General features: G+C 36.6%; 4 protein-coding genes across 5 annotated transcripts; all 4 read right to left on the minus strand.

Annotated features, from left to right (window-relative positions):
* Positions 1–4,716: 4,716 nt before the first annotated feature.
* Positions 4,717–9,264, minus strand: LOC128206067 (major royal jelly protein 1-like). The gene has a single exon (XM_052908244.1). It carries the CDS (start codon positions 8,806–8,808, stop codon positions 7,417–7,419), a length of 1,392 nt encoding a protein of 463 aa, XP_052764204.1. The 5' UTR covers positions 8,809–9,264; the 3' UTR covers positions 4,717–7,416.
* Positions 9,265–33,544: 24,280 nt separating this feature from the next.
* LOC128228495 (kinesin heavy chain-like) lies at positions 33,545–90,291 on the minus strand. Of its 2 annotated transcripts, XM_052939838.1 has the most exons (25): positions 89,876–90,291; positions 88,798–88,824; positions 83,831–83,918; positions 82,889–83,067; positions 80,064–80,112; positions 79,585–79,640; positions 78,552–78,639; positions 77,918–78,042; positions 76,072–76,176; positions 75,322–75,470; positions 74,520–74,668; positions 73,700–73,881; positions 72,829–73,002; positions 71,935–72,036; positions 70,333–70,482; positions 68,885–69,076; positions 68,178–68,295; positions 67,505–67,667; positions 66,671–66,833; positions 65,484–65,555; positions 61,232–61,348; positions 58,278–58,414; positions 55,681–55,760; positions 50,378–50,475; positions 33,545–45,985 (listed from the first exon to the last, which is right to left on the minus strand). In XM_052939838.1, the coding sequence occupies exons 1-24, from the start codon at positions 90,008–90,010 to the stop codon at positions 50,381–50,383; spliced, it is 2,895 nt and encodes a 964-aa protein (XP_052795798.1). In that variant the 5' UTR covers positions 90,011–90,291; the 3' UTR covers positions 33,545–45,985; positions 50,378–50,380. The 2 variants fall into 2 exon arrangements, with proteins under 2 accessions (XP_052795798.1, XP_052795807.1); XM_052939847.1 differs by lacking the exon at positions 88,798–88,824.
* Positions 90,292–96,407: 6,116 nt separating this feature from the next.
* Positions 96,408–100,804, minus strand: LOC128238041 (A disintegrin and metalloproteinase with thrombospondin motifs 18-like). Its single transcript, XM_052953611.1, has one exon. It carries the CDS (start codon positions 100,789–100,791, stop codon positions 97,579–97,581), a length of 3,213 nt encoding a protein of 1,070 aa, XP_052809571.1. The 5' UTR covers positions 100,792–100,804; the 3' UTR covers positions 96,408–97,578.
* Positions 100,805–116,191: 15,387 nt separating this feature from the next.
* On the minus strand, positions 116,192–121,311 carry LOC128226711 (beta-1,3-galactosyl-O-glycosyl-glycoprotein beta-1,6-N-acetylglucosaminyltransferase-like). Its single transcript, XM_052936703.1, is given in 6 exon segments — positions 116,192–116,268; positions 116,271–116,384; positions 117,595–117,723; positions 119,057–119,271; positions 120,479–120,983; positions 121,242–121,311. Coding segments are annotated over 6 exon segments (1,110 nt in total).
* Between the last annotated feature and the right edge of the window lie 14,139 nt (positions 121,312–135,450).

Genomic DNA, 135,450 nt, shown 5'->3' on the forward strand with positions numbered 1-135,450 from the left:
ATCTCCTTTACTGTGTCCCTAGACATGCGTCTATCTCAAATTCGAGTCACACAAATCCTTTTGTGCAAATGAAACTTAAAAAAAAACACATCAGGGGTGGTATACAATATGGAGCTGAAGAAATCGTATGGCCATATACCATTCTGTCTACATCCACTGTATAAGTCCGTTAATTATATCGAGTAATCCGATTAGCTACATCGTTCTTAGATTGAATTAAGACCCGTATCGAATATCACCCATGTACATGTTAAAGAACTATTGATCCTCAGAATAACTATGAGTAAAGGACTCGGGATACGTAGGAAAATGAGTCACTAGTCATGCCACCTAAAGAATAGCCACAAATCCTGTTGCTGAACTTTATATTCGTTGTCGGCCGGACCAATCATCTATATCCATTTAAAGGCAACAATATCAAATGAATCGCAGTAATTTTAAAGGTCAAATAACCATTTATAACATTTAAAGCATTGGTTGATATTTACTGTGACTGAATGATTAATGTTACATCGTGGTGACATAAATAAACCAGTCTTTAAATAGTTTGACGGATGAATTATCAAGAGTAAAAAACAAACAATCCAAAGACATTAAACAGCATTGCCCTTCAACTAACAAAAAACCCTGATCTACGCTTTTGAAAAAAATACAGAAACTTAAGACAAGTAACATGCCTTCTGACATACAAAACTTTAATTGATTATTACAGTTACAAATCAACGGGTCCTGACTTGACATAAATGGGCTGCAAATAGACACTTACAGCATTTCTAGACATGATATTTCAAGGATACGCCCAAATAAAGATGTCACAAAATAAGCACTGAGCATTACAAGCACGTTCGGTTTTAAATCAAACCCTTTTTTTCTTTCACACTGTAAGTTGTTAGACGTTGACAAGCTTGTATGCTCAAGTAATTATTACGATATTCTGATGGAAGTATTTATGGCGTTTCAAGGGCAGTTGCGTTTGTTTTTCAGTACCTCCAGCAACGGCTTCGAAATGTTTTGAAAATAATTTAAGCAAATGCTTTGTATAAGTTTTATGCTAAAAGACAACGAACTTCGCTTAAGAAACTATCAAAACAGAACACGACACTGTAAGAAAAAATAGTCAAATCTGCTAACTTCCATCATCAAGTTAAGAAATGGAGGTATTCAATTTCTTCTTAAGATTTAAATTATCTATTTTTAGATATATTTTGGTACTAATGCATACAGCTTTGGTAAGTATTTCCATTCTAATAGCATGACTGACAACTGCTCAAAACTATCTATGCTGATAAGCCACGCGATAGTTAATGACGGCATTAAATTATCCTTAATATAACTTTTAGCCAATAGAATATTACAACGTTTATGCACGTTAAGTTCATTTCTGTGCTTCCAAATAATCACTCGTCTTAAAATCTGTGTTTTATTTTGTGTCTAGTAACTTTGTATATATTTTGGGCATGTTCTGTTATGGGGGGCGCATCCGGCGAGCGCCTCCCCCTCCTCTTAAATTGTCCAAGGGAACTTTTCAATTTCATTCGATTGCACCATTTTGAGACAAAAATCAACCATATGACCCTGGCGTGCATTTCAAACCTTCTTTTGAGTCTTCTCATCATATGAGTCTGTCACGAGAAACCAGGAAGACACGACTTTCCTATTCGATCAAGACGGGCCTCTGGACTCTGAACGACCTTCAACCCCTCCCGGAAGTTGTGGCAGATGTGCCCTCACTACCAGCTCTCACTAACTGTGCGTTGTCACGAACTGTGTGCTAAGCACAGAAAGAAGGACGAAAACACAACAGTGACATTACATAACATAACATAACATAACTTAACATAACTTAACTTATTTTAACTTATTTTAACATAACATAACATAACATAACTTAACATAACATAACATGACATAACATGACATAACATAACATAGGTTAATTGTAGTGAAAGGCCACATCTTACCAAAAATATACGATGTATGTATTGAACATGCGTTATCTTTTGTTGGCACTACAACTAAACATATTTTAATATGAGATTGCAATAACCATCTATCAAATGGCACATGTCGAACATGTAAATAACCATCTATCAAATGGCACATGTCGAACATGTTAATGGGATACGTTTCTACCAAGATAGAATGCTAAATAGTTGGGTTTTGTTTTTTGCCATTAAATTATACGTTTATATCATGAACGTGGTGCATTATTTAAATTACTAACGACAAATGCATATAAATGTATGTTTAAAATGAGGCGGCTGTTTTAAACCGTTTTTCCTCTTCTTCCCTTCAAATAAAAAAGCATTGTTAAGACGAGTTTCTTGTTTTTATTCATTACAATTCATACAAAAAAGGCGTTGAAATTATACACCTATGTTCTCATAAGGTGTAATTCAAATGTGTATTTAACTTGCTGTGTCACATTCGGAGCTCCTCTGCCATTTTTATCGAAAACAACCTCGGATGTATTTGGACGGTTTACATACTCAAAAAGAAGTACGTTTAAGTCCACTGCAAGTAGATCGCGTAGTAATTTTATTTAGCAGTTGAACTTTATGACTTTACTCTCGGAAATCTTAATTATATTTGCAATTACATACTTCACTGACAATCAATTTAAACTTAGATCAATAAATACAATTATAAAACAGTGCATGTCATAAATGATATAATTCAAAAATTTACGAACTACTTCAACTGATGTACCGGCATACATCCGAGGTTGTTTTCAAAAAAAAATGGCCGAGGAGTTCCGATTGGCTGTGTCATAGGCGTATTAAGATCGCTATCCCGTAGAGCTCTCTCAGCCAAAGCAACAGTCCCCTTTTGAAAACAAAAATTAATAGAAAATGGTTGAGACTGTTAATGTCCACGTCGTTGTGAAGATACATCTCTATGCAAACACAAGTTACTGAAAAGAGCTCTTGGCGAGGAAGGATAATTATTGCCAAGGGGGAATACATGGAATATGAAGGGTTAACTTGTAACGTACCGTTGCATATGCGACGACTGTAGAGCGTGCTAGAGCTAACCGCGCAACCCCCAGATGAACGACAGAACACCATACATGTGCTAAGTTTTGGAAAGTTTATTTCAATGCTATTTAAATGATACGAGTAACACTGTCTAGATATCTAGCACTAGCGTACATTGTTTACTACGGATGGTCTCTCAAATGATCATAAACTACCATTATTAAACTGTTCGATGGATTAGTATTAATGTACATTTATTTGACGATTCCACTGGCCTATTCATTGACGTCTGCCTCAGCGATACTATCAGTATTGCTAAGTTGTGTTGCAAAGAACAAAGATATGATTTAACCCTGCTTGTATTAAATATATATCTCACAGCTCGATTTTGATATGTACCTCTTTTTTTTTTCTTTTTATGGTACCTTCGGGTATGTTCTTTTATCGAATTCACTTTTACTTTTCTTTGTATTTAGGCCATGCGTCGTTGTGACCATATTGAATGTTTATATGTGTGGTTATATTTATTATATTTTGTCAAGAAAATGCTATATAACATGATAGGACAATAATTATGTTTGTCTGTCTGTAAAGTATGTCTGTCTTTGTCTGTCTCTCTGTCTGTCTCTCTGTCCGTCCGTCCGTCCGTCCGTCTGTCTGTCTTTTAATAGCGTGTATCAGTGTGAAGCTTAACGTCGCCATCTTGTGGTCAGGCGTGGGATCGAACCTGCGACCAATTGGTTGAAATGCGAGTTGCTTAACACTACCAGGTAGGGCACGGATCCGCAGCGTATAATGAATGCAAATACGAAGCTTTTAATAGTCACGAAAATAAATATTTTAATTACTTTGTTTAATAATTGAGGCACAGCTGCAACCAAGAATTATTCATGGTTGTTATTCACAGTGACATAGCAATGTTCTCGCTAATGAGCAACAATGAAACAATTGTCTTAAGCCTCGGCAATACACGTTGACCTTTAAATGGGAAACGGATACTTCATTATGTTAATGAATCAAACGAGGATCTGCTGTCTTTTAAAGATTGTTTTAAGGTAATCAGTCCACCATGAGATCGTGAATTTTCTGGCTATTTGCGTAGCTTACTTAAAGAATTAGTACATGTATTTTCCATACGCATAAATAAAATACATTTGAAACAGTATAACATAATTTCGTATGAGGTCGGTAGCGTTCCGATAAAAGTCGCCTAACCCCGACGCTACTGGTTGACGGTACATTTCCGAACAGGGCACAAATCCCGAACACCGGCTAAAACACGCGTTTGTTTATCGTGGTCGATTATTCGATGATCTAGATCAATACAGAGTCTTGCCTTGGTCACACTTGCGAAGTTTCATCTTGTTTTGTTAAGTATTTTTCTAAAAAATGCCATTTAATGTTTATACGCTTAAAAATCAAAATGTAGCACATACTGATGGTATGCCCGAAAGGTCCATATAAAACGTAGCCTGTTACGAAACATAGCGTATACAAGAACTTCTAAGTTCTTGCAAACTTTCTATTCAACTGCCATGCCAACAGCTCCTGCAGAAAAAAAAGATTTGAATTCATTCATTGACATATGGGCAAAGCAAGATATACATTATAAACCTGAAGAAACGAAAAAACTGTGCCATAACATAACATATATTTATTGAACTGAAAGGCATCCAGTCCATATTGCAATTTTTAATGCAATTTTACTAGGGATGTGGTACATAAAACAAACTAACACTATTGTTGAAATGTCTATTTATTTATTTATTCACTTATTTCATAGCACATGGTTTTTCTATCATCGAAATGTATATTTACATCATTTGAAAAAAAAAATCACTAAACAACACAGCGATAATACCTTAAACACTAAAAACATGAGGAAAATATTAAACAAATAACATAATAATTGCATTAGAAAGTGCAAACATTTGTATGCTGTCATGTCAACATTCTATGTCTCCCGCTACGGGGAAGATTTCAACTACCACTTTAATGTGTCCAATCAATTATCATCCCACAACAAATGTTTCTTGAAGATGCGCATTCATCAACACCTTCCAAAAAATATGTACAGTTGTCTAAATTAGTTTTAGGAGGGTTGTCAATGTGACAGAAAGATTTCTGCCCCTTTTAATAAACTTGTCCTGGAGAAACTCCCACCACAGGTATTTGCGGAAAAAATAAATAATGTTAGGTTTATGTTTCGTGGTTAGAGAAATATTTCTATCCAAAAATGTACCTTTTACCATACCGTTTTGGTGGCTATGTATTATTATGACTAATTATGATTCTAATAAACGGAAATTGGTACTAACAGTTGAAGAATGTCGCAAAATTGTCTTAATAAGTTTTCACAGTACGTTTTAGTAAATGACAATTCGTCGGCTTATTTCAACACGGCCATAACTAATTACGATACTAATAAACGGAAAAGGGTACTAACAGTTTAAGAATGTCGCAAAATTGTCTTAATAAGTTTTCACAGTACATTTTAATAAATGACAAATCATCGGCTTATTTCAACAAGGCCATAAGTTGACATTTTATTTCTGTTTTGAGATAAAGGGCTTCAAAGGTGTTAAATCTAGGGCTTTTTTGACTTTGATTTACCCTTTATACAACCTCAACATATATAGTATATACGCCATTGAATAGACTTTTGCAAGCCGATTCTATCGGTTCCAGTATCTCAATATTTTCGATAACGTGAAATATGGCCATGTGCAATTAAGCCGACAAATTATATAACTTATAACTAATCATTAAAAGTCTTACTTTATCCTTATGAGCATTGGTAATGAATATATAAACACTTCTTGTAATAACATAAACAGATCATCACGCAAGACTATATTCAAAACAAACAAAACATATAACAGCTTTCAGTTCAGTATGGACCTGCCATTTTCTTCGTGGTTCGTGTTTTTTACTCCAGTCGATGCATGTAATTCATTTATCTAGAACTGCATACATTTAATACGAATTAAATATCAACAACATTGTATTTCCTCTCAAGGCATTTCATACTTTGATAGAATCCAAATTTCTCAACCATAAGTGTTGAAAATTTCGAATAAACAATATTGTCAAATACCATTTTATAACATCTTATTAAAAGAAATTATAAATGAGCATTGCGAAAAATTACAAAATACGATGCAATTACTGTAATAGACGTGTGCATATGGGTGTGTGTGCAAAGTTAGTCATTCCATAAATACGCATATAATTAAATAACAAAATAATTACTAACAAGTATCACATTTGTTCCTACAAAGGGAATAATTCATTACATTTAACAGACGAAAGTAACTTTTTTTTAAATTAAACTAATGGACATATCATCTTCAACCAACATGCGTTGCATTGTCTGTTTTATCATGGCTCAGAACGTCACGTTTAAACATTTTCTTTTGCCAACCAACAATAGCCTGTACGCATTATATTGATGTTCACGTCAAAAAAGCGCTAATTGGTCGTTACTTGACGTGCTCAGCGGCGGCATCTGGCTCGGTTTAACTGGAGTTTTATTACAGATGGTCACTGCATTTGGACAGGCACGCAAGGAAAACAGTTGCCAACTGTGGTCTACGAACATGCATCGAGATAAACGCTTGAAGCTGTCGTGCTCTAAGTGGAACGTTCGGTATGTCAATTAAATGTTAGCCAATGACCTTCGTGTGCTCTCTTCTTTAAAACCGCTAGATATATTTATATTGTGATATGCATTTAAATTCAGAACTTGAATATAACACTAAATATTCAATTCAGAACTTGAATATAAAACTAAACATTGCATCATGCTTACAGGTATGCAAGTATGGTGATTTTTTTAATAAAAAACAAAAAAGTTAGCCGAAAACTATGCATGTCGTGACCCCTTCTCCTGTCTAAATATCACATTGCAAATTCAATAAGAAAACCGCAATTTGTAAAATTAATGTAACCATTTTTTGTAAAAAAGCCGAAGAAAATATGATGAAAATTTAAACAAGAAAGTTTGTGACAGGACAGACGTTATTCCATGAGATATAGAGGCCCATTGTAAAGCGCTACTTATACGATCAACAATGACATTCATGAAAAAAGCAAAGGTGGGCGTATAAGTCTTGCCGCGGTCTGATTGTAATTGTCAAAAATAATGACAGTCAATTTCATCATTAAACAATATCTTCATGAGGATCTTGGTAGGTTTTTTTTATTTACATTAAACTGATTTATGGTAATAGTAATATGAATACACAACTATTCTAGATAGCGTTTTTTTTTTCAATGCCAATGGATTGTAGTGACATCGTCTTCAGCAATTTGGTAGTTTACTGTTATGTCCAACGTACCAACAGTCTTTTGGCGAATCTCAATACGCTTAATTTCAGTAAGCAAACATAGCACTTAACATGGAACAATATCACCAGTACGATTTTGAGTATATCTTTCAGACATATTTGCACATATAAGAGTTTAACAACAAAGTCGATAACAACAAAATGGATGAAATGTAAGTAGAAGCAGCACCGCCGGGGTAGCTGTAGTGATCGTGTCCATGGTGATCATGGTGGTCATGGTCAGTGTCATGATTATGATGATGATGATTATGCATTGACCCTGAAGTTCCATTTATATCAAAATAGGCGTAGCTGGGCTCATGGACGAAAGCCCGCCAGATTCTGAAGTTTATTGTGTCATTTGAAAGTTTGTTGTTGAAGTAAAGTTGAAGTCTGCTGGTTGTAAACCATAGATACCCCGACTGATCTAATGCTAAACTGTCGACCCATTCCATTGATGGGTCGTTAGCTTCATAGGTTAGAGTATCCATCATTACTGCACCCTCTGAGCCGTATTTCTGAACGTCCTTATGTATCTCCCACATTGCCACAGCGTTCTTAGAGAGAACGGAGAAATACAGACTGTTTTTGGTGCTCATAATCATACCGTCTCCTTGTGACGGTTTGTCACCCACTTTACGAACGTGCGCTGCAAAGTCTGAACTAGAGTTGCGCAGCACTTGTGTAGGGATTTGATACAGTCCTGTGCCAGCAATGGGACTGTAATAAACGTATTCAAAGTTTGAAGATATGGCAATGCCATTTACACCGTTGTTCACTTGAATAATGTTGTTTAATACCTTGACGTCTGTTTTACCGGGCTCTGGGTTCATGGAAGGATGGCTAAATGAGTAGGAGTTGTCATTAAGGACATCGTACACGACAATGGTATAATCACGAGTATTTGTGATGTACAGATACCCGACTTGTCCATCAACGTAATCCATTACAAGATCGTTCAGGTAGTTTGTGCCTCTGGACACAACATCATCTGGGAACATATGTCTGTGAATTTCCACATCTTTGTTAACGTCATATATCACAAGTTTTGCGGGGCAACCATATCGCTTTCCACCGGTGTCAATCACAAACATTATTCCACGTTTTGGGTCAATCTCAATATTTTGCACTTTTTGAAATGCTGAGCAGTTTCCTTCTTGCTGCATTTCCCAACTCGGGTACGGTTTCAGAACAGTACTACTGGAGAGAAACCGTCGTCTGGCGTTCACTAATGTATTAAGTGTTGACGGAATGCCGTCGCCGAATCGCGGAACAGTCACAAATATTTTATTATCATAGACACGTATGCCGTTGATGGCGTTTTGTAGAGGGATATACCTTCCCTTTGCTATTGCCTGCTCGCGCTCAGCCTTTGTTTTCCAGTTGTAGTCGATGGTTGTCCACTGGAACAGTGGCTCAGCGTCGCCATGGTCTCCATGGCACCAAACTTGGCGTAATGCTAGAGACAACAGAATAATCGGTGCAAGAATGCATTGCTTCATGACGATGACGTTTTTCTATCTAACAAAACAGCAAAACGCTTCGAACTGTTGTTTTTTACGTTATTTTAAAACTATGATAGAATATCAACGTCCTATTTCTGAGTCTCTTTGATGTAACTTTTTTTCAATACAAATCATAGTGTAACACTGCCAAAAACCTATATGGCTTCAATCCCTCGACGGCTAGGCACAGCCTTTATTTATAATGTTAAATCCACGTCAAAATTCTGCGTCATATGTAACGCTCTTTTCTGTATGAAGTCCACCGTCGCTTATTTTATCTTACACTGGTACTGTAATAATATACTGAAATACTAGAGTTCTTGTTTAAACTATCCAGCTAAATTATCCTCTCTGATTGTATGAATATAGACATCTACTAGCAAGCCTAACGTAGCGCGTAACGTCTCCTTACAAACTGTTCTCGCCGTTACGTTGACGTACTGTTTTCATGCATCTAAACGTTTGTTGCCACGCATCACTGAACACCTGTCACATGTCAACGTAATAATCCATCGTGACTCAACGTTTCAATAAGCGTAAACGTTTCTCTACGGTGTCCTTAAATGTCAGTTTGGTAGAATGGTAGAAGTAAACACGTAGATAGCATGCCCAGCTACGAAGCAAATCTGCGGACTCATCTGAATTTTAAATTAGGTCATGTATCATACATTATTCGATTTTTTATTTCAAAGACGGTCATTATAAATTGCAACGAGACTTCGTCAAATAAATGCATTTGTAATGATTATTATACTCATAATATTTTTGATTTATATATATGGTTAAAGAAAATATGTTAATTGGTGTAATATTTTCTGTTCAATCATAATTAAAATACCATATACTTTGTTTTATAAATACTGATGAAGTATTTGATCGTGTCTTCTCTAATTTGATTTGTTTAATATGTTGGTACTTGAACATATTTAATAAATAAAAGAAATAAAACATGTGAATATCGTGCACTGAAAAATCGAAAAACCACATTCGAGGCTATATATAAAAAAGGTTGCTTTTGGGGTTTTGTGAGATATACATGTACACTATTTGTACATATCCCTTGTATAATTCTAAGGTACAACCTGTCATACTTATAAAGCATAAATTAATGCACCAGTCAATTATAACCACGCCCCCTCCCCAGATCCGGGGAAACGGGGACTCTGACTTTGGGTATAGCCAATCACAGGTAAAATCCCCAAAACTGCCGGTAAAATCCCCACCAAATGCCCCCGCATGAAAGGCCCATTCCCCGCAATTTTCGGCGCGTAAACAATACCACCGCATTCACTCGGCACTGCGGGGCTACCTGGAAGGTAAAAACACGTCCCATTACCCCCAGGGGGCGCAGTTACAATTGACTGGTGCATAATCAACATCATAAATCAATGAATAAATAAACACGCATATAATGTTGTAACATGAACATGTATGTGTGTAGTTTCCTTCGTGTTTCTTCATAATAAAATCGTGCTATATCATGCAACACGTACACTCCTATGTACAACTAGATCTGTCAGAGTTATCATGATTTACTAAATACTGTCACTTACAGGAGACAGGTGCATTAGCGAATTCGCAAATGCATGTAATATATTCATCATATTTTATGTTGCCCAGTAGCGAGCCGATGTATGTACGGATGTAGTTTTGTATCGCAATGCTTTGGCTTATCTGACATATATACCACTCAAACGTGACTTATGATAACATGTAGATATATATATATATATATTATGTGCAGTCAATTGTTTAAAACTTGGATAAGTTGTCCACAGGTTATCTTAAGACAAGTTGACACATTTAGATGATTTGATTGGTGAATAGCAGTTTTTGGATAATTTTGACCAACCAATAAAAGGCTTTGGCCTACTTTTACCAAACCAAAGACTTAACCATTTAAGTTAAACACAGAGACTTGAAAGTATGATGCAGATCCAAACAGCTGCCCCCGGCTTACTTTAAATTGTTGCCTGTGGCCTCAGTTGGGTAAAATCAGTCTCAACCCTGAAAATAAAAATTGACAAGAGAAGAAACTCTCCAAAACACAATCGTAAGCATATTACTGCGTTCTGCGCAAAGAATAATCATTTTTACATCGAAATGACACAACAATCTCTACCGGTTATTCCAAATTGTAGCAGGAATCCGATTAAAAATATACACACTAAAAATAATTATTCTTTGCGCAGAAAGCGGTGATATGCTAAGGATTGGTATATTAGCTATAAAATTCATGTCTGAACTGGACGTTTATCTTTTTCATGACGAATTGTGTTTTGGAGAGTTTCTTCTCTTGTCAAATTATATAACCCCAGTGGATTTTTAGCTTTTATAATATGTCGAAATATCAGGATTTATAGTTGTATTGCGTCCTATGACGTGCTAAGCAGCCAATAAATTGTTGTTTTTCTTTTCCAGGTTCAAGCCTTATTTCACCCAACTGAGGCCACAGGCAACTATTTGAAGTAAGCCAGGGGCAGCTGTCGGGCTGTTCAACATACATTCAAGTCTCTGTGACTTCACTTGGCTGCTGTTATCGAAAATTTATTCAGCTGTTTTATACTTTACTAAACTGGATGAGAAATGTTCGCTTGACAAAATGCATTAATAGCAGTTGAAGTAACGTCCGAAAACGTCAAGATAAATATCTTAAAGTTTAAGGATAAATAAAAAATACCTAAACTAAAGGTTCAACTGTAAACCTCATAGTTATATGTAAATCTTCAATAAGGTAATGTTGCATTTCTGGACAAAAATTGAAACTGTGTTTAAACTCGGATAAGAACGCAAACATAACATAAACTATACCAAAACAATAATAGTGAGCTTAGCCTCTTAGTAATTCTTAGATGACATGAAGTAAATTCTTAATGATTAAGAATGGGCGGGTGAGCGCAGCTAACAAGCCCTTCTTAATCATTACGATATTACTTCAGGTAATCGAACTGACTTCGAAGAAAACCTCATTGGCTTATATAGTTACATATTGGAGTAAATACATGTAATAAATTGCGAGATTGATGTCATTATTGGGGATATGAACGCAGTTGGGCTGGTTAAAGTTCGGACTCCATACGCTTTAATTTGCTCAACTGCGTTCATACCCGGATAACGACTTTAATCACGTAATTTATTCCTTAAGTAATGACGTGGTTTCTCAATCTGTGCTATTTCGCTTATCTCTCGGACTTCGAAGAAAACTACATTTTAACTTAATAATTGTGTTAATGTAAATTGCATCACAGCCGGAACTTTAAGACATCCAGGTGTTAAGACTAAGGTTTGTAATCGTGAATCGCTGTAAAAGTACAAACTGAATAAAATAGGGACGACATAATTGTTATAAAAGCGGTGTCATTAATATTGTGTGATTAATTCGAATATGTAAAGCACCAGGATCTTTTACCAATGTGTTTTTGTTTTCTGACACAAAATGTAAATCTACGATGTTTTTTTGTAAATAAAGTATGGATAAAATAGGTGTCATAATAAACACTGAAAAATGGTGTGACTTGGGAGAGGAAATATTGCTGTATTTTTTTATGTTAAACAAGATCATCTTTTTTCTGGTATTATATATTAGTTGTCATATGCGTGGTAGCACGTACCTGAAGCCATGTGCGGAGGCTTACTGACCTAATAACCTCGATGTTTCAACCAGAAAAAACCAACATCTGAAGTGTGAATAAGTTCATTGTTGTTCAGAAGTCATGTTAGCCATTGACGTTATGAGGATAAACTGAAACGTTTAAAGCTTCCAATTAAAGCGTGAGGTCCGTATATGTTGTTCAACGTTTCTAAGAAACTGTCCTCATTAACATAGGTAACACATATATCGTGACACAAATTACTCGGTGTATTAAAACCGAACTTAAGATTCTGCAAATAAATGAACATGTGCAATGGTTGCTTTCAAAATAAATACAAAAATGAGAAGATTTTTTTTCACTAAAATGTGCAATTTGGATGCTTTGTAATTCAACATTGTTCTTTGACAATGTGTATTTGTAATCTTGTCATATATTGATAAAAAGTATGAAAAAAGTAAAGCATACAATGATTATCATATTATTTGGAAAGGCTGGCTTGCGAATGCTGTATTTAAGAATTTGACCGTCCTATATAAGTAATATCTAAGTTATTGGGGCAAGTGATTATAATTTCGCTAGAAAATCTTTCAACAGATCATTATTTAGGGAGTTTGCCTAGTACTGCCTACTTAACGGATGAAAAATAAAGGGCACTTTAATCTGTTCTGGTTTGCTCTGATAGTGAATCGGTAATTCCAATAGTTTCAGAGTTAAGAAATATTGCTCAATGGTTCTTTCAAACTAAGCCGCTATTCAAATTTATGCGTTTCCGTGTTGGTTTCAATGGTTTTGGGTGTTTGGAAACCTGTTTTGAAAGTTTTACTTGAAGTAACAAACTCATGGTTTTGTGTACAGCTTGTAAAACACATGGTGGGGCCTGTGCATGGGACCATTATTTCTGGGGGGGGGGGGGGGGGGGGGGTGTTCAAAACAATGATACCACAGATGGTCGTTTGCCTGTTTTATCTAAATGGATTTTAAAGCACGTGTTACATCATTGTATCTGCCATATTATTTGATCGTAGTGAACTAGTTTTCGGATGATACGATCCGACGAAACCGCCCCCGGAGGGGGTTTCAATAGTTTCAAAAACCAGTTCCGGTATACTTAAAACAATCGATAAAACTAGTTTTCTTTTTTTTTGAAACAGAAACAACACAAACACAGTTCATGAAACCGATGTTAAACCAAAACTAGTTTATTACCAACAAAAACGCCCTATGTAAAAGTGACAATACGGGCTACCAAGAAGAGACATGTGTAGCCAACTCGACAGCTTCAAGCGGAAGTAACAGCTTAGCAAGAAGCAAGGACCTTCACTATCCACATTAACAACATATTTAAACATGTTTATGACTCTAACAGTTCAAGTGAGATATGTGTTGTTCAAACCATTGAGCGGTAGATCACGTCCCATGCAGGACGTGCAAGTGGACCAAAGGCGGGTTGTAAATCGTAAAATTGACAATGCGAATACGTTAAAATAATAGTTTAACACCGGCGGTGAAATATTCCGTAAAACGTGTTTCATTCATGGCCGCTATTAACATGATTTTTCAATTTAAGGAAAGTTAGATTTTTTCTTTAATACAGCTATTGTTTTCCGCCAATTTAATTATGCCTAGTCTGAGTGTTTTTATTAGCCATAAGATCATATAGTCCCATCAAAGCAGTCAGCCTTCGCTTTTGCATTCAAGTTAAAAATAAGATGTTTATTGAGTATTAAATAATGCATATGGCACTAATAAATCCCTGTCCTCTTTGTCGAGGCATTCCCAAAGGCGTATAGGAAGATCGCCAGTGGTGGAGAAGGCTCATGCCACAAAAAATAGATGTGTGTTTCATGCTTACACTTCTCTTTATATTAACGTTTTAACTACATAATGAACGTTAAATCGACGTTATAATGGCGCATAGGAAAGAATGAAACTGTTATAACTTGTAGCCAAAAACATTCATCCTGTGTGATGTGATTGTAAGTGTAATTTGCACGTTGATGTTCACAAAAAAGAAAGAAGAATACGATATGATGAAACTACTAACATAATTATATCATGATCGTAAGTGATGATAAAACCAACTATTTAAAGCATAGAATAAAACAAATAGTGGAGGACATAGGAGCCGTCTTATCAACGAGTGTTCGTCAAAACCAAAAAAAATGAGTAGTATATTAAAAAAGCATCACAAATCAATCTGAAAGGTTTACCTGAAGACATAAATGTACTTTGCGAAACGGCCAGTACAGCTCTTAGTTTGAGGAGTCTAATAATTATTAAGAGAGGGAACTCTTTCTCATTGCCGTAAGTTCATTTGTCCGCCCTCCTTCATTTGGCGCCCTTTTCACTTGTTCTTTAGTTTTAATCCGGTTCGGGCGTTTTTTGTTTTTAAATAACATAGTATAAGTGATCACATGATTCGTGCGTTGATAATAGTGGTCTCATTGTCATAGTCCGTGGGCTTAATATCAGAAAGTACCAAAACCTTATATACTGTAGTGTTGCTTGATGCCTTCTACATTTTAAATAGTGTTGCTTGATGCCTTCTATAGTTCAGTGTTGCTTGATGCCTTCTAGAGTTTGGTGTTGCTTGGTGCCTTCTATAGTTTAATGCTGCTTGGTGCCTTCTATAGTTCAGTGTTGCTTGATGCCTTCTATAGTCCAGTGTTGCTTGATGCCTTCTATAGTTCAGTATCACTTGATGCCTTCTGTAGTTCAGTGATGCTTGATGCCTTCTATAATTCAGTTTTGCTTGATGCCTTCTATGTTTCAGTGTTGCTTGATGCCTTCTATAGTTCAGTTTTGCCTGATGTCTTCTATAAATCAGGGATGCTTGATGCCTTCTTTAGTCTAGTTTTGCCTGATGCCTTCTATAGTTCAGTATCACCTGATTCCTTCTATAGTTTAGCGTTGCTTGATGCCTTCTATAGTTCAGTGTTGCTTGATGCCTTCTGTAGTTCAGTGTTGCTTGATGCCTTCTATAGTTCAGTGTTGTTTGATGGCTTCTGTTGTTCATTGTTAATTGATGCCTTCTATAGTTCAATATTGTTTGATGCCTTCTATAGTTCAGGGTTGCTTGATGCCCTTTATAGTTCAGCGTTTTTTGATGCCATATATAATTCAGTGTTGCTTGATGCCTTCTTTAGTTCAGTGTTACCTAATACCTTCTTTAGTTTAGTGTTGCGTGATGCCTTCTACAGTTTAGTGTTGCTTGAAGCCTTCCATAATTCAGTGTTGCTTGATGCCTTCTATAATTCAGTGTTGCTTGATGCCTTCTATAAATCAGTGTTGCTTGATGCCTTATATTGTTCAGTGATGTTTGATGCCTTCTATAGGTTAGTGCTGCTTGATGCCTTCTACAGTTCAGCGTTGTTTGATGCCTTCTATAGTTCGGTGTTGCTTGGTGCCTTCTATAGTGTAATGCTGCTTGGTGCCTTCAATAGTTCAGTGTTGCTTGATGCCTTCTATTGTTCAGTGTTGCTTGATGTCTTCTATAGTTCAGTGTTGCTTTGTGCCTTCTATAGATTAGTGTTGATTGATGCCTTCTGTAGTTCAGGGTTGCTTGATGCCTTCTTTAGTTCAGTGTTGCCTGATGCCTTCTATAGTTCAGTGTTGCTTGATGCCTTCTGTAGTTCAGTGATGCTTGATGCCTTCTATAATTCAGTTTTGCTTGATGCCTTCTATAGTTCAGTTTTGCCTGATGCCTTCTATAGTTCAGTATCACCTGATTCCTTCTATTGTTTAGCGTTGCTTGATGCCTTCTATTGTTCAGTTTTGCTTAAGCCTTCTGTAGTTCAGTGTTGCTTGATGCCTTCTATGGTTCAGTGTTGCTTGATGGCTTCTGTTGTTCAGTGTTAATTGATGCCTTCTATAGTTCAATGTTGCTTGATGCTTCCTATATTTCAGGGTTGATTGATGCCTTTTATAGTTCAGCGTTGTTTGATGCCATATATAGTTCAGTGTTGCTTGATGCTTTCTATAGTTCAGTGTTGTCTAATACCTTCTTTAGTTTAGTGTTGCGTGATGCCTTCTACAGTTTAGTGTTGCTTGAAGCCTTCCATAATTCAGTGTTGCTTGATGCCTTCTATAAATCAGTGTTGCTTGATGCCTTCTATAGTTCAGTGTTGCTTGATGCCTTCTATAGTTCAGTGTTGCTTGATGCCTTCTATAGATTGATGCTTCTTGATGCCTTCTATAGTTCAGTGTTGTTTGGTGCCTTCTATAGTTCGGTGTTGCTTGGTGCCTTCTATAGTTTAATGCTGCATGGTGCCTTCAATAGGTCAGTGTTGCTAGCTGCCTTCTATAGTTCAGTGTTGCTTGATGTCTTCTATAGTTCAGTGTTGTTTGATGCCTTCTATAGTTCAGTGTTGCTTGGTGCCTTCTATGGTTTAATGCTGCTTGGTGCCTTCAATAGGTCAGTGTTGGTAGATGCCTTCTATAGTTCAGTGTTGCTTGATGTCTTCTATAGTTCAGTGTTGTTTGATGCCTTCTGAAGTTCACTGTTGCCTAATACCTTCTTTAGTTTAGTGTTGCGTGATGCCTTCTACAGTTCAGTGTTGCTTGAAGCCTTCCATAATTCAGTGTTGCTTGATGCCTTCTATAAATCAGTGTTGCTTGATGCCTTCTATAGTTCAGTGTTGCTTGATGCCTTCTATAGTTCAGTGTTGTTTGATGCCTTCTATAGTTCAGTGTTGTTTGATGCCTTCTATAGTTCGGTGTTGCTTGGTGCCTTCTATAGTTAAATGCTGCTACGTGCCTTCTACAGTTCAGTGTTGATTGATGCCTTCTATAGATCACTGTTGCGTGGTGTCTTCTATATTTCAGTGTTGCTTAATGCCTTCTATAGTTCAGTGTTGCTTATGCCTTCTATATTTCAGTGTTGCTTAATGCCTTCTATATTTCAGTGTTGCTTAATGGCATCTATAGTTCAGTTTTGCTTAATGTCTTCTTCATTTCAGTGTTGCTTGATATCTTCTATATTTTAGTGTAGCTTAATGCCTTCTATATTTCAATGTTGCTTGATGCCTTCTATAGTTTAGTGTTGCTTAATGCCTTCTATAGTTCAGTGTTGCTTGATGCCTTCTATAGTTCAGTGTTGCTTGATGCCATATATAGTTCAGTGTTGCTTAGTGGCATCTATAGTTTAGTGTTGCTTGATGCCTTCTATGTTTCAGTGTTGCTTGATGCCTTATATAGTTCAGTGTTGCTTGATGGCATCTATAGTTCAGTGTTGCTTGATGGCATCTATAGTTCAGTGTTGCTTGATGTCTTATATAGTTCAGTGTTGCTTAATGGCATCTATAGTTCAGTGTTGCTTAATGACATCTATAGTTCAGTGTTACTTAATGGCATCAATAGTTCAGTGTTGCTTGATGGCATCTATAGTTCTGTGTTGCTTGATGGCATCTATAGTTCAGTGTTGCTTAATGGCATCTATAGTTCAGTGTTGCTTAATGGTATCTATAGTTCTGTGTTGCTTAATGGCATCTATTGTTCAGTGTTGCTTAATGGCATCTATAGTTCAGTGTTGCTTAATGGTATCTATAGTTCTGTATTGCTTAATGGCATCTATAGTTCAGTGTTGCTTAATGGCATCTAGAGTTCAGTGTTGCTTAATGGCATCTAGAGTTCAGTGTTGCTTAATGGCATCTATAGTTCAGTGTTGCTTAATGACATCTAGAGTTCAGTGTTGCTTAATGGCATCTATAGTTCAGTGTTGCTTAATGGCATCTAGAATTCTGTGTTGCTTGATGGCATCTATAGTTCAGTGTTGCTTAATGGCATCTAGAGTTCAGTGTTGCTTAATGGCATCTAGAGTTCAGTGTTGCTTAATGGCATCTATAGTTCAGTGTTGCTTAATGGCATCTATAGTTCAGTGTTGCTTAATGGCATCTATAGTTCAGTGTTGCTTAATGGCATCTAGAGTTCAGTGTTGCTTAATGGCATCTATAGTTAAATATTGCTAAATGGCATCTATAGTTCAATATTGCTTGATGTCTTATATTGTTCAGTGATGCTTAATGGCATCTATAGTTTAATATTGCTAAATGGCATCTATAGTTCAATATTGCTTGATGTCTTATATAGTTCAGTGATGCTTGATGGCATCTATAGCTCAGTGTTGCTTGATGTCTTATATAGTTCAGTGTTGCTTAATTGCATCTATAGTTCAGTGTTGCTTGATGGCATCTATATTTCAGTGTTGCTTGATGCCTTATATAGTTCTGTGTTGCTTAATGGAATATATATTGTTCAGTGTTGCTTAATGGCATCTATATTTCTGTGTTGTTTAATGCATTCAATAGTCTAATTTTCTTGATGCCTTCTATTTTTCAGTGTTGCTTGATGCCTCCTTTCCTTACATCGTCGATGCGTTCTGGATGCATTCAAGGGTGGTATGTGTATGAGTGGGTTGTTTTCTCAGTCTAAATTTAATGGGTAGCCTTTTGTGTTTGGGTCAATGAAAATGTTAATCAGATAACTCAACTCGTTTTGGCTGTTTTGAAACTAGCATAACTTCATAGGGAATGGTCCATTTAATTTTAAAGACAACGTATAAAAATAAAAAGTAATACACTTGAACCATATCAAAAGTTAGAGTATAATCAAAAACGAATAGTACATCGTTTTACCACTTATCAGAATACAACCTACATTTGCGGCCAATGAAATTGCAGATAGGCAACCATTAAGTTCTAGGCTTAATCATTAAAAATTCATGTTTAAAGGTCCTTGCATCAGAGTTTGCATGTACAATGTGTCAGCCAATAAGGTTGTATTCTAAGTCAGTTAGGTACGTTCAATCCCCCCGTTCTTAATAAGTAATATTTTACTTCATGTCATCTAACTCTAACTCAGATGCTTACTTTGTAGTATTTTTATAACTTACATTAGATAAAAAATACACAAAACAAGCTATTAGTACAAAAACCTTTGTCCTATTAATTCTAATTTCAGTCATGAGGTAATGAAAGTTACACCAATTAACGAAAGAGTCATTAAAAGTCATCGCGAAATAAAAACTTCCCGGTAATAAACAGTACTTTTCAGTCAATCGTAACACCTCGGCCATTGTTTGTTATAGTTTCCTTAACGTACTTCCGGGCGCGTAGCTGCCTATATACGCGAGTATGCGGGTGAAACCACATGATTCTGACAAAAAAACAACAACATAAAAAACAATCAGCCGAAGTTGTAGTATGTGTACTTGACTACTTGATCCTAAAACTGCCCATTTCCAATACAATATAACGGACTTCAGAACGCCCAAAAGGATTAGATTGCACCATTGTCCCTGACTTCCGAGCTGCTATGGTATTCTAGGAATAAGAGTGACTCCGCCCCCCTCCCTTCCCCCATTAATTAGTTGTTTTTACATGCTCTATTATAGATAAAAAAAACAATTACGTGGGAGATTTTCACACAGTGATATTCAAAAATAGTTGTAACAGAAGGATATAGGTGTGTATGTGGGTGGGGTGCCTAATTGGCGATAACTCTGTCGTCTACATGTACTTCCGAACACGATCACACTGTACAAGCCACCACATGCCAAACTCATTGATTGTTAATTGGTCCTGCTAATTATGTATGTTGACACCTTACACCACGTATTGGGCCGTGGGGCAGTGTATTTACATTCGTCATTTACTTGTTTAATTTATTGGTAGAACCTGGAAGGAAATAGAGTTGTAAATATATTAAGTGTGTTTATCACTTGTCAATAATAGGACATGATCAGCATTAGCATCTGTTTACATGTTTACGTGTCTAGACCCGAACGTTTATGTTAGTTTGATTCATTTTTTTCAGTTTCAGTGACGACCGTTCTAATTCACTGTGTTAAGTGGCTACTCAAATTTTCCTTCTACCATTTCCTTTACCACGACAACATAAATTACAGAAAAAATGTGTGTTTTTACCACATAACTAAATTGACCACCTTTAGATATCTATTTACTTATTTGTTTAATGGCATCTAGAGTTCAGTGTTGCTTAATGGCATCTATAGTTAAATATTGCTAAATGGCATCTATAGTTCAATATTGCTTGATGTCTTATATTGTTCAGTGATGCTTAATGGCATCTATAGTTTAATATTGCTAAATGGCATCTATAGTTCAATATTGCTTGATGTCTTATATAGTTCAGTGATGCTTGATGGCATCTATAGCTCAGTGTTGCTTGATGTCTTATATAGTTCAGTGTTGCTTAATTGCATCTATAGTTCAGTGTTGCTTGATGGCATCTATATTTCAGTGTTGCTTGATGCCTTATATAGTTCTGTGTTGCTTAATGGAATATATATTGTTCAGTGTTGCTTAATGGCATCTATATTTCTGTGTTGTTTAATGCATTCAATAGTCTAATTTTCTTGATGCCTTCTATTTTTCAGTGTTGCTTGATGCCTCCTTTCCTTACATCGTCGATGCGTTCTGGATGCATTCAAGGGTGGTATGTGTATGAGTGGGTTGTTTTCTCAGTCTAAATTTAATGGGTAGCCTTTTGTGTTTGGGTCAATGAAAATGTTAATCAGATAACTCAACTCGTTTTGGCTGTTTTGAAACTAGCATAACTTCATAGGGAATGGTCCATTTAATTTTAAAGACAACGTATAAAAATAAAAAGTAATACACTTGAACCATATCAAAAGTTAGAGTATAATCAAAAACGAATAGTACATCGTTTTACCACTTATCAGAATACAACCTACATTTGCGGCCAATGAAATTGCAGATAGGCAACCATTAAGTTCTAGGCTTAATCATTAAAAATTCATGTTTAAAGGTCCTTGCATCAGAGTTTGCATGTACAATGTGTCAGCCAATAAGGTTGTATTCTAAGTCAGTTAGGTACGTTCAATCCCCCCGTTCTTAATAAGTAATATTTTACTTCATGTCATCTAACTCTAACTCAGATGCTTACTTTGTAGTATTTTTATAACTTACATTAGATAAAAAATACACAAAACAAGCTATTAGTACAAAAACCTTTGTCCTATTAATTCTAATTTCAGTCATGAGGTAATGAAAGTTACACCAATTAACGAAAGAGTCATTAAAAGTCATCGCGAAATAAAAACTTCCCGGTAATAAACAGTACTTTTCAGTCAATCGTAACACCTCGGCCATTGTTTGTTATAGTTTCCTTAACGTACTTCCGGGCGCGTAGCTGCCTATATACGCGAGTATGCGGGTGAAACCACATGATTCTGACAAAAAAACAACAACATAAAAAACAATCAGCCGAAGTTGTAGTATGTGTACTTGACTACTTGATCCTAAAACTGCCCATTTCCAATACAATATAACGGACTTCAGAACGCCCAAAAGGATTAGATTGCACCATTGTCCCTGACTTCCGAGCTGCTATGGTATTCTAGGAATAAGAGTGACTCCGCCCCCCTCCCTTCCCCCATTAATTAGTTGTTTTTACATGCTCTATTATAGATAAAAAAAACAATTACGTGGGAGATTTTCACACAGTGATATTCAAAAATAGTTGTAACAGAAGGATATAGGTGTGTATGTGGGTGGGGTGCCTAATTGGCGATAACTCTGTCGTCTACATGTACTTCCGAACACGATCACACTGTACAAGCCACCACATGCCAAACTCATTGATTGTTAATTGGTCCTGCTAATTATGTATGTTGACACCTTACACCACGTATTGGGCCGTGGGGCAGTGTATTTACATTCGTCATTTACTTGTTTAATTTATTGGTAGAACCTGGAAGGAAATAGAGTTGTAAATATATTAAGTGTGTTTATCACTTGTCAATAATAGGACATGATCAGCATTAGCATCTGTTTACATGTTTACGTGTCTAGACCCGAACGTTTATGTTAGTTTGATTCATTTTTTTCAGTTTCAGTGACGACCGTTCTAATTCACTGTGTTAAGTGGCTACTCAAATTTTCCTTCTACCATTTCCTTTACCACGACAACATAAATTACAGAAAAAATGTGTGTTTTTACCACATAACTAAATTGACCACCTTTAGATATCTATTTACTTATTTGTTTAATGGCATCTAGAGTTCAGTGTTGCTTAATGGCATCTATAGTTAAATATTGCTAAATGGCATCTATAGTTCAATATTGCTTGATGTCTTATATTGTTCAGTGATGCTTAATGGCATCTATAGTTTAATATTGCTAAATGGCATCTATAGTTCAATATTGCTTGATGTCTTATATAGTTCAGTGATGCTTGATGGCATCTATAGCTCAGTGTTGCTTGATGTCTTATATAGTTCAGTGTTGCTTAATTGCATCTATAGTTCAGTGTTGCTTGATGGCATCTATATTTCAGTGTTGCTTGATGCCTTATATAGTTCTGTGTTGCTTAATGGAATATATATTGTTCAGTGTTGCTTAATGGCATCTATATTTCTGTGTTGTTTAATGCATTCAATAGTCTAATTTTCTTGATGCCTTCTATTTTTCAGTGTTGCTTGATGCCTCCTTTCCTTACATCGTCGATGCGTTCTGGATGCATTCAAGGGTGGTATGTGTATGAGTGGGTTGTTTTCTCAGTCTAAATTTAATGGGTAGCCTTTTGTGTTTGGGTCAATGAAAATGTTAATCAGATAACTCAACTCGTTTTGGCTGTTTTGAAACTAGCATAACTTCATAGGGAATGGTCCATTTAATTTTAAAGACAACGTATAAAAATAAAAAGTAATACACTTGAACCATATCAAAAGTTAGAGTATAATCAAAAACGAATAGTACATCGTTTTACCACTTATCAGAATACAACCTACATTTGCGGCCAATGAAATTGCAGATAGGCAACCATTAAGTTCTAGGCTTAATCATTAAAAATTCATGTTTAAAGGTCCTTGCATCAGAGTTTGCATGTACAATGTGTCAGCCAATAAGGTTGTATTCTAAGTCAGTTAGGTACGTTCAATCCCCCCGTTCTTAATAAGTAATATTTTACTTCATGTCATCTAACTCTAACTCAGATGCTTACTTTGTAGTATTTTTATAACTTACATTAGATAAAAAATACACAAAACAAGCTATTAGTACAAAAACCTTTGTCCTATTAATTCTAATTTCAGTCATGAGGTAATGAAAGTTACACCAATTAACGAAAGAGTCATTAAAAGTCATCGCGAAATAAAAACTTCCCGGTAATAAACAGTACTTTTCAGTCAATCGTAACACCTCGGCCATTGTTTGTTATAGTTTCCTTAACGTACTTCCGGGCGCGTAGCTGCCTATATACGCGAGTATGCGGGTGAAACCACATGATTCTGACAAAAAAACAACAACATAAAAAACAATCAGCCGAAGTTGTAGTATGTGTACTTGACTACTTGATCCTAAAACTGCCCATTTCCAATACAATATAACGGACTTCAGAACGCCCAAAAGGATTAGATTGCACCATTGTCCCTGACTTCCGAGCTGCTATGGTATTCTAGGAATAAGAGTGACTCCGCCCCCCTCCCTTCCCCCATTAATTAGTTGTTTTTACATGCTCTATTATAGATAAAAAAAACAATTACGTGGGAGATTTTCACACAGTGATATTCAAAAATAGTTGTAACAGAAGGATATAGGTGTGTATGTGGGTGGGGTGCCTAATTGGCGATAACTCTGTCGTCTACATGTACTTCCGAACACGATCACACTGTACAAGCCACCACATGCCAAACTCATTGATTGTTAATTGGTCCTGCTAATTATGTATGTTGACACCTTACACCACGTATTGGGCCGTGGGGCAGTGTATTTACATTCGTCATTTACTTGTTTAATTTATTGGTAGAACCTGGAAGGAAATAGAGTTGTAAATATATTAAGTGTGTTTATCACTTGTCAATAATAGGACATGATCAGCATTAGCATCTGTTTACATGTTTACGTGTCTAGACCCGAACGTTTATGTTAGTTTGATTCATTTTTTTCAGTTTCAGTGACGACCGTTCTAATTCACTGTGTTAAGTGGCTACTCAAATTTTCCTTCTACCATTTCCTTTACCACGACAACATAAATTACAGAAAAAATGTGTGTTTTTACCACATAACTAAATTGACCACCTTTAGATATCTATTTACTTATTTGTTTAATCAACACCTCTCATTCAATGACTAACAGTCTTATTTGGAATGGAATGTACTCGTACTTGAACCTTTCATTATTTAATTCATTTCTACGAAATGTTCAAGTATATATGTGTATGGCTCATAGTTTAAGATTTGACCAAAATGTTTCAATGGACATTTTGAGCGAAATTGCAAATTCCAATACTTTATATAATTTTACTATATCTTTTTTTTATAGTACCCTCGTATATGAACACTGGCATTTTCAAAGACATTGCTAGTGATGAGAAGTAAATTTTATTATCAATCATATGATACTTTAATATATCATAAACTTTTATATTTTACATATGAACTCTGTTAAAAAACCGAAATATTATAAACAATATTTTATATCACTTAATACACACCCTTTCAATTAATTGATGAAATGGCGCAGAAGAGTTGCGCCCCTTTCCCCTAAATGACGTAAGTAGGGGATAAAATGGTGCTTGGGCGATATATTGCAACTATGAGGCTATTCCGGATACAAGATTTCTACCCCACCTGGCGGTCGGTTTTAACGCGATAATTTTGAATATTTTTGAAGCTTTCATGCCATTATGAACTATTCGCTATTGATAAATCATTAACGAAATTCTTACAGTTAAAAGAAAAAAACAACAAAGCATTAAGTTTTATTGGTCAGTTTAAGCAACAGTATTTGATTTTTAAAGCTAACCTTTTAGTTATTGACACTCGCTTCACATTTTACGGAAAATCTTTTACTTCAATAAAACCCACTTTAAATTAACAATTTACTTACTTGTTAAGTCTTGTTTGATTTCTTGATTTCAAATAATACAAATAAAAGCCAAAATGTTTTCAGTCGTTTTGAAAGGAAGAAATATTTTGTATAAATCAAGTCATACGGACCAACTGGTACATATATTAAATGGAATCTTATTTGATTAATTTTGCACATTAATTAAGGCAAAGAGCCTCAGTATCTTCATATGATAATAAGTAAAACGCATGCAAATGTTTCGACGTTTATGACCTCGGCGACTGGCTCCTGGCACTACTCATAAAAAAATCACCGTCTCGTTTTGTTTAATTCTACTGACATAACCGATCGAGATAATGATGATTCAAATCATGCCCAAAAAATAACGTTAACTTTTTTAATACAGCTTGTCAAATTTGAGATTTTAATTAGCATCATCAGCATTCCCCAGCGAGAAAAAGACTATAAAAAGTCAAAGGGCAGCCCACTCAATGTCAAGTTAATTGTAATTTCGTATAAAAACAAACTGTTGTTCGGCTTTTTGCACTAAATGGCTGTTCGGTTCATTGATTGTCGTGAAATGACAGAAAACACAGTTCGTTTGCCCTAGTGAGGACAACCACCTAGTATACCAGTAATGGAACGAGTAGCGAAGGTATACGACACTTAAAGGGATTCGCTAATGTTTTGGGATCAAATTTTTGTTTCACGGTGATGCATCTGAAAACACTAATTTTATCATGTGTTACTCTTTGATACTGAACTTTCATAAATAATACATTTAAAGTATAAAATAATTGGTTTAGTGGGGAGCAAACGCACGCCGATAGAGTCAAGATCTTTTATTAGAAAAATGACATCAAAACCGCTCGCCCACAAGGACACTTACATTGGCTATGGGATAATTTAGCCTTTATGCCTTTTATTGAAAAGCGTTACTAAAGCTATTCAAAATCGTTGGCTTCAAATGCAATGTTTTAGCATATATCAATCACAGGGGCAGGTTGCGTTGTTTTGACACACCACGCCCCCGTCCGGTTTTTTTTTGTTTTGTTTTTTATCATTTTTTTTTATCAATTTTTTTTTATCAAATTGTAGTAAGAATATGATGTGGTAACTGTAACTTGTGAAAATTGGCAATTTTTTTTTTTTTTTTTAATTTTTTATTTTATTATCTTTGTAAAGGGTGACGACTTGACCCTGAATTTCCATGTATTTGCCGACATGACCCTGTTTAAGAGGCCATAACTTTATCAAATCTTAACCAAACTCTACATATTTGGACTTTCCTTGTAGAGTTAGTGTCAATCTTTAAGAAAATGTACAGTTTTAACAAAAACAAATGCAATTTCAAACCCGAATTTCCTAAAACATGTTACTCGACGAACCAACTACCCGCAAATTTCACCGAAATTTTCCAGACTAAAATGCATTATCCCGGTATTGCATCATAAATTCAACACGTGTGCTTAAGAGAAACAATATATATATCACGATACAGGTGAAATGGAAGTCAAAAAAATTAAACATGGGATAAAGTGCCTTAAATAACGATATATAAACAGGTTCAGCTGAAACAGTTGGCCCAATAAATGTTAGAAATACTACAGAACACCCATGTGTCCATCATACTCCATGAGCAGTAAAGATTTGAAAATTGACAACGACGTCGTTATTAACGCTGTTTACTTTAACAAAGACCAGACCAATCGTCAAATAACTATGAAACTTTTATTTTGACATGGTGGCTAGCTCAAGGTATTCACACTACACCAATGGACATTGACAATAGGTCATATTGAGACAGTGAGGCAATTACAAGGAGGCGTTCACCCCTTTTGTCAGTGATAAGACTGTGAAAAATATTTTGCAAAGATGTCATAATCCGATTATAGGAAAAGGCATATAATGAGCGAGTTTGAGAATTGTCTTAGGCAATTTTTCGGCCGTTAGGCCGTCTGAAAACAACCTGACTTTCTGTGAAATTCACAGAAATGAACTAAATAAGATGAAGAATTTCATTGGTCATTATAAACTGAAACTAGAAAGCCCATTGGTCATTGTAAATTTAGTAAAATAAGAAAAAAAGAATATCGGATTGCTAAAAAGTTAAAGAAATTTTATTTCCCCCGAACGAGTCTTCCCGTAGGTATAACAGACCATCTTTTAAAGCTGCACTCTCACAGATTGAACGTTTTGACATTTTTTTTGTCGTGGAAAGAGCCAATTTTGCGAAAATCCATGGAAATCGGTTATATAAGACTGCTGACAAAGAACAGATCGCAGATTTTTTCTCAGCAATCTTTTATCATTGGTTTGCAGAGATTTACGTAAAAATTAGCTCTTTCAAAGGTAAAAAATAAAAAAGCTGTAAAAAAATGGTATATCTGTGAGAGTGCAGCTTTAACACAAGGAGTAAAGCGGTAACAATAGTATATACATTGATGTGACTTGACTGTTTTGGGTGTAATGCGATCCTGCTGTGTTTTCCCTCCTAGCGATATCCAGTGTGGATATACCACGTGGTTTGTGACGTCATATTTGGTTATTGCAGGAAGCAAAAGACATCTCGCTTCAGTTTTTTTATGTCAGTTTTACTAAATATAGCCAAAAACCAAAAACAATCTCTATTACATGTTGAACACTCAAACTATTCGGACACCATCATCCCGCTGGTTAACCACGGCCGAGTATCTTTTTGAATGATATTTCTTGTTTTAGTTGTACAAGATAAGTAAAAGGTTTCCTATAAGACTGGGACAAGTGTTTTCTTAATTTCAGGCAGTTTATACAAAATTTTAGATACTCTGCATGTGTCCTTTCAGTTCATGTACATTTTTGTATGACAAAATGATTCTATTCTATCAGACCCGGCACGTGCCCCCTAAAATTGTCCATGTGTACTTTGTATCTCAAAAATGGAATAAAAAAGAAATACAGTTCGCCCAAAATGCACCATTTCGGACTATAAATTGTAAAACTTTTCAAGGGGGAGTAGTCGGAGTACCCCCAACCCCCCTGTCAACACTTTAAACCAAATAAATTTCGGTTCCGAGGGAGGGGCGTAGTTCAAAAGGTTACGCCCTTAAGTTACGCCCCCTCCAACGTGGAATCCTGAACTAGCCCCTGGATTTGTGATAATGGCTAAAGAAACGGTACCTTTATATCAACCGCGAGAGTCCAAACTTTGATGATTTCTAGCAGTTAGGACTTATACAATAACTCATGTATAGAGTTTAATCGTAAACTGACGTTAAACACCGATTTGACTTTTTTACAAGTATACGGCATAGGAAAAGCATAAATCCATGAATGACCGAAAGTATACTTAAAGTGACCAAAATCAATAATCAGTCCTATTGCATGGTACCTTCTAAATTCTAACAAGAGAAAAGAGTAATCAAAGACACTGTCTTTCCATCTCTTTGAGAGAAGCATACTAATACAACAATAAAAATATACGTAAACATAAATTGTCAAGTATCTTAACAACATGACCATCGGCCTGTACAATAAAACATAACTAATGACCTTGAACCATCACCCCCAGTACGGCATATGCTGACAGCTTACGAGCGAGATAATTGCCTGGATATGGGAGAGGTAACGTCATAGATAATATTTCAGGTTGTCCACAAACTGGGACAATCAGGCTCACACTCTCCGTCAGTGAATTAGTTTACAAAACTGGCGGTTTATTTAACACGAATGTGAAGACATGCAGCTGTAAGTTCACATATGAATCACGCCCGAGTATGTTTCCTCCTTGTAATAAACAAATATTAGTGCGATTTGTTGGGGTTCGAATGACCCTGATAATACACAAGAAGGGGATGGGTCCCTACTGAAAACATTTTGGGTGGTCTTTTGATATGTTTGTAGTTTAAGAGGAGGGACACCATATGTTTGAATTTTGAAACTATTGCTTATCTTTTACCAAGTCTTAATTTACACTGAATGCCAGTATAAACAACTTCATTTTTATAGTTTTCAGTCATTTATCATTAATTAAATGTAGTGTTTAAGAGTTGTATTTATTGCTCTCAGTTTAAATTGATTGCCAGTGAAGTGTATTATTGCAAACATAATTACGATTCCCAAGAGTTAAGTCATAATTTTTTTTCCTATGGTTGCCGGAGATCGCCGAGTAGATACGATCCTTTGTATCAGTATTATAGAAAATTAAAAGTGCGCAAGAAATTGTTTAGTTTTCAATTGATAGCATTTTGGCGGACTCATACGTATACTACAAGATACAACAAAAACGCTGAAAGGCTATAGGCGCGATATGCCTGATTTTACTTCTTTACAATTCGGTTCACAGGCAATACAAAAAATATACTCTTAGTGACTCGAAACTATAACCGATAAGTGCCTGTCTTTAGCTAAGAGTAGATTTTTTAATATGAATTCCCAATACATTAAGCTAGTTCCATAGCAGTAATGCACCAGTCAATTGTAACCACGCCCCCCCCCCCCCCCGGTCCGGGATATACCGGGGATAGCCGGGGAAATGGACCGTGTTTTTACCTTTTAGGTGGCCCCGCAGTGCCGGGTGAATGCGGTGGTTTTGTCTTCGCTTTAGATATAGCGGGGATTGGGCCTTACCCAGGGTCCCTGGGGTACGGGGGCATTTGGCAGGGATTTAAACATTTGTTCGTCCCCGCAGGACGGGGATTTTAGCCGGGGTTGGCTGGACCGAAAGTCAAAGTCCCCGCTATTCCCCGGACCTGGGGGGGGGGGAGGGGGCTTGGTTACAATTGACTGGTGCATTACTTATACACCTATATGTACTAGCATATATGAATATTGCTTTCATCTCGCAAGTGTATTACTAGTGTGCAGTTAATTAATTGAACCCCGATATTTTGGCTGAGTACGTTTAGACTATTTCAAGTAGGTAATGTAAGGCAGAGTATTTTAGTCAACAATCAATAACCATCTATTCCCCTCAGTTCCTCGCCAATATTTGGTTAAGATTCTTCGGCTTGCTTTCAAATTCACATTAACGTTGTAACGTGTGTGGACATTATTTAAATCAAACATTTTGAGATATGAGTACGAATTGTATGCGCAACACACTTCTTCAAAGTGCTCTAAATGTGTTAAGTTTGATTAAATTCCCATTCACAGTTAACCTATTAATTATGGCTGAGTCAGGAAGTGATGCTATGAAATCCATATTGTATATCATTTACCGCTAAGTGTTATATTGACAGCAAACGTAATCGCTGAGTAAAATGGTACATACGGCTTGTTTTTCTAGCAACCACTTCCAGCATCCAACCGTTTCCAACACCCTTGGTATTTGATAGTGGTCAATGAAGACCATGCAGTGGTCATTACCAGCTTCTTATTTGTGGTCGGTATAGTAGCAACGTTATATGATTTGAATATGTATTTTTGAATACATTTATGATTCTATTTCATAGAATGTATAACCTATGTCATACCATGTGTTTGTTTATTTATTATTCATATGTGGTTAAGAAATGATGTACTTTGTACAAGTCTTAATAAAATATGTTCTGTTCTGTTCTGTTCTGTTCTGTTCTGTTCTGTTATATGCATTGACCTCCACAATAGCAAGATGACCCAGCTGCTTTGTGAGGAGATTCATTGGCCACGCAGTGCCTGCTTTCTGTAGTATCAGAACAAGCTGTATGTTACCTGCCACCGTTTTGGCATTTGTATTACAGTAATTTACTTGAAATTGTTTAGTTGTACTGAAGTAAATTGTGAAACCACTGGGATGAGAGACGTGTTGTTATTACAGAAACAACAAGTTAACACATGTGTTCTACTATAAGGGAAGTGGTTTTACAAGAAACAGGTTTATACATGACAAGGGGAATTCCAACTGATTCTGGATGTGAACACGGCCACGGTTCTATTTCCGGGCGGCATTCCTGCATTCTCTTACACCAGAGTGATTATGCTATGCGTAGCACATAGATTTATCATTGGCAAAACCTCTGATGAATAAGAATGCATTCCTGTTGAAACCAGGAAAAGCCAGGAATAATCCACTTCCTAGGTGAAGCCATGTTAGGTGCCCACTGGCTTCTAGGAAGTGAAAAGCTGTTTTACGCGCCGCTTGCTCAACTTTCCTAAACAATGTTTCGATGGCACCATTTAAAAATGCCGTACTTACATTTTTGTACTTTTTCAGGAGATACAAAAAAGCAATATAAAATGTCATATATACAATGACACGTAGGTTCTGGTCACTTCTGTTGTGATTGGTTATGAAATCCTTTCTACGACCATTCGCACTGTACCACTGCCCCTGGCATGTACAGAAGTTGTCAGTTGCGCTCACGCCGGGACCCGTAGTATAAACTACTAACACCACCATGTAGGTTCGGGTTTTTCTTCTGACCAGTAAACGCAATTTCTATTGGCTGATAAGTCCGGTGTTTTCAGAAAAGGCGGCAAACTAAAATATGTTAATAAAACGATGAAAACCCCGAAATAGCAAAAAATGTAGGTTCGGCTTTTTTAAATGGTGCCATCGGTTTGTAGGGTTAAAGAGGAGTTTACCCTTTGTAATTCTACCATTAGCTATTGTAGTATAAAGCATCGATACACGTGATGCAACTTTCCTGGGTTGAACTGGTTACACCATTTTCCCAGTACTACCATTTAAATGCCGAGCGCTATGCACCATATTTTAACGTGTTTCGGTTTGACTCGGCATGGATTAGAACCCCTGACCTCCGGCACCCGAAGCGAACGCTCTTCCTACTGGGGTATCGGGGCGGTCAAATCGGATCGGATTGGCAAACTTTTCATCTGAACATATATTCTGGCTTCCAATGGTTGACCTTTTACATTCTATTCAGCTGTCAGATCCATACCATCTCATTCCATTTGTGGGTCAGTAATGTAACAATATACATTGAATATGCCTGTAGCATGGTAAACTGATGGTCAGTAGGTCTCTGGTCCAGCAGCAAAACAGACATATCCTAGTTAGTTTAACAACCCATACGGACGTATTAATGATGGCTAATTCTATTAGCATACGAATTTTGATAGCGACCCACATGTCATGAAGGACATGTTTATTTCGTATATATGATAAAAGCCGTCACATTCTTTGAAAGGCGTTCGGATGAATCGGGATATATCTGTTGAAAGTGACCACAAATCACTAGTTACTTTTGAAAGATGATAGCAAAAACCTTTTAAGAAAAACCCCCACATAAAATAGTATAGCTTTCACCTCTTGTTACGCGTATTATATATAATGATTTACTGGACCAAAGTTGAGACACTGGTTTGGTCCAGTTTCTTAAACGATTCTACAGTGATTGAATTGGAAACATAGCTGTTGACCAAGGTCGATATATGTGTCCTTATCCTCTGAACGATTTTCCATACGCCCGTTCATAGAACGGGACGTACACCCGTTCATAGAACGGGACTTACATGTATGGCCGTTTATAGAACGGGAAGTTGTATAGTTTCAACTGCGGCGTTAGCGTCAGAAGCGTTAGCCCAATCATAACCAAATTCGGTCAGGCTGTGAATGGGCACATTACCCCGGTCAAGCACGATAACCAGCCATAACGCTATAGTGACTCGAGAGTTATCGCCCTTTAATTATAGAAAAATACCTAAAACTTGTCTTGTCCTATCAATTACTTTCCAAACTTTTATCCAATCATCACCAAATTGGGCAAGAATGTGTGTGGGCATATTATCTCGGACAAGTTCGATAAATAAATTTGAAGCCTTTGTCAAATGAACACCAAATTTGATCAGAATGTATATGGGCATTATAGTTTGGACAGATTCGATTACCGTCCATATCGCTTGAGTAACGTGAGAGTTATAACCCTTTAATTATAGAAGATCGGTATTGTCCCATCAATAACTCGTTGCCCAATTATCACCATATAGCGTACGAATGTATATGGGCAAAATATCTTTCAGGTTTGATCACCAACTATGTTGCCTCAGTTACTCCAGAGTTATGCCCCTTGTTAATAAATAGTTCACTTTCTTGAAATGTCAACGATTTGTTCATTAGAATTCTTTAATAGAAGCAGTGACAGGGCTGTTGGAAGTTGGCGGCACAAGAGCGTCTTGGACTGAACGCCAACAGCTTTCTGTTTGTCATGGTCGACCAAAGTGCATAACTAAGAGTTTTGGGCTTTGCTAGCCATGTGTGCACTGAATCTCCAACATTTGTTCCAAGTTTGATAAGGATATTTTGAACGGTGTTGCTTGTTGCCAACACAAAGGCTAGGACAATACATTCATTGACAATATGTTTTCGCACAACAGATGAGATGAAAAATAAACAGACATGAGTAGCAGTTTATTTCCAGTGTCGAAAAAAAAAATCTTCACAAAGCTGAGGCAAATTCGCAACTGAAATTCTAAGCATAGAATCACACATCAGTATTAGAAGTATGTACAATTTACAAAATTACAGACCACAACAATCATGTACACATTTTATTAGTAGAAGTAACTAGAACTGTAAGCCATAGGCTAACGAATACCCCCCACCCCTCCATGTCTAGGTTGTTTGCCCTGGAGTTAGGCCGGACAAAGCTAATTTTGCCTACAAGGGGAGATAACTCCAGTCAGGGTCATGTGACCTGTACCAAATTCACAGAGGCGAAAGTTTACAAAACATGGCCATTAATTTCTGAAAGTTTGATAAAGATTTGTTGAATAATAACAAAGATGAATCCCGGACAGGGCTTATTTTGCCTACTTTAACACATCAAGGGGAGATAACTCCAGTCAGGGTCATGTGACCTGTACCAAATTCACAGAGGCGAAAGTTTACAACATGGCCATTAATTTCTGAAAGTTTGATAAAGATTTGTTGAATAATAACAAAGATGAATCCCGGACAGGGCTTATTTTGCCTACTTTAACACATCAAGGGGAGATAACTCTGGTCAGGGTCATGTGACCCGTACCAATTTCACAGAGGCGCAAGTTTACATCATGGCCATTAATATCTGAAAGTTTGAAAAAGATTTGTTCAATAACGACAAAGATGAATCCCGGACAAAAAAAAAACGGACGGACAGACAGACAGACGGACAACCCGATTCCAGTATACCCCCCCCCCCAAACTTTGTTTTGGGGGGTATAACTAATAAATTATTGATACACATATACCAGTTTGTCATATACATTAGTATCATTAAAATATTCAAACACAGTATGTAACAGGGCTTAAATACGAAATGTTGAAGAACATGCAAAGTATATGAATTATGATACATGGTAATTCATTACAGTTACTGTATGCCAAAGACTTATTTTCTAATCAGGTAAAAACAGCACTTTCTTTAAATAAGCACACAAGTTCAGAACAGGCACCATCAATGCTGGCACCTAAAAAGCTAGCATAATCAAGTTCTATTTCTAGTTGCTTTAGAACTGCTTGATTTTAAACATAAACAACTTGGACACTTTACATTTGTGTATAGTATGAGGTATTATAAACACATGGCAAGTAATAAATGCCCAAAACATGACTATTTATTTCTTGTATAAACTTTACTATGTCACATAATAAATTTAAGCACTATTTTACAGCAACAGTATTTCATAAAGTATGAGGCTGTCAGAAGGGCACCTGTAACTACACCAAAATAATTAAGATCAGTTTTAATTAAATGACGGAAAGAACACACAAATGTTTGCTTTTTGAGACATTTAATTTCTGATTTGTTTGTCATCTTAGCCAATAAAACCTTGAAACCTTTTCTCGTAAAGCTAGGCTTAGCATGATGTGCTGACATACTTTATTCTGATGCATCAATGTTTACGCCTAACACATTTACTAACCTGTAATGCTTACCGTGAAGGAGTGACCCGAGTCCCAAAAACATATCCATATAAGTCACATAGCGTTGAAGAATTTCAAATGACAAAATAATTGATCAATTTCCATTTTTTAACAGTTAATTAGGTTAAGTAAGCTCATTAATGCAAAGTATATTTCAAATGGCTTATGCATAATTAAGTACTAAAGCAGTCGTATGAAGGTCTATGCAACAATCAATCATAAAATCATCCAACATATCAATAGTCTTAGAAAACCCTATTTCACCCTGTTTATCCCAACATGACCATATCAATTAATAAGGGAAAAATAGTTCAGAAGAACTCTACAAAGGTAAACTGTGACCAAGCTGCAGTACCAAGACCCAGAATTTACAGCTGTAAGAGGGATATTAAAAAAAGTGTGCTCCATGGTAGCTTTAAATTGTTAAATCATTCTTAGAAATACCAAAAAGTCAATTAAAATAAAATATTTTTCTTGCAGTTTCTTTGAAAGTCTTTGTCAATTTGTATTTTCACCATACATCATGAGGACTTCAAAACGAATTAAGATATTAAGAAAGTCTACATATTTTTCATTACCCCTCATACATTCCCTTCAGTCATTTGAGGCAATACTTTTGCTGGAAATACCATACCCAAGGTGTTAATATATTATAAAAAATGAAAGAAAAAACCCACTTGATAAGCTATTTAGAAGGTCAAGGTATTTTAATGGCCTGACATACAAACCCTTCAGCCATATGACCCAATACTTTGGCTGGAAATACCCCACCCAAAGTGTTAATATAATATCAAAGCATTTGAATATTGAGTCCAACCTTTGAATAATTATGTCATTTTCATTATTTCTTCCTCATAAAATTTATATTTGAAGAAATGAGAACCCATGTCATTATTGATGACGTATGGTGAATCAATTTATCTTCATACACGATGTATTTATAATATTCAGCTTTTATCTGTGACTGATGTTATGGTATATATGTTTATGTAAAAAAAAAGAGTAACAATTCTGTTTCATTGTTATAACCAAGCACAAATGAAGACAGTGATTTTCAATATCCGTGTTTGTCGTTACAAGGCCTGTTTCAAGGTTTCTGTTGCGTTAGTGTTCGACATGTATGTGTTGTGGTTGATTGGTAAATTGGTGCTTGATGTTAGTATATCTTGTTATGTATTGGTCTCCCTGAATACAAACAAAATCATGACCTTGGTTTGGTTTTTCATTTGCTTCTAGAATTGAATTTCAGTTTTTCATTACATCTAAATATCTAAATCATATACAAGGTTCTTAAGATTTTCAGACAGTCATAAAAACTTGAATCACAAAGCATCACTGCACAGGCAGAACTAGCTCGATACATATATACTAAGAACATTATATATCTTTTTTTATCTAAATATGCAAAAATTCTTCAATTCTTCTCCTTTCTTGAAGGTCATTTCTGAACATTCAAGGGCCAATAAGATCAATAAATTTGTACTTGGCACAATCATCCTTTTCATCTGAATATAGATGCAAAAATGCGAATCAATGCTTTGATAAACATATAAGGCATAAATATTCAGTGAATGGAATATGTGCCTGCTACGAGCATCTACATTTGGAAGGTGATTTTGGTGGGGTTTTTTTCAATTCAAGGGTTAATAGTTTGATCTTGATGTTGATTGAAACTCTGTCTAAAAATATTGTAAATAAGTTTGGTAAAGATTAGCTAACAAACCAGATCAATAATTCCAGTGTGACCCGGAAATCGATGCCACTGTACATAATGATCCCTTATTTGTTCTCATTCTCAATGCAAAAGCCCTCGCATGCCTTATATCTCCATCATTTCATTATTTTACATTCTTGAATGCAAATCCATGAAAAACATACAGCTATTTTAATTATAAGGAAAAATTATTTGCAGAATGCAGACAAATAAGTTGGTAAACAAAGGAAACGATGGACATCATGGGCAATTAAAAGTATTCTTGTTGCTGTAAGTGTCTGTCAAGAAGGGAATAAAAGTCAAAGAGCAGCATCGTTGTTTTTTTAGAGTGGTTCACAAGGCGACCATTTATAAGTTGTAAACAAAACTGAAATAACTACATGAATGTATTGAAGGAGTTATCACTGCATTGCAAGCAATCTTTATAACTGTCAAATCTCTGGCATCATTCTTTCTCAAAGGAAGCATTACATGTCGTTTGCAGGTGATATATAGAAACATAACCTTTGCCAATTAAGACTTCTAATGGCCACCATAATAATTATGTCATATTAGGTGTCATGGTATTTCTTTGCTTAATGTCAAGCGGACAAAACAATTGGTTAATATCCGGTCTAAGTTGAAGGCTAGGTAAATACATAGAAGTAACAATATTCTGATAATAAAGGACTCAAAAACATTGCCTTGGTTACAAAAACTTTTAACATATTCAAGTATATTGGTGAAATAATAAATGCACGAGATAAATACATACGCCACTACCAATGTGTTATATACGTCACTACGTTCACAAAAGTACTTCAGGCAAATTCAACAATGACTTTATCACTAAGTATCATAATAACAAGAACATAAAACATCATCAATTTTGCAACTAATAGTTCGTATGTTTTGATCATCAGAGTGACCACAACTATTGACTGATGTAATAAAAACATCCCACAATTCAAAAGGTCAAAGAAATAACATTAACATATTAAGTGTAATATCAAAGTTCAAAGCGGCTAACAAGTTGTACAGCGGTTTCCAATTAGTATTTTTAATTTCTATTGACGTAAACAAAGCATTTGCTAAGAGAAAGGTTTTCATCACTTTGTAGTTTATGAATTGATAATTTGTCAGTTCTTAGCAGAGATTATGCCTTGTAAAGATTAATATGATATATGGCCGTCCCAAAATCATCAGACAATACTAGTAGAAGTTTGCCTTTACATGTATACTATAAATAATGTATCCAACAAGCTTCAGTATGACCTTGAAAAATTACAAACACCAGTAGTTCATTACACATCTGATTTCAGTTGAAATAGATAAAAAAAAAAACTACACGGTACAAGAACTTACTTACAAACAATGTAGTTTTGGTCCTATATCAGATTTATTAGTTATCAGCGAGTAATATCCTTTCAAATGATATCAAAATTATTTGTGGTCACCCGCAGACATGAAAATTTAACATCATGGTTTATGGAGTTATCACAGAATTAGCTTATTTTTGGGTTGGATTCCTGAAGTTACACATTTCCAGTGCAAAATATAAAACAAAAACTCGATTGCTAGACTGTTGTATAACTATCCTTGGCCTGGAGATTTCCATAAAACTTCAAAAACAAAACTGACTACTGTACAACTGTATTCAAGCTACTAAATTCTTGTTTGAATTCAATTCTTGTTATTTTATGAGACAATTATGTAGATATGTCCTGTCAAACTTGGTTTTCATTAATTAATATTCTCTAATTACCCTAGCATAAGCTGGCTTAAAACAATGCCTTTATTCAATACATTGTGTCAAGACAAGTCTTTAACAACTTGTTTCAACAGTAATTTATGCATTAAGCGACTTCTCTGTCCTCAAAGCAGACAGTCGAAGAATATTGAAGCATATAAATATGGTAGAGAGAAAACTTCCTTAAACTTTCAAGTAAACATACTTCATCACCTGTCCTCACGATAAACCATCATTCTAGCTTATCCCTGAGAGAATCCCCTTTCTATTTCTTCTTTTAATAAAACATTCAAAACATGAAAACAAAACAATCCAGTTGCTTTGCATCACCATTTCACAAATATATTTTTTTAACATATTTCTTTTTTTGCATAACATATTTCTTTTTTTGCAATGTTTAAATATTCGCTGTTATTTTTTCAAAATAGTTCTGTTTGTTTTTAAACTTACATTTCAAGCAGAAAGGGCATTCAAAAGATAGCTTCAAACTTGATTTTTATGGAAGAAGACCGCATTCTGCAATCCTTCCATGTTCTTCCCCCGAAAATGTACATACCATCATTGCGTCCTCATTTAAATCAACTGCAACACTTTTAAGGAAAGATTTCTCATGTGATGGAATTTCTAAATTTTGTTACAAGTTTGCTCCAACCCATGATAAGAATTAATAGTTTGTGGTTTCCTATTTCGATAATTTCTTACTAAGGCTATAAAAAGATTTAAATTAAGAACAGACTCGTTGCTATTCAAACTTTAACTTAAGTAAAAGACTCCGTGTAAACATCTGTTTAACTCCTTTGGTTTAGAGAGAAAAAAATTCTTGGAAGATTTTATTTACAAAATACATGACAAATGGCTATTAAATAGAGACTAATAACCATTTTCACATATTTAGTTAATTCATCCTAATACATCTTTCTAAAAAAAAGGCCTAGTCACTTATGCTTCACACCAACACAAATTCCTTTTTTCGCGACCCATTAATTAACAATTTTGTTTCCAAAAATATCAAATTCTCCGGAAAAATCAATCAAATAAATGGGAAATGTCAATAAACAAGAATGTAGCAAGGTGGAACAGAAATCAAAACATCACGATTGTGTTGTAATTCTAGGCAAAAAATATATGGTAATCAATTCACATTATTCATACACACACTGAAATTCAGTTCATACGACCTCTGACATTTAGATCACAGTTTGGACATACTGTAGGGTGTTTAAATTTCGCGAGCGGGAATAACTTGAACTTGAATAGAGAGGATCGAGAATTTATAACCAAGCAAAATATCTATTAACCGATATCATGAAAAAAAGACCATGCAAAATTTAAACACTCTACAATTCCATGAACATTTGATTGATTTCATTCTTGACAAATTATATGTAACAAAGAGAATAAACATTAACTTTGAAATCGTTGGTATTTTTAAGACTCAGACATTTAAAAATTAACTTGGCTGGGATGAAAATGGTGATTATCTAAATCACTGATTAAACGGGCCCTTATACAAATTTGGAATGAAAATTGAGTCTCATTGTACATTCTGTTTAAGAATCGAAAATCTGCACTTAGGTTTGTAGATCTTAGCAAGCATTTTATATTAATCACTGGTAAAGAAATTTCGTGTCAGGTTATGCGAAAATTTTAAAATTTCAACCAAATAATAAATTTAAAACAATTAATCACTAACCTTTACCTAGACAGATCTAGCACATTGATATTTAAAGAAATGACCATGAAAGAAAACAAATCGCCGCATAGAATACCATGACACCTTTGCACCAAGAAGACTCAAAGTCTCGAGTTGATGACGGAATAAAGGCATTTAATCAACTTTATTCCTTTTTAATGCCCCTTAATTCAGACTTTTGTACCAGGTACAACTCACTGAGCAAAGATAAATTTGATATAATATTATGTTTCATTTTAGCATTTTACGATGTTATTCCTTCAGTAAATTGTCAACTTTTTAACATCATTTAAAATCTATGAATTTTTCTATTGAAGTTTTAGTATTTCTTCACTTCGTCATAAAATAATTAACTGCATTAAGTTGTACTAATTACAATCCTTCCTTATTCTTAAAGTATCGGGCCGTTACAAAAAGACAAAAGTATAAGCCAACCTTTCATGTCAAAATTAACTGTTGAGGACCCAAAAGGCCATATCTTTTTTTTTAAATGATCTTGTTTACTAGTGGGCAGCAATGTTAAAAAGACATACACCCATATTTTTTTGCCAGTAATGAAACAAAGAGTACCATGCTTGTGAGTTTCAGTCTATATCTTCCCTTTTCAAGCTACGCAGCAAAATCATAACCCTAATTTTCTTATAATTCACTTAAACAAAACCCATATGTTTTGCATCGAAGGACACTGTCAGCTTTACAACTTGAATTGTCAATTATGACAACAAATTATTTTCTCAGAATTAATTGACAATAAAAGTCAATCAGTGACATTGTTCTATAATCATCATAAATTTCCTACAGTCGTTCATTCACATTATCATAGACAGACATTGCTATTTTAAAAACCATAAATCAATCTCCCTCATTATTCTAATTCCAGCAAAAATACCGACAAACTTTGTAGTTTTCTTAGCATAAATTAATACATGTACACTCTAAAAAGCATACATTTTTCAACATCAAATAGAATTAATCTGTTGGAAGATTTTTACAGACTTAGGTTCACTACATATCAATGGACACTTCTGTAACAAAAATTTAGGCATTTTCTAGTTTTTGACTCTCGGATAATTTCATTGGACCGATCAATGTCATTCCTCACAATTATATGATTTCCTTAATTTCCATTTGAAAAAACAATAATACATCACCATGAAGTATACACAGTTTAGACTGATGATGATAATAATACACAGATAATAAATACATAATAACATATATTGCACAGATATTGTGGAAGTATACATCTACACAAAACTCTTTCCATAAAATGCAGCGTCAATGTACATGTAGATCAGAACATATGTTTTTGATGCAGAGACCAGAAATTGACAGTGGCCAATATTTAAAGCCCGCCCTGTAACAATTATTGAGGAATTACTTGCTTTTCAGAGGTTGGTCTAAGCTTACCATGTTTTTATAGGTAATTTAAAAGTTCACAAACTTTTCATAGGGAGGTCAAATACACAACAATGTAGTATAGCTTATATGCTACTGATTTTGAACATGTTTCTGGCCATTTTATTTAAATTATAAATTTTCATTTTTTATGAAAATCCCATTTCATATACATTGACACTTCACAGTGACATACTCTGATGCTTAGAATTTTAGAACTATGCCTTTACAAAACAAACATATAAAAAAAAAAGATTTTATTTCATTTCACAATAACTAAGTTTGGGTGATAAAATCTCATATAAATAACACCTACAGCTTGAGGGTTATTGTAAGAAAATGTTTTTATTTCTTACACATAATATGAAAAAACAAAATTCTATTCAGATAATTCTCCATATCTGAAATAATTGTAATTCCTCTTAAAGCTGCACTCTCACAGATTGAACGTTTTGACAACTTTGTTTTTATTATCATTGAACGAGACAATTTTTGCGTAAATCCATGGAAACCAGCTATATAAGACTGCTGACAAAAAATTAGATCGCAGATGCTCATTTTTAAGTTCAAATTGATGTTTAATGCATTTTTCTTAATCTGTGAGTAAGGATTTAAGCCATAAAACATTAATTTTCCAATGAAAATATGAAATTCTATGATCTGTTTTGTTTTGTCAGCAATCTTATACCATTCGTTTGCAGATATTTACGCAAAAAATTACTCTTTCCAGGACAAAAAATTAAAAAAAAATTGTTAAAATGCTCAATCTGTGAGAGGGCAGCTTTAACCCTTTACTTCATGTAAACCTAAGCCATTTCAGGCTGCCAGTTCATGGCTTATCAGTTCATATCAGTACCCCTACTTCATAGGAGATTATTGATATTATTGGAATTTTAACCCTAATGTATTACAAACCTATTTTCTTAGTATTTCTTTTGGTTTAATCAATAAGTCATCAATGTAAAGTTTATAGAGAATTAAATTTCCAATCCAGTCATATAAATTTTATTTTGTTATCTAAATTATTTCCGCATGATATTCATAAACAAACAGAAAAATATGTCAAATTTGATGAAAATTAATTTTTATTACACTTTTATTTATCAAACACAACACGAAATATTATATAAACAACATATTTTTATAATTCATTTAATGCAACCTGAATTGAAACAAAGATGGACAGAATTAAAAAATAGTTCACAACAAAGAAGCACGGTATATTTATATATATGATACAGAAGAAAAAAAAAGTTGATCAACAGTCACAGTACGTATAACTTTCGGTTATTTAACACTACAATGAACAAATAAAGTTATTATTCAACTACTAAATGAGGCCTGCATGTTATTGTTTACTAAATTTATATCGTTTATTGCATGTCCATGTATTGTCATTTGGGTTTGATTTTAAAAATCCTCATTTCTCGTATCCTTGTGTGCGTGACGCCGAGGTCTGAATTCTCGACGTCGTACTCAATGTCTCAAACTCATTTTAATTGAAGCCAGACTGTTCCGATTCGTCAGACAAACACTGAAATATAAATGACATTATTCAGGAATGTTGTTTAAAACTGAAGTTAACAAGGGCAGAAATTAGCTCTACATTGCATTCTTGTGTATTCGAAAACACGTGTTTCAACAGCTGATCGATGTTAAATTGGGTCATGTCAAAGTTTAACAATAGGGATAGTCATTATTTTATAACACATTTGTACTTACTTTCAATTTGTAGAAGCAGATGCGCATTTTTATGACCGGATTAGCGAAACAGAAGTGACACATATGTCCCATATAATGATTTATGGCCTTTGTTTATACAAGCCAGATGATTTTTTGTTTATCCAACATGGCCGACATTTTGACACGTTTTCGAACCATGACCTGTGACGTCAGGCGCGTGATCAATAAAATATAGTTGTATTATTGGTAGTTAATTATAACTTGCAGTATTGTGTAAATTTCCACGAGGAAAACGAGACAGAAATGCCCACAAACCTGCGCAGTCAACGTTTTACGCATCTTTGATACCAGTGACCTTATTTCGCGATTTTCCGAAATTCTTTAAATAGTAACATAGTGTTTTTTTTAGTGCATTGTATTTATCGATGTTTATACTTCATGAATATGAATTTATAGCGCATAAACAAGCATCAGGTATGAAAATAAATGCCCCTACATTACGAATACGTAGGATTACGTATCTATGAAGCTATGGATAAAACGTTAAGATCCGTATCTATGAAGCTATGGATAGATAAGTAAAATTGCGTATCTATGAAGTAAAGGGTTAACATAGAAAGTCAAAATGGAAAAAAAACAGGTGGTTAACTAATTGATACAATTACATATATGACATCGTATATGAACTGTAATTGGATAACTGAAGTATCCATATTTTAAACACGTAATTTAAAAACATAATGAGACCAACACAAATGAGAATACACTATACAAATAAATCAAATCAAACCAAAGTAAACTACATCACATAATGTGATATTTCATTATCTACATAAATAGTGTTTTCCAAACTTGATCACATCACAATTTGTTATTCTATCGAGCAAGATTTTTATGCTAGGCACCAAATAGCTTTAACGACTATAAAAGTAACGTTTTTGCAATAAATGTCTGAAAGATCATCTAACAAAGTGAACTTCACCATAATTCAACATTAACATCCACAATTTATGACTGTCATTCAGTCTCCATTATACTATGATTAATGATGTAAAACACAACTCAACTATTTAGGTATACAGCCTGGGTTCACTCAAGTCCTGGGTCTGAGTTAAGACCAGCGCCATATTCACTAGCGTGCAAATTTCTACTACTAAACAAATTGTGGTAAAAATTGCAGAACATTTCCATATAACATGTTTTACCAAGATTTACATATCTTTCTGCTTCTCCAAAAAATTTCATTACATTTCGAAATTGTTATTGCGTTTCTGAGACTAGTACTGAGTCTTAAACGAAGTCTGAAGATGCGAGTGAATATGGCCACAGGTCTCACAAGTTTTCTATTTTATTTTATTGTAAAAGTACTATCTCTGCACCATTAATGTTTTCAATTGCCATTCATACAACAAATAAAAAAATTAATAATTATTAACACACCTTCAACTCATTACAATGATATAAATTGATATTATATAAGGTCTAAATTAGATCCAAGAAATGAGTAAACATGGGCTGAGGGCACAAGGACATACAGTCGAAACTCGCTATATCGAACTCTGTTATCTCAATGTTCTGGTTATGTCGATTTTTTTTCAATATTTTTTGGTTTAGTTATGCACTTCTTTATTTCTGTTCTATTGAATGCACTTTATCATAAAGTATTTCCCAGGGTCCCACCAACTTCGACATAGCGAGATTCAACTGTATTTCGATCAAACATTGCATATACACTCACTATTTCTAATTCAAACAGAGACTCGTTTAAAGATTCCATACATTTGTTCTAACCCAACCCATCCCTACACCTTTGTACACATCATTTCCTGCCCTTGACACATACAAAAGTACCGGTATGTGCATATTGCTTTTGTAAATTCCTCTTTTTATTTATACTGATTTCTTTTAGCTTGATTGTGACGAAAGCTGAGAGCTTATAGGATCACTCTCAAGTCTGTTTCCTGGGTAGAAACCAGTACTGGCCATTTTGAGAGGCCGTGATATAGTGCCCCTGATGTGGATTGAGCCCACAACCTCGTGGGTGAGGGACGGACACCTATACCACTAGACCACCCTATATAACATTGACAAATTCTTCACTGACATGTTACCACTCTTAAGAATATACAAATTTACTATTGGAATTACATACATGATTGCATAATAAATTCAAATTTCCTACCAGTATAACATCTCTGGACAATTTCTTTGAAAAATCAAATGTTGCAACATTCAAAATTGAAATGTTACAGTCTTCATAATGTATTTCTTGATTGTTTAACAGTTTACAACATTGACAATAGCTATTATAAGCGAAAGCTAAACACTGAATGGAATGCAAAAATCACAACAGTAATCTGATATGAAAAAACCCAGCTATTTGATGAAAGTCTCTTAAATGGCCGTGTGTGCCCGCCGCTATTTCTGAGCTAATTTTAAACTAGGCTCAAATTTCAATAACTGTAAGAATTCAAAAGCTTTATATAGAATAAACCTATAATCCTAGGATTTGATCAGCTGCACACACGGCCAAAAGAAAAAATGAATTTTCAAAACTTTTGGAAATTACATTTATGCAGGCTGGGTTTTTTCAGTAATTTTTGATAATAACGACTAAATAAATAAGAAAGTCTATTTTTCCACAGTTTTGCTCTGAACACAAATTCTGGATAGTCAGTTCTTGATGTTGGAAACATGATTTTATCCCTGAAAAATAGAAACAAGAATTGAACGCCATTCTGTAAAATCAGTATAAATTGTAAACATTCATGAATACATGGCTCTTAACAAACTTTAGTATTAAAAAAGACATTAGCAAACATGTATAAGAAATATTTTACCTAACTAGCAAGGTCAGGGGTCGTATTCATAAAACATCTTAAGTCATTTCCTAACTTGAGTCATTTTCTTCAGTTTTCTATCACTCAAATCATATGAGATAATGCAGGGTTCTCAATAAGTTTCGGTTGAACCGTCTCAAACCAGCTTCTACCTTTTCTACTGAAAATTCATTTAGTTTTCCAAATTTGAACCGGCCCTATTGCCATTTGAACCGTCCGTTTTGGCCGGCAGCCGGTTCTTATTGAGAACACTGTAATGGCTTTATAATTTCTGCATTCCCTTAGTATCATTGCCATTGTTAAAAATACATGCTTTTATGTTAGGTCAATTTTCTTACTTAAGTCGATTTTCTTAATTCTTAATTCAATTATCTCACTGGTCTTATGCTTAGATGTCTTCATAATGTGAAAACTACTATATGATGAATGACTAGTAAATATTCATACATGTATGTAAAAAAAACACCCTTACATTTTAGGACATCAACATTAGTTGACTTGAGAAGTTTAATAAATACTGGCTAAGCATCTTATTGTTTTGTCTTCATTTTCTCAAGGTGACTAAATTTCATAAGCCAACCATTAACAATAACCCTCATTACTTCTAAGCACATTCTTGGTGATATACAACACTGGTGATGTGAGAGGGTGGACAGTAATAGATGACTTTGTTATTGCCCATCAACACCTACCACAGCTTAAGGTTAAAATATTGGTAGACATTAAAGAAGACCGAGATGGAAACATTCACATTATGTGTGGGTCATTTCGACATAAAAATTTAAGTGGATATTAAAGGAGACCAAAACATTCACAGTACACGTTGGCCATCTTGACCTAAAAAATAGCTGCAAACTGAATGTAGATGGACAACATCGGTCCACAAGACATTAGCCAGTGTCTTTTTTTATCAATTTTGATTGCAGCTAAGAAAAATAATAGTGACAAAATGGGACCCAACCAAGCAGAAATAAGTATTGAAGTACATATGACATCAGTAAGAAATATGATGTCATTTTTTGGTCACTTAATCTGGTTAAATGTTCACAATGGTAGCTAGCATAATCTGGATTCAATTACATGACCATGTATGTAGCATGTCCATAAAACAGACCAGCGAACTTCATATGCCCACTTGGTCAACTGTTCAAAGTATAATCAATTTTATTTAATAAATGAGTTCAGTTGTTAATGAGGAGATTAATCTCAATTGTTTATCATGTGAATTCATGCTTGTTTTATACCATTTTGTGTCTTTGTGGATAATGAATAGATGGTTTCAGCTAAAAACTTAGGTCACTAGGTTACACCTGTTAATCATTATAAACACTTGGCAGAAAACTCCTTCGTCATGAAATGATATATATTCTATGTCTTACTTATAAACCAGTTATCATGTATCAAATTCTTGTGTTTGTTATATTTGAAAAGAGTTTTTAGAAGAATATTAATTTGGTACTAAATTTCTGACAGCATGAGAATGATAAAATTGTTTTTACTTTTATATAATTTATCAATGTATGCCCCCCCCCCCTCTCCCCAAAACATAATGGGTACAAGCCCCATCGATTTGACAAGAGGAACATTCTTATGGCCTCTGAAAAATGTATACTTTTTAAGGACTGTCACAGTGGTCAAAATTAGCACGTGCCCTGCACTGGATAATTGCTCAAATTCTGGAGCAGGGCTTGTTCAACAAGAGCACCGCGAAACGGAGCATTATACGCCCGAAGAAGATTTGGCTTGAGGTCTTTAATAAACATTTAGGTTATGCTAGTATACTGCTTACTAGGTGTGAAGTGTTTACAACGAAGGCTTAAACTTTCAATATTGAAACTTTAATGATACTTAAGTTAGCAGTGCTAATAAAAACCTTTGTTCAACAGTATTTTTTTACAACATAGAATAATTGTAAAACAACATACATACTGGTAAGTAGTGCAATGAAGGATGTACTAATATGGAATCAGATTTTATGAAATGAAATATTTTTATAAAAAAAATAGAATATCTGAAACTTCCTTAGAAAATCTGAGAATACAAGTTTAAAAGTAGCAGGACTTGGAAAGTGCTCACAACACGTCCTTTTAATGTAGCAATAATTTGTATAAAGTTATCTAAAAATTGCTTTATTGGTTACAAAGTTGTGGCTAGGACACGTTTTCTAAAAATTCCTTTATTAGTAGTAACACAAAGTTGTGGCCTGGACACGGAATTGCTAACGCCCCCCAGTGAAATTAGCCTTTGAGGTACAGACCTGGAAAGCATGCTTGACAAATCCTTTTAATGAAGATGATTTGTATAAAGTTATTTGAAAATTGCTTTAGTAGTAACCCAGTTATGGCCTGGACATGGAATTGTTAACGACCCCCCCCCCCCATGGTGATTCTAGTGTTTGAGGTATGGACCTGGAAATTGCGCGCGACACATCCTTTTAATGTAATGATGCTTTGTATGAAGTTATTTGAAAATGACTTTATTAGTGACCAAGTTGTGGCCCGGACACCGATTTGCTAACGCACCCCCATGGTGATTCTAGTGTTTGAGGTATGGACCTGGAAATTGCGCGCGACACATCCTTTTAATGTAGTGATGATTTATATAAAGTTATTTGAAAATCGCTTTATTAGTTACTAAGTTATGGCCCGGACACGGAATTGCTAGCGCCCCCTAGTGAAATAAGCCTTTGAGGTACGGACCTGGAAAGCATGCTTGACAAATCCTTTTAATGTAGAGATGATTTATATAAAGTTATTTGAAAATTGCTTTAGTAGTAACCCAGTTATGGCCTGGACATGGAAGTGCTAACGCCCCCCCCCCCCCCCATGGTGATTCTAGTGTTTGAGGTATGGACCTGGAAATTGCGCGCGACACATCCTTTTAATGTAATGATGCTTTGTATAAAGTTATTTGAAAATGACTTTATTAGTGACCAAGTTGTGGCCCGGACACTGATTTGCTAATGCACCCCCTTGATGATTCTAGTGTTTGAGGTATGGACCTGGAAATTGCGCACGACACATCCTTTTAATGTAGTTATGATTTGTATAAAATTATTTGAAAATCACTTTATTAGTTACCAAGTTATGGCCCGGACACGGAATTGCTAACGGACGGACAGACAGACGGACAGACGATGGAGGCCATAACATAATACGACCCTTCGGGCGTATAAAAATGTAATGCTAAGCATTAGTATAAAGATCTGTGCTTGTTCATCCAAAAGACTAATTTCGATGACTGCTGCCAAACAGTAATAAGAGTAATTCATATATCAGTTTACATCTGTTTATACATCTCTTGGCAAGAGTGCTTATCAGCATTGAGTTTGTCGAGACATGTAATTGTTTTAGACCATACTTTGGCTACAAGTTTTTATAGTCTGTTGTCTTCCGCAGGTGAGTGGTCTAAGTGATTTAAGATTTGTAATTCATGATGACGAGATTTTCCTTGCCAAATCCACAAAGGAACACACAGAAGCATAGGGCAGAAGTGTATTAGTGGAGGGGTTCTGACTATGAGGGATATGGAACGTTACAACATTAGCAATTGAAACATATTAAGCTATTTTCCAAAGATAATAGTGGAGGATTTGCCGATTAAAATGGTGTAACATTATGCATCAGTTTGCCTTAAGGAACTAGCTACTGGTGTCCATTTAAGGATTGAATGTTTTGGTATTATGGTTCATTGGTGTATGAAAACATTTGATGAGTGCATTATTTGTGATGTCCCTAAGGTCTCCATGATTATCTATGCAATGACCAATGTTTTCATATACAGATGAAACACAATTCTTAAATATCTAATGAATATATTTATTCTGAACATATGAAAAAGTCCTGTAGGGTATTCCGAAACAATAAAGCTTCGATGGCATTTAAACGTCAGATGTAATTAGCTATTTGAACAGGGTCAAGATCAATGATCTCATTTGTGTCACGGACGTAATATTCATTTTACCGCAATAAAAAGTCATTTAAACAAATAGTTGTTCGTTTTGTATTGTAAGAGGTTTGTTTTGTAATGTTTAGTTTATCGGAATATGAATGCAATTGATAGGATATGGTTAATTATCGCAAGGGGAGTGTCAATAATATATCAAGTCATTGGAGAGGTGCCTATGAGGGGTTCGATCACACAATATGTTGAGAGGCCCACACTTATATAGCTAGACACTTGTTGACCTAGTTTGTTGAATTCTAACCTCTACATCCTACAGCAGTTACTAGGTAATTGATTGACTTTAAATACTTACACTTCATGCCCTGGCGGCAACGACAACGCCACCACCACGGATCCCCTGGGGGGTGTTTCCAGATGGCTGGGGGTGCTGACCAGGTCGGATTGGCTTTGCTGTAAGAGAAATAAGAATGTATTTTGTAATGCATGCTTAAAGATAATTTTGTTTTATTTCTCTAAACTGCTGTGGGTGCAGACCAGGTAGAATCAGCTTGACTAGAAGGAAAGCAGGACCCTGATGATGAGTCTTGACCAGGTTGGGTTATCAGGGCAATAAAATTCTCTAGAAAAATAGTAAATAGTTTTTTTTTTCTTTCTTTTAACATCAACAGGTATTGCAATTGGAATTAGGATCAACAAGCCTGAAATCTTATAAGGCTTTGACAGTGACACCCTTACCAACATCACTGTCTGTGTATTACTCAGCAGTCTCAAGTAAAAAAGCTGCTATCTCAATTTAATTGTCTCTACCTAACCGATACTTGATGTCTCAATTAAACTGTGACTTCTGTTGTCTTAATTAAACTGAGACTATAACGTTGTCTGAAACTAACTGAGACTGCAGTTATCTCAATTAAACTGAGACTGTTTTCATACTTTGGCCGAGTTCTTAGCTTCGGAAAGATTCATTTTCAATATATCCAGGCTGTCCAGCAGAAGCCCATAAAAAAGTAGGAATAAAATATAGCTTTAACAACAAAATATAAGAAAGTAGGTGCGTTTGCCGACAAATAGAAGAAAAATAAGGAATTTAGTACACCAGATTAAGATCATTTTACAACAATGTTCTATCTTAGCAAACATTATTAAAATGTCTTATACCTATTTTAAAAAACCTTTGATGAAACTTATCCACAAACAACAGATTTAAGTTACTAAAATGTTAATAGCCATCAGGCTATCACAGGTGGCAATATTCCATTTGACTTATATGGGCCACTTTACACTCACAAAGTAATATGTAAACAAAATTAATGAGCATAGGAAAAATTTATAAATCAGCAATAAAAATACCAAATTGTAGAAATAAAAGGAGATTTAAACACGAAAGTGAAAAAAATGGAGTCCTTTTCAAAAAGTAGGAAAATACAGGAACGCCAGACAGCCTTCGAATATATAATTTGAAAATTGTAACAAACCAAGCAAGCTATGTAAGATTTATATTTTAAACAAATCCAGCAACAGTTTTTTCTAGTGCTAAAATCTCGAAATAACCTTTTCAATATAATAAGGTTTTCATTAAATTATTGTTTATTTTGGCATGTTTACGTTTTATGTTAAGTTATATTCGGAATTTAGTAGGCTCCAGTCATCTTTCACAGAAATGACAAGGTGTTCACAATGAATATGTTAATTGAATCACATAAACCTTGACACCTGTTGTGAAAAAAAACCTGAAAACCTGAGAATAATTTTACGAATGCATCACAGTTCACACGTGCATATCACCATTGGTCTACCCAATAGGATACTACAGGCCCTAATATCACGAAAAAACTTAAGTCCAATCTCTGTCTCAACTCATTTTACCACATAGCATCAAAAGTTATTGAAAAATAACATGCTTTAACGCCTTTGAAAAGGCATTCTATCATATAATATGTTGATGTATACCTTTGGTCAAGATTTCAAGGGAATAATATTCTACAGCCAAAAATGTATTGGAGTACAATTTCTTGTTTTTTAACAAGCATTTTCAGTGAAAAGATATCCCCCGCCAACAATGGCTTGTTTGTGCTTGATGGCTTGTTTGTGCTTGAAGGTTAAAAAAAATCTCAGAAAGAATAAGATAAGCACATTGGTTTATCCGGGCAATAACTCTAAGGAAAATTGACCAATCCAAAAGAAAAATAGACAGGCATCATCACAGTATGTTGGTTCTTATTTATTCCAAGTGTCATGAAATTCTACCAGCTAGTGGCATAGAAAAGGCTGCAATAATCAAGGGCAAATAAATCAAGGGCAAATAACTCATATAGAAATAACACAATCCAAAATATAAATAAACAGGCATCATCGCAGTATTTTGGTTCATATTTATTTCAAGTTTCAAGAATTTCTACCAACTAGTTACTGAGAAATGGCTGTAAATGAGAGTTTTTCAAAAAATCAAGGGCAATAACTCCAAGTACAATTGACCAATCCAAATAAAAAATGAACAGGCATCATCCCAGTATAGTCATTCATATTAATTTTAAGTTTCATGAAATTCTGCCAGCTAGTGACTGAGAAATGGCTGTGAATGTGCATTTTTCAAAAAATCAAGGGCAATAACTCCAAGGACAATTGATCAATCAAATTTTTTTTGGCCTGGCATCATTCCAGTATAGTGGTTCATTTTTATTTTAAGTTTCATGAAATTATACCGGCTAGTTACTGAGAAAACGCAGGTGACGGAAGGACGGACGGAAGGAAGGAAGGACGGACGGAAGGAAAGACGGACGGACGGACGGACGGAAGGACAACGCCATTTCAATATCCCCTCCCTATTTCATAGGCGGGGGATAACAAATACTCAAGTATATTTTTGCTCTGGAATTAAGTTTCTTTGAAATATTGACAAAATCGTTTTATCAACACATTTCAGGAGAAAATATGTTTTCAAAAAGTATAAAAACATGCAAGATTTTTAATCATATTATGCTTTCTTGTGGTAAAATGAGTTGAGAATGAGATTTGACTATGAGTATTTTTGTGATATTGGGTCATAGAGTCAGGTCATTGATTACAGAATTTATTTTTCGAAAATTGATTAAAAAAAGCTTTGGTAAGTTATTTTCAATCTTAGTAAACAATTTGTGTCTTACATGACCAAGAATGAGGCATTCTTCTAGTTTAACAAATACTTATTTGGTAAATAACAGCCCCCAATCAATAAAACAATGCTATAAAGTGAATGTTTGTAATTTCATTTATGACATTACATTCAATATTTTTTACCAATTACTTATAAAAAAAACATAATTATATGATGTTATTTCATGATGGCTTCACTATTTATGATATCACCTCTGGGAGGTTACTCTAGAAATGTTTGACCATGGGTGATAGGAAATCTCCCTTTGAGTATGATTATATTGTATTCAGGCCTTCCAGCAGCCACTAACAAAAATGTAGGAAAAAAGTTGGAGGTTTTCTGACAGAAAAGTAGGAAATAGTAGGAATATTTTTTACAAAAAAGTAGGAAAAGTAGGAATATTTTTGGTTAAATATGTATTTATTAATAGCTATTAACTTACCTAGAGGAGATGTTTTTAATGCAAAATCATACCATTCTATATGCCACATTGACTATTTTAGTGAATGATGCTTGGTCGGTTTCTGTTGTTTAACTGTGTGGGTGAAAAGATGATGCACGTCCAAGTGGTACATGATGCCACACCTTTTAACAACAGAAACCAGCCAGTTTGACATCTTTTGTTTATTTTTTGCAAATAAAACTAGCACAAAGATCGAAATTAAATATTTTTGCAGACTTTATTTTTAAAAAAGTAGGAATAGTAGGAGCTTTTTAGAAAAAAGTAGGAAAAAGTAGGAAGCTGTTAAAAAAGTACGAAAAAGTAGGAAAAAGTAGGAACGCTGGAAGGCCTGTGTATTGCACCTGACATTAGAATAATCATTAACAGTCTTGTATCTATATCCAACTTTTAGGACTTGGCAAAAAAATCATGATGCAGGATTTAATTAATTTTTTAATCTTGGTTTAAATCCACAAATTTAACAGATTTTTTATGTTACTCTATAAAAATATTTCAGTCTCATATCACAATATGTTGCGCAAGAATATATGATAGCCATTGATGTTATCACCATTGACGTCATAAGACTCTGACTTCAATTCCTGTCCATGACATCATTTCCAATATTACATATGCCCTTATGAAGACCAAGATGGCCCAAACATTGTTAGATGAAGTGTTTTTGATATGGTAGTTAGACTTTGTTTATAATTATTTATAACTTATAAATACTCTATGAAACTTTCAAGGTTTTTATGCACTTATTTAGTAATACACTGCCTATGCTTACCACATAACACATCTGTTCCTTAATTACATACAAAATGCAATTTAATTGACCTCAACACTGTCAATAAATCTTAGAATGCAGATATAAATAACAACTTTTGACATGTAAGACAGTTCTATAGACATTTTGCAACTAATTATAAACGAAAGCCTCAACAAAAATGTGCAATATATTTATGGTTCTTGACAGTGCACGGTGTTTCACTTATTATAATTTCTTTTTCCCGTTCCCCCCTCAAAACTTTCCCCATTACATCACTTCATTTCCTTATTTCTTTTATATGACTTTTTTTGCCGTCATATCCAGCTCACTGGTCTGGTAAGGACATAAATATCGGAAGAAGTCAATGATATTCACAAGAACATACCTGATGTTTTAATTGTCAACATTAGTTACGTGATCACAAAGCAAAAGACATCATCACAGTATGTGATAAAGGCCCTGAACAATGACGTATTAGACAGGGGGTCGAAATTTGAAGGCATGTCGAAAGACAATCGGGATAACTATGCAAATACGACCATGCAGTAAGAATGTTGTTTTTGGTACATGTACACTAAACGGAACAGTGCCCCAATTTTATCATAAATTGTTCTTGATATAAATGTACAGAATCTTTCACGTTTTTCAAGGGAGGCAATTTTGGAATAAAAGGAGTTATGCTATTCTAATTGTGCATATGTCCAAATTACTATTACCTATAAATGTTCAGTCACTCCATCAAAATGTTGAATAACACATTAATATTAAATCAAGGAAGATAATTATGAGAAAATAGGTCTATGATTCATGAATCTTGTACTATGAAATCTAGTACACTTGTCATTTTTTTCCAAAGTTCATTCCAACAGGGATTTTAATAGCTGATAATTTTTATCTTTGAAAAACAGCCTGGGATGTGTTTGAGTATTGGGGATTCATGCCAAAAGCTGGGTTAAGACATTTTAGAAAATGTTTCCAAAGTCATTTATATTAATTTCAATACTTAAAATTCAGGTACTGCTAACTGCTTTTGGTGCAAATGTCCAAGTAAAGAACAACCATCTTTACAAATGTTCAACAGTCAGAACTTAAAATCTCCGAAACATGATTTGAGTGTTAATCCTAAACTTTAGAACCCCTGTTTTATCAAAGTGTAACCTTTCCTGCCATGACTTGTTAAGTCATGATAATCATGAGCATGCAGCGATCTATAACTCTACACCATATAGCCATCTGAGTGTCGTTTCAAACAATTAATAATTAAGATCCTAGCATTTTTTATGGAGGTTTAAACTCTAAAAAACTAACCAATCTGTGCGGCGTGTCCGCGGCGGGCAAGATTCTTCTGTCTAACAGCCTCCTTGATCCGGTCAACCTCGTGCTGGTACCTGCAATAAGTCGGATTTCATGCAGGTAAAGATTTGAATACTAGAGATTGCACTCATTGGCTTAAAGTTATCAATGATACCCATTTTTTTTTTTAATAAAAATAAATTTCATTATTTCTCTAGCAAATATTTATATTGTTTAGGTTGATACAAGAAACATTTTCAAAAGCAGCTGCTGGTTGCTATGCTATAAGTTCAGTTATATCTGGACTTTTATCAGAAATCTCATACATAATTGTGAGACACTTTTCTTTGAACAGCACCTTACAATGACTGACATGATCTTATTTTAGGTTATAAATAATGCTTCCAAGAAATATTATAATTCTTCACTCAAATGAATTACCAGATTCATAAATGCATACTAAGTTTTTTGTTTTATTTGAACTGTATTGTGAGGACAGTTTATGAGCTTGTGTAAATTACTCTTGAGTAGAAATTCATCCTGGCCCCGATTTCTCGAAACTTCTTAAGCTAAACAGGCTTAAGTCGCTTATTCCAATTAGCCATAATACATACTAATAATGGATTTTGATTAATGAAAATTGGTTTCTTCTAATTAGCGTACAGATTTTTCTTATATAATTTCTAAAATCTCTTAAAGAAGTAAAGAGGGTAGAGAGGCCAAGACTTCACCACTGGTGGGACTCAAACCCAACAGCACAAGGGAGAGACGCGGACACATATTCCACTACACAAATCAAACCCTTTATTAAATAACCCTATTGTCAGTCGTGCAAGGATATAAATACAGTTGAAACCCGTTGGATCGATATTGCTTGGCCTAATGTCCCTGTTGACTCAAACTAGATGTAAAGGACCGATTTTGTTTTACTCTGTTTAAGCATTTCCGCTTGGCTTGAAATTCACAAGGCTCAAAGTATTTTGGCCGGTCCCTGGGATATCCAGCCAACAGGTTTTGACTGTAGGGAAGTATAATTTAACCGTTCAGATTATATCTCCTGGAAAAGAATGATATTTAGGAAAACTGTGATAGAAATATATATTAAGGGTTTATATTATCTACATGTATGTGCAAACTTGCTTGGGTTTCATTGGAAATTTCATTATACTATATATGCTGCTTTGCCTGTGCAATGCACGATGTGACGTGTTCAAAGATTTATTACCTCTGTTTCGAGCTAGAATCTAAGCTCTCGTAAGATGCAAGCCTATTACACAATTGGTAAAAATAATTAAATATTCATTCAAGTCTTCATTACCTTTTGAGTTTATTTTTGATACTAAATGTTCTTCATCTGTTTAAAATTCTGCTCAAAATCCAAAATAAAATATATAAAACAAAAGATCTAACAGTTATGTCCTAATTAATTCAACCGCATTTACAATTTCAACGAAATGATGTTTTTTGTTCTGTTTTTAAAGCTTTAGCCTGACAGGTCAGATAAACCTAGTCATCACCAAAAAAAAGAAAGAAAATCATGTAAAATGTATGCAAATCATTTCCTAATTTGACAGCTGTTCTGTGTGTTATATAACACATTTCTGCAACATCATACAAGCAAAAAAAGGTTGTCAAACCGTACACACTCCAAGTGCCACTTTGTCAGAAACATGTGGAAGATTGAGTGTTGAAATGCATTGAAAAATGGTTGCACAAAGTTTTATGAAAGTTGAGACAAACATGACAAGGTGACTGTGACCTTGACTTTTGATCAACTTTCAACTCGCTCCATTTTGCAAATTTCCACTGTCTCTAAGTAAACCCATTCAGGAGTACTTGTGGGACAAAGTTTTCTCCAAGACTGTTGAATGTGACCTTGACCTTTGTCATAGATGTGACTCACCTGACAACTGAAAGGCTGAAACTCTTTTGGCAATGGGTTTGTGGGGCGCTTTAGACCCTTTTTCAGAGAGCATAAAAATTGAAAATATTCCGACAAATCTAAAGATAACTAAATTAAAAACATGCAAAGAATCTCTATGACTGAAGAAAGAGCAACTTTGTAAAGAAAATGTACACTTAAACATGTGCCAAGTGGAATGTAGCCTTGCCTTATTGTTTATCTAAAGTTGTTTGAAACCCAAAGCACCCAATAAGAACCTTCAGTGCAGTTTCAATGGTCTGGCAGAAGTAAGCAATTCATTCAGGCTCAATATAAAATTGACAGTAAATTATTTGCCTCCTTTTTCAACCAAAGTTATTCATTGTTGTATTCATACCTCTTTCTGTCGCTCATTGCCTCTTCTTGGTTTCCTTCAGCAGTTTCAAGTACCTTAACTCTTGTCTTATTTGAAAGATTATATTCCTCTGAATGTAAAATAACAGTAAACTAAGTTATCTGCCTCCATTTTTTAACAGGAGATAACTCAGTGTAGTATCCATACCTCTTTCTGTCCCTCATTGCTCCCTCCTTGGCGTCCTTCAAGGCAGTTTCAAGGGCCTTAACTCTTGTCTTATTTGAAAGATTATATTCCACTGAATGTAAAATAACAGTAAACTAAGTTAAATGCCTCCATTTTTTAACAGGAGATAACTCAGTGTAGTATCCATACCTCTTTCTGTCCCTCATTGCTCCCTCCTTGGCGTCCTTCAAGGCAGTTTCAAGGGCCTTTACTCTGTCCATTGTGGCTCGTAGACGTTTCTCCAACTTGGGCAGTTCACAGCGAAGATCAGCATTGTCACGCACCAACTGTGAAAAGGGAAATATAGGAATTATTTTTTTCCACCCTTTTTTGTTAGTAAAATTGTATCTAACTTTAGATATTATTTTCAAACTGAAAAAAGGTGCCAGTTTGTCAGGGTACGTAAACATGAAAATAAACTTTTACACGCATCAAAATACCAAAATGTATTTCAAAAAGAAGAATAAAAATTATCACAAAATACGATAGTCAGAAAAAAATTATCCAGTACAAAAACAAAACTACTGTTGGGTACTCAAGATTAGGGTAGGTTGAAAACTGGAAACATTTCTTTTTGCAACAACAAAAAATTGTTCTACTAAAACTTCTTTGCTAGAATAAGAACAAATCAGGGCCAGTTGTTTTATCGGCCCTTGTACTTTGAATGAATGCTAAAACAATTGTTATTTATTTGACTATTAACAAACTCAGTCAGAGAGAGATTTTAACCTGGCCAAGAGTATAAATATAGCATTGGATCTACTTAATAAATAACCTCTCAAGTTCAACCTTGAAATACTACTTTTTATGTGCATAAATTACAATAATGTATATAAAGACAAGTTATATACTGTTTGCCTTGACATAGGTTATATAAATTGTAATATTCAATGCATCCTGTCAACCTTACCCTTTTATAGCAAGTCATTACCATAGATGAATTTCAAATATAACTTGGCAACCTTAAGGGACTTACTTGTTTAACTCTGCATGTTTACATAGAAATCAATTTACTGGAAACTTAGGCTATGGGAGACAACTCAATCGAACTGAATCGAAACAATACACCCAAATTTATAGCAGAGATTCTAGCCATCAGAATGCTGGATTGATAGTAGTTAATACCTAGTTTTATTTTTATTTTCTTTAAGCTTGATTAAGTTGATAAGCTGATAGCTTTTAGAATCACACTGGAGGCCATTTAATGGGTAGACAACAGAACTGATGCTATTTTCAGAGACACTGAGAAGGCATCCCTTGTTGGGGCCATGAGCAGAGATATCAAATAGACTACATCTAATGGACAAACTTGCCCATCATGAATACAAGATAGTTCTGTCAAGTCAGTGCAAACATTTAAGCGACAATGTTTTCGTAAATCCTAATTAGAGGAGAACTGCTCATGTTCAATTAAATAAGGGCATTATTTGACATAAGTTTAGACCAGGGTTCTGGACCTTACTATTCATGTGTATATTTTCTCTAGTAACATACCGTATTTTCCCGACTATAAGGCGATCCGCTTATAAGACGACCCCCCTACTTTGCCCATGAAATCTGGTGTTTTTGTCTTGACTCGTTTATAAGACGGGGTAGATTTTTAAAGCAAATCCAGCACTTGAAATTCTCCGAGTCTGTGATAATGTTCGAGCTTAACAGTCAAATATCAACTAAATTTGTTCATTTGCTTGGGATTATTGATTTTATTTTCCGATGGTATGGTATGTTTGAACCAGCCTAGACGCAATTTTGGGATTTAAGTGGGTTCATACGATATTTGATTGACCTATTTAAATACAAACCATTGCAGTGCATCTTTGATCTTTACACAGCTCGTGCTGTGACGTCATAAATTGTACTGTTTGATCTGAGGCCGACAAACAGAACAAATTCCATTACATGTGTTAATGAGTTATATTTTATAAGTGTTTGTTTGGATTGCAGTTGATGTGACTTAAATTTTGAGTAATAAATAACCATTGATGATTGCGGATAAATTAATGTAACGATTAATGAAATATGTACTGAAATCTGCTTGTTACATGCATGTGCATGATATATGCAAAGCCTTATAGTAAGGAAAAAGTAAGTTTTATTTACGACATAGAAAAAATAACAATGCATTTTTAAAAAAAAAAAGATTGTCAAAATATTTTTATTTTAAAGGTAACAAAATATGTCTCCTGTGAAAAACAACATGTTTGGACTGATAACATGTGTTATATTAGTGTTCATCGTAGCCAAACAAAGCAGATCTATGGTCGTCTTAATCCGATGGGTGTGATCGTGTCACTTTTATTGGGGTGTCATCCACAGACAATAAATCAGTCAGTTGAATACCTTATGTTGAATATTCCTGATTATGACTCTATTCTTTATGAAATTCTTATAGACTCGCCTATAAGACGGGCCCCCTATTTTAAGGTTCAAAATCAGGACACAATTTCCCCGTCTTATAGTCGATAAAATACGGTATGTACCAAAATGCATTTGAATATCTTAATTTATTTTACTAATGGCTAAGATCGGGTTTGCATGGCGAGGCCACTGACAATGATGCAACAGTTGACAACAATGCTGACTGTTCTTTGTAAAACAGACAAGCTGAAAATATTTTTCAAATGAAGATACCCAGTTTATAACCATATTGGATGAGAGGCCCATTTGTTGCCTGTTCAAACCTCAAATACTTTCCAAACTATGGTGAGCATATGATTATAATTTCTTACTTCAGGGGCCGGTTTCATTATAGGACCTTAATCAGAACTTCAATCATCTGTATAAATGTCACAGATGGTAACAAGTTTTTTTTTTTTAATCATTCAACTTTAAATTCATTTTTAATACTGACTAAATTTCAGTCAAAATTATCTAGCAAAATAAAAAAAATATGACATAGAGTTCATTTCAATTTACGACTTAGATCGACTAAGATCTTTATTGAATTGGGCTACAATGGAGCAAAACTACTTACAGTATATGGAGAGCACTGGGATGCAGAACTTCTTACATCTTCTGTTCAGTATATGTTGTGATATAAGATGTTATTGATTTGAATAAACTGTTCAAACTTGTGCAAGGGGGAGATAATTATTCATTCCTACCTGTTTGTGGACCTTGGTGAGTTGTTCCAGGTTGTTTTCCAGGAAGCTGATCTTCTGTTTCTGGGCGGCACTGCCTCCCACATCTTCCTCATCATCCTCCTCTCCCTTCTTGGAGGTCTGAAAGGCAGATAATTCTTGTTGAATATTGAATGAAAGGGACTTAATTCAGGTTGGTTTCATGGGTGAAAGGGCCTAAATTCAGGTTGGTTTCATGGTTAAAAGTGACTTAATTCATGTTGGTTTCATGGGTAAAAGGGACTTAATTCAGGTTGGTTTCATGGTTGAAACAAGAGCTGTCACAGTATGTGACGAATGCCCCCGAATGTGACATTGACCTATGAACAAGGTCAGTACATGAAAAGTTAAAGATCAAACAAATACAAATGGCAAGTTATTTTAAATCACCTCTGAACATAAAAAAATACCACCCATACTTGACAACCTACATTCTTATGTCCTTATATTCAGCATTCCATTGTGAATAAACACAAAGTGTATCTTTCACCTTAGAGGTAGGGACATGGGTCTTGCATGTGACACGTCGTCTTGGTATGTCGAACACATGTGGCAAGTAATTTTAAAATCTGTCCATACAAGAAAAAGTTACAGCCCGGATATAACAACCAATACTCTGTATCTTTATATGCAGCACTCCATAATGAATAAACACCTAAGTGTGACCTTGACCTTAGAGGTAGGGACACGGTTCTTGCACGCTACACGTCGTCTTGGTATGTCGAACACATGTGGCAAGTTATTTTAAATTCTGTCCATTCAAGGGAAAGTTACAGCCCGGACACGACAACATATACTCTATGTCCTTATATGCAGCATTCCATTGTGAATAAACACAAAGTGTGACCTTGACCTTAGAGGTAGGGACACGGATCTTGCACGCGACACGTTGTCCTGGTATGTCAAACACATGTGGCAAGTTATTTTAAAATCTGTCCATACAAGGGAAAGTTACAGCCCGGACACGACAACCTATACTCTATGTCCTTAGGTGTTTATTCCCAATGGAATGCTGCATATAAGTGTGACCTTGACCTTAGAGGTAGGGACACGGTTCTTGAACCCCACACATCGTCTTGGTAATTCAAACACATGTGCCAAGTTATTTTATAATCTGTCCATACAAGGGAAAGTTACAGCCCGGACACGACAACCTTTACTCTATGTCCTTATATGCAGCATTCCATTGTGAATAAACACAAAGTGTGACCTTGACCTAAGAAATAGGGACACAGATCTTGCACGCGACACGTCGTCTTGGTATGCCGAACACATGTGGCAAGTTATTTTAAAATCTGTCCATACAAGGAAAAGTTACAGCCCGGACACGACAATTTATACTCTATGTCATTATATGCAGCATTCCATTGTGAATAAACACCTAAGTGTGACCTTGACCTTAGAGGTAGGGACACGGTTCTTGCACGCGACACGTCGTCTTGGTATGTCGAACATATGTGGCAAGTTATTTTAAAATCTGTCCATACAAGGGAAAGTTACAGCCTAGACACGACAACCTATACTCTATGTCCTTATATGCAGCATTCTATTGTGAATAAACACAAAGTGTGACCTTGACCTAAGAGGTAGGGACACGGGTCTTGCACGCGACACGTCTTCTTGATATGCCGAACACATGTGGCAAGTTATTTTAAAATCTGTCCATACAAGGGAAAGTTACAGCCCGGACACGACAACCTATACTCTAAATCCTTATATGCAGCATTCCATTGTGAATAAACACCTAAGTGTGACCTTGACCTTAGAGGTAGGGACACGGTTCTTGCACGCGACACGTCGTCTTGGTATGCTGAACACATGTGGCAAGTTATTTTAAAATCTGTCCATACAAGGGAAAGTTACAGCCTGGACACGACAACCTATACTCTATGTCCTTATATGCAGCATTCCATTGGGAATAAACACCTAAGTGTGACCTTGACCTCAGAGGTAGGGACACGGTTCTTGCACGCGACACATCGTCTTGGTATGCCAAACACATGTGGCAAGTTATTTTAAAATCTGTCCATAAAATTCTGAGTTATTGAGTCGGACGGACGGTGCGATTTTAATATGCCCACCTTCGGGGGCATAAAAAATCAGGTTGGTTTCATGGGTGAAAAGGACATAATTCAATCTGATTTTCCATTTCTAGACGGCACTGCTTCCCACATAATCCTACACATCTGGAAAGTACATAATTAATGTTGATTGTATGCATGAAAGGGATTTTTTCGTGAATGAATTCAAATGTGTAAAGAGGTTATTCACTGTGGGTTTTATGTATGAATGGGATATTGACTCTACAATTAAATTCAGATCTCAAAGGCAGATCATTTTATTTTAAAGTTAATATCATTCCTTTAAGTTATTTTTTTCATGTCAATTTCATATCTTAAAGGAACATAATTTGCAGTTGATTTCTTCTGCTAAAGGGATGTATTTCATGTGAAGTGCACTTCTGTAAGGTCGCCAATTTGTGGATAGTGCTATACACTAGCGTACATATAGGAACTAGGGTAGCTCTAACCAGGAGTAAATCATGTCTGTTCACTATGTAACATGATTCAACAAGTCATTTTCTGTCAATGTAATCAATGATACTTGGTCTCAATTTACCCTTCTTCCTATAAACACAGGTTTTTAATTTGAAATTATTTTGGTAAAATAATAAAGCAATTAAAACACTAACAAATATGACGACCCCCCATATGAATAATAGCCCCTTGGTATTGCAAAACTCTAACAAACTGTACCTACTGTTAAGTATGGTTATTTGCTAAAGTGGAGCATTGATTGTGTCTTGTTCTTGAATGAGGATCATCTACTTAAGTCCCTTAAAAAAGTTTTAAACAGTAAAAAAGTACTTAAAGACTTTATTTAGTTTATTAACAGTCATTGCATTTGATTTATTAAACACTAAACATTATTAAAAATAAATCATTGTGTGAAATTATTCTTAGCAAATATTTGACGAACATTTATTGAACATTAGCGTTATTTATGAACTTGAAATGAAACTTCATTATTCAAATGATGAACATTTATTTCGTGCTTTGTGGTTTTGAGCTAAGCATAGAAGTGATACACACATACCGTCACATATACAATAATAACAAGATGAGCACCGTTCTGTCAGGAATTATGGACAATTGAATAAAATATGCATGGACCAAAATGCCAGCTGATTTGAACTGATGACCTCAAACTCAATAGAGGTCATCAAAGGTCATGCCCAACCTCCATGTCAATTTTGAGGTACATCAGTGCAGGCATTGTTCAAGTTGTCTCTCAAACAAATATTTTGCATTCAAGTTCATTTTGACCTTGACCTTTGGACCTTATGACCCCAAAGTCATCTACTGGTCACACCCAACCTCCATGTTTGAGGACAATAGGTCTATGCATTGTCTAGTCATCACTCGGACAAGCTTTTCACATTAAAGGTCATTGTGGCCTTGACTTTTGACCTGATGACCTCAAAATCAATAGCGGTCATCTACTGGTCACACATACAACCTGATTGTCAAGTTTGAAGGCCATGGGTGCAAGCATCGTTATCAAATTATCACTTAGACTAGCTTTTGTGTACAAGGTCACTGACCCGATGACCTCAAAATCAATAGGGGTCACTACTGGTCACACCCAACCTCCAAGTTCAAGTTCGAGGACCATAGGTCTGGGCAATGTTAAGTAACCACTTCGACTAGCTTTGGTCTTATGACCTATGGATAGACTGATATCCCAGCCCACATGAGCAAAGCAATATACCCACTCTACTTTAAAGGGGGACATAATTATTCATGATTCCAGTTTTACATAAAGACATTCATAAGCCTTTTTTGATCGTACAAGACTTGCTTATTCATGATCTTCAAGTAGTTCAGTATTCCGGGCTTTTCAAGCTTATTTAGTCAGAATAATCAAAGATTTACATACAATTAGGAACAAACAAAACTATAACATCATATTCTTGTGTGATTTTTTTAATTTAAGGGAAAAAACGGCTAAAAATTAAGAAAACTGTTCTTTTCAAATATGCCAAAATTTCCCCTATGATAATGATTGTGAAAAAGCCCCAGTACTTCAATAACCACAATTTTGTAACAAGGTTGGTCAACTTGTCTAGTAGTCCAAGAAATTATGAACTAATACTCTTCTTATGAGCCATTTTCTAACATGTCAGCAGAAATAAACATCATTAATTTACAAGCATATTCCACCAACACCAACTTACCTTTCTGACCCTGTTCTGCAGGTCTTGAACAAACAATTTCTTCAGGTTATGCAATGTCTGCAGCTCCTTGGCCTGGAAATGCAAAACATTTACAGTAAGACTTTTGGTTGCAAAATAATGCAAAAGAAAATCTTTTATCTCCAAGATATTCATATCCATTATATAGAAAATTGAAACAGTCCTTAGATCTCGGCACCAATAACATAATCAAAGTGCATGCTATTCTTTCCCACTAATTTGACATCATCCTTCCCCCAGGTTGTCATATGTTTGCAAGCCATTGACAATAATGCTCAATTTGGAAGCCAGGTGACCCCAGGTAATTTTGGAATTATTTGAAATTTACTTATCACAAATATGTATTTATTGTTCAATGAATGACAAGACAGATAAATTGATAGGAGTTTTTGTTCTTTGTTTCAAATCAAATGAGAGGTGAAATGTCCACCACCCTAACCTGCTGCCCCCGCTTACCCTAACTGCCAAAATTTGTGAAATGCAATCTTTCAAGGCCAAAAAATCTTGTTTGTGTAATATTGTTCTTTATTATTTAACATATTCTTTCTCCACACTTACAGCCCATCCAAATGATACCAATACTATCGTGTCACAAGGCCCCAATACTATCATGTCACAAGGCCCCAATACTATCGTGTCACAAGGCCCCAATACTATCGTGTCACAAGGCCCCAATTTCTCGAAAGTTATTAAGCTTAACAAGCTTAAGAAGCTTACTTAATGAAACCAATTTTTACTTATCTTGATTTTACTAATTAAAAATTAGCATTAGTAATTATCATAAAATGATTTCTGTTAAAATTCTAGTCTTAAAAATGTAAAAAATACACCAATATACCAATTTAAAACAAAAATAGTGAGCTAAGCTTAAGCCTGTTTCAAAGAACTTAAGATGTTTCGGGAAAATAGCGGCCAGGCATCAAAATTTCACATAATCGTACACAGGTTATCTTAATGACGGCAATGTATTGCACCACTTGGGAAAATATAAATTTCCGTTTACACTTATAAAGAACATCTCCCATTGAATTAAACTATAATTCTCTACAAAACTGTTAGAAGTCATTAAATATCTACCCCAACAGACTGTGGTATATGGAATACATTTTTATTTCTTCCAATCATGAAATCCAAAAACATCTGGTCAAAGTCATAATCAGATGACATACCACAGTCTCCTCCAGGCCCATAAGGTCCTGTCGGCCTTGTTCACGTCTGTCGCGCTGTAAGGACAGCTCAGCAAGACGCGATGATTTATCGCTTTCTTCCTGCTTGAGTTTGTCATAGTCTGACTGCAGTTTCTCAAGGGCTAAGGTCAACTTCTGGTTTGTGCTGTAAATAGAGAAGTTTGGTTACTTATGGTACAAAGCAATCGATTGATCCATTGGCAGTGGGTCAGTCACTACCAGGGGTATGATTTCTCACTTTCGTCCTGCTTCAGGTAGTCACTTCTAAAGGGCCAGGGTAAGCTTCTTGCTTGTGATGTAGCTTATATATAGTTTCAGAGCCTGTTCAAACATCAAGAATATGAAGTCATTTGCAGAAATGGTCCCATAGAGGAAAACATGATGTTTTCATTTTTGTAAGAATTTGCCATCATAAGGAGACAATCATAGCTATTACATCCATGTTTGTTTAGTTATTCTAAATCTTGGTTAACAGCTGTTTTTGTTTTAACTTTAATTCCTAAACAGGATTATTTTCGAAGATGTCGTCACATACAACATGTTTTAGAACTGCTTTCACCTCCAACAGTGTTTGTTTCAAACTCAATTGACTCTAATTATACGGCTTGTTTTAAAATAAAAAAACACAAACAAAATGTTTCTAATTAAATACCTACTCCTTCAGTCGGTACCAAAAGCCCTGTTTGGTTGCTATTTCATCCCTCAGTGAGGATAAGTGCTTTGAGTGGTTAACTACGTGTGCCCCCATCTGGGCCTCAGGGGCTTGTTCTAAATTATTTTTTTAGACAAACAAAATGTTTCTAATTAATTTCTTACTCTTTCAGTTGGTCCACAAGGCCCTGCTTGGTGGCTATTTCGTCCCTCAGTGAGGATAACTGCTTGGAGTGCTGTTCTCTGTGGACCTCCATCTGGGCCTCGAGGGCTTGTTTCATGTCCATGGACGTCTGTAGCTCCTCCTTCGCCGACACATGCACTTGCTCTGTGGAAGAAAATGAGACGCTAGATATAATGGGAAAAAAAATAAAAATTAAGACTTCGAATAAGACTAAAATAAACTAAAGAAGTTGAAAATTGGATTAAAAGAATTTAATATTTATTATGGCTCTTTGAGAAAGTTTTTACAAATACCTCCATGAGGCCTAAAAAAATTACATTTGGTTCCCGACCCTACCTACGAAATAGGCGCCAACCCTACAAGGGAGTTTCAAATCTTGAAAGCTTTATACAGAAGATTACATTAACACCATTTTCCAATAAAGACAATAACGTGCTAAGACTAATTAAAAAAAGAAGCCTACCTACCCTACCCATTTTTGAAAAGGATGTTACCCTATCCAAACAAATTTTTTTGGCCTGAAAAACTAACAGATCTTCCATCATACACATTCTCTGACATTCTGACCACTACAACAGAGAGTAAAGAGTACAATTTAAGTAAATTAAGGATTACCAAGTGTATGTGTCTCACTTATTGGTATTAACAACCTACCAGCAGCTGCTGCAGCCACAACTCTCTCATTCAGCATATCCATATTTTCTTCAAGCTGTCTCTTCTTAGCATCCACATCCTGGATGGTTTCTTGGAGGGACTTCATCTTAGCCTCGTGCTGAAAGTGGGCAGAAAGTGCTCAAAATAATGGTTGAATGTAACCTTGAAAACCATGTATTCAGCAATTTATTTTGAAATCATCTTTTTGAATGCATTCCTTAATCTCACATATTTCAGAACCATGCATTCAGAGAAGCTGAGAATCCCAAGCATAGTTTTATTTGTACAGTTATTTGAAAAGAGTGTGTTGGATGATCCACATGTTAAGAATTTTGAACCCTCAGAAAATAATGTTGAGTATTGAACTCCAGATGTGCAGCGAAATAAATCACTGTGTATCAAATCCCAATTTTCTTCAAGCAGTCCCTTCTTTGCTTCCATACCATGTTTGATTTCTTTGAGAGAATTCATTCTTGCTTCACAAAAGAAGATTGTGCATAAAAAGTCTTATGTAACCTTCATAACAATATATTATTTTCCAATATCTTCAAGCAGTCTGTTCTTTGCTTTGATATCATTAGTGATTTCTTTGAGAGAATTCTTCTTTGACTCATAAGAAAAGAATGTGGGTTACTTCGGGGTTTTTGTTTAATAGCCAACAACGACAATAATTTCACAATACCTCTACTTTTTCGCTTGAAACTCACCTGCTGGATAACCAGCCGGCATTCATCAAGTTCTTTTTCGGCAGTTGAGAGCTTGCTATTGACATCAGCCTGGGTTGACTCAAGAGCCTGTGCCCGCATGACGAGCGTTTTCACCTCGGACTTCATCTTGCTGATGTAAAGACGAGCCACGGTGAATTCCTCCTCAATCTTGTCACTGTTGCCCGTTACCATCTGTGAGGAATAAAGATACATGTAGCACTGTTTGACATTTTACGAGACGAAACGAAAGTAGTAATAATCTATTAAATACAGATATCGAAGCATACATGTATTTAGTGTTGGGAAGTGGTTCCTATTTTACTATCGATAATCGGTTCCACTCAAGTAACCGATTATCGATAGTACAAACATTTTTTTAAAATACTAGAAATTGTAGTTTTATTCATGTACAGTATTAAACTCTTACCGGTAATCATTATATGCATATACGTTATGTCTATGATTAAAGTTATTAAGTGTTGTTGTATAAAAAATAGTTTATTTTCTTGCTCATTGTGGCTTTCATCAGCCATTTTGTTAAAAATAACATCTGAACACTTACTAATTTTTTTTATAATTTTTTTTTCCGATGATCAATTTTAACCAAATATAATTGATTGTCGCAGATTTCAGGCCGAACCAACCAATTTTTGATTATAATGGATCATCTGAACACTAAATGTATTATTAGAATTCTTCAATACGTCATGAAAAGATATCAGGGCTGGTAAGGTTTTGACTAGCAATTTTCCCGGACCAAACTATCAGTGTTCATAGGAGCTTAATAGGTCATCTATGAGCATAATAAATAATGTTGGCCTGGGAAATACAATTCAATTAATAGTGCCAATAAAGATTTGTTGAAGTATTTGATTTTACCAGAAAGTAAGAAACTGCCTTAGCCTAATTCCCTTCTTTCTGCTATTTTTACAAATTGTTTCACAGCCCTAAATCTCAGGTTCCAAATTTCCCTGACTTTTGCTCAATTCCAAAATTTCCCTGAACAAATTATAAATTCCCTGAATTCCTAGGTTCTTTTTTCCCTGACTTTTCCCTAACCTTGGAAACCCTGTTGATAAGAGTCATGGGACGTGCTCCACATGTGGATATTGTCATATTGAACATGTATACCAAGTTCCATGTTAATATCTCTCAGGTAATTGCCACAGTTGATGCTTCAAACGCTTAAAACAATAATGCTTTGACAATGCCTTATTTTTTCATTGAAAAACAGACAAGCTAAAAAATATCATCTAAATTTTTGAATATCGTATAAAATTTGAATGAAGGCTGTATTTACTGTCTATTCCATCTATCAAAACAGAGACTGTGCATGAGACATATGTTTGGCGAAAATTAATGAGTATGATTATATACTGTTGTTCACTCTCTGTTGTGTTGATGGGAAGACAAATCGTTCATATATAAATACAACATTGTGAACCTACCTTTGTCTCAGCAGAGTTTCCGCCCACGATGGTGCCGATATCACTGAGGTCTCTAAGCAGAGACATCATCATATCGGTAATCCTCTTACGCTGGTGAAGGGAGGAATCCTTGGTAGTGTCCAGCTCTGACTGTAGACTGTTCAACAGGTTCTAGAGGGAAATAACAATATTTAATCACTAACAAAACAATTCACGGAATACAAATTTCAATTTCAGAGATTCAAGACCTACCGTATTTCAGCAAGTGATCTATTGAATAAAGGATATTCCATAAGTGGTCATTCAATACAAAACATATTAAAGGACTTAATAAATTTTGTATTGAATGACCACAAATGTAATATCATCTTTACATCCTAAATACATAAAATATCTCTATACAGTAGAAATGTTCATTAATGACATCACAATAAAAGTTAATACACTAATTACAGATGAATAATCTATGATGTTGATTTCATTATGGCAATGTGAGAATGATACAGGGTTCGAATTTAGACTCGCATACTCACAAAATGCGAGCGATATTTGCAAATTGCGAGTGACTTTTATTCAAGCTCGCAAAATTCTGAGAGTGGCTTTTGTTAGATGACAAAACGTTAAAACAAAGGTAGAATAAACATGATCCTAACTCCGCTATGTAGTCAAGAGTGATCAGTCTATAAATGGCATGTTTACACTACCAGTATAGAGTAGGCTTTATGGAGTCACGCTCTAAGTTTTCAAAAATAGAACAAGTACGGAAAAGGCCGAGTATAATCTTGGATCTTTCCGGGATGCTCCGAGGCGTGCCAAATACAAAGCGAATACAAATGACGTAATCACCTAGCTCAGTCATTGGCTAAATTTAACGCTTTCGCGTTATATGTAAACCCCATCAACCTTTAAATATATCCGCCCAAGTCAAAGTGAACAATGCCAATGGACAGCTTTGTTATCAAAAAGCGGCCAGCATCCGATGAGTCATCTGTACCCCCCCCCCCCAAAAAAAAATAAGCCATCAACAATTTCTAGTAGTCGAGTCACTCAAGATTGATACTTTTTAATATTCATAATATGTGTAAGGTGTACATATCTACTTTAATTAGACAATATTATAGGGGAATAAAGCAAATAATAAAATTGCGAGTTGATTTTTCATTTTGCGAGGTGCCTCAAAAAAAAACTCGCAAAATTTTGCGAGTACTCTTCAAAGTTAAATTCGAACCCTGTGATATACCGTAAATAGGTGTACAATTTATTAGTTAGTTTTGACAAGTCAAGCCATATAAAATATTTTTTTTAAAGAATATAGACCCTCAAAAACAATTAAGGTAAATGTTAGATTTATTTTACGTTGCAATGATCATTGATGATCAAGAACTTGCAACATAAGCTCTGTAAAGCTTTTTACCATATGTACAGTTTTAAAATCTGCTATGTACATGTAATGAAGAACCATTTACCATTCCTGGGTTATAACAATTATTATCATCAACATAGCTCTGAGTAGGGATCAAACCCAGGACCTTCTGATTCAAAGCTAATATGCTAACCACGCGATCATCGCGATCATCAATAAGACAGAATGATATGCGAAAAATTACCATAAAATCCACTTACAATTTTCTGAGAGAGTTCATCATTCAGCTGGTCATATTCGTTATTCTTTGCTTCCACTTCCTGGGATTTCTGGTCATAGTTCATAGCCAGCTCCTCAAGGGCCTGAAATAGGGGTCAGGAATTATTTACTATAAATAGGGGCCACACAACATAAGAAAGTGTGTGTTCTAAGATTTCTTCAATAAGCTCTATATATGGCTTCATTTATCCAGGTTTTTTAAGCTTAAAGTCATCTCTTCCATTGTCTGAAATAATAAATCACTTTTTCTCCGTGAATTTTATGAGTGTGTCTATAGTGTAATTACCACATGTGTATCTTAAACTTGTAGAACTTCCTCCCTTGACTTCATTCTTGGCTGCGTCATACTTCTGTGGAGTGACAGTATCCATAATATATGATAATTTTTATTTTATTTACCATGACCTTAGCAGCATCATACTTCTAAGACAGAGTATCAGTCACCATTAGAGACTCTTTCTACTTCTGTGTGTTTACAAATTTAGTGTCACATGTGTACTTCTCAATTTATGTCCACATTATTTTGACACAAGAGTATAATTTTACCTGTTCTTGACTTCATCCTTTGCAGTGTCATACTCATAGGAGAGAGTGGTAGCTTTAGCTTGTAGGGACTCAATCTCCTTCCTGTGTGTTCACAGAGCTGGTGCCACATATGTACATTTCAAATATGTCCACATTATCTTCTAATAAGTGTAACTCTTACCTGTTATACTTCCATGACTTCATCCATGGCAGAGTCATACTCCTGAGAGAGAGTGGCCGAGTCGGCTTGTAGGGTGACAGGGTCTCAATCTCGTATTTGTGTGTTCACAGACTTTGTGCCACATGTGTACATTTCAAATGTGTTATTTTGCAATGAGTGTAACTCTTACCTGTAAGACTTCCTTGACTTCATCCTTGGCAGAGTCATACTCCTGAGAGAGAGTGGCAGAGTCAGCTTGTAGGGACTCTTTCTCCCTCCTCTCCTGAGCGATCAGCTCCTCCTGCTCCAGCAACTGTTGTTGTATCTTCTCAATCAGCTGGCATTGCTCATTGATTTCATCATCCTGGGGGTAAATCAATGTTATTGTAAGAGATATATTGTCAATTGTAATCCATGTTGTTATTAAACAGGTACAAAAGCAACTCATTATTGTTGTCTGATTTGATTTTTCATTTGTTTTATTGGAAACTAAGAAAAATTGTTTTATTGGATACAAAGAAAAAATTAAAGGCCCTATGTTCATAACTTGAATAATTAATAATAACTTCTCAATATGCTAATAACATCATTAATGACATCAATGTTAATTTTAAACGTGAACACTTTAATGATGTGCTACTATACTAAATATAGACAAGTGCAGCTAAAACAGCTGTCTCAAATCTTGTTAGAAATACTGCAATTCACAAATGTACCCATTAAACACTTAGAGCATTCAAGATTCGAAAGAAAACAATGGGGACGTTAACAACATTTTTAACTTAAACAAAATTCTGAACAACCAGCCCCTTGATTATTCGAGGGCTAAGTGCAATACAGTTTAAACACCATGCAAAGAAGGGGTTGCCTATGTCTTTTATACTAAGCTCTTGAAATTCTCAACTGGCCAAATGAAAGCAAACAAATTCCAGCTGGACGTTATAATATGTTGCTCTTTCATGTTTAAATTCTGTACAATTCGAAACAAAAAGAAATATGAGCAGGTCTCTTTAAAACACCATGAAAGACTCTTAAAAGATCTTAACATTGTAAAAGCACACCTTATCATCAAGAAGCTGGTACAATTTCATCTTGTCAGCCTCGAAGGAAGCTTTGTCTGCCTCGGATATGACAATAGAACCCGTCATACTGCCAATCATTGATGTAGAGGGCGTAGCAGTCATGGAATCCTCGGTGCCTGCTTTCTTAACATCAACTTGTTCGTTTTCGGGAACTGATTGGCCTGTAAGAAAGATAGGAGAGTCAAGTGAATATAAACATGCTGATGGAACCAGTCATTACGCTGATCATTGATTTAGAGGCCATGATAACCATGAAATCTGCAGTGCCTGCTTTTTTAACCAGAGACACAAATGTAAAAACACCACTAACAGACCTTATGCATCAAACAGCTTTATCAATACATGATGGCATTACTGCCTTGAAACAGCCAAGCTTTAAATAATTATGAACTTTTTTATCCTGCCTACAAATACTCATGAATAAAAATTAAAAAGTTTAAAACATGAAATCAGTATTACATCAAACACTTCACTAACTTAATGAGCGCAGTAGTTCACCAAGAGGGTAAACTCACTGCTCCTCCTAGCAGCTGACTCAGCCTGAAGCTTTTCAAGAATCGGCTTCAATTCAGAGTTCGTCTCCTTCTCAAATTCATATCCCCCACCCCCAATATATATCTTACAAAAACTAAAATCATCCCCTGAACTCACTGCTCCTCCAAGCAGCTAATTCAGTCAGAACCTTTTCAAGTATCCTCTACAATTCAGAGTTCTTCTCTTCCTGAATCTCATATCCCCCCTTCCATTCATTCTAACCAAATATATCTTACAAATGGGTGAATCATTCCCCCCTACTCACCGCTCCTCCAAGCAGCTAACTCCGCCTGCAGATTTTCAATGACAGTCTTCAGTTTGGAGTTCTTTTCCTTCTCTCTCTCATATCTCCGTTTCCATTCCTCGGCAGTCAGCTCCTCGTTCACACACACCACATTCTTGATCGTCTTGGCTCTAGAGGGGTGTATAAAAATATATGCTTTTGTAATATCCCAACGATATTTTTCCAAAGGGGGGAAAATAGTGTGTAAAACGTGTTTGCTTTCATATTTTCATGATGATAATTTATGACCTTTCACCAGAAGGGGAGATATATTGTTTAAAAGTATTTGCTTTTGTATTTTCCTAGTGATGATTTATTATCTTGCTCTAGAGAAGGAGACATATTATGACATTGCCTTATCTTTCTTAAGAAGGGAGATATTCTGTGTAAAAATAATTGCTTTTTATTTTCCTGTTTTCATTTTATGATCTATTCCTGATGGACTTGATGACAGATTTTGCTATCATTTAATATTTTAGATTTTGAAGTATCAAAGAGGAATCAAATGAAGGAGCAGACAAGACCTCTTCGTGTTTACCCTTCAGACATAATGTGCATTTGATACAAGTCGGTCAATAATATTTAGACATCTGTAAACCATTTGAAATAACGTAATCACTTTTTACAAACATTTTTGTAATTAATTTATCTCTTAGTTTAGTATCATGTAGAGTAACAGATAAAAGTAACAGATTTATTACTTCAATATTAATTGGATATCCTACATATACAACATATCAAGTTTGCATTATTCAATCCATATAAAAGAATGCCAAGTTCTCACCTCTGTCCAAACAGCAGGGTAGACTTGGTCTCTGAATCGTTATACGATGCTGGAGAACAACAGATGATCATTGTTGTGCGAGCGTTGCCTCCTAAACTCTCCTGTAGGATACGGGTCAACTTGCTGTCTCGATAGGGAACATGGCTTTTCTGTAATGGAGTGAATAATAAGTTAGATTTGTTAGATTAAACTTGTCAGACTGGTTATATTATGCAGGTTAACAACATCAGATGGTCAATGTGGTGTTAGTGTTGCCTCCTAAACTCTCTAGAAGGATACCGGTCAGCTTGCGGTCTCTATAATAACTCTTCTGGAGCATGTATTATGATTTATGTAAATTACATATTCAGATATAAATTTCCAGATCTGCAGCAGGGAATTTTCTCAAAGAAAGAGAAGGACTTTAGCCTTATATTGGACTGAGGAATGACAGTTTCAAAGGTTAAAACAATTTTTCGGAAAGCAGAATTCAAAGAAATTTTGGACAGGAAGAAGCCTATTATCAACCTCTGCCGCTCAAAGGCCAAATATGACATGGTTTACACCTGAACATCAAAGGTATGTACAACAGAATTGTATCAAATGATAACTAAAGTGCAAAACAAGATTATACATATATTTCCCCCAGCCAGGGCGGAGATGACACAACCTAAAACAAACATGGACTTGTACAGGTAATCTATTGAACTGTACAATATGATACTACATTTAATGACAACATTTAAATCAGCAAAACAAGGTTATACATACATTTCCCTCAGCCAGTGCGGAGATAACATTTCCGAGGGCTGACAGTGACTTGTTGATGTTCTTGGCTTCATCCAGCACTGCACCCTCTGCTCCGGTCTTGCTTACCTGTACAACAGAAGGAAGACATGCAGTTATTAATCATGTCACTTAAGTTTCACAGATTTTTGAACCCTTAATATTTCTTGGTTTTCCTCTTGGTTTTCCTCTAAGTTCTGTTTTTTGTATCGCTTTTTGTTTTTTATAATTTTTAATACCTACTGATGATTTTAATAGATTGGTTGTATGTAGCCATAGTGTTATCATGTGTATTTATTTAATTTTTTTAAGCCTACAGCTTCTTTCTATATATTGTTTGCAGTTAAACATATATTTGTTTTAAGCACTTTTAAACGTATGTGTTTTATGATAAAAGAGCTATATAAATGGGGTATAATAATAATAATGGGGTATAATAATAATAATCATTTCAATAATAATAGTCTTGATTGGTTTCATCAGAATATGCTATGAAGCAATGCATATATACATGGGTGAAAGTTTGAAATCTTGAGAATCCTGAAAATTTAGCTGGGGGCCGCCAGGGCCAGGGGGCCCAGGGGGGCGAAGCTCCTGGGAATTAGTGGTTTCGAGTGCTTGTACAGCGCTTTTCCAGGATTATATGATTGTCAAAGAAACTGACTTATTATCATGCAGGAAATGCATGATTTTCTATAAACAGCTCTTGTTAAGGGATATACCCTAAACATACTCTTTGATGTAGATTTAGAATGAAACATAACGTTCAAAATTTAGCAACATTTTTATTCTTGTTTCTTGATGTCTTTTTTACCACCCCCGCCATACTTTAGCAACAGTATAGCACAACATTCACAATATGCAGATCCCACAATGTCTGTTTTTTTAACCAAATCCCCCATTTCTCACCATTAGTGTCACATTCAGATAGCAATGCCAATCTCCATTTGTTAGTTTGTTCACTTTCTAAGTCCTTAGTGTTAAGCTGGGGGTAGAAACTTCATTTTCAATATTTTTTGCAACGATCTTTTATCACAAGAATATTGTTGTTGTTTTTTGAAAGAATCACCTAACCGCCAAAAGACCAGCTATTTTATTGGACTACAGTGTAAAGCGAGCCAATCAGAATTGTCGTATTATATCGTAATTCACCGCTACCTAGGCGTTTAAAAAGCGTCTACAATGTCTTGGTGATCGGGAACAATCCCGATTGGGAGCAATTGGCTTCCCGTTCAGAACTTATTGGCGGAAACGGTCGAACCCAGCCGATCTATTTACGGCCGTAGCCGAACACGCTCCGGGCTATCTTCGTAAAAACCCGTTAGCGAGCACCTTGCAATGACGAATCGTTACTAAAAATAAATTAAAACACCGATCAAGTCACTGGAATTTACTTTCGTTTTCGTTTCAACAGTTTGAAAGTCGAAGTCAGGGTTGAGGTAGGCCTATACCCCCCTCTGAAATCTCAACGGATTTACACGATTTTGAAAAGTGATCCCTGAGGACATCGAAAATCCGGAACTTCCGGAGCAATCCGGAAAACTTTCACCCATGTATATAGCTTATTATTGCTAAGCTTATTTACTCTTTAATTCTGTACACAAAACAAATTATAACCTGCAATAAACATGACTGAGGCACTAACATACATGTGAGCACCATTACGGAAATAAACTAACCATTTCACTTCCAGCCAAGTCAACCTGGCGTCAACTACATGTAGGTTTACACCACTATTTCTCTTGTGATCACCAAAAAGCATTGAAAAGGGCACTCAGTACCCTAGTAACTAACAGGGCATTTATAATCATTGTATTTTAGCAGGACTCACCTTCTCACTTCCGGCCAAGTCGACTAGGTAAAGTTTGCCACTCAGTTTCTTCTGTGTGGCTGTGTTCTCTTGCTTCACATTGATCAGAAACACGCTGTGGCTTCGACTGCTGTGCTCATTCATGTCTGAAAAACAGTTCGAGGTAATGTTAACTTATGGGCATTTCCTTTAGATTGTAACTTTTCAAGTGTCAATACATACAGTTTGTCGAATTTGTACATTGACATCAATGATTCATTGCAAACAAAAAATGCCAGATTTCGAGACAATGAATTGTTTTTTTATCCCGCATATCTGCAGTGTGCTTCCTCAGGGCCCTCAACATGCCCATTTGGGTCTGAATGCCAATGGAAATCCTCAATCCCCTATGAAAAAAATCCTGCTTATGATAAACCCATGCTTACAACAGGGGTGCTGTGGAGCCTTGCTGAATATGATTTACATGACTGCATGTTTTATACCAAGTTTCATTTGAATTTCTGATCTCCTTTTTTTGAGTTATGACGGACGAAGGTTAAAGTTTTCACAAAGAGTTACATACAACCAAGGCTATCACAATATTTAGTCTTGTAAAACTGATGAGCTTAAAATTGATTATATCAGTCAAACTGGTTGACAGATTCCCTAAACTTACTGGTGACTGCCACGTGTCGGTTCGACTTTCCTTCATCTATAGTCTCCATCACTTCTTCAGGGCTTGACACAAACCGCTCCGTTGCCCCCTAGAGAAGAAGGAGTATAATGATGCTCAAGAGTAAAACGGGTTCAAATTTACAATTTATGTGAGACAAATCTCAAATACTGAGTCAATAAATGTCCCTCATTGTGACACCTTACTGTATTGCAATATCTGAAGAGACTGTGTAAGGGCTGTTCCAAATAAACATGCAACCTACCACACACCCTTTCAAACTGGACACCATCCTCTTTGGGGTTTATTCAGTTACAAAAAAGTTACCAGAAATCTCTCCCTTTAGAATTATGTTTATTAATCTTTTTGGCATGGGTTGCATATTGGCATATTTTACATATAAAATAATTAAATCTGCTTTCACTTTGTTTTTATCTGCTTCGCAAATCTACTTTGAATCTTCCGGTTTTTTAATTAAATATAATCATAGTTTTTCATTGGCTGCAATTATGATCTAGGCTATTTTGTTGAAATTGCTTGGGAAGAAATTCCGCTGTTATGTCATTCGATATTTGTTTGGCATGAGTCAGTTGACTTCAAAATAATTTCAAAATAAGATAATTTGATTAAATTAATTTATATTTTAAATTAGAATTATTCGTATTTTAAATCTATGTCAGGACTAAGTTAGCTGTATAAACATAACTATCATTTTGCATTGTTCTTTTTTTTTTTTTCAATAAGTAAGTTTCAACTTTGATATTGCATAAGAGCTGAGGATAATAAAAAGTAAACAGAAACTTCCCCTATACAAAATTTCTTTAATTCCTCTTATTGGCAAGGTTACATGTTCAAATGGAAAAGCCCTAAGCATGAAAAGTCTTATCTGCATGATAACCATGAAATAAGTGGAAACTAAAGCAACTTATTGCTTCACTCCATCGAGTTGTGGAAACAGATGGGAACTCTGACAAATGAGAAATTAATTATAGTGTAAATACCACTCAATTCAGTGGTAACAGATTTCTGAGCCTACCTTCACAAAGGTGACTTTATTCTTATCCTCGTGCACAGAGAGATTGGTTTTTGTCACTGAAATGAAAATAATGTTTGCATTAACCAATCAATATTGCAGAATGTCAACAATAACACCTGATAATTTTACAACAGATTTGTGCGTGCTTAATCTAAGATTTTTTTAGATAACTTAATATATGGCAGGTTCAAACTGTAAGAAAAACTTTTTTTGTCATTGGAATTAAAAAAAATGTTAGCTTCCCATGCTAGTTTTACAACGGAGTTAAGTGTTGTAAATTTTAGAGTTTCTTAGTACGACTTCAGATATGAAAGATTCTAGCTGTAAGAACAATCTGTAAGTCTGCAATGACCTAAAAACATTCCTTCTTAATCAACACAGTTTAAATGCTTTAGCAGTTTCCTATTATATCATATACAACACTTAAATTTTATAATAGCTTGGAGTACATTTTTTTTTCTTTTTTTTCCTACACTCACCATCGAGAAGATCTCTGATTTTGTCCATGTAAATCTCAAAGTAGGATACCTGTAAATGAACAATAACATTTAAAATAAAAGTTTCAACATTTTCAAAGCAAATTTAAGTTCATGTTTTAAAAATGACTTGATTGCATTTCACTCTTAACTGCCAAAAAATGTTGGTTTACAATTCTAAAATGAAGATGTTAAGTCATGCTCGGTAATATCTAACGTACCGTTAATGACTGGGTGTAAGACGATAGGGGGTATTAGACGCAGGGAAAAAAATCTGTGAAAAGTCCGAGAAAAAAAACTTTTAATCTATGTTTTTGGTTAAAAAACGCATAGAAAAAATGTCAAAATCGTCCGGCATTTTCAGCCACCATGTTTGTTGACAGTGAAAAAAAAAATCGTGAAAATGGCGATGGTTATCTTTAAAACCATACAGTCGAGAATGAAAAGTTATGTTATGCAAAAAATATTTTGACAGTGCTTTTTTATATGTAAGTTCGATTATTGTTTAATTCAATTTATTATTCAAAATAATATTGAATACCGTAATTCACAAGAGTTCGGACACCATAAATTTTTTTTTTCGCTCTCCGAATACATAGAAAATTATCATTTTTACATTTTATTTACATGTTTGTTTAACCTGCCTTTTTTCTTCATGGTTGCTTTTTACCACTTATTAATTTATCCGTAGTAATCAATGGTCATAAACTTATTTATTACTTATTATAAGTGTAAATCCTTCTTCAAGTTAATTAAAACACCATTTTATACATGCACTGAACTGAATAAACACATTCTATCGGCTTCAGATCAAAGAGTCACACTGTGTGATGTCACATAACTTACAGTTATACCCACGAGGATCTCGTGGAGATCATGGACATTGCTATGCAGGATTAATGTATAACTGTACGATTATTGCTTCATATAGTCTTTAAGTGTGGTACAAGTTTGAAAGTTTATTGGCAGATCGTTTTACAAACATTTCATGTCGATGTTTTCTTAATCCCTTGATTGCCCTTGTTGTTTGTATAATCCTCAAATAAATATATCACACTTCCTTTTAAACAGGCAATAAATGATGAGTAGTAAATTAAATTGTCACAGTGGTGTATACGGTTAGGTAATCTAGCCAGGCATTGAAAAGATAAAAATCTTCGTCTGTGAAACTTGGTAACTATGAAAGTTATGACTGATGTCCTTTGGGTGTCCTAAAATTAGGTACGCAAAATAAATTATTTTGGGAAATAATTTTGGGTGTCCAAATATTTAGTGTCCGAACTCTTAGGTGAATTACGGTAACTTTAATCGAAAAATATTTTTGTTGAAATTATAAACGTCTTACGATATACCGTATCCCGATCTTCAACTGCCGTTTTAACCCGTATATACTCGATCAATATGACGCGAGTAACATCCCTTTCTACATAAATATAAACAAACTCTCGGCTTGAAATTGACCTCAGAAAAAAAAACTATAAACTATATTTAGATAAACTCATATTTATAAAAATCTTTCTTTCAAAGAGTTATAATGAACAACTTTTGAAACATTTAACAAGTAGAATATAAAAGTTTGCAGATAATAGCTTCTTTAAAAGATTTTAAGTGCTCGATATTGTATTTTGTCTAATGGGATGTCAATATTTCAGAATTTTTCTGCGGTACATTTATTTAGGTAAATCAGCAGTCAGCTATTATTGATTTGAATCAGGAATCACTAGAATTGAGCAAAAACTTGGTTAGTGGTTGTATTCAATAATCAACTTAGACTGAAGTCTAGGATTCAAATTTAAGTATTTTGATTGGTCTGTATATTTAGCCGACCAATAGGTTGAATGGAATCACTGAGTCATGTCTAAGGATAAGAAAGGTAAGGATAAGATCAATATTGAAGACTGGCACAGTAGACAAAATATAATCTTGACGACTAGACTGGTTAAAGGATTGTTAGTATTAGTTAACCAAAATAAATTGGTTGAGGGTCTTCAACTACCAGGGGTTATGATTACCTACAGTCTAACGTCAGACTTCACTTAAGAGGCAAAACTGAAAATCTTAATTTCATTGTAACTCTCTTCCTAATTGATATTTGATTATGAAATTACATATTTCAAATTGTACAATAACTCATGTTTACATATGTAAATTAAAAGGAAATCAGATGATTCTTTGTAATTTGATAAAAATGCTTTTCTGGGGTGAGACTTAGACGTGGAACTATTCATAATCATGGCCACAGACCAATTTATTTTGGTAACTGCATACTAATAAACCTTATACCATTACTAATGCATCAAGAAACTATCAGCGAAAAGCAATCAAAGTTTAGTTAGTATTTTATTATAAATATTTTATTAAATAACTATTGATTATTAGCCCTTAAACACAGCATTTGCCTCCCCGAATAATACAAAGGCCTCCTCTATAACAGTGCCAATATCTATATCAGTTAGCCTTTGGCCTGGTGCCAATACGACTGCCCTCGGACAAATAACAGTGCCAATATCTATATCAGTTAGCCTTCGGCCTCGTGCCAATACGACTGCCCTTGGACAAATAACAGTGCCAATATCTATATCAGTTAGCCTTCGGCCTCGTGCCAATACGACTGCCCTTGGACAAATAACAGTGCCAATATCTATATCAGTTAGCCTTCGGCCTCGTGCCAATACGACTGCCCTCGGACAAATAACAGTGCCAATATCTATATCAGTTAGTCTTCGGCCTCGTGCCAATACGACTGCCCTCGGACAAATAACAGGGCCAATATCAAATCACTTATTTATTAACATATAATAGTAGTTGAGTAAGAAGAAGCCCCATACTTTAATATGAAACTCTAGGTTCTCATCCATGCCGTAGATAAAGTTGAATATATCCTGGACGATTCTCGGGATGATTCCCTGCAGGTCGTCATTACCCATAACACCTTCCATAGTATGGGTCTTGCCGGAGGATGTCTGCCCGTACGCGAATATCGTACCATTGTACCCACTGAGTACATCTGTAAGGGGACAAATAACCAACATGTAACATTGAAATTGACAGTAGTATTAATTGAGCTCATTCATACAGTACTATGTAACCGAAACCAAACAGGCACCACTTCACATGATGGTGATAACATGTACCAAATATCAAAGTAATACCTCCTAAACTGTGCAAGTAGTTCACTCCATAAACATTTTTTAACAAACATGATGACTCCAATACAATCCCTTTCAAACTTTGCTTGCACCGGGTTCAAACTATGCTTGTGAATGCTTGTAACGCTGAACAATAGTGGTTCAATTGGTGTTTTACATCCATTAAGAATAATCCTTCTAAAGCCTCTTTTCAATCCCTCTGTGACTCAGTGTAAAAAATGTCTTAGAGAGTAGTTCAATACACGAGAAATGGAGCTTTGGATGTTAAAAGCGAAGCTCACTAAGATTGGGTTTGGAGTACATCTAATGAAACATTGTACACCTAGTTTTCATTGTTTGATGCACAAATTCCATGATCATGATTGCCGAAAACTGCATGTATTACTTGTTTCAAAGTCATTTACAATAACCTGTGGCCATTGAATTAACATATATCTCTATTTATAATCAATTACCAGGGCCTAAAATGTTTCTAGGCCTTTCAAAAAGGACATCAGTACCGGTCACCATACCACTCACTCAAACAGGCTTGTGAATGATTCATTTATCAGCTGCTGTCTTTGCAATAAAAACTTAACCACATCAGTTCAAACTGCAAGTTCTTTACAACAAGCTACTAACCTGCCACAATTGGCTTGGCAGCCACTGTGTACACATACTCCTGGGAGACGTTCGGCTTCAGCACTCGATCAAAGGCAAACACCTTGGCCTAAAATGTATGTGTAAAACATGCGTCAACCCTCTGGGAAAAGGTGTACAGGGTACATGTGCATGCAAGAAATAGGATCAAGCTACATTGTTGTCTGTTATACAGCACGGCTTTCCCTCATGCAGGAAACTTGGGTCCCAGAAGCTATGTTTTGGCTTATGAACCCCAGTTTTCAACTTGCTTTGCATCTCTGCAAGCCCCAATATAAACTATTAATTGAGAATGAACTGTACTATTTAGATCCCATGAAATGACATTGGGATCAAGTTTGACAAGGGAGAATTGGCAGAAAAAATCTGCTTAAATAATCAAACCATACCTTTTTGAGCCCAGTGAGAGTTTTTTCTCTATTAATTGAAATGCATCCATAAGTCTGTTGATATATTTTAATATTATCAAAAGGACCATACAAAAAACATGATTTGATAATAACTTATAATTACTTTCACTGGTTTTAATATCCAGTTCGACCCCTGAGGGCAAATTGAAAATCTTAAAATAGAAAATCATTATTTGTATTGTGAAATAAGAAAATTCACTTGACTCTTGAGCTCTTTATTAGATATAATTTGTGAATCTCATTTCTTAACTTTCCCTTCAGAAAGTGAGAACTGGGGCCCTCACACCCACCCAAGACCCTTTTTAATACATACAATGTAACTTGATCAATCAGGATATGTTTTTGAAACAAAAATTACAATACTTTGTCTTCATAAAAGGAAAAGGAAATTGAAGATAATGAATGTAAGATGAGTTACATGACATAAGTACCATTGACCTTATGTTACATACCAGTATAGTGCTTTTATGAATCAACAGAAAATACAAAAACATGGTAGATAATTTGACAAAAATCATTGTTTTTTATAAAAAAAAAACACATCAATTTGAAGCAGTGTTCGTGAAATAATGTTTTCTAAATAAACACACAGTAAAATTTCAAATAAGCATAAAAGCACCGATGTTACTTAATTTGTATTTTTATAACATAGAAATCAAGTTGAAAATATGTGCAAATAACACAGACACTAACATTGCACATATAAGTGAAGATCCTAGAAATTTGTTTTCTTCAAATCATTTCAACTACAAAAAAGTCAACAATACAAACAGGAGTTTTTCGGCATTTTTTGCTTGCTGATTTCATTTCTACTTCTGATGCCACAAAGTAAGTTTTCCCCAAAAAAGTTCAATATTATAATCTCAATCAGATATCCTATTCTTTCAATTGTAAAAAAGATCTGTTTGAAAATACTTAATGCAGGTGTAAAAGTCCACAAATAAAACAGTATTTAAACTTATTATTATAAATAAAACAAAATTTGTGAAAAAAGACTAAAAACAATGCAATTCAAAGGATATACCAGGAAGGTCATTTACTCCAAAATACCGAAAAAAACCTGGACAAACAAAAAATAACAGATGTTTCATTAGTGTTTCAGTAAAATAGGCTAATAATTACTTATAATAGGCTGATTTCCAAAACATGATGTATGACACTGCTTGTATGGTTTATATTATAATGCAAAATTAGTTTCAATTCAAATAAACATAACAGTATACATGCATGTACACATTAGTTTTATAACCGGAACCAAATTTTCTAATAAAATGTAAACAAGACAAAACATAAATAGAAATGTGTGGCAAAAACAAAAGTGAAATATACAAAAAATGAAATAAGTAAGAAATAAATCCATCAAAGTAATATATCTACTATTAGTACAAATATAACTAACTGACTATAGCCAAACAGAGTATTAGTTGCCAACAATGTATAGAAAACAAGACAGCATGCAAAGAGACATTCCGAAGCTTAGTCAAAGATATGTGATCAGCTGAGATCTAAATTCTTTGAAAAAGAAATCATACTACTCTATAATTAATATCATTTTGTATCACTATTTACTTCCCCCTCCCAACCCCCATAAAAAAATTGTCGTTGTCTCTTAATCACTTGGGCAATGACATTTCTTTTCTCCTTTTCTAAAAATACTTATCCATCTATTCAGAAGAACTTCATAATGGCGTCATGCTGGCTAAATGAAAACCTGACCGTGAATTATGTCTATGTACTGGACCAGACTTTTCTAAAATATACTTATCCATCCAGAAACTTCATTATGGCATCATTCTGGCTAAATGAAGACCTGAGCCTGAATTATTGTTTATGTATTGGTCCAGACTTTTCTAAAAATACTTAGATCTATCAGAGGCATGTCTTAATGGCGTGCATGCTAGCTAAATAAACACCTAACCCTGAATTATTGTATATGTTTGGGTCCAGACATTTATAACCCGAACAACTGTTCAATGCATCGATTTACGTCATATATTATGGGCATTTATAGTGCAACTAAGATTTTACCACGCAAACAAAATATCAGAGCAGAATTTGCTGCTATAGGAAATACACTATAGGAAAAACGACGCAAAAGACCGATTGAGTCAGATGTGTAGGAATCAATACGGCTATGATCCCAGTCTGGCACAGCTAACATGTACATATAATCTGCAGACGGTAGCAGTATTACATTGTATTGGACCCTTGCTATTAGCCTTCCTAGGCATTAATGTAGTTCTGGAAATTAGCGTTAGACTCCAAGACACCTATTACAAGTAAAAACATTTTGGAGCTTGCTCAAAATTTGGAAATTACATGACCAGACTGGAAAATTGGATAAAAGAATTGACTTTTAATTGTAGTCATCTTTTAAATGTTAAACCTGTTCAGCCAACCTTGGGCGGTTCTTGCTGTTTTATTTGAATGAAATGAAAAATGAATATTCACAAACTGTAAAATGTCAATGAGATGTTTTGTGCAATAAATTCCTTGACTAAACATTTTGTGAAATGAATTGGAAGCACAACAATGCTACTGCCTACTGGTATCAATTTTTGGCACCATATGATAATAGTGACCACACTATCACAATGTAGTTAGTCACATTTTACTAAAATATTTGGTAAGAGCCAGTAACGTGATAAGAACTATGTATACCATTTAGGTTAAAGAAGAAGAAAATCCAAAAGAACATAACATGAAAGCCAACTAGACAAAAAGTAAACATAAACACAGAAAACAGAACTAAAACTTCCCATAGATACGGAAAAACAAAAACAAATGCTCTAATCTATAACGTTATCAAAAAGGTAGGCTAGCTGACCACAAATTGAAAAAAGAAGTTCAACAAAGCTAGGAACAGTTTAGAATATGAATATAATGCGCATTACCATCATAAATATGAGTACATTTGTAAATGATTATTGATTAGTATGTTGTTATAATGTTGTTGTTTTTATCTAAACACCATATTATTACAGATATGAATTGAGCACACACATACATGTATTCTAGCAGACTGTATACACAAGGATTAATAATCTAATTGATTGATCATCTCAGACGCAACTGCATGCTATGATGACAATTTGTGGGTTAAAGCCAGGAGGTACCAAGCAACACTTGAAATATACATACAGAAGGTTTTGGTACCTTCTAGCTTTAACCCATGGCCTATAAATTAGTATTGGTGCACCAGACTGATTCTTAAGAACTTATTAACGATGATATCATATACATAGCGTGATATTAAACAAAACAACTTCAAATATAAATAAGAGCCCTTTCAATTAACAGTTCAAGTATATGGAAAATTGACCAACTAAAGTTTACTGTAGATGAAAGCAGTATGCAGTAATTCCCCAAATATGAACAATGCTAGTCCATTTCAGATTTTACCTGATTTTCCCCACCATGCGAATTATCTATTCTAGCGCATTACTTATTCTAGCGCATTATCTATCATGAAATTTGGCCTCACTGTCAGTCTGATAGATGGCAGATTGTATGTGCATAATGCATATCATTATACCGTTACAGAATAATGTTATCAAGAACCACCTAACAGGGACTTGTTCACAATTTCATGTGGCAAACATTATTATGGTAACATTATTGTTTTAAATTTGTTTAAATCAAGCTATTTTACTTATTTTTATGCACAAACTCCAATCAGCAACTGATAGATTCTCATTTGTACAGAATTTAACAAATCCAAGGCTAAAGGCAATCAATTTTCAATAGCGTTCCTTCAAAAAGAGTTTTCGATCCTACTTTTTAACAAAAGAGTTCTTATTTAAACTCTTGATGTGTTATCAATGTTACAAGCATCATCTTCACATTTCATACAAAAAAAGGTTCTTCAATGTCTGGCCCTATAAAGCGTGAACGAATCCCTTTAAAAATTATGTTGGATACATCTCATTTTTGATCTATGTTTTTGTTATCAACTGACTGCAAAATTTCAAAATGTATTGTAATTGAAAGCACCTTTTTGCCTAGACTTTGCAATACCAGTTAACAATGAAGAGGAATGATAACTAGCCAACAAAAATGGTCTAATCCCCAAGTTTAGACAGGCACAAATGTTTATGCTATAAAAATTGAATGTATAAGTAAATTCTACCTGACTTAATAGAGATACATGTAGATAAGTACAAATTAAACTTTCCCGATTGACATATACTCATAAAAAGGCCATCATTTTGCAACATGTTTTAGATTAATAGTTAAAATTCATTTACGGAAAGCCAAGAAAAGATTTTTTTACTAATTTTCATTTATACTTATTTTTAATCAATCATTTCTGTATTAAGTAGGGTGATATCAATGCACTGAGAGTTAGATACATTTGATGTATATAAAGAAATATACCACCATAAGGTAAATGAATTACAACTGATCCTATTGAATATGAATGGCATTTTATAAATTCTCAAGTAATAGAAGTCCAGAACCAAGGCAAATTCAACACATCTTTTAAACATTTCTGCCTGACTATACATTGTGTTACAAGTGACAGTTGTTTCAACTCACAGGGCCACGGCTTTCTGATCCTAAACCCTGAAATATGATTCACAATGAAACTATGAGGCAGCAAATAAATAGCACATCAAACCCATGAGCACTCATGATCATGTCGCTAACTAGTATCTCAGACATATAAACCATGGATTGGAAGTTCTATGTCTAAATAGAAATTTTAAATGCTCGCATTCGGTGACATTTCATTCGCAGTGATAGTTTTACTAGCAGAATTTACAGATACTTGAGCACACTCAAGAATTTGGAGTAAATTATTTGTGAATTTACTGTTTCACCAATATATATATCTGTGACTTTACACATTAATAACTATACCCATTCAAATATTTCATATTTTTCAATTTCAATCAATTTAATTTCTAAGTCCATATCATTAAAAGATAATTTGCAAATTACACGGACATATAAGTGGTTTACATGTCCATGCTATTTATAAGCAGAGCTGAGCTGACAGAGTTCGCCAATTATCTCTGAATGAAGAACTGGTGGAATTCCCGCCCCCCCCCCCTGATACTTGCAGAAGGCGAGCTAATTAATGTCACATATATTCCTTTAGATCTTATCATTCAGTGTTCTCAATAAGAACCAGTTGCCGGCCAAAATGGACAGTTCAAATGGCTATTGGGCTGGTTCAAATCTGGAAAAACAAATGGATTTTAAGTAGTAGCTGTTCGGTTACTTTAGTATTTGAGACGGTTCAACTGAAACTTATTGAGAACCCTGTCACTGATATCTGCAGTCTCCAATCCATGATGTATACCTCCGTGCACAAAAGTAGTTAATCAAAATTATTGAAAAATAATAAAAAAGTACTTAAAAAACATAAGACTAGAGTAAGATTTTGAAATTAATATACAATAGTATAAAAGTTCTCAAAAATGGTTGTATAAAATGATCACAATAAAGAAAAATTAAATGGAATCATCAGTGTTTTTTCTATACTTATCAATGATGAGATATGCAAACATGTAACTTGATCAAAAGCAAAGTATTCCTACTGAGGAAAATTTCTGTCCTTTAAAATGGTGTAAATTAACTTGAATCAAGAAACTGTGAACAACAAACTTACACCACATGATATGGTCTCGTCCGATGGAAATTTGAGGACAAATTTACTTCCAGCCTTTTCTTCTGAGCTGTTCAATGGCCGCACTCTGCAAACGACCTTGATGGTCTCATCAGATGGTGCTACAGGCTCTATCATAGTTCTATGTTAAAACTTCACTCTCTAATCAGTAAATTGGTTGAAAGAACCATGTAACGATATAATTTTCCTAGCCAGGTGTGGCTGTCAAGATTTTTCAGAACTCATTTTTACACAATTAATGTTAAATTGTTACTTAATCTAACAAATTCTTGATCTACCAGTTACAGATGCTCATGAAAAATACATTTATGCATTGATTTTTAACACCACCTTTCGACTAAATACAAAAGTATATACATAAATCGATAAAATTATGTTTCCATCATCAAAAATTCAGCCTCCTGTCCTCCATTACAACAGGGAATTGTGGGAAAATGACGTCATCGGTCAATAACATTTAACGAAGTTTTGTATCGTTGTCAGCCAGGCTACAACATACTATGTTAATATAGGGTTAATCTCACACCAGCAACGAAGGGCGATTCACTCAGTAAACGACCAGAGGTTCGTTTAGACTGTGACTAATAGCACGTGTGAATCTGTCTCTGATTCTGAATGATACGTGGTAGATTCCATTACTGGCTTTAACATCACGGGAAATGAGTGTGCTTAATCACTTTTTGTTAATACCAGTTTAAAAGCTGCACTATCCTAGACTAAGTTGAATGTTTTGGCAACTTTTTTTAATTTTTTGTCTTGAACCGAGCCAATTTATACGAACATGCATGGAAACCAGTCATATAAGACTTCTGACGAAAAATATATCTCAGATTTTTATATTTAAATTCAAAAAATGGTGTTTAATGCCTTTTTCTCAAACCGCTTGTAGCGCTTATTTAAATTAGCCATAAAAACATTAATTTTCGAACGGATATATGAAAACCTGCGATCTGATCTTTTGTCAGCAGTCTTTTATTACTGGTTTGCAGATATTGACGCAAAAATTTGGCTCATTCCAAGACATAAAATAAAATAAAAAGTTGGCGGAACGGTGGATCTGTTGGATGGGTTCACTGAATCATAGTGTATACTATCTTGTCACTAAATTTATTTTAGTCAATATCTGTTCTCACAAAGAATGAGTTTTTAGTTTGAATAGCCACAAAACAATTGTTGTTGTTATTCTCTGAGTTCTCAACAGTGTTTGTATTAATGTAATCTTTGAATTCTTTAGGCCGTATAGTTCTTTTAGGAGAAATGGTCAATGTCAATGGATGGTAAGTTCCCTTCCACCAACTTTTACATGAACTTCAACCTCAGGTGTCCGCACCTCTCTTGAAGGTTCTATAAGTCAAGGTTTTGCAACATTTCGGAGACACAGCCCTCTTGTTTTGATTTGTAGTCGCATGTAATGAATTGAGCCCGTCTGCGTTGAATGCGTTCTAGGCGGTCGATGTCACATTTTAGGAAGGAATCCCAGACGACGCTTCCATGGTCTTGTTTTGCACGGTCTAAGACATGGTGTGCGTTCTTTCTTCAGGGCATGGGGCAGTGGCGAAGGTCGCGGCGAACAAATCCCAGGGTACAGTTCACTTTCTTGCATATGTTGTTGATATGGGTTTTCCATTTAAGATCTTCATAGATGGTGATTCCATGGTCGGGTTTGTTTTTAAACTTGTTGCAACATTTGGTTGTTGATGTTGTAAAAGAAGTTGGACTTTTTCTGGATGCTTAGTATGTAGTATTTCTTGGAGATGAACTTCATGCCCCTGTCGTCCACCCAGGATTGTAGATTTTCAAAGATTTGTTGTAGTTGGTGGTGGTCAGCAATGTTGTTGATGGCTATGTATAGTAGGCAATCGTCTGCTAAAAGATTTACATGGACATGACTCTATCTGGAAGGTCGTCGATGTGGCAGAGAATGAGAAGCGGCCCAAGGACAGGGCCCTGTAGGACTCCGGATTCAGCTTGTACATTGCTCTCCTTCAACCACTACGCACACCTGTCTCTTTGTAAGAAAGTGGGCGAGCCATAACAAGGTGAAGCCTCTTATTCCGTATGCTTCAAGTTTGCTGAGGAGCTTTTGTATGGCACGGTATCAAATGCTTTACTTTGTCTAATATCGCGATGTCAACTTGTATTTTTCTTCTCATATTAGTTAAGTAGTTCATGTACGTGTTGTTACAATCAATTGCGAAGCACAGGAGTAGCCAGATCTAAAGCCGTGGATGAGGAAAGTAAGGACATCATGCTTGTCTAGGTGGTTTAATTAGCTAACATTTGGTGGCAGACGATATGTTCTAGGATTTTAGATAACACGCAAGTCAGAGAGACGGGTCGGTAGTTTTCTGCGGTATGACGAGCACCTTTTTTGCATACTGGTGCTATGTTGGCATTCCTCCAATCATCAGGCAGTTCACCGGAGTCGACGATAAAATTGAAGATATTGCAGGGGCTAGCTCCTCAGCACATGTTTGAAGGACGATGTTGGGGAGCTCATCAGGACCAGCCGCCTGGTTTGTCCCAGGTTCAGATGGTACTCAAAAAGTCGTTAACAGTTTGAATCAATGACATATTTTATGGTTTTAAACTTTAAAGAACCAAGATAGAAATTACCATTGACATAGTCTCAAAGTATGACTTTCATAACCCGAGTTAAATTGTAAATATATATATATTTGCTTAATTTCTACCAGCCCCTTGACAAAATTTCTCGAAACTTCTTAAGTCTCTTATATCAGGATTAAGCTAAGCTCACTATTTTTGTTTTTCAATCATTTGCATAATAATGTTTTACAGTTACAGTTTTTTAGTTTTTATACTAGATAAAAGTTATCTTTATGAAAATCAATATGAACCATTTTTCTTTTATCAAAGTTCAATTTAAGTATGTATTTTGACTAATTGAAACGAAGTTTCGACAAATTCGGGACATGATTAGTTCAGTAAATGGTAAAGGTCACACTTTAAAAAAAGAAAAGAATGCTGACATACCTCTAAATGACAATATTGAAACCAAATGGCATTTCACTAAAGGTTTGTGCACGTTGTTTTCTGTCACTGATAGCAACACCTCAAGGAATGTATTCATTTTTTTGTTGGGATATTCATTCTTCACAATGCTTGTATTGGACTATTGACTCGATTTTTCAATATAATAATTAGTTTTCCCTGGTCATAAAATGTTAAGTTGGCAACATCCCAACAAATATTTTTCCTTCGCAGCTAAATGTCCTCTTTTGGTATCAAAATGGACAATTTATGTATAGGATGAACCTTGACCCTGTTGTTCCATTTTTGTGTTGCCACCTTATACGTGAGGTTCTCAAACATATAATGATCTAATCTACATACAGTCTTATTGCTCATTTGTTTGAGATGTATTTAGTTTCTAACGATGACTGCATCGTATCTTTGAAAAGTATTTGCATTAGGTGCTCTGAATTGTTTCCCTCCGTCTGCAGATAGAGTTGGGATCTCTAATCATTGAAGTACTTACTCAAGTTAATGCTTACTTTGATAAGATTTACCTTTTGCGTTTTATCTTTATTAAGAATTGTTGGGTTAGGGGTGAGGTTTGTGCACATAAACTGGTTTAAACCCCCAGTAAATTTACATTTTACTGACCGTTCCAAGGCGGTACCTAACAATTCTTGATATATATATAGTATTTATGCACTGTGCTGTTTGGAGAGTTTTGTGCTGTTCTATGTTTCTTGTTTGTGATTTTGTGTTCTATGTCTTTGGCGTTTGCCCATTGCCACTAAACCGGGTTTATGTTTAAACTTTTTGCTACTGAGCATGTTTCTGTAGCTTTTGCATATATATTGTAACTTATTTAAAAAAAAAAACAATAAAAAAAATGAATATGTATTGATTATTATATATAATGCTATTGACGGTAATACCATTCTTCTGTCACTTCACATAATATGTTGTTGTTGCATTTTGAAAATAAAAATACTCACGCGTTTATATACATTAATGTGATCACTATCTATACGCCATGTAATTTCAAGTATAGTGTAAATCTGTCCCAGAAAAGGAATTGAAACAAGTGTCTATGACGCTTATTTTCCAATCTTCTATTATTGTGTTTGGACATCTTTATCTTGTGTTGTTTAAAATGATGGGAATCTTTTCATACTTACAATACCAAAGGGTCCAACGTAAATTAGTTTGCGGAATTTTAAATGAGGGACATGTTCAGTGCTGAACACAATTTTTGGAGGTATTTTTGTATTATTAAAGTAAATTTTGACCTGGCATCCGGGCTCATATCACTGTTATCGCAATATAAGACCAGGCATGTAATATGAGGCTTATTTTCCAATCATATGTTGTATATTTACATGTACCTTGTGTTGTTTACAACTATTTTTCAATAGAGATGTCTAAACTAAGCCCAGTAGCCAACCAATATCAAATACCCTGTTTAAAGGGACTTAACTAAGGGCCTAACAGACATTGAACGAGAGACATCTAATAAACAAACAACACAGACAGACCATAAATGCAAACCCATAGTCTCTCACCATCAGTATGTTAGCTAAGTTGGCCTTATCCCGCTATTCAGCTTACTTCTAATAAAAGAGAAGTTGAAAGGCGTTTACATAATTTAGAATACATTGCCGTGTATCTTTTTATCAAGACCCAAGTGACATAACCGCGGCGTTGTTTAAAATATTAGTATTGTATACGAGAAATTGCTATCATATATGTATCCATATGCACCTATAAAAGGTTTGCTCCACCAGATGGGATTTTGACTAGCCCATTACGACAATAGAGAATAAACTTGGCCTTATCCTTGATTCCTAATCGGAGCACCTCGGTCATATTCCTTCTAATGGCGGATATGGCTATTGTGTTCCGATTCGATGGGTGAAAGCGAAAAGGTTCTATCTGCTTCTTTATTTAGAACCTTTTCACAATCACCCCTCGGATTGCTTTGATGCCTGGAGCATCTCCGACCCATAGGATTTGTACAACTTTCCCTACTCTAGTGTCGCAGTTAAGACTTTATGTGCGCTTTGTCGATACTATTTGTTTAGTTACTTAATTTAAGACTCGTACATCCATGTATTCGTAAATCAGTTAATGAAACCCTTTAAATGATATCAATATATATACGTGGCGTCTCCAACATAAATATCACAAATGCAGCTATATAGTTTTATTAGTGTCAGAATTCCGTAAGGCAACTGTACACCAGTGATATTTTTGGTGCCTTCTAAAGGCTGTTTCCCCTTGCGAAACAATGTCCATTCCGCCCCCACCCCCATAAAAAATATATATATATACTTTTTTTTCACAATTCGATAGATGCAGACTACGTTAACAAATAAAAAAGCAATGAATTTCTTGAAATATAAACAAAATCTTGACAAGACTAACTCTTTCACAGCATAATGTATGCAAAAAAAGTTAAAACATGTATATTTGCCATTATAATAGCTATTTTGGCCTGATTTTATATTTTTTCCGTAAGTCGATTTTCTTTCCAATTTCCAAGGCACAGGCTGTAAAAATAATAACGAAAACCCTGCTATAGAACATATTTGTGATTGCCATCAACATTATCTATTTGGTAATTTCTTCCTAAAAACAATAATTCAGAAATAAATGCCATAACAAAAAATCAGTATATTTACTTTACCCCATTAAACTAGTCACTATAGAATGCTTGATATTTTCGAGAAACCCTTGACCATTTTGTTTTGCATTATTTATATGAATGTAGTTTTAGACAAGTAGTTTTATCTTAAAAACGATTGTGACAAAAGTTATATTCATTTATTAAAGTCACTTTCGTTGGTAACGCTGTTGCGTACAAAAGTGTGACCATGAGTTGTGGGTGCAATCGAACCAAAGTACCTGGAGATAACCCACTTGTCCGGCTTGGTGACGCCATAACCAAACTCACATACGCCTGTGCCGAGAATCGAACCTAGGACGACTTGTGAAAAGCCAATGCGCTAACAATAACGCTAACCGGACATTCTATATAATTAAATGACCTACACATCTGACATTACGTACAATAACGTACAGCGTTAATACTATAATGTACAGCGTTAATACTATGGGATACTGATTTATGAACACCCCTTTTGATTTTTAATTAAATTCGAACAACATACATTGTCATATATATGTGATCCCAAATCAAAACAAATAAAAATTGCAGACAGATTAAACGTAGAGAATACTGATACAATAAAGCACCAGTCAATTGTATCCCCCACCCACGCCGGGGACTTTGACTTTCGGTCCAGCCAATCCCTGGTAAAATCCATGTCCTGCGGGGACAAACTGCTGGTAAAATCCCGCCAAATGCCCTCGCATCCTAGGGCATCCTAGGTAAGGCACATTCTCCGCTTTTTATTCGGCGCGAAAACAAAACCACCGTATTCACTCGGCACTGCGGGGCCACCTGGAAGGTAAAACCACGGCCCATTTTCTCCGCTATCCCCGGTATACATCCGGACTTGGGGGGGGGCGTGTTTACAATTGGCTGATGCTTAACAAACACAATAACAAAACGCTCTTTTAACACAATCTTTTATAGTATCATTGTTTTAAAACCTCTTTAACGAAAACCATTACCACGATACATATATGTAAATCAAAACAAACATGAGCCAATTTATAAGCAAAACAGTCAGAAAGGTTACAGCCTGTTTTAAAAAAGTAGATATTGAGCGATAATACCAGTTCATAAACACAAAGCTTTCATGCAGGCTACTAGACGTGTAAACTGGTTTACTGCGGGCGTTTTTATTGGTACACTAGTTTTGGTTTTATATTGGTTTCTCGAACTGTGTATTTGTTGTTGTCACAGTTTTAAATAAAATGAATACCAGTTTTATCGTTTGTTTTACAAAAACCGAAACTGGTTTTGAAACAATCGAAACCTCCTCCGTAGGCAGTTTTGACGGTTCGTTCCATCCGAAAACTAGTTTTCTTTTGAAAAACAACATGGCGGACAGTGATTTAACACGTGTGTTGAAAAACCATTTAGATAAAACAGGCAAACGATCATCTGTGTAATAATTGTTTTGAAGAAATTTAGAAATAATGGCTACATGCAGGAGCTCCACCATGTTGTACATAAAACCGTACATTTGTAGCTTGAAGCAACAATTTCGAAACAGGTTTTTAAACCACTGAAAGCATTGGAACCAAAACTGCAACCAATTTGGTATCAACAAAAGCGCCCGGAGTAGCTTATTATCGATAAAACCAATGCATACCTCGTTTCACGTTACCGTGATTGGGTCTTTGTGTACAACATAGTTTTATAAAGTCTTAACAATATGCTTTCTGATCAAGTTCATTCAATTTATAGAGTTTATATATAGAACAGTGCATATAATAGTTTATGACAACTGTATTAAAATTATGAAACTTAACTTAGTTTATTATAAGAGTTTACACTTATAGTTCAGTTGTATGTAAAATAGCTTGTCTTTAATAAATCGATTCTAAAGTAAACTATAAACTCATTCAATAATTTGTTTGTAAGCACCTATTACATGGCAATCAAGCAAATACATATCATATCTTCTCAAAACTTAAAAGTCCCAAAAATTAAAACACGCCGCAGTTTACAAAAGCGTCGTTAAACAGGGAGTGTCACAATCAGAGGAGACGCATTTTATTATTATGTTTGACCAAGATCATCAGTTAAAGAGATTCGAGCAACAATAATGTCCACAGTTTTTGCTCATCCAACTTTGGTACTTCGGGTCGGTGCATGCGTCAGGATAGTAGAGTGTGCAGTTGGTATGATCAGGTTCAAAAGTACAGGAGGAGCATGTCAATCGACAGTGTCTTGCGGCCCAGGTTGAATACCTTTCATTGCAGAGATCGATCCATTTTCCGTAGTGTTTATACTGTGAACACAAATCGTCGTCGTCCTGTACACAAACGCCGCATGATTTTCTGCAATTGTGTTCAGCCCATATAGAATAACGGCCATGACAAATATCGTCACCATACATGTACTTACAATGGTCAATGTCATCAGTACACGTGGTACTTTTCATGCAAGGTCCGTGATTACAGTTCACCATGTATCTTGGTTTCTTCTCCTCGTCACAAGTGTCAATGGGTAACACAACAGATGTAGCGGCTTCGACGCAAATGTAAGCTCTATACTTAAAGCCCTCGCTACAAGTCTTTGAGCACGCTGACTCGTTATGTATTTGCCATTTCCAGCATAGACCAAGATCGCACAACATTTGATCGGCAGGTCTTCTTTCACTGGCACACAAAACGTCCTGCACAACGTGATGTTCTCCATCTTGGAATTGCAAACAGTTAATATCCCTCGTTTTTAGTCCATGGCCACATGAAACCGAGCATTCACTCCAGTTTCCAGTTGACCATCTGCATGGACAGGCGTGCTCATTGCAAGGGGTAGGTTCCTCATTCGGTTTTGTGCGGAGGTCACAGAGGTAATCTTCCGCTTGAATATATAACAACAGATGATCCAAGCACATAAATTCGTGTTTCCGTAGACCCCCGCCACATGATCTTGAACACTGGCCTACGAATTCCCCCCAGTAGTACCTGGAGGTAACATTATTGTCCTTGACATGATACTTAACGCTTACGGAAAACACATTGCTATCATTCGCTGAAGACCTGGCCTGCGCAACTATTAGGAAATTGTCCAATAAGGGTCCGTTGATTCTTATCGATTCAAAATATGGCCTGTATATTAGTCGTACTCCATGTGTATCAATTAAAGTCTCTTTTTGTACGTTTCTTGAATCAAACAAAGTGATATTGTTAACTTTGATGCCAAGATAAACATCGGTGTTATTCTGCTCTATCAAAACGTCGGTGCTGCCCTGTGGCACAATTGTTACTGCCTGGAACCCATTTTGGTAGCTTGTAAGTTTATGTGCGACAGTAAATATTACTTGACGGCAGGTCTTACCATTACCATTACACACTCCACATGAATCGTAACTATAATTCGACCCCAACACACCATCGCAACCAAACGATCTACAAACACCTGCTATGCATCTACTGAATTGGTTAAAGTCCAAGTGTTTGCATATCCGGCCATTAGGATATGGTAGTTTTACAGCATAGTTTGGTTTGTCAGAATGATTCGTTTTGCAAACATATTTACAGCCGTCATCTCCCATCAATTGAAAAGGGTTTTGACGCATGTGCCACTGCCCTTTAGCAGAATACGGAAATGTCTTGTTCAATTTCTGACATAAATCTCCTACTTCCGGTGCATAATTACAAGGAACGACGTTGCATAATTTAGCAATGAATTTCGGACCGGAACATTCACGCCCACCGTACTGCGGCACTGGATTATAACAATAACGATACTTGAATTTGACACCACCTCCGCATGTTGCCGTGCACGAGGTAAAAGTTTCGTCCCATTTCGACCAACCACCATGAACAGGTGCAGTGTTAAACGTTTCATTCATTTGGACACACGACCCTCTGAAGCACCATGATCTCGTGTTGTTGCAGTCAGTGCCATCCATAACGGGTTGCGATGCACAAAAACCGCCACCGTTGAAAAAACAGCAAAGGTGTTTACATGGATACTGCCTTGATGATATTATCGATTTTGCGCTTTTATCAAACAATAATTGACATTGGTCATTTGCCGTATATATCACGCCGGGTAATTTGGTGTAACGGATTAAAGTTCCGGAACGTGGATTGTTTCTTAGACAACTTAAACTCCGAAGTGCTTCGTGCAGTTGTGACGCACTGCAAACTGACCAAGTAAATCCTTCATCACCACTGATTCTCCCCGATGACATTACATGTATAGGTGTACAGTTATTGTTCCCATTGCCGTCATGGGTCATACCAAGTAAGTGGCCAATGACATGCGCTAAAGATATTCCAAACACTGGACCCGTATCTCGCACAATACCGCACTTCTCGTTTTTCGAACAAGCCCCACCCACATTAGCCACACCGGTAGTTGAGCGGACGCCTTTGTGCTCTAAATCCAGCCTTGTAAGCATAATAGTAACATCTGTTGTTTGCAATGTTTGGTGTCGGCTTTGGAATTGACACATGCTAGACAGTGTTCTACTTGCGTTTGCTGAGGTGTCCACATCAAATCCATTGTTGGACTTAAATATAACCAACTCTTTCAACACCAGTTCAATGTCAGTTCCTATTGACGGGTCTGCGTAAAGTCTCGACGCGATATTAAAACCTGTGAAAACGTACTCCGTTATTTTTTCTCCATGATATCGGTACATAGTTGGGTCAACTATGATTCCGGCTTCTATAAATCTGCGTGGCGCATCTCGTTTTTTTCGCGGAAGTACAACATGGGTAAATACAGGTGATCCGTCCGTCTTGCAAACTTGTTTTTCACTCTGGTCTAAGCGATAGACGATATGGTTTGCAACATCGGAAGAACTTTCATTGTTGCGCAATGGATGTATAACAAAACTCGTGTTTCCATAACTGATCAGTCCTCTTAGACCACCGCATACATTAGCCGCCACCCAGGAGTCATTCTGGTCGTTGGTATTTCCGGTGTAAAAACAATCAATATTAAAGTCGGAGCATGGATGAACTGTTAGGGCGTTATTCTCATCGAGTTCTCGTATGATGCACTCGTCTGTGAACATTTCCGGGTTTTGCTGTAAGTATAGAAGGAACGTTTCATTATTTTTTGTCATTTGAAACACGCGTTGATTCGGTGGGCGTTTTCGAAATTGTTTTAAATCGGCTGTATTTTCATCATTTAACTCTTCCACTTTGACGTGACTATAGTCTGGAAAAAGATGCGTAGAATTAGTTCCAAAGATCTTCATACGCTGGTGAACGTCAAGGATATCGGTGACATGGACTCCAGTTGTAGCACAGGCGAGTACAGAAAACATCCAAACATGTTTTGTTACCGACCCCATTGTGGTTTGGCGTTCGCGATCCCGATCGTTTGAATATATACCACTGTCGAGTCTTATGACTAACGTTAAATAACAATCAGTAGGGTCTAAATATGTCCGTGTTCCAACAAAACAAACATATGCTGGGAACATTAATTACTACTTTTTAACTACCCATGTGGCAAAACTTTAAATGCCATTTATTTGCATGGTTCTTTAAGTACATCACATGAATGCATGCGGCTGAAAAAGGAATCAATGTTTTGATCAATTGGGAGGCAAGATGTTTGTATTGTGCTTTAGGTTCAGGGGTGAAATAAAAATTAGACGAAACATAGAGGTTTGTTTATAGAAAGTGTTAACCACTTAAATCAATTTCATAGCAAAACTGTTCCTCAGATAAGATTCAAATGGAACAAATGAACTCTTAAAAGAAAGAAAAAACATAGTTATAACATCTAGCTTTCATTTTGGCAATGTTATCTTAACCAAGTCGTTTGTCAGGTCGGTTGCTAAATCGGTTGTTAAGTCGGGTTTTATGGTTTAAAGGATTTGGATAAAAACGTAACCATTGATCAATTACAAAATCACCGATTTCAGCTAAAAACCAAGACCACATGACGTAACATTGTACTTCATGAATCCAATAAAAAGCCGAAATAAATATAACTTTGGAACAAAATCCCATTATCGTCAGAAGGACGAATTAGGCACATATTTATGTGTATGAATGTATCATTATGTCTCCCCAAAAGACAAACCGACCAAAAACGTCATATTTCATCCAATACGAGGGCTTTTCGGAAATCCTTGAGATTATGAGCGTGTATCTTTGTACCAGCATATAGCAATAGACAATGACGTTTATCTTGTTGTAGATACATCATTCAAGTTTTATATAGCTGATTTTCTTTTTTAGCTTAAATGCATAGCGATGGACATAATAGTTACTACGACAACCACTAAGGCGTTTTACGGAGAACTTAAAAATAACAATACCTAAATAAGAATAACACTTAACAAGTACAGTCACCGTTGGTTATTATGTAATATATCACAAATAAGTGAATTCAAATGTTAAAATAATGTTTGCCATAAGTTTTTACGTCTTCGGACGGTCAGCAACTTCGATAATTTAAAACGAAGTGACAAATGTCGTCTGCGCACGCACGGATAATACAACTGTCATTTATTTTTGCTAGCATTTGAATAACTCCAAAATTGATTGTCGGCTTTTGTTCATGCAAAATGTTGACATGTTAATGCATCGCTGTGTCGATTGAACAAAGCAACTGAGCGACTTACGAATAATAAATTGCGACCTGGAAGTCTGTCATCGTGTCATCTGGTCAGAATATTTCAGAGAGTAAATAAATACCTAGTATTAGAACACAAAAACTAAGTCACACATATATAGACAGGTCAACTTCACCCTAGCAGTCCCTTTTGTTTTGACACTTGTTCTGTCCACGTAATTGTCATTGTCGTTAAGTCCATGTAATCTTCATGTATGTACACTGTTCTGAATGGGACGATGTCTTAAAGAGGTTTTATATATTTAATTTACAATTTCATTGGTCGATATTTACATTTTCACCGCACCAGACCAACTTTCTATTTCCTCTACGGATTCATTACCGGTACGTCAAACTGAAATGTTTGGCGGTTACTTTCAATTTGTTAAATAACACTAAGTGTATCACTAAATTGTTTTATATTTAAAGTATAGTTTAGTGTATCGTCTCATATCCTGGTGAGTTGTTTAATGTCATTACATAGTTAAAGATTAGTCATTTGTATTAAATAATATCTAAATAATTAAACACATTTGTATTTCTATTATGTTCCATTACACGGGCGTGGTTATTATATTGTACCCTGTGTTATGTCTTTTAACATTTGTTTTGTGTTGTATTGTAAATACATTTTATGTTTATAGTTTGTTATAATATATGATATGTTAATAGTATTTTTACCCATAATATAAACTGAAGAACCCCGATAAGTGTTATTGTAATATATCAACTCCTACAAATTGGCTCCCCGACAAGAATTTCCATTGGGCCAGGATATTGTTCATTCAAGTTATTAGCATGTTTATATGTTATGAGCTCGCTCCTAAATTCGACACCTAGCCTACCGACCGTACCATTTCATAAGCTTTTAGAAAATGTGCGTACTTTCTTTCAGAACGTTTTACTTTTTGAGAACATTCAAACAATATTTTCCCAACACGGCATTCCAACGTACACACAGTTGAGCATTTTCTTATTAAATCGTCCCAAAATACCGTAAGTATTCGTTGCAAATGGTTTGAAGTGACCTTCTCGATGTAAAAGAAGAGTATGCTTTAGATGTTTTTAATTGCAGGATTTGAAAAGAAAACGTGTTACTGTAGAAACGCCAACGTGAACACTCGTGAAATGTTTTGTTATGTTATGTCAACGTACACACTTCTAACATTTTATGGAGTAATTTTTAACTTGGCAAAATGATATTTTTATTTTAACGTTTATTGATCTACTGAAATATAAAATAACATTGTTTGAACAATTATGATAGCAGTGGCATAGACACTGCGTAGATTTGGCCGTATCATGCAAAACCATGTGTTGTCTTTCGTCTGGAGCTACAATATGTGTTTAAAATCCAATCGCTTACAAGGGATTTACAAGGAGCAGTTCGGTATCATCCCGCTTCAGGTGTAGGGCAGGTGTACGGCACTGACTTCCTTGGGCACTGAGCCAGAGGCATCAGCACAAACACTGTCGTCCTCGTCACGAACTGCTTTAGCTCAGGTTATATCTCATGTTAAGAGTTTAAGTTTTTTTTAAACGAAATTAATGTTGTCGCCTTGGTTGCGTTGACATCAGGGTTGTACAGAATTGTATTACTGTCATTACGCTGAGACCGTTTCAGGCATTCAAATGGAACTTGCTAATAAGTTTGCCAGGGACAATACGTCAATAACAAGCAAAAACCCGCACATTACTTTTCAAAACGTTGTGTCATACCCCTGTTGTCAGACCTAATTAAACAAACGACGTTGTTGTTTGCTCTAGGGCATGCATTGTTTATTATGCAGTCGTAAGCAGAAGCCTGGAGCGACAGTATAAGTTTCGTTACCCTGTCATTAACCTGACCTTCAATGAGCAGTTCGGTATCTTCGCCCTTCGAGTGTAGGGTACTGACAGAGGCATCAGCGCAAACAATGTCGGCCTCAGCAACTGCTCTTTCTCAATGTGTCTGTCATGTAAAGCTATTATGATTTTCGAGAAACACTAGTGGATCCAAGGGGTGGCGAGCTTTCAATAAAGCCGAAAAAATAGAAAAGAAATACGCTCAAAACGCACCATTTCGGACTAGAAATTGTTAAAACTTTCTTGGGGAGTACCTCCCTCCCCCCCCCCCCAAAAAAAAAAAACAATCAAAAAAAACAAACAACTCCTGTCAACACTTTAGACCAAATTAATTTTGGTTCCGAGTGAGGGGCGCAAGTGAAAAGGTTACGCCCCAGAGTTACGCCCCCTCTAGCACCAAATCCTCGATCCGCTCCTCAGAAAGGCAATCCAGATAATTAGTATGGCCTTGGTTGCTGAATACTGAAACGCAACCACGACATATCTAAATGAAATTATCATTTGATTATGTTTCTTTGATAACATACTTTTGTTTTTATTTTCAAAAAATTAATTTATGGAAAAACTGATTTTTATATCAGTTTTTGGCTCGACTAATCGAAGAATAAGAAGGGCTATACTACTCGCCCCAGCGTCGGCGTCGGCGTCCGATTAAATAAATTGAATTAATACTTCACACAATTGTTCAGGGCCATCACATAATGAGGTTAGATAACTCCATATTATCCTTTATACAAATTATGATCCCTGATTGACTATGGAACTTAGGTTAAAGTTTTAGGGCAGGTTGGGATATTTATTAATAACCCTTTGTTCAATTGACTTATTACTTCATACAGTTGTTCAGGACCATCACACAATGAGGTTACGTAACTCCATATTGTCCTTATTAAAAGTTATGGCCCCTGATTGACTTAGGTTAAAGTTTTAGGGCACGTTAAAGTTTCAGGGCAAGTTGGGATTTTCACTTACAAGTCCAATACCCTTCATTCAATTGACTTAATACTTCACACAATTATTCAGGACCGTCACACAATGAGGTTACATAACTCCATATTATCCTTTATACAACTTATGGCCCCTGATTGACTTAGGTAAAGGTTGAGGACAGGTTACAGTTTAAGCACAAGTTGGGATTTTATTAAAAAAAAACTTATATACCCTTCATTCAATGCACTTAATGCTTCGCACAATTAATGATGACCATCTCACAATAAGGACACATAACTCTATTTTAACCCTAAAAACAAATTATGGCCCTTGGTTTTTTTCTTTTAATTTATTTTGACAGGCACATTTTTATATTCTTAACCACATTTTCATAAAAGGAAAACAAGTTATTTGAATGACTTGTGTCATTGTTCGGGCGGGCTGGTGGGAGGGCAGCGTCAAAGTCACCTTATGTATCAAATAAATTTAGCTAGGTTTGACATAAAGATACCAAACTTGGTATATACGAAGTGTTAATGTAGACCTTTAATGGGAACGCGTTTGAGGCCCCTAGGATCAAGGTCAAGGTTACTATTGATAGAAAAAGGGTTGGTATTTAATAACATCAGTAAGAGTCTACATAATTATTATGATCTAACTTGGTATATAGGAAGAGTTTATAGAGGCCTTTCATGAGATTGTGTTTTGGGCCCCGAGAGTTATGGTCTAGGTCAAGGTCACTTTGCTAAAAATAGAAATATGGTTAGTACTGAATAACTCAAGTAAGGGTTGACATAGTGTTACAAAACTTGTTATAAAGGACAAGTTTATGCAGAGCTTTCATTGGATTGCCTTTTGACCCCCTAGAGTCAAGGTCACTGTTCTTCAAATAGATTACTGTTTTAGTTATGGTTGACATACTGTGACCAAACTTGATACGTAGGAAGAGTTTATGGAGGACTTCCATGGGATTGTGTTTGGGGCCCTTAGGATCTGGTTTTGTCACATCGCGATTCTTGTTCACTTTTTAATTTGATTGTTTTATTGCTTTTGATAGGCTTATATTTTAAACATCGTTATTGTATTAACTTCTAAAAGTATATGTGTCAGGTGTTGTTCATGTATACGTGCCTTTATGTGTTTGATGTTGTCTGTTCTGTGTGTATGTGTCAGGTGTTGTTCATGTATACGTGCCTTTATTTGTTTGATGTTGTCTGTTCTGTGTGTATGTGTCAGGTAATGCCCATGTATACGTGCCTTTATGTGTTTGATGTTGTCTGTTCTGTGTGTATGTGTTAGGTGTTGTTCATGTATACGTGCTTTTATGTGTTTGATGTTGTCTGTTCTGTGTGTATGTGTCAGGTAATGCTCATGTATACGTGCCATTATGTGTTTGATGGTGTCTGTTCTGTGTGTATGTGTCATGTAATGCTCATGTATACGTGCCTTTATGTGTTTGATGTTGTCTGTTTTGTGTGTATGTGTCAGGTGCTGTTCATGTATACGTGCCTTTATGTGTTTGATGTTGTCTGTTCTGTGTGTATGTGTCAGGTAATGCTCATGTATACGTGCCTTTATGTGTTTGATGTTGTCGATTCTGTGTATATGTGTCAGGTAATGCTCATGTTTACGTGCCTTTATGTGTTTGATGTTGTCGATTCTGTGTATATGTGTCAGGTAATGCTCATGAATACGTGCCTTTATGTGTTTGATGTTGTCTGTTCTGTGTGTATGTGTCAGGTAATGCTCATGTATACGTGCCTTTATTTGTTTGATGTTGTCGATTCTGTGTACATGTGTCAGGTAATGCTCATGTACACGTGCCTTTATGTGTTTGATGTTGTCTGTCCTGTGTGTATGTGTCAGGTAATGCTCATGTATACGTGCCTTTATGTGTTTGATGTTGTCTGTCCTGTGTGTTTGTGTCAGGTAATGCTCATGTATACGTGCCTTTATGTGTTTGATGTTGTCTGTCCTGTGTGTTTGTGTCATGTAATGCTCATGTATACGTGCCTTTATGTGTTTGATGTTGTCTGTTCTGTGTGTATGTGTCAGGTAATGCTCATGTATACGTGCCTTTATGTGTTTGATGTTGTCTGTTCTGTGTATATGTGTCAGGTAATGCTCATGTATACGTGCCTTTATGTGTTTGATGTTGTCTGTTCTGTGTGTTTGTGTCAGATAATGCTCATGATTACGTGCCTTTATTTATTTGATGTTGTCTTTTCTGTGTGTTAGTGTCAGGTGCTGTTCATGTATACGTGGCTTTATTTGTTTGTTATATCCTATATTTGTGTCAGGTATTGTCATGTATACGTGACTTTATATACTTGTTGTTGTCTGTTCTGTTTTCACCCTAGTGGGTTAGAATCCACCACCTCTTTGATGAAAGGCGGACACCCAAACCACTTGACTTCTCTAACCCTGATGGGTATCGAACCCACATCATCCTGGACGAGGGAGGACATTTATACCAGGAAACCACTCTCGCAGTATTTGGAACAAACTCACAACTTTTTGGACGACGGGCGGACATATATAAAGCTTGAACACTGTCATCCTCTTGGGATCGAACCCACAACATCTCATATGAAAGGCGAAAACTTGAACCAGACGAACCTTATCATCCTGGTGTTAATCGACCCAAAGCCTCTTTGAAGAGAGGGAGACACCATAAACACTACACCACTCTCATCAAGGTGTGGAACCAACACACTATCCCTAAAACCGATTCTAACCTAAGACCCACTATCACCATACGATGCACACTCACCACGAGACACGCTTTTATTCTAAGACCCATTCTCACCCACTTACACCCCAAAACAAACTCTTTCGATAAGACCAACTATCACCCTAACACCCGAACTCTCACTCAGACCCACTTTAATCCTAACACCCACTATCACCCTATGACCTAGTCTCACCCTTTGAACACATTTCACCCTAAGACTCTCACGCTAAGACCTACTATATCCGTAACATTTTCTCTTACCCTTAGCTCCGATCACATCCTCAGACATACTCTTACCCTATCACTCCCTATTACCACAAGACCCTCACGTACCTCAAGACCCACCCTAAAGCTATAAAATACTCACAACCTAACACTCTTACCCTTAGATCTTTCATCATAAGATCCAACCTCAGCCTAAGACCGACTTTCACCCTAAGGCCCGCTCTCACCCTAAGACCCAATCTTACCTTTAGACCGTCTCTCAGATTAAGAGCTGAACTCATCCTAGGGCTCACTCTCACCCTTAGACCTTCTCTCAGCTTAAGAGCTACTCTCACCCTAAGACCCACTCTCACCCTTAGACCGTCTCTCAGCTTAAGAGCTACTCTCACCCTAAGACCCACTCTCACCCTTAGACCGTATCTCAGCTTAAAAGCTTCTCTCACCCTAAGGCCCACTCTCACCCTAAGACCCACCCTCACCCTTAGACCGTCTTTCAGCTTAAGAGCTAAACTCACCCTAAGGCCCACTCTCACCCTCAGACCTACTCTCACCCTAAGAGCCACTCTCACCCTAAGAGCTACTCTCACCATAAGACCCATTCTCACCCTAAGACCCGCTATCACACTTAGACGCACTCTCACCCTTAGATCCACTCTCACCCTAAGGGCCACTCTCACCCTAAGACTCACTCTCACCTTTAGACCCACTCTCACCCTAAGAGCTACTCTTATTCTAAGACCCACTCTGATTCTTAGACCCACTCTCCCCCTAAAGGCCACTCTCACCCTAAGACCCACTCTCACCATAAGGGCCACTCTCACCCTTAGACCCACTCTCCCCCTAAAGGCCACTCTCACCCTAAGACCCACTCCCACCTTAGACCCACTCTCACCCTAAGACCCACTCTCACCCTTAGATCCATTCTCACCCTAAGACCCACTCTCACCCTAAGACCCACTCTCACCCTTAGACCCACTATCACCCTAAAACCCACTCTCACCCTAAAACGCACTCTCACCCTAAGAGCTACTCTTACCCTAAGGGCCACTCTCACCATAAGACCCACTCTCACCCTTAGACCCACTCTCACCCTAAGGGCCACTCTCACCATAAGACCCACTCTCAGACTTAAACCCACTCTCACCCTTAGATCCACGCTCACCTAAAGACCCACTCTCACCCTAAGGGCCACTCTCTTCCTTAGATCCAGTCTCACCCTAAGAGCCACTCTCACCCTAAGGGCCACTCTCACCCTAAGCCCCACTCTCACCATAAGACCCACTCTGACCATAAGACCGACGCTCACCATCAGACCCACTCTCACAATTAGACCTTCTCTCACCCTTAGACCCACTCTCACCCTTAGATTTTCTCGCACCATTAGATCCACTCTCATCCTTAGACCCACTCTCACCCTAAGATCCACTCTCACCCTTAGATCCACTAGATCCACTCTCACACTTAGACCCACTCTCGACATAAGACCCACTCTCACCATAAGACCCACTCTCACCCTTAGATCCACTCTCACCTAAAGACCCACTCTCACCCTAAGGGCCACTTTCACCCTTAGATCCAGTCTCACCCTAAGGGCCACTTTCACCCTAAGGGCCACTCTCACCCTAAGACCCACTCTCACCATAAGACCCACTCTCTAGCTTGACCCAATCTCTCCCTTAGACCCACGCTCACCCTTAGATCCACTCTCAATCTAAGTGTCACTCTCACCCTAAGGGCCACTCTCACCCTAAAACCCACTCTTACCCTAAGCTCCACTCTCACACGAAGATCCACACTCATCCTAAGACCCACTCTTACCCTTAAACCCACTCTTACCGTAGACCCCATCTCATCCACTCTTACCCTGAGTTCCACTCTCACACTGAGACCCCAGCTCACCCACTCTTACCCAAAGACTCCCTATAACCATGAGACCCCCTCTCACCCCCTTTTACCCTAAGACCCACTCTCACCCTAAGAACCCCTTTTACCCACTCTTACCCTTAGACTCCCTCTAACCCTGCGACCCCCTCTCACCCCGTCTCCCCTTTACTCCCACTCATTCCATAAGCACCTCCCCCTCACATACTCTTACCCTAAAACCATATCTCACCAACTCTTACCCTAAAACCCACTCTAACCCTAAGACCCCCATCTCAGCCACTCTTACCCTAAGATCCACTCTAACAATGAGACACCTTCTCACCCACTCTTATCCTAACACCCCCTCTCACCCACTCTTACCCTAAGGCCCCTCTCACCCGCTTTTACTCTAAGACCCACTCTTACCGCAAGGTGCCCTTATACCCCTCTTACTCTTGGACCCCCTCATACCCTGAGACCCATACACACCCACTATTACCCTAAGACCACCTCTCACCGACTCTCTACCTAAGACCCCTCTCACAAACTCTTACCATAATACCCACTCTCACGCTGAGAACCCCTCTCATCCACTCTTACCCTAATACTCCCTCTCACTCTGATTCCATTTTCACACCCCTTTACCCTAACACCCACTCTTACACTAACACCCCCTCTCGCCAACTCTTACCCTAAGACCCCCTCTCACCCACTCTAACCCTAAGACCCCCTCTCACCCACTCTTACCCTAAGACCTCTTCTCGCTCACTCTCACGCTAAGACCCTCTCTCAACTATTCTTACCCTTAGACCTCCTCTCGCCCCTTCTTACCCTAAGACCCACTCTCACTTTAAGACCCCCTCTCACCAACTCTTACCCGAAAACCAACTCTTACCCTATGACCCCATCTCATCCACTCTTACCCAAAGATCCACTATCACCCTGAGACCCCCTCTCACCCAACCTTACCATAAGACTCCCTCTTATACTGAGACCCCCTCGCACCCCCTCTAACTCTAAGATCCCCTCTCACCCAAAGACCCCATTTCACCCCCTCTTACCCAAACACCAACTCTTACCCTAAGACCATCTCTCACCCACTCTTACCCTAAGACCCCCTCTCACCCACTCTAACCCTAAGACCCCCTCTCACCCACTCTTACCCTAAGACCCCCTCTCACCCACTCTTACCCTAACACCCCCTCTCGCCAACTCTTACCCTAAGACCCCCTCTCACCCACTCTAACCCTAAGACTCCCTCTCACCCACTCTTACCCTAAGACCCCCTCTCACCCACTCTAACCCTAAGACCCCCTCTCACCCACTCTTACCCTAAGACCCCCTCTCACCCACTCTAACCCTAACACCCCCTCTCGCCAACTCTTACCCTAAGACCCCCTCTCACCCACTCTAACCCTAAGACCCCCTCTCACCCACTCTTACCCTAAGACCCCTTCTCGCTCACTCTCACGCTAAGACCCTCTCTCAACTATTCTTACCCTAAGACCTCCTCTCGCCCTTCTTACCCTAAGACCCACTCTCACTTTAAGACCCCCTCTCACCAACTCTTACCCGAAAACCAACTCTTACCCTATGACCCCATCTCATCCACTCTTACCCAAAGATCCACTCTCACCCTAAGACCCCCTCTCACCCAACCTTACCATAAGACTCCCTCTTATACTGAGACCCCCTCACACCCCCTCTAACCCTAAGATCCCCTCTCACCCAAAGACCCCCTTTCACCCCCTCTTACCCAAACACCCACTCTTACCCTAAGACCATCTCTCACCCACTCTTACCCTAAGACCCCCTCTTACCCCCTCTTATCCTAAGTCCCACTCTCACCCACACTTACCCTAAGACCCTCTCTCACCCACTCTCACCTTAAGACCCCCTCTCACCTACTCTTACCCTAAACCCCACTCTTACCCTAACACCCAATCTCACCCACTCTTCCCCTAAGATCAGCTCTCACCCAGAGACCCTCTCTCACCCACTCTTACCCTAAGACTCGCTCTAACCCTGAGACCCTCTCTCGCCAACTCTTACCCTTAGACCCACTCATACCCTGAGACCCCCTCTCAACCCCTCTTGACCTAGCACTCACTCTCACCCTAAGACCCCCCTCTCACCCTCTCTTACTCTAAGACCCACTCTCACCCTCAAATCCCCTCTCACCTACTCTTACCCTAAGACCCCATCTCACCCTCTCTTACCCTTACACCCACTCTAACCCTGAAACCCACTCTAACCCTGAGACCCCCTCTCACCCCCACTTACCCTAACACCCACTCTCACCCTGAGACCCCTTCCCCCCTCTGACACTTACACCCACTCTTACCCTGGGACCCTCGCTCACTCCCTCTTACCCTAACATCCATTCTTACCCTAAGACCAACCCTCAACCCCTCTTACTAACACCCATTCTAACCCCAGTACCCCCTCTCACCCTCTCTTACCTTAACATCCACTCTCATCCTAAGACTCCCGCTCACCCCCTCTTACCCTAACACCCACTCACACCCTAAGACCACATCTCACCCCTCTTACACTAACACCTACTCTAACCATTGGATCCCCGCTCACCCCCTCTTACCCTAACACCCACTCACACCCTAAGACCACATATCACCCCACTTACACTAACACCCACTCTAACCCTGGGATCCCCGCTCACCCCCTCTTACCCTAACAACCACTCTCACCCTAAGACCACCCCTCACCCACTCTTACTCTAAAACCCACTCTCACCCTAAGACCACCCTCTCCCCTCTTACCCTAACACCCACTCTCACCCTGAGACCCCCTTCCCCCCTCTGACACTTACACCCACTCTTACCCTGGGACCCTCGCTCACTCCCTCTTACCCTAACATCCATTCTTACCCTAAGACCAACCCTCAACCCCTCTAACTAACACCCATTCTAACCCCAGTACCCCCTCTCACCCTCTCTTACCTTAACATCCACTCTCATCCTAAGACTCCCCCTCACCCCCTCTTACCCTAACATCCATTCTCACCCTAAGACCAACCCTCAACCCCTCTTACTCTAACACCCACTCTCACCCTAAGACCACCCCTCAGCCCCTCTTACCCTAACACCCACTCTCACCCTAAGACCAACCCTCACCCCCTCTTACCCTAACACCCACTCTCACCCTAAGACCAACCCTCAACCCCTCTTACTCTAACACCCACTCTCACCCTAAGACCACCCCTCAGCCCCTCTTACCCTAACACCCACTCTCACCCTAAGACCACCCCTCACCCCCTCTTACCCTAACACCCACTCTCACCCTAAGACCACCCCTCACCCCCTCTTACTCTAACACCCACTCTCACCCTAAGACCACCCTCTCCCCTCTTACCCTAACACCCACTCTCACCCTGAGACCCCCTTCCCCCCTCTGACACTTACACCCACTCTTACCCTGGGACCCTCGCTCACTCCCTCTTACCCTAACATCCATTCTTACCCTAAGACCAACCCTCAACCCCTCTAACTAACACCCATTCTAACCCCAGTACCCCCTCTCACCCTCTCTTACCTTAACATCCACTCTCATCCTAAGACTCCCCCTCACCCCCTCTTACCCTAACACCCACTCTCACCCTAAGACCAACCCTCAACCCCTCTTACTCTAACACCCACTCTCACCCTAAGACCACCCCTCAGCCCCTCTTACCCTAACACCCACTCTCACCCTAAGACTCCCCCTCACCCCCTCTTACCCTAACACCCACTCTCACCCTAAGACCAACCCTCAACCCCTCTTACTCTAACACCCACTCTCACCCTAAGACCACCCCTCAGCCCCTCTTACCCTAACACCCACTCTCACCCTAAGACCAACCCTCAACCCCTCTTACTCCAACACCCACTCTCACCCTAAGACCAACCCTCAACCCCTCTTACTCTAACACCCACTCTCACCCTAAGACCACCCCTCACTCCCTCTTACCCTAACACCCACTCTCACCCTAAGACCAACCCTCACCCACTCTTACCCTAACACCTACTCTTACCCTGGGACCCCCGCCCACCCCCTCTTACCCTAACACCCACTCTCACCCTAAGACCACTTCTCACCTCCTCTTACCCTAACACCCACTCTTACCCTGGGACCCCCACCCACCCCCTCTAACCCTAACACCCACTCTCACCCTAAGACCACCCCTCACCCCCTCCTACCCTAACACTTACTCTTACCCTGGGACCCCCGCCCACCTCCTCTAACCCTAACACCGACTCTCACCCTAAGACCACCCCTCACCCCCTCTTACCCTAACACCCACTCTAACCCTGGTACCCCCTCTCATCCCTTCTTACCCTAACACCCACTCTCACCCTAAGACCACCTCTCACCCCCACTTACCCTAACACCCACTCTAACCCTGGGACCCCTCTCACACCCTCTTACCCTAACACCCACTCTCACCCTAAGCCCACCCCTCACCCCCTCTTAACCTAACACCCACTCTTACCCTGGCACCCTCTCTCACTATAAGACCCCTTCTCACCCACATTTACCCTAAGATCCACTCACCCTAAGACCACCCCTCACCCTCTCTTACCCTAACACTCACTCATAACCCTGGAACCTTCTCTCACTATAAGACCCACGTTTTATCTTAGACCCACTCTTACCCAAAGACTTTCTTTTACTCATAGGTGAATAATTCCAACTCCCGCCCTTAAAATTTCAACAACCCACTTCACCATCAGACACATTCTCTCAGTCCCACACTTACTCTAAGACGCACTATCATTTTAAGACCATTTCTCACCCTAAGACACACTATCACGTTGTTTTGCTAATAAGATTGTAGTTTCAATTGCATTATGCGGAATTTATGTAACCACATTATAAAAATGCAAATTCAGTTTAACCTGTAAAATAAAACAGAACTTTTAAACGCAAACGATAAGACATGAGCCTTGTAGAAATTATAGTTTTTAGACTGTCGGCTGCAAGCCGACAGTCTTTAGAGAGCGGTATTTCAGAAACGCGACTAGTCGCCTGACACGACATATTGACATGAATATATTAATACACACCACCTGTGTAGCAACAGAACTACTTACGTGAATGCGGGGCGTCAAGTACTTGCTTATGTGTATTTAACGCGTTATTGCCTTTTTATGACAAACATTGCGTGTTACTCTTAGTATAGTTGTACTTGCAATTTGGTGAGTTTTATTGAACAAAGTAATGAAAAATAATGAAAGTATAGCATTTACATATGAAGTCATTTTACCCTACAACCAATAGTAAGCTACACCACATGTTTGCACCCCGTGTGACGTCACACATATCCCGGCATTCAAGACTGACCCGGCAAACCCCGGCAAAGAACATATTTTATGAATGAAAGCTGTTAAGAAATAAATCATACGCGGTTAAAGAGTATATATCATGTAATATTTTGTTAAATAGCTTTTATGTTTCAAATGATTTATTTTCAGCAGCAATCGAACTATTGTATTTGTTTGAGTAAGTTATTCGGATTATCACAGTGTGTCAACGTTATGCCTATTGTTATTTTGCACTATACGGTGTAGTTTTTAAAGTCATACACAGTATGGCGGCGATTATGCGGAAATAAAATTGAATGTTACTTCGAACACGTTCCTCTACAAAATGACCAACCTGTAATAAAATGAGCTGCCAGGAAGTGATCGATTTCGGACACGAAGGTACATGTACATTAGTCTGAAATAATAGACGTGTTATACGGGATTCTTCCAATCCCTAACGTCTAAACGGGTTTGTGCAAAAAGCGGGAGTGTGTGAAAAATATTGAAATTGTATTAAATGAAGTATTTTATGGTTGAAATAGATAATAAAGGTTTATATTCATATTTTAGCATGGAAGTGCAAAGCTATTTTGCAAAAAAAAAGCATTTAATGCATTAAAACACAGTTTTTACTTTTCCATTGAAAGTAAAGTTGACTGACACAGACAACAATTATGCCAAGCGGAACAACTTGACCCATTCGTAATAACTCGGCCACCTTCGACAAGCTTCGAGATAATACAATCGGAACAACTCGGCCATGGCCGACCAATGGGAACACCTAGGCCATTATCCAACAGGAATTGACTATCTCGAAGCTTACAGAAGATGACGAGTTGTTACAATTGATGGCCGAAATGTTCCGATTGTTGTAAAATTGTGAACTGCAGCCTTGCAGGTGCCCTTCATGTATATATTGTTATGTTTTGACAGAATGAAATGAAGAAAAAAACATCAACTCATAATTATTTGCTGGATATTACTTTTTGGTTACGGAATTTATATAAAATAACATTATCTGGTAATATTTCTTGTTTTTATGAAATGTTATAGACGCAATATGCTTTAACCCCGGAACTTTATCCACTTATCTGTTATCGTTTTTGAGTTGTCACAAAGTCCTGCTATGCATAATGTTTCAAATAAAATATCCTAAACAATCTCACAACTCACAAGTATTTGAATTGAACTTTGTCGACTTATTTAGTAATTTGGTTTATCACAAAGTCCTGCTGTGTATAAAGTGTGTCATTAAAATGAATACTTCCTAAGTATCGTCCCTGGTCCGATTGTAAATCAGTTCTTCCAAGCATTCTAGGGCTAATGGCTGGAAATCGAGGAAAAACTTATTGGCAAACAGCATTTCACTTTTTGCTAACCTTTGCAAATCACCTGAAAATAGAATGGATTTTGAATTACACAATTTATAAACATGTTTTTGTCGTGGTTTTACTCGCAATACCAATATCAAGTTTGATTTAAACCATATCTGGAAATCTTTGTTTTAAAAGTGATTCTTCATTATTTGAAACTCCATTACCTACTTTTAAGCAGAACACAATAGTATTGAAATTATGTTTTCATATTGGAAATTTTGTTTAGTTCTCTTTTTTTTCATTTCTTTCTCCTTATATTAATTTTTGCTTTGGGGAGAAAATTTATCTGAAAAACAAAAATATACAAGAACTACCACTGATGCAAAGCAATGGTCGCCATATGTTTCTTTGTTTAGTGAATTATTATATATATAGAAATGATGACAAACTAATTTGATATAGGTTTATTTTAAAAAGTTTCGGTTTCAATGATACACCTCATGGAGGTTCTCGTCCAGTCAATATGTACACTTATAGGTTGGGGAATCACGTGACTTAAAGGGGTTCTCAAATAGGTCACCACGGGTCACAACCGATGTAAACAAAAAAGTAAGTGACGTTAAAGCTGCACACTCACAGATTTACCGTTTTTCAAACACTTTTATTTATTGCTTTGGACTTAGCAATTTTGTGTAAATATCTGCTAACCAGTGATGTGCTGACAAAAAATCAGATCGCTGATTTTCATATTTCCATTCGAAATTTAATGTTTTATGGCTTAAACCGTTACTTACGGTTTAAGAAAAATGCATAATACATCAATTCTGGGACGGAAATATGAAAAGCTGGTCTTATGTCAACAGTCTTTTGTCACTGTTTGCAGATAATTACGCAAAAATTTGCTTGTTCAAAGACAAAAAAATAGTGGTCAAAAGTTCAATCTGTGAGAGTGCAACTTTAAATTTCTAAATATTATTTTGACAGATAAGACATGAATTTTTTTTAGCATATAAAAGACTATGATATTTTCTTCTGCCACACTTGCGAAATATTTCAGATTGCTTGTAGTTTAATGGTGCAATATTTGGCCAAAAGGTTAGCAGTAGATCTTTCTACAAAATTCTGTCAAGTTGAAATTTTGGCCAAGGATTGCATCCAAGGCGAATATAACGCACACTCTTTATTTCCTGCTACAATAATTTATCTACAGCCAAAAGGCAAACAATAATTTGCCGATGCACAAAATCCATATGTTTCGCACAAAAATTCATGCGAAAATAATTTACCGACGCCTAAAATGCAGATATTTCGGACAAACTTCCCTTTGCAGAGATCTTCTTGTTCATCAAACCCCCACTGCTTGTAGCGAGTCAACGACGATGTGTATGTGTGGTTTGGATTAGCCAAGTAATTACCTAAAACAAATTTACGTCATCTATCAACAAATTGCGAAACATGCAAACATAAAGCTTACAGGCTCAAAAATAGACGGCTTTTAAAATCATGACAGGTGACCTGATTTCAATCGGAACATCTCGGCCATTTCCCATCGAAAACAACGGTGCAATATTCAGTACTTCGTAAAACTAAAATACCAATATAAATTAATTGTAGTGTAACAGCGTGTAATTTATACATAAATAATGAAGATTTTTTAGAGTAAAGTCCTCAGACTTACATTCTAATGTGAAATAACTACGCGATTATCCGTTTGCAGCGAAGATAAATGTTTAAATTTCTGACATTGTTAACCGATAATGCAGCAGTCAATTGTAGCCACGCCGCCCCATCCCCCCCCCCCCCAGGACCGGGGGTATACTGGTGATAGCGGTGGAAATGGGCCGTGTTTTTTACCTTTCAGGTGGCCCCGCAGTGCCGGGTGAATGCGGTGGTTTTGTCTTCGTACAAAAGATAACGGGGAATGGACCTTACCTAGGATTCCTGGGACTGCGGGGGCATTTGGTGGGGATTTTACTAGCAGTTCGTCCCCGCAGAGCAGGAATTTTACCCGGGCTTGGCTGGACCGTAAGTCCCCGCTATTCTCCGGACCTGGGAGGGCCTCAGTTACAATTGACTGGTGCATAATATTCATCCGAGGTGGTTTTCGATGAGAACAATTACCGATGTGTTCCGATTGATATTTTTTGTGCATAAAAAGATATTTTACGCATCTGCGATGTGTTACCAAAAATGACGAGTGTGATAGAAACATATATTTTCAGGAGTGGAAACATAGTTTTTCAATAATCACGATTGAAATAAACTACGATTAAACACTGATTTTTTTACCTTTCTTTTATGCTTATTTTTGGAGTTTTATAGTATTTATTTTCTAAATTACCCCCTTTTTGAAAATTATACCTGGTGACTTTAGTGTCAATTTTCTATCTTCGGTTTGATGAGAACAAGTTATCTAATATTCTTTTTATAGATTATTATTCGCTCATTTTTAGTGCAAAAAAAATATAAACAGTTATCAATGCATTTATGTTCCAAACATTAACAAAAAACACTTGTAATCCAAGCGGTGCATGAATACATTCATTTAACTTACTTCGCCGCCATCGTTTGAATGAAAATTTGAAAGGTTGAATTGATATTTTCACTGTTGTTATTTCAATGATAAAACTCAACATTGTTTCGAAAAGCATAAAAGAAAACATATGAATGGAAATATACATCAAAGAACAACAAAGATCAGTTAATAAATTATGTTTAAACACAATACTTTTTTACCATTATAAGAACCGGGAACATTTAAATGAGTGTTGGAATTCAGCGTGGAAAAGTATGTTTCATCAGGTACGTCTGTTTTTCGTGTCCACTCTAGTAAGTCCTTTGCCCTTTGGTCATGGAGGAGATAATCCACGTAGCCCCTACTGGCTACTATGTGTACGGAGCCTTTTGAAGGTCTAATATTATGAGGGGCTGGTCCAGCACTCGACCAACGTTTCGTATTGGCCCTTAAAACAAATATATGTTCGTAGCCATATAATCGATAGATGTGGTTAAAACTACCCATTTTCAGGTTTACAACACTCACCTTTGAATTTTGTTATCATTCATTCATTCATTCAATTCAATCATTATGTCGTATTTGATAACACTACCCTTTAATTGGTGAGTAATCATTTACTATGTCGTATTTGATTTCTTTGGAACTTAGCGATGGAAAAAAGTATTCGTAGGAATACAGTGTGTGTTTACCATGTGATAAATTACGTCATAAATGCTGCGTCGGAAGGCAATATTTTGCTTCAAATGAAGACTTCAAACAAAGATATCTTTACTATGCTTTTATCATATTAAATGAAACATGGCGCAGTCTTTGTCGCTTACATAGCCCTGCCTTCGGTCTTTTGCTAGAGTTTGATTGGGAGTTTTGTTTCTAAACATATTTCGACAAACCTTATCACAAAACCACCACCTGATGTTGCACTGTCAAAACATTATTTTTGAAACAGGTGTGTCGAAATGTTCGAAAAAAAAGCTAATCAAACCCCGGTAATAAAACGAAGGCGGTGTTCCTTATGCGACATAGACTGCTCTTTGTTTTATTTAAAATTGTGAGGGAAAATACAAGTTATCATTGTTTTAAGTCATCATTCAAACCAAAATGTTGCCTTCTGACGTAGCATTTGTGACGTAATTTATCACGTAGTATACGAACACTGGAAAAACAGATTTTACTTAACGCAAAAACATATATAAGTTTAACTTACATGCACTTAAATAAAGAAGTAAATATGTTTGTATTAATGCGGTTCATTTGAGAATGAAAACATCACGCCAGTGCGCGGTTAATCACGGAGTATGAAGGGTTTGTGCACTAATCCATTTTCTCATACAAAGATGAACAGCAATTTTAAACCAGTCTATGCGTGACGTTATTTATCACGTGGTATACGCACACTGGAATAACAGATTTTACTTAACGCAAAAACATATATTAGTGATACATGCCACAAGATTGAAGCACCCTGCTAAATCTGTACGATTCTATAGTGTTCAACAGCAATATGTGTGGCATTTTTTCATGTTCTAACTGCATAAATGGCTGTAGTATTTATTTATAAATATATGTTTCAAATAAAAATATATCCCTCGCTCCCTCCCATTGTTTTAAATGTATAAACTAAACTAAATCTCATGACCTAACTATATACGTACAATCGCAGTGTTGCTGATATATCGTTGGCTCCATTGTAAGCTTTGAGTATTTTCACAAGTTCAAAGTTTGTTCGCAATGGAAATTCCTGGCCAGTTAAATTGATAAAGTATTTCCAAGAAACATTGTTGTTCCAAAGGTCGTTCATACAAACAATTTCTGGTTCTAAAACTGTCATTGTGCCCCATTGCACATCAAACCTTTGAGAGCTCAAGAAAACATTGTCAAAACAAGATGAAATTGCATGGATTTCTTCATAAAACGCTGCACTGCTTTTCGTGTCCACGTGAATGCAGTAGAGATTCTGGGGCCGGTATATCGCACGTAAAAGTGTTTCAACCTGCTTCACTTCCGTATGTATAAGTATACTGAAATCAATTGGAAACTGTTTCTCTTCCTTTGTCAATGAGTTTGTGATGTATCCTCTTTGTTTCACGAAGTGTGAACAATTTGAAGTAAATCTGGAACTTTTTTCTACTTTTTTACTTACAAATATCTTGAGATTTTCTAAATTTGCGAGTATATAATGAAATATTTCTTTTTTATCACCTTTAGTTATAACATGACAATTAAAATCTAAAACACTTTTATTTGCAAAGAAATATACTTTGCTTGTAACAACACGTTGGATATTCATTCTTTGATATAAACCATTCGTTTGTTCTGTCAAACTTCTTATATTCTCATGCTGTACATTGTCCAATGTCATGTCTTGTTGTTCCGAATACTCCAGAAAAGTGTATAAGAACTCCGAGTCAAACTCACTTTTCTTCGGAACATTTTTGCGGTAAGATCTTTCACAGTTGACGATGAGATTATATTTTGGAAAACCCATATAAAGACCACAATTGTTAAAGATAAAAAAGAAAAGTTGTGTCTCATATTAAACATTGTGACTTCAATACACTTGATTTAATAGTGACTATATCAAGGTTTGATCATACCCTTAATTAATCTTCAGTATCATCATGAGCTCCTCAACCATTTTTATCGAAAACAACCTGGGATGTATATGGACGGTTTACAATGTCAGAAATCGGTACAATTTAACTACGCTGCAAGTAAATCGCGCAGTAATTTCAATTTAAAACACTACATTTAATCAATAATATAATACACAATTTTACGAACTACTTCTACTGGGGTACCGGCACACATCCGATTTTTTTTTCGTAGAAAATGGCCGAGGGGTTCCGAATGCAATATCATAAGCGCACGGATAAATAACTGATATGACCAAAAGAGACGAGGTAAAAATATACTAGCATTTATGTCAAGGCTACTGGTATTTAGGGTATGGAAGATAACATATAATCCATGTCAAATTGAATCTTTGTTAAGTGTTATAACGTTTTCAGCCTTCACATTCTAAATTAAGCAAAGAAAATAATTTCTAGAGCTTGATCATTCAAATAGTAATGATCTTATTAATGATAAGTATACCATAAACAATGAGAAGCTCAAATGTCTTGAGTGTATGGACTTGCAAATGTATAAGCATGCTCTCTTCACGTTTTTTATTAGTGTAGTATAATCTCGTTTCAATAATACAATTAAAAATACAGGGACAAGCCCAGTAGTCGAACATTCAAAACCAAACCCCGTGAAGAGGCACAAGGCGAGAGCCCACACGATAATAAACTAAACATTAGAGAACATTGCTTAAACAGTGATATTATGGACTTATCTAAGGCCACACCAAATTGATAACTTGTTCATCGGATTTTTTTTAAACATAAAGTGGCGAGCGAGCGAAATAATAATAAAAATATTTGTTTTGCATTTAGCGAACAAATATATATAGTCATTTAACTCACTTTTGCTCACATTGTATTCACTTATTTTCTAAACAATGATATTGTAAACAGTACAAGGATAACATCCAGTGAAAGAATGATAACACTAAAAGTTAATTCTATACAAATATTAGTTTTGAGATCAAACAAATGCTATTTGAGATGAAGGAAATGTATTTCTTTAAAATATTTAAGAAATGAGAGAACTCAAAACCACAGTTTTCCAGTTTTTTTAAACATTTTTGATTTTTTTTTTCAAAATAACCTATGCATGGCTAAGTTAAAGCCTGGACACAAGCGCCAGTGGTCACAGCCACCTGCCTGCCCAATGGCATATTCAAAACTTTTTAACTAGGTTCCCACTTTTCCTTAGGAAAACTTGGTTAAAAATAATTCTCTTAAAATACATTGTCATATCTCATGCTATGGAAATGACTAGACAAGGTGACTTGAAAAATAACTCACAAAATAAATATAGGCATTTGCAATCAAACATTAACCACAGCTATCACTCTTACAATGACTACAAGATTGGCCTTGGTAGCCATCTTAGTTCTGGAGGAGACTTTACAAAAATCCTACACCGTTTTATACCATTCAGCACCAAATATGTCACAGAAAATTCCAGCTAGCGCCAGACTTATTTTAGGCTTTCTCAGAATTTAACGCCTATCTTTTTTTAAACTTGCAGATTTTCCTTAATTATTTTAGATATCTTGTTCAAATTCAGACAAGTAATAAAAATACAAAAGACACTTTTACTTCTGTTGTACTGCAACTACTGATTGTGTCAATTTTCTTAATAGCAAAAAATATTTCAAGAAAATACAAGAATATGCAATATTTGTTCATAGACAAAAACCAATCAGCATAAATATTTAACACTTGAATGATTTCCATATATAGTTTAAATATACACATGAACATCTAAAAAATCTACAAACATTATTCGCAACACAAAGTGTGATTAATACCTTTTTCCAATAAAACAGTCTGACACCATTTTTTATCCTTTTTGACTAATATTTACAAAATATACACGATCCGGCTTGTTTGATGTTTTTTTGTGAATGGTAAAACTCATGGGATTGCATGTAACACATAGGAATGTAAGTCAGGTTATTTTTTTAGCGTCATCCTTCTTTCCACGAACATTGACTCCAAGGCGACCAAGGCCTCCACCACTAGCACGCTCACGTTGTCTCATGGGGACATGAATTTCATGATCCGCTGCATCGGAGGAATCTGAAATTTTAATAAGCAATATTATACATACATTTTCATTGTAGTATAATGTAGTATGCATTACTGAAACAGTTTGATGATAACACAAGAAAAGTGGTGCTAGTTTCTTGGCCAAACTTTATTTTTCTATTACTGTACATGCATTGCATATGAATTAAATAAAAACTATACTCTGATCCGTAGCAAAATAAAAACAAACATGCATAAATCATTAAATGTATATTTTGAAGGCAACAAATAATACAAAAAATACATCATATTTTCTAACAACAAAGAAGTTAAAATACACACCTGAAGTTTTTACCTGGACATGTGTATTAGGTAAAGATGACCGATTGGAAACTGTCTTTTCAAGGTAACGGTCATCCGAATTTCCGTCAACATGTCCGAACCAAATTCAAACTTTGGATAATCACTGTCATATCGAATGAAATTCAGCATTTCTTCCCCAGTATATATACGTTTACTTAAAGCGGAAGCCAAATTAAAACAAACACATTTGTCCACAATTTAATCAAACTTTATATGGTGGTAGAATTGTCATCTGTTCACGTATTTATCAAGAATCATGAAGTGAAATCAATGTTTTCATGTTGCAAATTTAGTCTCGATAATCTAGACGCTGGTATCCGGGTCTATATCGTTCATTGACTCTAATTAGAGCGGCTGCATGATTGAGACTAGCCAGTGCTTTGATAATAATTGTTACGATCGAAAAACACGGTTATAAGGGAAAAGGCTAAATTCTACTAAACAAATTAGCGCTCGTAAAAAATAACTATGTTTTAGACTTTCTGCGCATGCGTGCAGGTAGTCTTAAGACCACAAACTTCAAAGAACTACTTCTGTTCATGTCGTTTTAACCCATTTTTTGTCTCAATGCGCTCTATGTTTAGCAGAATGACGTCGAAACCATAAAAATAGATTGGTTGTGTTGCAGTCCGAGTATGAGATTTGCTTGTTCGGCTATTTCCACGCTGTAATCATGTATCCCGGCGTTTTATTTTTAGCAGAATATAACTATTTTTAGATCGTTATATTTATCAGATTAATGAGGGTCAAGATAGGAGGCTCTGGTAGGAAGATAACATAATGATATTCACTCTGAGTTTAGCCCATGATGTTTCAGAAATGATTACCGACCGCAAGTGTCCCATCGCCTGCAGGATTTGTTATTATAACCTGACGTGACCCTGAAGCACGCTTTTCTGTAATGGTGCTTTTTTATTTGACTTTTATGAGATAAGAAACAAAAATAATTGTCTAAGTTTAAAAAAGTTGTATCTCAGGTTTCGCATTGATAATGCTTCAAATACTATACATTGTAATTTACCTGCAACACAGCAACAAGATACTATTCATTCTATGATTTTAGGCGTTTATAAGCACACATGCCCTGTTACGACAGTGAGTCATCCATACGTTTGGTGAAGCAAAGTAGTTCGGTTTAAACCTGTTTAACATCCAAAGAGTACGAAGCATTCATAACAGCACTAGTACTATTTCTACACAGGTACTTACATAAAACATTAATAACATTAAATTTATCAATAAACTTTAAAAATCATATTCTTATTCATAAAACAGACAAGTTCCGATCATCTAAAAACAGATTCAACTACATTAACTGACCGGTATTCTAAACATAGTTTCTACATATTCTAAACATAGTTTCTACATACATTAACTGACCACATGTTTGTCCTCACCGCGGGAAAAGACCATCTGATAAGTTAAAAGGTATTATTGCTAAAGTTGCTCGTAAAAATAGAATCATTTTCCTTAAAAAATTAAAACGTGTAAGTTCATAAAACTTGTCTAACGTATGCTATCTAATCAAAACACCGAAAAACCTTTAGACGCGATTGAAAAGAGCATTTACTGTGACTTCAAATACATGGGGATACGTCGACTGAAGTGATAAGCTGTGTATTTTGAATGGAATTATTGCTGAAGTTGTCTGTAAAAAAATGTTTTTCCCTGAACAAAACGTGTATGTTAATAAAAGGAAATGATATATATATATGATGTATTGTATTTTCCTATCGTATGGTATCAAATCAAAGCAACGAAAAACCTTTAGAAACGCTTGAAATGGGGCATGCATTGTAACAATAAATACATGGGGATAGGGGATTACGACGATTGAAGTGACATTTACGAAAACAAAATGACACAAGACGCAATAAAGATATAGATATGTTTGTTTCCTCGCCCAGTGTGGGCACAAGCGCTCTCGGCACATTTTTCACTTTTATTTATGTTCAAATAAAATTTGCAACTCTCGTATATTTGCCCGCAGATAGTATTTGAGCGCCTCGCGCTTTGATTAAGATGGTGCGGGGGCAAGTGATAAAATTTTTTTTTATTTTTTTTTGCTTTTCTGAATAATTAGGTGCGGGGAATCCGATGAACAAGTTAATAATTTGGTGTGGCCTAAAATAGATTATATACAGCGTATTAGAATGTTTTATCTTTAAAACCGTCTTTGACTATAAGCAGCAAACTTACTACTAAGAAGTTCAGCATTGACAATTACATTAATTATTTCAAAATATCTGCATCGGCTTAAATATAATTATATTGTTTCAAGAACTAGGTTAGAGTCGATTCAGTTTATATTATAACATTCAAACGAATGTTTTTGATGAATAGTACCTCTCTAGAAAAAATGAAGCCCTAGCAAGCATGTTGTGGCGTCTGAAAACTCTAGGTATATCCAATTTCAGATCCTCAACGGCACACATATGTTATCTCGTAAGTCATTAGCCTAATGTTCTAAAACCTTTGTGCAAAAGGGGCATTGTTTGTTTCTAAAATGTTTATTTACACTATTTTGAGTACATATAATAAGATATACAACAAATCTAAAGACATTTAATGCCTTTGATATACACAAAAAACAAGGTATGTAACTCAAACTTACCGGATTTCACGGTAAAGTCCAGTTTAATTTCACGGTAAAGTCCAGTTTAATTTCTTAATCAACATAGAAACAATCCATTTTTAAATAGGTGACATAGAAAGAGGAGTCAATGACCTTTAAAATGGTATACGATATGTTGGTATAACTATATTGTCTGTAGACGAACCAACCAAATTCCCCATTATCGAATTACTGATGTCGGAAACTGTACATCAAATTCCAATTTTAAATGTGCCCCCGCGTAAATAAGCACTACACACAGACATATTTAAGTGTTTTTATGCTTCTGTGTATAGATAACATAATTCAATTCCGAAATATCACAAAATGACTAGTTCCAAAATTTTAGGAGCAACCGTATCAGTCTTCAAATTTAAATCCACTTTAAATTTCCTATGAGGCGGCCATTTTCATCAGCTTAAATAAATTTATACTGTTCTTTCAATAACTAGGCTAGAGTTATTTAAGTTTCTATTTTAACATTCATAGGATTTTTTTAGATGAATAGTCACTCTTCAGAAAAATTGAAGCCCTGGCGTCTGAAAACTCTAGTTATACCCAAGTTCATATCCTCAACGGCACGCAAATGTTATCCTGCAAGTCATCAGAGTAATGTTCTAAAATCATTGTGCAAAAATGGCATTCGTCATGGCTAGGAGTATTTAAATTAAGGCCAACCGGACTCAGTCTCTAAAACACTAGGAATTAAAACGAATTAAAATGTGAGTAAGGGGCAAGATGTTATTGCCTCCACACTGCACCCCAAAACTACTGTGAATATCAATAATACAAAAGAGTGCCATTTCCCATAATGATTGTTGTATGGCACTTGATTTACATTTAATGTAATCAAATCCAGGAAATTCCGGAATAATGACAAAACTTATTACAGTAAAACTGCGGTCGTTCGAACTTCCGGTGGACATTAATATTTTCTGAATTCTTATTGGTTGTTCTATCTGGCATCTCATTCGTAGCAAAATAATCCGCTGTGATTTTTACATTCGTATAACTATGTCGTCTGTGTCCACATTGTTACTCTTGGACGATGCATTTATTGCTTAAAATCATACGTAGTAAAAGTCATAGTAAAATTGTCAGGTCTTATAGACAGTTTTGTTACAAGGGGGAAATTGAAAGATATTTGTATGCTCGGTTAGAGGGAGGTCTTCATTTGAGCATTGAGTGTAAACTTGTGTCATTCACATATGATTAAGAGTAAGTAAGCCATAATCTTTTCGGATGAAATTATAATTTGAGTATGTTTCTTTGATAATTTATATTAGTGAGTAAATTCATTTGTTTATGTACTAATTTTGTCTTTATGATGTAAATTGATTTAAACTTTTTGACCATTCAGTTTTATTTCACATGAATCAGTTGTAGCGATAGAATATATTTTAAATAGGAGCATATACTTATAGATGTAAGCAATTTTAATCTGGCAATTACACTTGCTGGTTTTAATTTTGATTGTGTATTATTCTAAATAAAGTTTAATAATAACATTTAATAAACGACTATAATTGTTGTTTCCGTAATGTAGATTTATTTGTTTGATGTTGTCTGTTCTGTGTAATTGTGTCAGGTATTGTTCATGTATACGTGGCTTTATTTGTTTGATGTTGTCTGTTCTGTGTAAATGTGTCAGGTATTGTTCATGTATACGTGGTTTTATTTGTTTGATGTTGTCTGTTCTGTGTTTTTGTGTCAGGTAATGCTCATGTATACGTGGCTTATTTTGTTTGATGTTGTCTGGTCTGTGTGTATGTATCAGGTATTGTTTACCTATGTGTCACTTTATTTGTTTGTTGCTGTCTGTTCTGTGTAATTGTGTCAGGTATTGTTCATGTATACGTGGCTTTATTTGTTTGATGTTGTCTGTTCTGTGTAATTGTGTCAGGTATTGTTCATGTATACGTGGCTTTATTTGTTTGATGTTGTCTGTTCTGTGTTATTGTGTCAGGTATTGTTCATGTATACGTGGCTTTATTTGTTTGATGTTGTCTGTTCTGTGTAATTGTGTCAGGTATTGTTCATGTATACGTGGCTTTATTTGTTTGATGTTGTCTGTTCTGTGTAATTGTGTCAGGTATTGTTCATGTATACGTGGCTTTATTTGTTTGATGTTGTCTGTTCTGTGTAATTGTGTCAGGTATTGTTCATGTATACGTGGCTTTATTTGTTTGATGTTGTCTGTTCTGTGTAAATGTGTCAGGTATTGTTCATGTATACGTGGTTTTATTTGTTTGATGTTGTCTGTTCTGTGTTTTTGTGTCAGGTAATGCTCATGTATACGTGGCTTATTTTGTTTGATGTTGTCTGGTCTGTGTGTATGTATCAGGTATTGTTTACCTATGTGTCACTTTATTTGTTTGTTGCTGTCTGTTCTGTGTAATTGTGTCAGGTATTGTTCATGTATACGTGGCTTTATTTGTTTGATGTTGTCTGTTCTGTGTAATTGTGTCAGGTATTGTTCATGTATACGTGGCTTTATTTGTTTGATGTTGTCTGTTCTGTGTTTTTGTGTCAGGTATTGTTCATGTATACGTGGCTTTATTTGTTTGATGTTGTCTGTTCTGTGTAATTGTGTCAGGTATTGTTCATGTATACGTGGCTTTATTTGTTTGATGTTGTCTGTTCTGTGTAATTGTGTCAGGTATTGTTCATGTATACGTGGCTTTATTTGTTTGATGTTGTCTGTTCTGTGTAATTGTGTCAGGTATTGTTCATGTATACGTGGCTTTATTTGTTTGATGTTGTCTGTTCTGTGTTTTTGTGTCAGGTAATGCTCATGTATACGTGGCTTATTTTGTTTGATGTTGTCTGGTCTGTGTGTATGTATCAGGTATTGTTTACCTATGTGTCACTTTATTTGTTTGTTGCTGTCTGTTCTGTGTAATTGTGTCAGGTATTGTTCATGTATACGTGGCTTTATTTGTTTGATGTTGTCTGTTCTGTGTAATTGTGTCAGGTATTGTTCATGTATACGTGGCTTTATTTGTTTGATGTTGTCTGTTCTGTGTTTTTGTGTCAGGTATTGTTCATGTATACGTGGCTTTATTTGTTTGATGTTGTCTGTTCTGTGTAATTGTGTCAGGTATTGTTCATGTATATGTGGCTTTATTTGTTTGATGTTGTCTGTTCTGTGTAATTGTGTCAGGTATTGTTCATGTATACGTGGCTTTATTTGTTTTATGTTGTCTGTTCTGTGTAAATGTGTCAGGTATTGTTCATGTATACGTGGCTTTATTTGTTTGATGTTGTCTGTTCTGTGTAATTGTGTCAGGTATTGTTCATGTATACGTGGCTTTATTTGTTTGATGTTGTCTGTTCTGTGTAATTGTGTCAGGTATTGTTCATGTATATGTGGCTTTATTTGTTTGATGTTGTCTGTTCTGTGTAATTGTGTCAGGTATTGTTCATGTATACGTGGCTTTATTTGTTTGATGTTGTCTGTTCTGTGTAATTGTGTCAGGTATTGTTCATGTATACGTGGCTTTATTTGTTTGATGTTGTCTGTTCTGTGTAATTGTGTCAGGTATTGTTCATGTATACGTGGCTTTATTTGTTTGATGTTGTCTGTTCTGTGTAATTGTGTCAGGTATTGTTCATGTATATGTGGCTTTATTTGTTTGATGTAGTCTGTTCTGTGTAATTGTGTCAGGTATTGTTCATGTATACGTGGCTTTATTTGTTTGATGTTGTCTGTTCTGTGTAATTGTGTCAGGTATTGTTCATGTGTACGTGGCTTTATTTGTTTGATGTTGTCTGTTCTGTGTAATTGCGTCAGGTATTGTTCATGTATACGTGGCTTTATTTGTTTGATGTTGTCTGTTCTGTGTAATTGTGTCAGGTATTGTTCATGTATACGTGGCTTTTTTTGTTTGATGTTGTCTGTTCTGTGTAATTGTGTCAGGTATTGTTCATGTATACGTGGCTTTATTTGTATGATGTTGTCTGTTCTGTGTAATTGTGTCAGGTATTGTTCATGTATACGTGGCTTTATTTGTTTGATGTTGTCTGTTCTGTGTAATTGTGTCAGGTATTGTTCATGTATACGTGGCTTTATTTGTTTGATGTTGTCTGTTCTGTGTAATTGTGTCAGGTATTGTTCATGTATACGTGGCTTTATTTGTATGATGTTGTCTGTTCTGTGTAATTGTGTCAGGTATTGTTCATGTATACGTGGCTTTATTTGTTTGATGTTGTCTGTTCTGTGTAATTGTGTCAGGTATTGTTCATGTATACCTGGCTTTATTTGTTTGATGTTGTCTGTTCTGTGTAATTGTGTCAGGTATTGTTCATGTATACGTGGCTTTATTTGTTTGATGTTGTCAGTTCTGTGTAATTGTGTCAGGTATTGTTCATGTATACGTGGCTTTATTTGTTTGATGTTGTCTGTTCTGTGTAATTGTGTCAGGTATTGTTCATGTATATGTGGCTTTATTTGTTTGATGTTGTCTGTTCTGTGTAATTGTGTCAGGTATTGTTCATGTATACGTGGCTTTATTTGTTTGATGTTGTCTGTTCTGTGTAAATGTGTCAGGTATTGTTCATGTATACGTGGCTTTATTTGTTTGATGTTGTCTGTTCTGTGTAATTGTGTCAGGTATTGTTCATGTATACGTGGCTTTATTTGTTTGATGTTGTCTGTTCTGTGTAATTGTGTCAGGTATTGTTCATGTATACGTGGCTTTATTTGTTTGATGTTGTCTGTTCTGTGTAATTGTGTCAGGTATTGTTCATGTATACGTGGCTTTATTTGTTTGATGTTGTCTGTTCTGTGTAATTGTGTCATCTCACCTCTCCCCCTTAGACTTTTTCTCACCCACTCTTACCCTAAGACCCCATCTCACCTCTCGCCCTAAGACCCTCTCTCACCCACTCTTACCCTAGGACCAACTCCCAACACCTCTTTTCCTAAGACCCACTCTTACCCAAAGACCCCCTCTCACTCACTCTCACCCTGACACACCCTCTCACCAACATTTATCCTAAGACCCCCTCCCACCCCCTCTTACCCTAAAAACCACTTTCTACCTAAGAACCACTCTCTTAGGACCCACTCTCACCCAAAGACCCCTCTCACACACTCTAACCCTGAGACCCCCTTTCACCCACTCTTACCCTAAGACCCTCTCTCACCCACTCTTACTCTAAGACCCCCTCCAAAAAAAAAACCTCTTACCCTAGGATCCAATCTCACCCACTAATATCCTAAGATCCTCTCTCACCCTGCAACCCCTCTCACCCATCTTACCCAAGGACTTCCTCTAACCCTAAAACCCCCTCTAATCCCTCTTACAATAAGACCCACTCCCACCCTAAGAACCCTCTCACCCACTCTTACCCTAAGACTCCCTCTAACACTGAGACATCCTCTCACCCCGCCTAACCCAAACACCAACTATTACCCTCAGACACGCTCTCACCAACTCTTTCCCTAAGACTACCTCTCATCACTCTTACCATAGACCCCTTCTCACTCACTCTTACCCTGAGACCCCGTCTCACCGACTTTTACCCTAAGACCCCCTCTCACCCACTCTTACCCTATGAACCACTCTTACCCTATGACCCCCTCTCATCCACTCTTACCCTAAGACCCTCTCCCGCCCCCTCTAAACCTAAGAACCACTCTCACCCTAAGAACCTCTCTCACCTATTACCCGAAAACCGACTCTTACCCTAAGACCCCATTTCACCCACTCTTACCCTAAGACCTCCTCTCATCACTCTTACCCTAAAACACCTCTCAACTACTCTTACCCTAAGACCCCCTCTCACCCACTCTAACACTAAGACTCCCTCTAACTCTGAGACCCCTCTCACCCACTCTCACCCAAAAACCCACTCTCAGCAACTCTTACCATTAGACCCCCTCTCACCCCCTCTTATCATAAGAACCACTCACACCCTTATACCACATCTCGCCAACTCTTCCCTTAAACCCACTCTTACCCTAAGACTCCTATCTCACCCGCCTCTCTTACCCTAAGATCCACTCTCACCCTGAGACCCCTTCTCACCCACTCTTGCCTAAAGATCCTCTCTAACCCTGAGACCCCCTCTCACTAACTTTTACCCTAAGATCAACTCTCTCCCTGAGACCCCTTCTCACCAACTCTTCCCTATGATTCACTCTTACCCTAACGCCCCCTCTCATCCACTCATACCCTTAGACTTCCTCTCACACCCTCTTATCCTAAGAACCACTCTCACCGTAAGACCCCCTCTCAACAACTCTTCCCTTAAACCCACTCTTACCCTAAGACCCCTATCTCACCCCCACTCTTACCCTAGCTCCACTCTCACTCTCAAATCCCCTCTCACCCACTCCTATCCGTAGACCCCATCTCACCCCTCTTACCCGAACACCCACTCTAACCTTGAGACCCCACTCTCCCCCTCTTACCCTAAGACCAACACTCTCACCCAAAGACCAACACTCTCACCAAAGACCACCTATCACCCCCTCTCACCCTAACACCCACTCTAACCCTGAGACCCCACTCCCCCTCTTACCCTAAGACCAACACTCACCAAAGCCCAGCTTTCACCCCCTCTCACTCTAACACCCACTCTAACCCTGAGACCCCTTCCACTATAAGATCCACTCTTGCCCGTAGAAACCACTCTCACCCTTAGACTCTCTCTCACCCACTCTTACCCTTAGACTCCCATTAACCCTGAGACTCCCTCTTACCCGAACACCAACTCTTTCCCTCAGACCCAATCTCACCCCATCTCACCTAAAGACCCCCACTCACCAAAGATCACCTCTCACCCCTCTCACCCTAACACCCATTCTAACCCTAAGACCTGACTTTCCACTATAAGACCCACTCTTACCCTAAGACCCACTCTATCCCTGAGACCCCCTCTCACCCACTCGTACCCTAAGACTCCCTCGAAACCTGAGACCCCTTCTCACCCTAACACCAACTCTAACCCTGAGACCCCCTTTCACTATAAGACCCACTCCTACCCTAAGACCAACTCTAACCCTGAGGCCCCCTCTCACCCCCTCTTACCCTAAGACCCTCTCTCACCCACTCTCACCCTAAGACCCCATCTTACCCTGAGACATCCTCCCACCCCGTCTTACCCAAACTGCCATTCTTACTCTAAGACACACTCATACCCACTCTTTCCCTAATACCCCCTCTCACCTACTCTTACCCTAAGACCCCCTCTCATCACTCTTACCCTAAGACCACCTCTCATCCCCTCTTTCCCTAACACCCACTCTAATCTGAGACCCCCTTCCACTATAAGACCCATTCTAACCCTAAAACCCGCTCTAACCCTGAGACCCCTCACGCCCTCTTACCCTAGCACCTACTCTCACCCTTAGACTCCCGCTCACCCCTTCTTACCCAAACACCCACTCTAACCCTGAGACCACCTCTCAACCCCTCTTACCATAACACCCACCCTCACCCTAAGACCACCTCTCACCGCATCTTACCATAATATCAACTCTCACCCTAAGACCACCTCTCACCCCCACTAACCCTTACACACACTCTCACGCTAAGACCACCTCTCACCTCCTCTTACCCTAACACTCACTCTTACCCTGAGACCACCTCTCACCCCCTCTTACCATAACACCCACTCTTACCCTAAGACCATCTCTGACCCCTCTTACCCTTACACCCACTCTCACCCTAAGACCACCTCTCACCCCCTCTTACCATAACACCCACTCTCACCCTAAGACCACCTCTCAGCCCTCTTACCATAACACCCTTCTCACCCTAAGACCACCTCTTACCCCCTCTTACCCTAACACCCACTCTAACCCTGAGACCACCTCTCACCCCCTCTTACCATAACACCCACTCTTACCCTAAGACACCAACTCTCATCCAATTTACCCTAACACCTACTCTCACCCTAAGACCACCTCTCACACCCTCTTACAATAACATCCACTCTCACCCTAACACTACCTCTTACCCCCTCTTACCCTAACACCCATTCTAACCCTAAGACCACCTCTCACCCCCTCTTACCATAACACCCACTCTTACCCTTAGACCACCTCTCACCCACTCTTACCCTCTCACCCCCTCTTACCATAACACCCACTCTTACCATTAGACCACCTCTCACCCACTCTTACCCTAAGACTCCCTCTAACACTGAGACCTCCTCTCATCCCGTCTTACCCAAACACCCACTCTTACTCTAAGACACGCTTTCACCAACTCTCACCCTAAGACTCCCTCTCATCACTCTTACCATAGACCCCCTCTCACTCACTATTACCCTGAGACCCCCTCTCACCCACTCTAACCCTAAGACCCTCTCTCACCCACTTTTACCCTCAGACCCCCCTCTCACCCACTCTTACCCTGAGAACCACTCTTACCCTATGACCCCCTCTCATCCACTCTTACCCTAAGACCCTCTCCCACCCCCTCTTAACCAAAGAACTACTCTCACCCTAAGAACCTCTCTCACCAACTATTACCCGAAAACCCACTCTAACCCTAAGACCCCATTTCACCCACTCTTACCCTAAGACCTCCTCTCATCACTCTTACCCTAAAACACCTCTCAACTACTCTTACCCTAAGACCCCCTCTCACCCACTCTAACACTAAGACTCCCTCTAACTCTGAGACCCCTCTCACCCTAAGACCACCTCTCACCCTCTCTTACCATAACACCCACTCTCACCCTAAGACCACCTCTCACCCCCTCTAACTCTAACACCCATTCTCACCCTAAGACCACCTCTAACCCCCTCTTACCATAACACCCACTCTTACCCTTAGACCACCTCTCAACCACTCTTACTCTAAGACCCACTCTCACCCTAAGACCACCTCTCGCCCCCTCTTACCCTAACACCCACTCTCACCCTAAGACCACCTCTCACCCCCTCTTACCATAACACCCACTGTAACCTTTAGACCACCTCTCACCCACTCTTACCCTAACACCCACTCTCACCCTAAGACCACCTCTCACCCCTTCTTACCCTAACACT

The sequence above is a fragment of the Mya arenaria genome, chromosome 1, assembly GCF_026914265.1.
Source record: "Mya arenaria isolate MELC-2E11 chromosome 1, ASM2691426v1".
In the NCBI taxonomy this organism is placed as follows: domain Eukaryota; kingdom Metazoa; phylum Mollusca; class Bivalvia; order Myida; family Myidae; genus Mya; species Mya arenaria.

Coding starts and splice junctions, on each gene's coding strand:
- LOC128206067 (XM_052908244.1), bottom strand. CDS start 8,808: ATGAAGCAATGCATTCTTGCACCGATTATTCTGTTGTCTCTAGCATTA.
- LOC128228495 (XM_052939838.1), bottom strand. CDS start 90,010: ATGATAGAGCCTGTAGCACCATCTGATGAGACCATCAAGGTCGTTTGC. Junction 80,113..82,888: donor ACCTAGAGTTTCATATTAAA/GTATGGGGCTTC, acceptor GTTCATTTACAG/GTATCCTACTTTGAGATTTA. Junction 79,641..80,063: donor AATCAGAGATCTTCTCGATG/GTGAGTGTAGGA, acceptor TTTTCATTTCAG/TGACAAAAACCAATCTCTCT.
- LOC128238041 (XM_052953611.1), bottom strand. CDS start 100,791: ATGTTTTCTGTACTCGCCTGTGCTACAACTGGAGTCCATGTCACCGAT.